Source organism: Taudactylus pleione, unplaced genomic scaffold, assembly GCF_031769625.1.
Source record: "Taudactylus pleione unplaced genomic scaffold, aTauple2 ptg000247l, whole genome shotgun sequence".
In the NCBI taxonomy this organism is placed as follows: Eukaryota; Metazoa; Chordata; class Amphibia; order Anura; family Myobatrachidae; genus Taudactylus; species Taudactylus pleione.
This window is the reverse complement of record NW_028284649.1, coordinates 1,678,079-1,822,257: the sequence shown is the minus strand read 5'-3', so window position 1 is coordinate 1,822,257 and position 144,179 is coordinate 1,678,079. Positions and strand designations below refer to the sequence as shown.

The 144,179-nt window shown below is 48.3% G+C and overlaps 1 protein-coding gene across 1 annotated transcript; it reads left to right on the top strand.

Moving 5' to 3' along the window:
• The first annotated feature begins 36,816 nt into the window (after window positions 1–36,816).
• KBTBD12 (kelch repeat and BTB domain containing 12) lies at window positions 36,817–128,055 on the top strand. Its single transcript, XM_088479855.1, has 6 exons — window positions 36,817–36,882; window positions 47,020–48,199; window positions 52,193–52,463; window positions 60,879–61,029; window positions 68,379–68,576; window positions 127,365–128,055. Exons 2-6 carry the CDS (start codon window positions 47,130–47,132, stop codon window positions 127,532–127,534), a joined length of 1,860 nt encoding a protein of 619 aa, XP_088335981.1. The 5' UTR covers window positions 36,817–36,882; window positions 47,020–47,129; the 3' UTR covers window positions 127,535–128,055.
• Window positions 128,056–144,179: the final 16,124 nt, after the last annotated feature.

The window sequence follows — 144,179 nt, the reverse complement described above, 5'->3', positions numbered from 1 at the left end:
ACTGCAGGCTGGAAAACAACCAAATGCACACCCATAAAACTCAGTTTTAACGGCCAGACACGCCCCTGTTCACAAGCACCTTCCCCTGTTACCACCCACAAATGGCGCTATCTGTCACTCAAAATAGCGTCCAGTCTGTGTACTACGAGCGCACGATTCCCGATACACATGCGCAAACGGGCAAACTATCGCCCAAAGGGTGCGTCCGTGGCTTAACGAGCATGTCTGAATCAGGCCCTTAGCTCCTATGTGTACAAACAATCAGGAAAATCACGAACACAAAACTTTAAATTAGCTATTCTCATGGTTTATGGCCAGCCACTTGACTAATGAAGGCTACAGGATATCCTCAGCTGATTTTGAGGAAGTGTCTCATTATCGGTGGAACATTCAGTGGCAGACAAATGTACAGATGGAAATTGAAGATATGTAGAAAAGTCTCATATCTAAGGACATTATCATTGTAGCAGAATTGGTTAGGATAAATAAAACAGCTGCACATACTGTAGTCTTGTCACATCGTAGGGGAGCTTCGACAACAACAACTTTGATTATATAATTGCAGAGGTCGGACGCGTTCGGCATCCCGGCGGTCGGGATGCCGACGCATATTACCAGCACCGGAATACACCGCTCATAATTCCGACCGCCTGGATGCCGAAGGTAAGTAGCGGTGTTGGGGGGAGGGTTAGGTTTAGTGGTTAGGGTTAGGCACTAGAGGGAGGTTAGGATTAGGCACCAAGGTGGGAGGGTTAGGTTTAGGGGGATGCAATCGGGAAGCCGGCTGACATTATACCGACAGCCGGCTTCCCGACTGTCATATCCCGGCGGGGGTGAAATGACCGGCGTCTAGATGTAGATGGCGCTCGGCATCCCGATCAAAGTGATGGGGGGACTTAGGGTTAGGCTAGGGGGAGGAAGGGTTAGGCACCCCTGGGAGGGACTTAGGGTTAGGCACCTCCCCGGGGGACTTATGGTTAGGCGGCGGGGAAGGGGAGATTAGGATTAGGCACTTAGAGGGGGGATTAGGGTTAGGCACTGGGGGGGAAGGTTAGGGTTAGCCACCCTAAAGGAGGGTTAGGGTTAGGGGGTTAGAATTAAGTTAGTGTATACTTACCTTAGACAATCGGGATTTCCTCCTCTGCCGGCCTCCTGGTGTCAGGATTCCAAACGCTGGCCAGGGGACCGCCAGTAATTCGTATGTATTCCGGTTTAGGGTGCGGGGAGGGGGAGGTTAGGTTCAGGCACTATGGGGGGAGGTTAGGGTTAGGCACCAAAGAGGGAGGGTTAGGGTAGTTAGAGAGGGAGGGTTAGCATACCGACCAACAAATGTCGGTATGTTAACCCTGTCGGGATCCCAGCATTGGGATTCTCACCGACAGGATCCCGACTGTCGTTATTTCATACCGTTCCAGCAGAGGGAGAATTTGATTGGAACAGGATTCTCACACTTTTTAACTTACCGTTTGCCAAAAAGTTCTGATGCCTTTCCGGGATATTATAATAGGTACTTCTAACATTTGAACAGTGTAACATTAACTTTAAAGGCCAGTAACAATTTAGCCTATGATTAAAATGTTTAACGGGAATATATAATTTTGTGACACACTATTCATTTTTGTACAGAATGCATTTTTGTAAAAGATGTCTTCTGTTTTGGACAAAAATTTATTTTGGCAAATTTACAATGTATTGACTTGTTTAATAAGTGAGTCTCATTATCACTTATCGTCTCAGTGTAATTTTATACTGCCCGAAAAGCCACAACTATTTAAGCCTCAGAGCGTGCGGCTCTGCAAATCTGTCCATCTTTGAATCAGGCCCTGGGTGTCGTTTGAGTGGATTATTTGAGTCCAAGTTTTGCTTTTTGCAGCGTTGGGAAGTATGCTATCGTTATTATTATTATCATTCATTAATAACGTACCCACATATCGATGGGATACGTGAGCTACCATGGAATATGGGAATTGTTTGTTTTATTTTACTTTTCATTTTTGAATTATTATATGCTAAACCTTTGTGATTCTTACGTATTACACACAGTCTTCATCCAGTACTGAAATATACAGTAAATAGGTTTTTATTTCCGCACACTCTGTTATGTTGTAGAGGGATCCATTATCCCTCGCTAATTCATAGCTTCTACATTTTCTTTAGACAGTGCATAAATCTGCACTGTGGATAATAATTAGCAATCATATCCATTACTTTTCTTATTTCTTTCCGGTGGATAATTAGAAAACATTTTTCATTGGACAGTAGCAGCACATGCATTACTTTTGTGAATACATTTCTCTGTAGAATTATTACAACCAATTATCGCTTTATGGAAAAGTTACTGAGATATTATGTTGTGGGTAATAATAAGTGTTATGAAACTCTCTACTGGGTAATAATTATCTTGAATTTGTCTTTAGTGTGATAATCCAAGCACACCTTACCGTACCCATTGGTCTACCTCCCAATATTTACTATGCCCAGAGGATTATGGACCTCATTCAGAGTCTGTGGTAAGCGGCCGCTCGGTCGTATCCAGCGATGTTCGCTAAACTGCGCATGCGTAAGATTCGCAATGCGCGTGCGCAAACTAGCTGTTGCGATCGGAAATTTCTCTCTCCTTGAACACAGCCAGGTCGTTAGTTTGAATGACAGATAGCGCCGTTTGTGGGTGGTAACAGGGGAAGGTGCTTGTGAACGGGGGAGTGTAGATTCGGACGCAGGCGTGCCTGACTAGGCGAGGGGAGTTTAATGGGAGTGCATAATTAACAAAGTAGTGTCATAGCACACGTGACATGGGAGGTTTTTACACTGACTAGATCGTAGTGCTTGAGAGAGGATATGGTCAGCCTTAAGCTCTGCGAGCAGCTCCGTTGGGTCCCGATGGTCTCGATTAATCCTTATATCCCCGGAGATGACGCGTGTTGCGATCGAGAAGGGGGCGTGTTTTTAGTCTTACGGCCGCTTCTTACCCTCGCTCGTCCAGCTAACGATCCCATCTTAGCGACGCAACTTGCGAGCGCTTCATTTGCATATCCGGTCCCTTACGAGAGAGCGGACCTAACAACCGCCTCTGAATGAGGACCATTGTTCTCTCCTCATAAACACAAGTTACAACCTCAGTAAATACAAACAAACGGTCACAGATAGGAACTGCTGGCACCTAGCTCTCTGCAGCCGGCTACACTTGCCAAATACAGGCTTTGACTGACATTAAATTGAGTGCAGGCATCTGGGGGGTGCAGGGATTATCGTGCCCCCCCCCCTCCTCAGTGGCTGCAGATATCTCTTCCTTCATGTTTCATATAGAACGTTCTACTGCACCCTGGTACAAACACCACAAAGCACAGGGCACTAACGGGCAAATTTATTAATTATCGGGTTTTAGACCTGATAATTATCTTTTTTTTTTTTTCTACTTCAGGGTCCATAGGGTATCCACAGGATACCTTGGGGTATAGGTGTGACGTCAGTCGCTGGGCACCATAGAGTTAAGCTTTTCAGCCTCCCAGGATGCACTAGGGTCCCCCTCCTATACCCCGCCCCCGAGCCAAGGCACCTCAGTTTAGTTTGGTGCCCGGCCGGCGTCGGGTGCACCTGTCGGAGTGGGGGCTAGAAGAGCCCCTGAAGCTTTCTTCAGTGCAGCTGTGGCTGCACATCTGGATGTACAGCATGGACAGTCAGTCCTGACGTCCATGCTGTCTTCCCTACACCCCCGCCGGTACCAGAACGCCAGTACCGATCCGGGGATGCTGGTGAGCATCTGGGGTCACAGCTAGCGGTGACCCCAGATGTTCCGGACCATGGCCGGATCCAAGGGGGACAAAGGTAAGCAGCGGGGTCCCGCGGTGGGTCCCCGCTGGTCACATGGTCCTAAGTCCCCAGGCAGGGGGCTCCCTGGGGACTGGCTGCAGCGTGGAGCCAGGCGACCAACCTGCGCTTTCCACTACCCCCTGGGACAGCGGACCGCAGCAGAGCGGTAGCGCTGCGGCGTCCCAGGGGTTAAATGCATGCCAGGGGAGCGCGCCTTCCCTGTCTCACAGCCGGCGCCTCCCCCGCTGCACACAGCCCTCTCTGCATGCTGCCGACTGGTCCTGTGGCAGCGCTCCTCCCCCAGGCCAGCCTCCTCTCTGCTCCTCGGCGGCCATCTTCTCCAGAACGCATGGTGAACGCTGCTGGAAGCGCTGGACGGAAGCATCGTGGTCTGGGTCCCCCCGCATACCTCTCCTCCGCTGTGGCTCAGGTCTGTGTATGCAGCGCTGTGTCCTACCAGGCCCTGTGTCTGTGTAGTTGAGTGATCAGCGCTGTTAGTGCAGGAATTGTTATTTCTCTGCATTGTATGTGACTGTGCTAGCGCTGCCTGTAACTTTTCTTCCTAAACTGTCAGCTTTATTACTGTCCCTGTTCTTTCTGCTAAAGCCCTTGCGGTGCGGTGCTGCAGGGTGGTCTCTCGCCTATTTAATACTTAATTGGTGAGAGAGGTCACATACGTGGTGCCATCATGTCTGAAAGTGATTTTCCCCTCCGGCTACAGTGTACCACGTGCAAAGTACCGTTAGCGGAGGGGGAGGGTAGCACGGAGGGCCTTTGCCGGCAGTGTTTGTCCATGGCGCGGCCTATTACGGTTACAGCACCGGTACAGGAGCCGCCCTGGGCTTGTTTCGCTCAGGCGTTAACAGCTTTAGTGGGCCAGTTAGCTCCGCAGCCCGCGTTTACTCCGATGGGTTTGTCCCAGCAGTCTGTGGTGTCGTCACCCATGCAGGGGTTCCCACGACAATTGGTGGTACCCCACAGTCTCCCTATTTCCCCGCTCCCACGCTGGTTCTCAGGAGCCAGCGTGGGTTAACTCCCTGACGAGTTCTGTACAGCACTTGTCGGATGTGTTGCAAGGGGAGTCTGTGATGCGGCCTCATAAAAGGCCGGTGGCGTCTCTGTCCGCTCCTTATGAGGATGACGAAGGGACGTCTGATGATGGGGAGATTCTGGATCCTTACGATCAGGAACCTCTCCATACTAAGGACGCTGATGCTAAGTCCAAAGTATATATTCCTGGACTTATTCGGGCGGTCCGCACAGCCTTGGTGATTGAGGACGAGGTTCCCCCAGCGGCTAAATCTAAGTATGCCTTTTTCAAAGATGTGAAGGGCGATGCCACAGTCTTTCCTCTTTCGGGTCAGTTGGTGGACCATTTAGAGGAGGCGTGGAAACAACCTGGCAAAAGATACCAGCCGCAGAGATGCCTGGCGGTGGCTTATCCGTTCGCGGATAATTATTTTGCTAAGTGGGAATCCCCTCCACAGGTGGATTCTCACGTGACCCGTCTTGTCCGTAGTGCCACATTGCCGATGCCATCCATGTCCTCCCTTAAGGATGCTACGGACCGCAAGGTAGAAATCTGCCTGAAGTCTGCTTATTCCCTTGCAGGGGGGGGGCAGCACGGCCGGCTATGGCCATTTGCTGGGTTGCCAGAGCGATGGAGCGCTGGGCGGATTCATTAGAGGCTTCTTTTGAATCCGACTGTCCGGCCGAACAGGCGGAGTTGATTGGCAATCTCCGTGATTCGGCCACCTACATCAACGAGGCGGCTCTAGACATTATTACTCTGGTGTCTAGAATTTCTTCAGCAGCGGTAGCTGCTCGTCGCACCTTGTGGCTGCGATCCTGGAAGGCGGACGCAGATTCCAAGAAAGGTCTGGAAGCGTTGCCGTTTACCAGAGAAGTTCTCTTCGGTCCGGATCTGGATAAGATTGTGGCCACGCTGGCGGCAGCCAAATCTGCTTGTCTCCCGTCGGCCGCTGCTCCTTCTGGTTCTGGACCATCGTCCTTTCGGTCATCTAGGGCCCAGGGCAGGCCCAAACCACAGTCGTTTCCTCGACAGGCTGGCCCTAAGAAATCGGTCAAGCCCCGGAAGCAGGCATGGAGTACCAGACGTCCGGCCCCCAAGCCAGATGACAAGCCTGCGGCCTGACAGTCCGGGCCTCCCTTTGGGGGATCCCAGGGTGGGAGGCCGCCTGCTACAGTTCGCCCAGTGTTGGTCGACCACTACGACAGACACTTGGGTTCTGGAGGTGGTTTCCCACAGATACGCCCTCTCCTTCTGGCACAGACCCCCGGCTCGCTTCTTCACCACGGGTCTACCATCAGACCGGAACAAGGCTACGGAGCTGCGGAAGGTATTGCACACTATGCTCCAGGCTGGAGTTATAGTGCCTGTTCCATTCTCCCAGAGGGGCCAGGGTTTCTATTCAAATCTATTTTTGGTACAGAAACCCAATGGGTCATATCGTCCGATTCTCAACCTCAAAGCACTCAACAAGTCTTTGCGGGTCCCGAAGTTTCGGATGGAGACCCTACGGTCCATCATTCTGGCGCTGGAACCTGGGGACTACATGGTGTCATTGGACATACAGGACGCTTACCTGCATGTCCCTATTCTTTTGCACCATCAACAGTTCCTCAGGTTTGCAATCCGCAGCGACCACTTACAGTTTCGGGGGTTACCTTTTGGCCTGGCAACAGCACCACGTGTTTTCACCAAGGTGATGGCGGTCATGGCGGCTTCTCTGCGGCTGCAGGGAGTCCGCATGTTGCCGTATTTGGACGACCTGTTATTGGTGGCAGGATCTCCAGAGCTCCTGTTACGCCACTTGGACCTGACCATTGCACTGCTGCAACGGCACGGCTGGCTAATCAACTGGCAGAAGTCCACTCTAATCCCGTCTCGGAGGATTCTGCATCTTGGAGCCTTATTGGACTCGGGACAGCAAAGGATCTTCGTGACGGAGGACAAGATCTCTGCTTTACAGTCAAGGGTGCGCAGTTGCCTGCACAGCCGCCGGGTGTCCTTACACTCGGCGATGAGGTTACTGGGCTCCATGGTGTCGGTGTTCGACATGGTGGAATACGCCCAGTTTCACTCCAGAACTCTGCAGCACCTGATCCTGTCCAAGTGGAACGGGCTGCCTCAGTCCCAGACGATTGTGCTCACCCCGGAGGTTCACCTGTCCCTTGCGTGGTGGTTACAGACGACCCACCTCAACAAGGGACGTCCGTTCTGGGTTCCAAATTGGGTCCTGTTGACAACGGATGCCAGTCTTCGGGGCTGGGGAGCAGTTTCGGGTCCACACTTGTTCCAGGGCAGGTGGACGCCGACAGAAGCGGAGCTTCCAATAAATATCTTGGAACTCCGTGCGGTCTTCAATGCTCTCCAGCAGGCACAGCGGTTTCTCCAGGGTCGCCCGGTGCAGGTCCAGTCGGACAACGCTACCACCGTGGCCTACATAAACAGGCAAGGAGGAACTCGCAGTCGGGCGGCTCTCGTAGAGGTCTCTCGGATCCTGGTTTGGGCGGAGCGCAATCTTCCGGCCATATCAGCGGTCTTCATCCCGGGAGTGCTAAATTGGGAGGCGGACTTTCTAAGTCGCCAGGACGTTCATCCGGGGGAATGGTCCCTGCACCCGGACGTTTTTCAACTACTGGTGGACAGGTGGGGTCTTCCAGAAATCGACCTCATGGCGTCCCGGCACAACAACAAGTTGCCGGTGTACGGGTCTCGCACAAGAGACGAAGGGGCGTCTCTGGTGGATGCTCTGTCCGTCCGGTGGACGTTCCGGTTCGCATACCTGTTCCCTCCGGTCTCCCTTCTTCCACGGATAATCCGGAAATTCAAACAGGAAGGAGGGACGCTCCTGTTGATAGCTCCCGCGTGGCCCAGACGGCACTGGTTCTCAGACCTTCAGGGTCTGTCCGTGGACAGTCCTCTGCGGTTGCCGCTACGACCGGACCTTCTGTCTCAGGGTCCTTGCTTTCACCCGGACCTGACTCGGCTGTCTTTGACGGCGTGGCTGTTGAGACGGCCATGCCGAGGTCCCGGGGGTTTTCCAGCTCTGTGGTGCGTACCATGTTACGAGCTCGGAAACTGTCTTCCGCGAGGATATACCATCGCGTGTGGCATACGTTCTTCCAGTGGTGTCGACCGAGAGGTTATGCACCGCGGGAGTTTCGTCTGTCTCGGATTCTCGCCTTCCTGCAAGCGGGACTAGATCATGGGCTTCGCCTTGCTTCTTTGAAGGTACAGGTTTCGGCCCTATCTGTCTGGTTTCACCGTAGGATTGCTACAATCCCGGATGTGCGCACCTTTATGCAGGGTGTTCTCCGCATTCAGCCGCCCTTTGTTCCACCTGTGGCGCCTTGGGATTTGGCTGTGGTCCTGAGGGCTCTCCAAGGACCGCCGTTTGAACCACTGGGCTCAGTGGATCTTAAATGGCTAACAGCTAAGACTGTTTTCCTTCTGGCCATTGCTTCGGCCAGACGTGTTTCTGAGTTAGGGGCTCTTTCTTGTAGACCCCCTTTCTTGGTTTTTCATGGGAACAGGGCAGTGCTCCGCACTCGGCCCGAGTTTCTTCCCAAAGTTGTTTCCCAGTTTCATGTTAACGAGGAAATAGTTGTTCCGGCCTTTAACTCACCGGGTCTTTCCGTGGGTGAGGCCTCTTTGGATGTTGTGCGGGCCTTAATGACTTATGTTGACCGCACTTCTTCGTTTAGGAAGTCGGACGCTTTGTTTGTCCTCTATGGCTTCCGTAAAAAGGGTTGGCCTGCTTCAAAGCAAACTTTGGCAGCCTGGATCCGTATGGCTATTTCTGAAGCTTATCTTCATGAAGGCCTACCGGTCCCTCCTTCTCTGAAGGCTCATTCCACTAGGTCTGTGGGTCCTTCGTGGGCAGCTCGACGTGGTGCCTCGGCAGTTCAGATCTGCAAGGCTGCTACGTGGTCCTCTGTCCATACCTTCGTGAGGTATTACAGGTTTGACACCTTCGCCTCTCAGGATGCTTCCTTCGGGCGGCGGATTCTCCTTTCTGCACAGGAGCGTCCCCACCCTTAAAGGATACTGCTTTGGGACATCCCCAAGGTATCCTGTGGATACCCTATGGACCCTGAAGTAGAAAATATGAGATATGGTAAGAACTTACCCTTGTTATCTCTATTTCTACGAAGTCCATAGGGTTCCACAGGACTCCCGCCCTGTCGCACCTGTGCTGCAGATGGGCTTTGCTCTGGTCACCGGTTTTCCGTCTCCCTCTGGTGAGAATGTGATTCTTGTATGTGTCCAGATCTTTTTTCTCTCTCTTCCTTCTCCTCCTCCGGCCTATGGCTTGATAACTAACTGAGGTGCCTTGGCTCGGGGGCGGGGTATAGGAGGGGGACCCTAGTGCATCCTGGGAGGCTGAAAAGCTTAACTCTATGGTGCCCAGCGACTGACGTCACACCTATACCCCAAGGTATCCTGTGGAACCCTATGGACTTCGTAGAAATAGAGATAACAAGGGTAAGTTCTTACCATATCTCATATTTTTGTTGCTTATCAATAAGAATTTAAACAATTAGATATTATGTATCGCCGGAATGTATAGAAAAAAAACACATCTGGGGATAGGACTGTTCTCACGATGTATAAAAGGATATCCCATCAAATTTATTTTGATAAATAATATGGGGTAAATTTACTAAGATGGGAGTTCTATTTAAGAAGAGATCTTGCCCATAACAACCAATCAGATTCTACTTCTCATTTATCTAGCACCTTCTAGAAGATAATACCTGGAATGTGATTGGTTGCTATTTGCAACATCTCTTCTTAATAGAACTCATATTTTGTCAATTTACCCCTATGTCCCTAATGCAGGGTGGAGATTGTTATATAATGGGCAGCCAATTTATTAAGTACGCCTGCACTTCCAATATAATTGGCTGCTCAACCAAGGACTGCATCAAGCACCTAATGTTGAGTGGTTCTACCCCACTTTACACAGCTCTAGCTCTGATCACCTGTTAGGAGTCGTAGTTATTCAGGGCCACCGAGAAAGACCACGGAGGTCATCCTTGTATGACAGGAGTGACATAAACCTCTAGTCTGTCACCAGGCACGCTTTGCAATGCAGAATGGGTTTAGCAGTTCTCAAGGAGAAGGGTTTTGTTAGAGCTGGTGATTTAGCCAATTAGCACAAGTTATGAGTTAGCCAATAAGCACAAGTTATGGGGGGGGGGGGTGGAGTTTGAGCTGGAGATTTATGGGTAAGTTAGACTCCATTCTCCCTCTTTTCTTCTGGAGATTGCCCTCCCACCCTCCCTCACTTGATTAGGTTTCTAGTTGATGTCGGCTTAAGTATGGCGGCCGGTCTTGTATGGCCTTTTAGTTTTGTCGAGTTATTGATAGTTTTAGTTCATCCCTGGGGGGTTGCCCGTGCACCTGGGGCGGACTTTAGGGCGTCGTCAGTACCACCGGTCCAGGTGGTACGGTCCCCCTCACTGGCACGGGGGCCCCCCAAGTTGCAATCCCTGCAGGGTCAGGCAGAAGGCCAACACCCTGCGAGTTGTAGGGAACGGAGGGGCAGATGGTCCCGAGGTTCCATTGGGCGAGCTGTTCAGGCCCGCTAATTTATTATTTTTCTTGCATTATGTGTGATATGTTGTGTTGCATAATAGGCCATCCAAGCCCCCGCCACCATTTTTCTCTCTCACATTATTAGATTTAAGAATTTAATAAATAGGTTCACTTAAATAGTTTACCGTAGTTTGAATAAAAAGCTGACCCATTTCACCCAACGCAATGTGTCTGTCTTTATTTTAGTTAAGGCGTTGTGTGATTGTGTTGCATGAGCGTGTGAGGTGATCTGACCTAGAGCGTTTAAAACTGCAGGCCCAGGAGGGACTGGGATGTGGCCAAATTATGGGAGGCGTGACCACGCTTCATCAGGAGAAATACTTGAAGACATCTCCTGAGGCCCCCCACCAGGCCCCTCAGATAATGTCAGGCCCAGGTCATCAGCAGTATTCTCCTCTTGAAGCCCCTGTATCTTTGGGCACCGGCAAAACAGCAGCAAGGGCACCGAGAGAGGGAGGGAGCAGGTACTAATTATCTGGGCCCGAGGTTGATGGAGGACACGGTGGAGGCTCGGATCCGCTGCCCACCTCCCCCTCCTAATCTGTCATCAGCAGTGTCTCCTCACCTTCTGTGTGCTAGGCAGTGGTGGGACAATGGAGACCTGATCACCACCCTGTGGACGGCGCTGTGCCGCGAACACTATTTTCTACTTCAGGGTCCATAGGGTATCCACAGGATACCTTGGGTATAGGCGATGGCGGCAGACATCCAGGCACCACAGAGTTAAATTCTCAGCCTCCCAGGATGCACTGGGGTCCCTCTCCTATACCCCGCCCCCGAGCCTCAGGCCACTCAGTTTTCGTTGGTGCCTGGCCGTACCAGTCGCACCGTACAGAGGGGGGTCTTTTCAAGGCCCCTGAAGATTTCTTCGCAGCTGTGGCTGCACAACTAGAGTGCTCCAGCATAGGACAGTCAGTATTGACGTCCATGCTGTCACTCCTACACCCCGCCGGTACCAGAACGCCGGTACCGATCCGGGGATGCTGGTTGGTAGCTGGGGTCACAGCTAGCGGTGACTCCGGCTACCTGGACTGTGGCCGGATGCACGGGGGACAAGGTAAGCGGCGGGGTCCCGCGGTGGGCACCAGGCAGGGGGCTCCCTGGGGACCGGCTGCGCGTGGGGCCAGGTACTGATCCTGCGCCTTCCACTAGACCACCAGGGACAGCGGGCCGCAGCATGTGCGGTACAGCGCGGCGTCCCAGGGGTTAATAGCAGGCCAGGGGAGAACGCCTTCCCTGTCTCACAGCCGGCGTCTCCCCCGCTGCACAGTGCCATTCCACAGCGGTCTGAGCGGGCTGTGTCAGCGCTCCTCCCCCGGGCCTGCCTCCTCTCTGCTCCTCGGTGGCCATTTTCTCACTACATGTGCTGGGAATGACAAATGCTGCTGGAAGCTGCTACAGGTGCAATTGCGGTCCGGGTCCCCCGCATACCTCTCCTTCAATTAAGGTCAGTGTATGCAGCACTGTTTCCTACCAGACTCTGGTCTGTGCAGTTGATCGCAGTGCTTGTAATGCAGGATGTTATCTGTGCATTGTATGTGACTTAAATGCTAGCGCTGTTTGCCTGTACTTTCATTTCTGACTGTCAGCCTTTTTCCTATCCCTGTTCTTCTGCTACAGCCCTTGCGGTGCGGTGTTGCAGGGTGTTTATTACCTCACAGTAAACGTGGTTTTTCTGTGTGGGAGGTCACATACGCTCCGTTTACAATCCTCATGTCTGAAAGTGAACGAGGATATCCTCTTCCAGCTATAATGTACTGATATCATGTGCAGTTAGCGGAGGGATATGTAGACGCTGAGGGTTTATGGAGGGCATGTTGTATTATATATCACGCCCCATTTCTGTCACTGTGCCTGCACAAAAAGGGACCGCCTTCAGCTGGCTAAGATGCTTACAGCCCTTATGGGCAACGCTCCCTGCGTTTCCCCATAGGGGTTATCGCAGCGAGTAATGGTCTCATCACATGCAGGGGTCCCTGGGCAGTTGATGGTACCCCAGTGTATCCTGTTTTCGCCCCCCCAGGTCTCGCTGAAGCCTGTGTGGGTGAATTTATTGTCCAAATGGTATAGCACCTGATGGACGTTTTACAGGGGGAGTCACCATTTCGGCCTTCTAAACGGCCTTTCGGGTCTCAGACGGGTAAGGACATGACGTCTGATGACGGTGACATTATTGATTTTTTTCAGACACGAGCCCCTTAGTGCAAAGGAGGCGTAGTCTGGGTCTAAAGTCTATATACCTGGCCTTATACGGGCAGTCCGTGCGGCTTTGGTTATTACATATCCCCCGTGGCTAAATCCAACTATGCCTTCTTGAAGGATAGGGGTGTTGCCACTGTAATTCCTCTATCTGGTCAGGTGGATCATTTAGAGGAGGCGTGGAAAATCCGGGTAAGCGGTTCCAGCCTCAAAAACGGTTGACCTTTTGCATACCCCTTTGCGGATAATTATTTTTCTGAATGGGAGTTACCGTTACGGGTAGATTCTCATGTTACACGCCTAGTGAGGAGTGTTACATGGCCCATGCCCTCCAGGTCCTCCTTGAATGAGGTTACACATTGCAAGGTGCAAATATATCTAAAATCCAATTACTCCCTTGCTGAAGGGGCTTCCAGGCTGGCTATGGCCGTGTGCTGGGGGGCCAGAGCAATGGAGCACTGGGTAGGTAACTGGATCTCTGCACACTGACTCTCCAGCAGAGCAGGTGGATAGTGGCAAATTCTCAGAGACTTAGCCACGTTCATAATGATACAGTCTTACATATAGCCTACTCCTTTCCAGAATCTCCTCGGCAGCAGTAGCGGCTCGCCGCTCCCTGTGGTTGCGCTCTTGGAAAGCGGACACAGATTCCATTTGGAATGCTTTGCCTTTTACGGGACAGGTCCTGTTTGGCCCTCATCTGGACACAATTGTGGCCCCGCAGGCAGCAGCTACGTCTGCCTGTCTGCCATAGGCTACAGTCCCATCGGGGTCTGGGGTTTTGTCTTTTCAGCCCTGTGAGGCCAGGGTAAGTCTAAAATATAGCTTTCCAAGACAGTCAATAGCCAGAAAATCTGCTCAGCCATAAGAACAGGCTTGGATTACAAGACGTCCTACTCCCAAATTGGACTATAAGCCTTCAGCCTCAGGTGACGGGCCTCCTCTCGGGGGACCCCAGAGTTGGAGGCCGGCTTCTCCAGTTCGCCCAGTGCTGGTGTCTGACCTCCACGGACACTGGGGTAAGAGAAGTATTTTCTTGAATGTATGTCCTCTCCTCCCGGTAAAAGCCTCCCAGACGGTTTTTCATTACAGGTCTTCTGTCAATTCAAGACAAGGCCCTGTAATTTTTGAGGGTGTTACACTCTATGCTCCAGGCAGGAGTTATAGTACCTATTCCGTTGCCCCAAAGGGGAACGAGGTATTACTCCATCCTCTTTCTGGTACGGAAACCCAATGGGTCTTACCTGGACATCCTCAACCTCGAATCCTTCAACAAATTCTTAAGGGTTCCTTGGTTCAGGAGGGGGACCCTGCATTCCATCACTCAATGGAGCCTGGGAATTTTGTGGTGTCGTTGGATATATTCAGGGTGACTACCTGAATGTCCCTATTTTCTTCGAACACCAGTGATTTTCCTAAGGTTTGCAGTGGTTGATAAGCATTTCCAGTTTTACCAGGGTCATGGCAGTTATGGCAGCCCACCTGCAGATGCAGGGGGTCCGCTTGTTACCCAATCCGGGCGACCTCCTGGTGTTACCAGAGTCTCCAGAGATACTTCAGTGCCATCTGCAACGGACAATATCTGTGTTGCTAAGTTAGGGCTGACTGATACACTGGAAATGGTCCTCTCTGATTCTTCACAGAGGATGCTCCATAAGGTATCGCTGTTCGACATGGTGGAGAGTACCCAGTGTCACTCTAGAAAAATTGATCCTCTCCGGATGGGATGGGTTGCCCCATAGGATAAAGTCAATAGTGCTTTCCCCGAAGGTTTGTCTTTCTCTGGCCTGGTGGCTGCGGAAAGCTTACCTAAACAAGGGGCACCCCCTTTGGGATTGCGCACCGGGTCCTTCTGACAACGGATGCCAGTATCCGTGGCTGGGAAGCAGTGACGGGTCCACACTTGTTCCAGGGCAGGTGGACACCAGTAGTTTTTGCGCTTCCCATAAACATCTGAGAACTCTGAGCAGTATTCACGGTTCTCCAGCATGCAGGACAGGTCCTCCACGGAAATACCGTGCAGGTACGGTCTGACAACGCCATCATGATGGCTTATGTAAACCACCTAGGTGGTTCCCGAAGTCGGGCGACACTAACAGTGGTGTCCCGTATTCTGGCTTGGGTGGAAGGCTATATCCCTGCCTTCATCGGCAGTGTTCATTCAGAAATCCTCAGATAGAAAGCAGGCTTTCCCAGCCGTCAGGACGTGCATTCAGGGAAATTTCCTCTTCATCAGGAGGTGTTCAATCTTCTGGTGAACAAGTGGAGCCTTTCAGAGATGAGACTCTTATGGTAGACGTATGTTGGTCCAGTGGACCTTCTAAGTTGTGTACCTCGTCCCTCCGTTATCCCTTCTTTCAGTAATAGCAAGAAGGAGGCGCGCTCCTGCTGATAGCTCGTGCGTGGGCCAGAAGGCACTATTACTCAGATCTTTGGAGTGTTTCAGTTAACACTCCGAAGCTGTTACCTCTACGGCCAGACCTGTTGTCTCAGGATCCTGGCTGATACCCAGACCTGGGTTGTCTGTCCTTGCCGGTGTGGCGGTGGAGACTGCCCTCTTAAGGTCTAGGAGTTTTTCCAGCTCTATAGTTAACAGGGCCTATGTCCATGCTAAGAGCTCGGAAGATTTTATCTGCAAGAATTTACCATCAGGTATGGCATACTTTCTTTCAGTTGTGTCGCCCTACAGGCTCTGCTCCTCGGGTATTCCGGATATCCAGAGTGTTGGCTTTCCTACAGGTGGGCTTAGATAACGGTCTTCGCCTTGCTTACCTGATGGTGCAGGTTTCTGCCCTGTTGGTTTCATCGTAGGATTGCTACTCTGATGTCCGCACCTTTGTGCAGGGCATACATTATATTCAGCATTCCTTTGTTCCTCCTGTGGCTCCTTGGGATTTGGCTGTGGTCTTTAGGGCTCTCTGAGGACCGCCATTTGATCCACTGGGCTCAGTGGACTTCAAATGGCTTATGGCTAGGAATGTATTCCTTCTGGCCATTGATTTGGCCGGTAGGATCTCAGAATGGGGGGCTCTGTCATGTAGACCTCCCTCTTTCTCATCTTTCCTAGGAACAGGGCAGTGCTTCGCACTTGCCCTGGTTTTGTACCTATGGTGGTGTCTAGTTTCCACATCAATGAGGAAATTATAGTACCTGCCTTTACTTCCCCAGTCCTTTCTGCTGGTGAGGCCTCTTTGGATGTGGTACGGGCTCTAAGAATTTAAGTTGACCGTACCAGTCCATTTAAGAAATCAGACTCTCGGTTTTGTCCTTTCTAGTTTCCATAAAATGGGTTGGCCTGCCACTGCGCTAGCTTTGGCAGGATGGATTCACAGGTCTTCCTGTTCCATCCTCTTTTAAAGCTCTTCCGCTAGGTCTGTGGTTCCTTCGTGGGCAGCTCGACGTGGCGCTTCAGCGGTTCAGCATTGGCAGCCACGTGGTCATCTGTCCATATTTTTGTAAGGTATTATGTTTTTGATACCTTCGCCTCTCAGGATGCTTCATTCGGGCGGCGGATTCTCCTTACAGCACAGGAGCGTCCCCACCCTTAAAGGATACTGCTTTGGGACATTCCCAAGGTATCCTGTGGATACCCTATGGACCCTGAAGTAGAAAATATGAGATATGGTAAGAACTTACCTTTGTTATCTCTATTTCTACGAAGTCCATAGGGTTCCACAGGACTCCCGCCCTGTCGCACCTGTACTGCAGATGGGCTTTAATCTGGTCACCGGTTTCTCCGTCTCCTTCTGGTGAGAATGTGATTCTTGTGTGTTCCAGACTTTCTTCTCTCTCTTCTTTGCTCCTGCTCCGGCCTATGGCTTGTTACGAAACTGAGTGGCCTGAGGGTCGGGGGCGGGGTATAGGAGAGGGACCCCAGTGCATCCTGGGAGGCTGAGAATTTAACTCTGTGGTGACTGGATGTCTGCCGCCATCGCCTATACCCAAGGTATCCTGTGGAACCCTATGGACTTCGTAGAAATAGAGATAACAAAGGTAAGTTCTTACCATATCTCATATTTTTGAAATGTATTTTTTAGTGGAGGCTTGGCCACGCCTACTTACATTAGGTCATGCCCCCATATTAACGGGGCCCTGCAAACCTCACTAAGGACGACGTCTTGTTGTAAAAGGTGCATATGCTGCAGATAGGGAGTCAAATGCATCTACAGGTGTGTACAGCTTTGGCTCTGTATATGGCCAGAAATATGCTAATAGTCCATGCACTTTTTTTTTTTATTATAATTTACACCCATTTAGCCACGATCTCTGCACCAGCCCCTATACGTGGAGCTAAATGTTATTTCAAGATTCACTTCTAAAGCCGGGAGCCAGATCACACTGTATATGTCAATGTACCCCGTGTTTTGCAATGCTGTTCAGTCCAAAAGCGGGCCCTTTACCCAGGTATATGACATTTGCGCTGCGGCCCCACATTGTAACACATGACCCCTATAGTGTGAAGGCAGTAACATTATTCAAATATGTCACAACTCACTCACACCTGTTTTTCCAGGTAAGCACGTGGGTTTGCACTTTGCAGGTCAAGACGGCAACGCCACTGTGAGTGCTAACATTTGCACCATGCCACGGGAGGAGTTGGGTCAATTGAGGTGTTACATACCGGGTAAGCAATAGGTGCCCAAGTAGTGGGGCAGATTTAAAATAAGTTGGGAACATAGGTGTATTTATAATGGGTGCAGGGTATGCGGTGCCCAGATCACCATTAGCATACTTATCTTGCCTCTGCGGCACCATATTCCCAGTGACATCTTCGGGAAGATGGCGCTGCGCAGTGACAGCAAAGACTGCCACTGTGCCAGTGCCTTTGCTCTCTTGTGCTCATGCGCCATCTTCCCAAATATCACAGAGAAGATGGCGTCTCAGAGGAGGACAAGCTTGCTGGTGACAGTAATATGCGAGGCTTGGGAAGGGAGAAGCGCTGATCAGAGGGGGTCCGTTGCTCGGCGGAGGGGACCTGCTGCACATGGGGCCCCCGTGCATTAATACGCCCCTGGTTGGGAAATGGTGTCTTGTAGATTAATTCAAAATTTTTGCGTAAAAACAAACCTGCCCAGCATGTGTGTGCTATATGCAGAAGCAGTCAGTATTTACGCTCGCATTGCGACATTTGTCCCAGCGGCAAATTGCTCCTTTTTGCTCTTACTCCTATTTCTGACTCAGGACCTGATTCAGAGCCGGACGCTAAGCTGCGCTCGCTCGCATCAAAAAGGGGCCGGGTATTCTAATAGTACGATTGTGCGGCAAGGCATAAGGACACCCTCTATATCTTGGCGAGCGGCAGCTGTGCGATCGCAGAATAGTGTAATGCCGCCCCCTCGCCGCCCGCAGCTAACGTCATCTCCAGGAAGTGTTTAAAACCATCGGGAACATTGAGAGCCGTCGGAAGCACTCGCAGTGCTTGTGGGAGCTCTACCCTACCGCAAGCAATGCGAGTGCTTCAAGTAAAATTACACCTGCTGCCTCGTCATATGACGCACCCATGACGCACCTTTGCTAATTGTGGACGCCCTTTAAATGCCGTTTTCACGGCCAGACACGCCTGCGTTCACAGCACCACTCCCCCGTTCACAAGCGCCTTCCCCTGTTACCACCCACAAATGGCGCTGTCTGTCACGCAAAGTAGCGTCCAGTCTGTGTACTACGAGCGCACGATTCTAGATCGCAGTGACTGACTTGCGCACGCGTGTTGCGAACTATACGTATGCACAGATGTGCAATTATCGGCAAGAGCAGCTTAGCGTCCGGGTCTGAATCGGGCCCTCAGACCCATAGGGATGGAAGTGGTGCACCTTCCACTTGCATCTTTGTGAAAACTGGCATTTCTAGGAACACTTGGGCATACGTCATAAAAATGTTCAAAGTGCAAAGGAGACATCTTTAATAAAGACAATCTCTATGCCCCTTGCTGTCATCATTAGCTGAAATCATAAATGAGGTTAGACCAAGCACCAATTTAGGAGAAAAAAAAAATGTTTCATGAAGAGGTTGGTCCTCATGTGGAATTAAATTTGTTTATGTGATTTTTAATTGTCTCCATCCTCGCATGATGGCACAGATTGATTTTACAGGGCGTTCCCAAAGTCCAGGAGGCAGTCACATTGTTCGCGGTTCACAATACTAGTCTAGCATACCACACTACATCTTGACATACAAAATCGGAACACAATATGCCCTGCCCTCCAATCCCCCCAATCCCTACTCTGATCCGCCCCAGAAATACCCACTTTTGGAGTGAACTCCATTCCTAATAGAGGTAATGAATCGGGATTGGCACATCAACATCGGTGCAGCTGGGGGGATGGCCAGTACCAATAGTAGACTAGTCCTGGAGTAGTTATTAACAGATACATTTAAAGATGAAGATGGTCTCTTAACGACATCTCATATCACCCATTATCCAGTTATCTGTATAAATGTAGACTTATTGCTTCGCAGGAATATCCTGAATGTTTCAAAGGAACGCAGTTTGCACACATACATATTACAGAAGCTCGGTGTCACTTGTGTCAGGGAGGGATGTGACCTGAGCTACAGTACTGAATAGATTATAAGCTCTGTGGCAAAGTTGCAGTTGAATATTCTATCTTCCCATCACTGCTGGGAGTGTCCCAGTTCTTTGCTCTCTCACAGAAAGAGGAAAACATATTCAGGAAAACTAAGCCTGGCATTAAAGATTTATACTAAAGCCCTTCTTTTTAAATAATTTATATATTTTTAGTGCTGCAGTGCATTTTCTTACCATTTACACAAAGTCTTAGCACCGTGTTCTTAATATCTTACTATATTGTCATTGAGATGTAGTTTATATCCTGGCCGCTGGCATCCCAATGGTAAGTATTGGGGTTAGGAGAAGGGTAAAGGTTAGGCACTATGGATATATTATATGTTTCTGTTTTTATCTATATTTACATTCATGTGCTACGTTGTGTAATTTTTTATTGAGGAGTTATGGGGGCCTATTCATCAACACTAAAATAAAGTTTTTAAGGCCATTTTCCTTAAATACTGTTATTTTAGTATTCATGAAGTATCTTAACACAGGAGATATCACTGATATCTCCTTGCTAAGTCCCCCTGCGTTAATTTCCACACTCCCCATACATTAGTACATTAGTACATTAGTATGGGGATGTGGAAATTATGGTATTCATCAAATTCTGAAAATTATGTATTTTCGGAATTTGATGGAGTTACTATCCGCCACTGTGAGGTGGCGAATAGCAGGTAACACTTACCTGTGTCAGCGTGGACAGGTCCCCCGGCGTCTTCCTCCGGCGCTCTGGTCCGTCCTCTGGCTCCGGAGGCTGTGCTGTCACGTGTTCTCCCAGCAGAACACTATAAAGTTTAGAAAAAAAAAAAAGTTTTTTTTCTTCTAAACTACTGTGGTCAGCTGGGAGAACACGTGACAGCACAGCCTCCGGAGCAGGGGGCGCTGCAGCGGGCAGGTAAGTGCGGGGACGGGGGAGGTGAGCGGAGGGGGGAGTGGGGGGTTGGGGGGGACACAAACCTACCACCGCTGTAGGCAGTGCTACTAATGCGCTGGTTTTATGGATGTAACGGCGCATGCACAGCACGGATTACAGCTGCGGTAAGTTAGTGTAGAGAGGGGATAACTATCTTTTTCCCGAAAAGCTGTCATCGCAAAAATAACAGCTTTTCGGAATAGATAGTTATAGGGAGGAGGAATGATGAATTCCTTCGGTAATTATGTAGAACTCCATGCCAGTTCTAAACCTAATTACCTCCAGAGAAAGTTTAGGTATGATGAATAGGCCCCATGGTTTTAAAGATATTTATAGTAACGTGGTCCCTGTAGATTTATCCAGGTGGGTTCAATGATCACGGTCACATGTTACTGTGGTCTAGGTATATAAGGAGCTATGGTCTCCACTTCCCCCATTCATTTTGAGGAAGGAACATCGTTCCGAAACGCGTCAGTGGTATGGGGAGGAATCCAGCTGTCCAGCTGGTCCTGAGAGGGTTCTTCACTGAATAAGCGTGTGAGGCGATGCACCCGATTGAAGATTGAAAGATACCTTTCTGTGTATGCATCTCACCGTCCCTAGGTGAGCGTCTATCTTTTAAAGAATATTATCCAGCACCCACTTTGGATCTCTTTGGACTTTTATTTCTATATGTTACGTTTGTTCACTTACATTATATTTCTCTTAGATCAGCGCTGGGTGACCTTCCCTCTTTTGTTGTATGTGTATTTAGTGAAAAGTGTTGGTGATCCTTTGGGTTTGGACCCCAGCATCCGGTCTGTGAGCGCAAGTCACCACACACACTTTTTTATTATACTATGGGGAAGGTTATGGTTAGGTTGCGGCGGGGGGAGGGTTTTGGTTAGGCTGTGGGGAGGGAGGGTTAGGTTTAGGCTATGGGGAGGGGTGATGGTTAGGTTTAGGCTGCGGGGAGGGAGGGTTAGGTTTAGGGTTAGGATACTTACCTGCAGGGGTTGGTATCATGACCCTGATGGGATGCCACGTCCGGATTCTGACAATCTCAGTGCCAGTATACTGTACCATACCTGTCATTTAGTACTGTTGCTGGTGACTGATGATATAACCTGGACTCTTGATAAGCTTTGCAATGCAAGAAACTGCAATCGATCCCAATGTCCCAAATTGGACGTGACCCGGCTCTCCGACACTGAGGTAGATAGCAGCCACTTTTGTGTCACATATTCCGACCGAGACCAATAGTAATCGTATTCATTTTGATTGGCTCGGTATCAGACAACACGCTCATTTTGGGGACACCCAGTATACTCCTGAAGAAGCTGGGGGGTTTATTTTGCCCAGTGAAACGCGTTGAGACCTTTTCTGCATTCCTGTACACACCACTGGACTATCATTTGGACCCTGATTTTCCTCCCTGGACCCACTGGCAAACGCTGGAACTATCCCATGTGGATTTCCTCTACAGCCTACAAAGTTTTGCGTCTTGGATGCTAAGGACTGTGCTGGTGACTGTGATACCACTTCATGGTAAATAAGTGTTGTCTCTTATCTAATTTCATCATTTGGGACACATTGGAGGTGGTCCTAGACTCCTATGTCCAGCTGGTAATAACACCGGAGCAGATATTCACCTTGGTTCATATTATGAACTTTTTATTGTCATTTTAATATGGATATTTGTTGCTTTTTAATAAATTAATGTACACCGTCCATCTTTTATAGAGCTGGTTCTTTTGGTTTATACCATGTCACTTTAATCCTGCTGATAGAGTGCAGCACCATTATTATGAGAATATTAGAATATTAGCATAATTAGGAAGCATTTAGACGCATCCAGCCAATTAAATATGGCTGCCGGTCGTCATCATCTTCACTTCGCAACGTACTTTGCGTGAACACGTCCTTACTGTGTTTTGACCGTGTCTATACCACCCCTCAGACTCTCATCTCGTTTCCCATCATGCAAGGACCCGTTTGTGCTAAATGTGACACGGTCATCGCATATATGGCGATTTGCATGCATGTACAATGTGAGAAGCCGCGTTATGAGGAGATAAATGGGGCAAACTGCACTAGCGTATAAATCCCCTTGACCCCCACTGTGTGTATACAGCTCAAGGTCACCTGCCGATTCTTATATAGGGGTCTGCAGACAATCCCGCTGTATGTGCTGATCACACCGGAGCACTGCGATAATGTGCGCAATTTGCATGTTTGCAGCCACATTGCGCAAATATCCATTTGGATTTTATCATTGTGATGTTTGCTGCCAACATTTAGTACCATCCTCGGCAGTCTTCAGACTATATTTACCAACATAGATGATCAAATTCAAATCGATTTTGATTATGATTGGCCATCATGATAATGCTTGACCACACACAAAGGCACTAACAGACAATAACACTGTATAATACAGAAAGTGAACATAAATAGACTTTTTGGTGCCCTGTGCCAGAAAGAGCATTGGTGACCCCCCCCCCCACTCCATATCTTTTCAAATAGGGACAACATAAGACGTGCCCCTGAAAGGGGGCATGGCCTCATGGGAAGGGACCATGGTAAATCTGATTTGTCCCAAATGATGATGATGAAAAAGTACCGATCCCATTGACCCACTGTTATCCACAGGCCTGTAACTAGGGTAGTGTAGCCGGTGCCATGGCGCAGGGCAGGGGGCGCTGTTTGGGCCTCTCAATTTTCTGTTTATTATCATTCTCACTTGTAGCTTCCTCTTCTTTTATCCCCAGAATCTCCTGGTCTCCCCTATATCTTCCCTGGCCCTTCCCCCATGAGGCAATGGCCCTTTATCGGATTCACGTCTTATGTCCCAATATGAAAAATAGGGGTGGGGAGGGGGGCGCCAATGATCTTTCTGGCACAGGGCACCAAAAAGTCTAGTCACGGCTCTGGTTATCCAGGTGTCACTGCCAAATGTGAGACAGTGTGAATCCAATGGCTCCATTGATGATACTGAATAAATATGCAGTATAGCTAACCAGTTCTAGATGTAGAAGAGCACTGGTGAAGCTGCACCTGTGACAGGATTTGTCCATCAGAACAGCTGTGCACAAGCCTGTAGCTGGCAGTGTAGATCACCGACTGAAGGTGTAGAAAGAGTGCTACTTGTAGAGTATATGCAGCAAGAACCGTGCATGAACCCTGCGTCGGCAGCTGAACTCCCCAGCAAGGGTACTTTGAGGCATGCTGGTAACACTTGGGCCAAGAATCAGTGGCTGTATTCAGGGCTGCCATCAGAAATTGTGAGGCAGATAGCTCCATGTGTAATGGCCCCCATACATCAGAGATGGATTGCAGCAATCGTGCAATTTGCAATCGATTGTGTATAAAATCTGCAACGTATGGGGCTTCACAGATCGCAGATTACAACCAAAAAGTGATTGGAATTGTTTAATCAGATTGTCTAACATGTTGGATTTCACAGATGGATTGGGGCTGTAGATTGCTAGTGTATGGACATGATCAGCAGATTTGCAGACCTTCTAGCAAAATGAGCCTTTCAAGATTGCCAGATCTGTGTTTGCTGCAATCGATCTGCTAATCACTGAAAAATATCTGTAGTGTATGGGCGCAGATTGCTCAATTGGGAAATCCTAAGATCGGGCAATAAATTTTCAAATTGTTCAATTGTGGTTTTCAGATTGCTGATGTATGGGGGCCTTAAGGTGTCTGACTGCCATGAGAGAGGTAATAGGTTTGAGTCCCAGGTATGACAGAATTTTGAAATGTGTGTTAAATAAAAGAGGATGTGACTGAAGGTGCTTAAGGAGGTGGCCAGATGGAGGGGAATTTAGCCAGGGAGAAGATAGGGACAGCCAGGAGATGCTGGGGATAAAAGAAGACGAAGCTACCAGTGAGAATGATTATAAACATAAAGTTGACAGGCCCAAACAGCGCCCTGTGCCATGGCATGATTTTATTCTTAGTGGTGTTTAGAAAAATAAAGCACCTATTTGCTTAGATCACTTTCTTATCATTTCGATAATTAAAGGACATGACCTATTGTTAAATACAGATTAAAGTTATAAAAATCTCTTAAAAAGTTACAGGTCTGAACACTGTAATCATACTTGCCTGCACTCCCGGAACGGCCGGACCCTCACATATCTCGGGTGCTGTTCCCAGGCGCCTGGAAGAGTTTTTAAATCTCTCGTAGGCTGCAGTGTGCACCCGTCTTCCTTTGGTCCTGGTAGCCGATGACACGATTCGCGCTGAATTGCATCACCGTAGTCTTCCACCCCCTCCCGCTTTACAATTCCGGTAATTTTGCCATTTTAAATCAGGGGGCGGGATCACGATGATGCAATTGCACTTTCATGCTCCCCTGCACCACCCACTTTGCCACGCCCACCGCACGTACCCTGCTGTGCCGACCTGGCAGGCAGAAAGCTAGCAACTATGACTGTAATACACATTATAATAGATGTTGTCAATAACAATTTGCAGCAAAGCGGAAATAAATGTCAGTAATGAGGGAGCCAGAGCTGAAATGAGGTTTTCGGTATCCAATTAGACGTAAATGAAATCATACATAAACAACTGAAGGAGCGCGGACACTTGTGCCTGAAGGTCAAAAATATCAAGATTACAGTCGGTATATATTTTCAGGGTTATGTCCAACTTAATGTAACACTCATGTACAAGGTAATTCCAGGATGTAGTCAGGAAGCCGACGGTCGAAACGCCGACCGCCGGCTTCCCGACAGTGAAAGCCCGGCATGGGACTTATGATAGGCGTCTAAATACCGATGCCTATCATTAGCCCACGCCGAAATCCCGATGCACGGCATACCGATCGTAGGTAAGCCGGGCGTTGGGAGGTTATAGCCGCAGAGGGGAGGGAGGGTTAGGTTTAGGAACTCCCGGGGGGACTTAGGGTTAGGCACCTCCCCCCGGGAGAGTTAGGCTAGGGGAAGGGGGGGTTAGGTTTAGGCTCCCCTGGGGGGAGGTTAGGGTAAGGCACTAGGGGGGGAGGTTAGGGTTAGGCGATCCTAATTGAGGGTTAGGGCTAGGGGAGGGAGAGGAGAGAGTTAGGGTGGTTACTCACCTTAGTCTGGATCTTCATCTTCCGGCCCTCCGGCATCAGGATTTCATCTGCCGGGCTGAGGTCCGGCAGTCACACATACCGATCCGGTGATTCCAAAGTAAGGGATGGACCTAGTTGCTGATAAATAAAACAAAATAAAACCGTAGACTGCTGGCAGGTAGCAGACAGATAGGACATTTTGTGCCAGTGCCGTATGTAAAATGCAATAAAGCATTGATAATGAAATATATCGTAGGCACCATGATGGCGATTGTTGTGATCTCTCAGGTCCACCGGCATAGGACCGCGCATTATGCACGTACAGTAGATGTCCGGCAGCTAACTTTCCGTTTGGTTATATTAACACGTTTTATTTTTAGTTTATTTTTTTTTATTTCCTGGGAGATCTTTTTGAGCTGAAAAAGTATCTGTCCTGCCAAAATACTAAAGAGCATGTTTATGTAACCCGAGGCCAGGAAATATAAACTTGATTAAGGAATCTTGTGTGGTTTATGTTGCTAGTTCCGCAGCAGAAAGGAAATGTTTTATAAACTCTCCATTAGTTATTATCTTGTTATCAGGGCTGTGCAAAACAAGTCCGTAGGGTGCCGTGTAGCAAAGGGTTTAGGTTCATTTTATTTACTTATTCATTATTTATCAAAGCACATTTGAGGAATATCCCTAGAGACCACGTTTTTGGGGGTACCTGAAAAAATAATTATTCTTAATAATAGTAATGTTTGTGGGTGGTAACAGGGGAAGTTGCTTGTGAATGGGGGAGTGGTGCAGGCGTGTCTGGGTGTCAAAACGGGGTTTTATGGGTGTGCATAATTAGCATGGAAGCGTCATTGTACACGTCACTTGGTTGTATTTCAGCCTGCAGTGATCGCAGTGCTTGCGGTGGGGTAGGGTCAACCTCCAGGGTTGTGAGCAGCTCCGATGGCTCTCGATGGTTCTGATTAATTCGTTCTGTCGTCGCTCTCTAAGACATAGGGCCGTATTCAATTTGGTTTCACTTTTCCCCTTATTAAATTTTAGCGTCTTTTCTCCGGCGCGATAACGCAATGCAATGTAATAGGCAAAAAAGTTTCGCTTATGAATACCCGGCGGAAAAAAGTGCAGAATTGCGGTTTTGGGGTGCAGAGGTGCGGAAACCACTCTGCACCCTTTGTACACCCCCCTTGACGCTAACAACATTAAAAAAATCTTAAAAATCCACAAAGGACACCCCAAAAAAGCACTTTGAAAATGTGGGCGACAAAGTTCAAAGTGGGGGTACAACTTAAAAAACTAGCAAAATAGCCTTTGGGCTGAGTCTGCAAGTATGGGGGAGGTGTTTTGTTGATTGCAGGTGTTTGCTGAAGGTGCGTTTTTTTGGGCATTGTAAAGCTTGACATTAGCGATTTTTAAATATGCTTGCATCCATTTTCATGTACCCCAAATTTGATGGGACTACTTATTTTTCCCCAAAAACACAGTGGTAAGTAGTATTCTTCACCGCTTGCACAAAGACGCTAAATAGCATCTATTGAGACCATTTAAAGACCCCAAATACCTTTTGCAGGGCTATTCGGGGGTACCCATAGGGAACCCCCATGTTATTGCATCTTTAGGGGGGTGTCAGGATGATTTCTCCAAAAATGACAGGACTTTTCGCCGATTTGTATTTCACCAGGTCCCGTTTTCGCCGATTTGGAATTGAATACAGGGATAAGCGGGGACGAGTGCGATAACTTTTCGACGGCAAAACCTCAGATGACTGCAAAATTGAATATGCCCCTTAGAGGGCGTCCTTAAGCCTTGTGATTGTGGAATTTGCATACCCTGCCCCTGATGGCAGCGAAAGTGCGCTGCTTTGCGTTCGGATCTGAATCTCCCCCTGTGTTCTCCCGTCAGAACACAGTAAAGTTTAGAAAAAAAAAACCACTTTTTTTTTTCTAAACTTTACTGTGTTCTGCAGGGAGAACACAGTGTCAGCACAGCAGCCAGAGCCGGAGGTGGCTGCAGCGGCCAGGTAAGTGGGTGACAGGGAGGTGAGCGAAAGGGTAGAGGGACACACACACAATTCCCGCAGCTGTAGGCTGCGGGAATTGTGGGCTTTTCCGGATGTAACGGCGCATGCGCAGCACTGATTACAGCTGCGGTAAGGTAGAGCAGGCAGTGAAAAGTATCTATTTCCCGAAAAGCTATCATCGTAAAAATGACAGCTTTCGGAATAGATACTGATGGAGAGGAGGAATGATGAATTCCTCTGGTAATTAGGTAGAACTCCATGCCAGTTCTAAACCTAATTACCTCCATCAAATTTTTGATGAATAGGCCCCTAACTATGCTTACCTTCCAATCATCACGACAGTAATTGAGTGAGCTGGCACTGCACACAGGCTGGTCCCGTGGTCGAGGGGGGCAGTCGCATCTCCGGACCCCCGGATTGACAGGGTTAGAGCTGTGAGGCCACGTCCCCTACCATAAGCCCACGCACCTTAATTCAATCGCTGCACGTGCGCCATGCGCCTGACATGCATGAGCAATGGCTAACAATCGCTCAATCTGCGTAATTATGGGCATTGGGGCACATCTGAATCAGGCCCTCAGTCACGCTCAGTGGCGTATCTATAATGGGTGCAGTGTGTGCGGGGCACACGGGCCCCCGGGTCCAGGGGGGCCCAGCACCGCACATACTGCACCCATATTATTTAGAACTTACCTGTCCGTGGTCCCACGGTGGTTGTCTAGGCTGCTCAGAATACCAGAAAATGGCCGTCGCGTCCATTTTCCCGGTGTTCTGCGCATGCGCAGTAGACTCCGGCCACCGGAGTGTGCCCGGAGTCTACTGCGCATGCACAAAACACCGGGAAAATGGCCACTCTAGTGTCCGGAGTCTACTGAGGCTCCGGTGGCTGGCTAGCCGCGTCAGTCAGGAGGGGGCTCCGCATGGGGAGTGCACACGGGCCCCCTCCTCCTCTCTTGCTACGCCCCTGGTCACACTGCTCACTTCCCAGCTGTCCCTCTCTGCAGAGCCGGCCCTAGCTAAATTAGTGCCCTAGGCAAGATTTTGGGTGGTGCCCCGCTCCCCGTGTGATTCTGAAAGTGGGTGTGGCCTCATGGAAGTGACCCTCACCTAGCACAACACCCCCCTCTCCCAGCACAGCGTCAGCACCCACCCTCACCCACCACCCCTCTCCCAGCAGTGAGCAACACAGCACCCTGGTCCTCTCCCAGTTCCAAACTTACTTTACATGAGCGCAGGCTGCAGAGCCGCCTGACTCAAGGTACAGCAAGCGTCAGGTGGCGGACCTGCTTTTCGGGTCTCAGGCTGGCAGGCCGCGGCTATGTGTGATGATTGCTGGAGGTGGAGCCCAGAGCCGGGAGGTGTGACTCACTACTCTGAGCTCCGCAAAGGCCCATAGTGCAGCAGCCCCCGCCACCATTTACTTATAATCCTGAATGAGCCTCTGCCCATTCGCAGAAGCTCATTCTGATTGTGTGACGCCCCAGAGTTGACATGGCGCTAACCACTAGCCGCCGTCCAGGTGCCCCTCCCCTGCAAACTGCCGCTGGCTGTTCCGCTACTGCCCGGTCACTGGGCCTGATTCAGACCCGGTCGCAAGCGCTGAGCGCTCGCAACCAGGTGGATGGTGGCCCAGAGCACATGCGCATGATGGAGCCGGGCAAGCCGTTGCGCCGGGTCTCGCACCAAAGGGGGCGTGCTGTCGATGTTGGGTGATAGCACGCTCCCTTTGGTGGGCGGGCCGGGTGGGTGGCTGCCCAGACGGAGGCGTTCCCATTAGAACGCCTACCGTCTGGGGGCGGCCCCACTGACATCACAAGTGATGTCAGTGGGAGAGCTTTCGACTCTGTTTGAGCCGAAAGCTCTCTGGGGCTTGCGGCCACGAGACCCTACCACAAGGGTCTCGTTGAAAAGCCCGATGGTCGCGATGGTCTTGACCATCGCGACCATCTTCCTGGCCGCTCGCTATAGCTGTGGGTGGTCACCCACAGCTATGCGAGCGGCCAGGAGGCCGTTCTAAAAAAAAAAAAGACCGGCCCTAATGCAGAGCGAGCGCTCTGGCAGAGCGTCCAGCTCTGAATCAGGGCCACTGTTTGCTGCTGTCAGGCCCTGACAGTAGCAGCTGCCAGAGTCTCTGCCCAGCTGGCAGCAGGTGCCCCAGCCGTGCCTGCACCAAACTTCCACCGGTCCTAGGCGGGCTTGGATGCCCCCAGGCATTTGCTTACTTTGTCTATGCCTAGGGTCGGCTCTGCCTCTCTGCAGCTCCAGATGCCCGCTATGCAGGGCCGTACATAGTATATCATTCATATTTTTGGGGAGGGGCTGGCTCCCTAATTTGACCACGCCCCCCACTACCCAGGCCGTGCACGCTCTCAATAGCCCTGATTATCACAGATAACTTGTTATACCCCTTTTCCACCTAAATTCCTAAATTCCGGGTCTGACCCGGAGTTGGAACAAAGTTCCTATCCGGATCAGACCCGGAATTTTGCCGACGCTGACTCGGGATATTCACACCGCAGTCGGGTCTGCATAGACCCGGCTTTTGCGGAGTGAATGTGGACGCTTGGAGATGACGTCATCTCCAAGCGCCACTGAAGCCGGACCAATCGGCCGGCTAGCAGCGCACTTCAGGTCTTCGTGACCCGGAGTGCGCTGTTCCCATAGCAGGGTTTCACGGGCTATGCCCGTGTTAAGCCCTGCTAGTTACCTGGTTTGGATTGCCGGTTCACTTGACCCGGCGATCCAACCCTCTGCCCTTTTACACCAGGGAGCTGCCCGGGTTAACCCTTCAAAAACCCGGGTTTTAGCTCCGGTGTAAAAGGGGTATTAGACATTAAGGGTCTGATTAAAATAAAAAGGTGAAATGCTAATGGTACTGATAATGGTAATTATGACTGTAACTAAATGTGTAACAGTGTTTGTAACTACTTCTTGTGTGCACAACTGCAATTTATATCTGGATTTATATACTGCAAATATTATAATTATTATGTTGGATGATTCTCAGCAATGTGTTTATCATGCTGAGGATTATTTAAGATATGTTTGTATTACAATATGTCCACTATAGAAATAGTAATATAGAATTTTATTAGTGCTGCATTTTCTTAGTATCACAAATGAAATAATTAGCACCACCTATGCATTTTTTGTGTCCGCCAGTAATAAACACACCTGTGCACCAACTAGGAGATCTGGAAAACATGCACAGTTAGGTGAGCACTTCTATAGACCATCAATAGAGTTAATTATTAATACCATATAATAATACACTATCTAGTGCATGATGAGACCAATATGTACATACAGGATATGCCCAGGGCAGTGCTAGGTTCTTCTGCCCGGACTAGCACCAATGCTCTTGTATGGTGCCCACATCTGAAATAAAAAAAATATTTATTTCAGGCAGTGTGGTCCTACTGCTGCATTTAATGGCTTATTGTGATCACTGGTCATGTATATGCTGGAATTATGACACACAATACACTATGTATGACGCATATTAAAGCTGGATAAGTGTTAATTATACCCTCTACATGGACTGGTCACACTCGCTCTAAAATCAAGCATTTGGAAACCCCCCTCTAGAAATCCTGCGTTTGCCACTGATATACCCCTGAGAGGTATAAATAGGTATAGAGGTTACTGCAAAATCTTGCCCTAACCCAGTAGTTCTCAAACTCTGTTCTCGGGACCCCACACAGTTCACGTTTTCCAGGTTATCCAGCAGTTGCACAGGTGTATTCATTACTCACTGACACATTTTTAAAGATCCACAGGTGGATATAATTAATTCACTTGTAATTCTGTGAGGAGACTTGGAAAACATGCACTGTTTGGGGTCCTGAGGACTGAGGGCCTGATTCAGAGCCGGATGCTCTAACCAGAGCGCTCGCTCTGAATCAGCGCCCTCCTCCCCAAAAATGGAGCGGCCTCCTGGCCGCTCGTATAGCTGTGGGTGACCACCCACAGCTATAGCGAGCGGCCATGATGATGGTCGCGATGGTCTGTGACCATCGGGCTTGCGATGAAACCCTGCGGTAGGGTCTCGCTGCCGCAAGCCCAGGAGTGATTTTGGCTCTATCAGAGCCAAAATCACTCCCACTGACATCATTACTGATGTCAGTGGGGCCGGACTCAGACGGTATGCGTTCCCATGGGAACGCCTCCGTCTGGCAGCCACGCCCCTGGCACGCCCACCAAAGGGGGCGTGCTGTCACTCACCATCGACAGCACGCCCCCTTTGGTGCTGTCACTCACCATCGACAGCACGCCCCCTTTGGTGCGAGACCCCGAGCGACGTATTCCTCGTCGCTCGCCGGGTCTTGCGCATGCGCACTAGGGAGCTCCCTCCGTCGTGCGCATGTGCATTCGCCCAACATCGACCCGCTTGCGAGCATCCTTCGCTCGCGAGCAGGTCTGAATGACCCCCTGAGTTTGAGAACCTGTGCCCTAACCAATAGCAACCCGTCAGATGTGTGATTTAATTTTACCAGGAAAACTTAATTTAGGATCTGATTGGTTTCTGTGGTTACGTTACCTTTTTGCACCACTCGAATCGTACACCAGTTTTCATAAGTGCCAAATTGTGTTAAATAAAAATAAAAAACACACAAAAAAATTCCCAGTGAGGATTCAGGGCTCAAGTGCTCACGAGCGGGTCTGAATCAGGCCCAGAGTGTAATAGATTTTGTGTAAGTACTTAGGGCTGGCACTGGTGAGCGTTTGCCAAATAAAAAATAAAAAAAAACAGACTGGGTATTGAGTTTCTAGATAGTTTGCTTTAAAAATGTACCGTGACAAAGAAACAGATGGGGTTAAAATGGTCAATAGCGATCTACCAGTACGTTATAAGGTGTCCGTAGATCGCAGAACCCCGCTTACTAGGGATGTCCATCAGCAGGGCACCATGGAATAGGTGTGGCATTACTGCCATGGCAACATGGAGCTATTACCTGTTAACCATTGATGGTAAGACAATGCACATCCGCAATGAACAGCTGTACTTTTCATATGTGCAAAGGAGTTCTGCTACGGGCACAGAGTTCCTCCTGTCAGGTCACTGGGGTTTTGTTGACCCGAATCTGGAAAACTTGGGAGAGTAATTGAAGCTAGACGGCTAGATGAAGCTCCACCTCATGCAGGTGGGTAATAGTGTGGATGAGAGCAGGGGCGTTTTATGAGAGGAGAGAGCCCGCGTGCAGACTCAGTGCGGGCCCCCTCCTCTCTCCGGTGGTCCCGCGGTGCACTGTAGATTCTGGCTTAGTGCCAGAATCTACTGCGCACACGCGGGTCACCGGGAAAATGGTGCCTGCGCCGTTTTTCCGGGTACAATAGTATTGTGCATGCGCAGGTCACTGGTAAAATGGCCGCAGCCATTTTCCAAGTGATTTTTGCTGCTCTCCAGTGCCGGCTCGGCGCTGCAAAGCAGTACTATGGAGAGGTAAGTATAAGGCTGGGTGCGGTGTGTGCGGTTTGGGGCCCCCTGGACCCAGGGCCCTGCACCCATTATAGATACGCCCCTGGATGAGAGGCAGAATGCAAAGCAGGCGGGTGAGCCACCTTGCGGCCTGGATTACTGAAACAACTAGAACAGTCTACTAGTGGAGAATTGATAGAGACATGAAACAATGGGCCTGATTCAGAGCCGCTCGTAAGCGGACGCTCGTTCGTTCCGAGCGATGTTCGCACTTCTGCGCATGCGTATGGGTTGTAATGCGCATGCGCCAACCAGTCAGTGTGGTCGAAAATCGTGTGCTCGCAAAATAGCGAATGCCTGCTAATATGAGTGACAGAATGAGGCGCTTGTGGGTGGTAACAGGGGAAGGTGCTTGAAAACGGGGAGTGGAGATCCGAACACAGGCGTGCCAAACGGTCAAAACGGGCGTTTAATGGGAGTGCATAATTAACAAAGCAGCGTCATCGACCACGTCAGTTGGTTGTTTCTTAGCCTGAACTGCTCGCATGATTGCGGTAGGAAAATGCTACCACAAGAATAGCGAGCAGTTCCTACGCCGTTCGATGTACTCGATTAATCTAATAAATAGCGGAGATGACGTATGATGCGAGCGGCCAAGGGGCGTTTTTTCAAAATAGCGAGCGCATGTTTCGTTCGCTCGTTCAGACATAGAGGCGTCAACAGACCGCAAAGAGCGAGCGCTTAATTTAAATATCCGGCCCCTTTTTCAGAACGAGCGTCCGCAAATAGCGTCCGGCTCTGAATCAGGCCCAGATAGCACAGACTGGATCAGACTAATACATGCAGCAGGCACTGGAACAGCAGGAGGCAGGTTGGGAATGCTTAGCATGTATAAAGTTGGTGGGAGATATATAGTTGGATCCTGCACACAGCCTGGAATAGTTAGTACAATCTGACTGAGGTTTTGACAGCAAAAGCTGGATATGGCAAACCATCTGGCACTGATGTGTCTGCTACCAGCAGTGCACAAAGCCTGGAATGGATACTGGAACTTGCTGTGTATAGTGCACAAAGCCTGGAATGGATACTGGAACTTGCTGTGTATAGTGCACAAAGCCTGGAATGGATACTGGAACTTGCTGTGTATAGCGCACAGTTTGAAATGGATGATGGAACTTGCCTTGTATAGGTCATAGCCAGGAATGGATGCTGGAACTTGCTGTGTATAGCGCTCAGCCTGGAATGGATACTGGAACTTGCTGTGAATAGTGCTTGACCTGGAATGGATACTGGAACTTGCTGTGTATAGTGCACAAAGCCTGGAATGGATACTGGAACTTGCTGTGTATAGCGCACAGTTTGAAATGGATGATGGAACTTGCCTTGTATAGGTCATAGCCAGGAATGGATGCTGGAACTTGCTGTGTATAGCGCTCAGCCTGGAATGGATACTGGAACTTGCTGTGTATAGCGCACAGTTTGGAATGGATGATGGAACTTGCTGTGAATAGCGCTCAACCTGGAATGGACGCTGGAACTTGCTGTGTATAGCGCACAGCCAGGAATGGATGCTGGAACTTGCTGGGAATAGCGCTCAGCCTGGTATAGATGCTGAAACTTGTTGTGAATAGCGCTCGGCCTGGAATAATGACAGTCAGCGGGAGATAGAGTGTTGTGGTCTTTTGTGTTCGATGTTGTGTGTGGAGTGATGGGGTGTAGGGAGGGAAGGGGGTCTAATGGACTGGAGGTGGTGGGTGAGGAAATGAAGACAGAGGCAGAAATGGGGGCCAAAGGGTTTATTGGAAAAAAACAGTACTAATCCTGTTCGGTCCCAGGCACCCAGGTGGGGTGAGCGATCCACTCCAAAGGTCCAGCAGGGGTAACGTGCCGGTCTATTGAACTGCACGGAAAGGAGCCCCCTAAAAGGGTCCACTCACCTCCCCAGTCTCCACCCACACACACCCCTAAGTGGATCGCTCACCCCACCTGGGTGCCTGGGACCGAACAGGATTAGTACTGTTTTTTTCCAATAAACCCTTTGGCCCCCATTTCTGCCTCTGTCTTCATTTCCTCACCCACCACCTCCAGTCCATTAGACCCCCTTCCCTCCCTACACCCCATCACTCCACACACAACATCGAACACAAAAGACCACAACACACTATTACTCCAGCATTACACCCATAGGGCGAGCACACCCTCCGCACCCTCTACCCCATTCTATCGTTACACAGGACCCGGTACTCCTGCTTTTAGGAAGGTGCAGCACCCCGACACAAACAATACATCTCACATCCCATCTGCCCATACAGCAGAGCGCAGTTCTAACCCATCATTTGCAGCGGGAGATAGAGCACTACCAGGAACGGACTGGAACAGATATAGGCACACAGAGCCAGGATGCAGGTCTCATGGGGAGAAGTTGTTCTGGCAATGGGTGCCCTAGTTTAAATAGGGCGCCCAAGTCCCTGATAGGCTGAATGGAACAGGTGAGTAGATAGTGGAACCTGGTTGACAGTTAGACAGTCAGGTGATAGTGGCCAAGGTGGCAACTTCCAACTCAGACCACATCCTAGCAGAGAGGCAAGGGTTCTTCCCACTAACACAGTAAATGCATAACCAGGCTAGCATGCATACGAATGGAATATTTATTTAACTGACCTCAGGTGAGAAATACAATGGGCAGCAAGATGGTTGTAACAAATTAAATGCGATTTACATGTACATTAAATTAACAATAAATCAAAATTCAGTCTCACAGTTACTGGTCACTTATGTACTATCACTATAAAACAACTGAATGTTTCTTTAAGACAAATTCTAGTGATTTGGTGTGTTTATATGTTTCGGTGGGGCTCACACTGCATTGAAGATGGTGAGATGTGGTCTCACTAAAGTCTGCTCAGACCCTAACTGTGTGCCTGCGCCGCAGACAGCTGTCATTAGTAAATGATCCCTGGTCTCCTTCTGTTTCCTCTGCTCTTATCAGTGTCCTCCATTGATTGTTAATGTGTATCAGGCTTCTTATATGTCCCTTTATATCAGAAACATTTAAAATTAGAGAGACTAATTTTTTTTTTATTTTTTCTTTCGAATATATCTCTTCTCCCACAAAACCCACTACACACCAATCACGACTCACTAATTCCCATATGTCAACCTTGCAGGAAAAGAGTGTAAGCACCACATCAACGACAATGCTCTATTCGCAAGATAATTTGCATATATGCAAATTATCTTGCCCACAATGCACCTTGTTTGTTATTGATGCCCTCTTTTCCTGTGTTGTTGACATATAGAAATTAATAAACAGTGCTTGCATGTAGTAAGTGTTATAACTGAAAAAATATAAATATATATATATATATATATATAAAAAAGTATATATATATATATATAATTATATATATATATATATATATATATATATATATATATATATATATATTGTCTCCCTATTTCTACAGGCGTGTAAGTTGAACTACCCCCAGTGTAAGTACTAATCCACAGTATTGACCATGATCTTTATAGATTGTGGATACTCAGGTGTCAGGGTTAAGAAATAGTCCTTATGGGCTGTTTTTATTATTGTGTGTGAGACAGCAATGGACCCATGTGGGCAGTTTTACCAGTGAATTATATGGCAGAGTTAAAAAAGCATAATGCAGTGTACATTCCAATTTGAATATATGTAAATTATTTTACCCATAATGCATGTTTGTTTTTGATGCTATGTTTTCAAGCTTTTCCTGTGTATTTTGGCATTAGTAAATAGTGGTTTGCAATAGAGTAAGTTCTGTAAAAGATATATATATATATATTAAAAAGAGAAATAAAAAATATTCTCCCTATTTCTACAGGTGTCTGAATTAAACTACCCCCAGTGTGTGTTATTTTATTTTTTCAAGTAGAAGCAGTCATTGGAGGGGGGCGCCAGTCCCTTAGTTTGCCAGGGGCGCTCGGACCCCAAGATACACCCCTGCCGCAGAGTGTTCCCCAGCCTCATGCTGTCATTTGAGCCCTGTGTAACTGTATGACTCCTGCTCCACCGCATTTCCTCCACTTCGTCTGTGCGCCTAGCCCTACAAGTGTCTGCGGTCCTGTCATTCCCACCCAGGTCTTGCAGCTGCCTCTGCGAGGTGGTCTCCTTCTATTGATCACAGTTCCCTAAATAGGGTAGTTGGTTGGATCAGACAAGCACTTTCCCTAACCCTCCCTCTTCCCCCAGAGGCCAGCTGCAGACCTGGGGAAGTGCAGCAACATAATGCACCCTTGTGTGTGGTAAGCTGGATATTCCTGTTACGTGTCCCTGTTTCTGTTGCTGACTTGAAGCTGTTGTCATGTTCACCCGATTGCTTATCCAGCAGCAGAAAAGTTGTATTTATGTTTTACTGCTGGTTCCAAGCTGTGTTTCACTTGCGCTCTGTCGGCTGACAATGCGGATATAGAGCTGGCTCTTATTTCCTCGAGTTTTCAGACTCCTCGTTACCGTGTTTTTTGTAACTACGTTGTGTGTGAAGACAAACAAGTTTTGTGCTTTTTTTGTTGTTGTGATTCATGCTGTGCAAGCTCCAGTACAGTTTCCACCCACTTTTCCGTCATATGAATTTTTTGAGAGATCCAAACGCTTTAGTTTTAAAGACTTTGCCATTTCTTGAGGTTTTTTTTTTTAGGTTAGGTCCTGTGCCGACTCTTTTGCCTAAATGCAGGGCCAGATTAGCGATGGGGTGGATGGGACTACAGTGCCAGGCCTTCACATAAAAATGGGACTATCGTCATGACAGCATGGTGGTGACCAGTCACCCAGCTGGCCACAAAGTCGGCCATAATTCATAAGTATTCAAATAATATTTTTATTTTCCTCACAAAATGATGCAATTCTTCTAATTTTACATCTTTAGGGAGACATTGGGGCTGACAGTGTAGGGGGTGTACACACCCACATGGCACTGGCCACGCCGAAATACACTATATCCACACTAACGTATACTGCCCCCAGTAATACACTGTACCTATACTAATGCATACTGCCTCTCAGTAATACATTGTACCCACACTAATACATACTGCCCCCAGTATTACACTGTACCTGCACTAACGCATACTGCATTCCAGTAATACACTATACCCACACTAATACATACTGCATTCCAGTAATACACTATACCCACACTAATGCATTCTGCCCCTAGTAATACACTATACCCACACTAATACATACTGCCTTCCAGTAATACACTGTACCCGCACTAATACATACTGCCCTCCAGTAATACACTATACCCACACTAATGCATTCTGCCCCAGTAATACACTATACCCACACTAATACATACTGCCTTCCAGTAATACACTGTAGCCACACTAATGCATACTGCCCTCCAGTAATACACTATACCCACACTAATGCATTCTGCCCCTAGTAATACACTATACCCACACGAATACATACTGCCTTCCAGTAATACACTGTACCCGCACTAATACATACTGCCCTCCAGTAATACACTGTACCCACACTAATGCATTCTGCCCCCAGTAATACACTATACCCATACTAATGCATACTGCCCCCAGTAATACACTATACCCATACTAATGCATACTGCCCCCAGTAATACACTATACCCACACTAATACATACTGCCCCCAGTAATACACTATACCCATACTAATGCATACTGCCCCCCAGTAATACACTGTACCCACACTAATACATACTGCCCCCAGTAATACACTATACCCATACTAATGCATACTGCCCCCCAGTAATACACTATACCCACACTAATACATACTGGCCCAGTAATACACTATACCCATACTAATACATACTGCCCCCAGTAATACACTATACCCATACTAATACATACTGCCCCCAGTAATACACTATACCCATACTTATGCATACTGCCCCCCAGTAATACACTGTACCCACACTAATACATACTGCCCCCAGTAATACAGTAGATCCATACTTATGCATACTGCCCCCCAGTAATATACTGTACCCACACTAATGCATACTGCCCCCAGTAATACATTGTACCCACACTAATGCATACTGCCCCCAGTAATACACTGTACCCACACTAATGCATACTGCCCCCAGTAATACACTATACCCACACTAATGCATACTGCCCCCAGTAATACACTATACCCATACTTATGCATACTGCCCCCAGTAATACACTATACCCGCACTAATACATACTGCCCCCAGTAATACAGTAGATCCATACTTATGCATACTGCCCCCCAGTAATATACTGTACCCACACTAATGCATACTGCCCCCAGTAATACATTGTACCCACACTAATGCATACTGGTACTGCCCCCAGTAATACATTGTACCCACACTAATGCATACTGCCCCCAGTAATACACTGTACCCACACTAATGCATACTGCCCCCAGTAATACACTGTACCCACACTAATGCATACTGCCCCCAGTAATACACTGTAGCCACACTAATGCATACTGCCCCCAGTAATACACTATACCCATACTAATGCATACTGCCCCCAGTAATACACTGTACCCACACTAATACATACTGCCTTCCAGTAATACACTGTACCCACACTAATGCATTCTGCCCCCAGTAATACACTGTAGCCACACTAATGCATACTGCCCCCAGTAATACATTGTACCCACACTAATGCATACTGGTACTGCCCCCAGTAATACATTGTACCCACACTAATGCATACTGCCCCCAGTAATACACTGTACCCACACTAATGCATACTGCCCCCAGTAATACACTGTACCCACACTAATGCATACTGCCCCCAGTAATACACTGTACCCACACTAATGCATACTGCCCCCAGTAATACACTGTACCCATACTAATGCATACTGCCCCCAGTAATACACTATAACCACACTAATACATACTGCCCCCAGTAATACACTATACCCATACTAATGCATACTGCCCCCCAGTAATACACTGTAGCCACACTAATGCATACTGCCCCCAGTAATACACTATACCCATACTAATGCATACTGCCCCCAGTAATACACTGTACCCACACTAATACATACTGCCTTCCAGTAATACACTGTACCCACACTAATGCATTCTGCCCCCAGTAATACACTATACCCATACTAATGCATACTGCCCCCAGTAATACACTATACCCACACTAATGCATACTGCCCCCAGTAATACACTATACCCATACTAATGTATACTGCCCCCAGTAATACACTATACCCACACTAATACATACTGCCCCCAGTAATACACTATACCCATACTAATGCATACTGCCCCCCAGTAATACACTGTACCCACACTTATACATACTGCCCCCAGTAATACACAATACCCATACTAATGCATACTGCCCCCCAGTAATACACTGTACCCACACTAATACATACTGGCCCAGTAATACACTATACCCATACTAATACATACTGCCCCCAGTAATACACTATACCCATACTAATACATACTGCCCCCAGTAATACACTATACCCATACTTATGCATACTGCCCCCCAGTAATACACTGTACCCACACTAATACATACTGCCCCCAGTAATACAGTAGATCCATACTTATGCATACTGCCCCCCAGTAATATACTGTACCACACTAATGCATACTGCCCCCAGTAATACATTGTACCCACACTAATGCATACTGCCCCCAGTAATACACTGTACCCACACTAATGCATACTGCCCCCAGTAATACACTATACCCACACTAATGCATACTGCCCCCAGTAATACACTATACCCATACTTATGCATACTGCCCCCAGTAATACACTATACCCGCACTAATACATACTGCCCCCAGTAATACAGTAGATCCATACTTATGCATACTGCCCACCAGTAATATACTGTACCCACACTTATGCATACTGCCCCCAGTAATACACTGTACCGACACTAATGCATACTGCCCCCAGTAATACACTGTACCCACACTAATGCATACTGCCCCCAGTAATACACTGTAGCCACACTAATGCATACTGCCCCCAGTAATACACTATACCCACACTAATGCATACAGCCCCCAGTAATACACTGTACCCACACTAATGCATACTGCCCCCAGTAATACACTGTAGCCACACTAATGCATACTGCCCCCAGTAATACACTGTAGCCACACTTATACATACTGCCCCCAGTAATACACAATACCCATACTAATGCATACTGCCCCCCAGTAATACACTGTACCCACACTAATACATACTGGCCCAGTAATACACTATACCCATACTAATACATACTGCCCCCAGTAATACACTATACCCATACTAATACATACTGCCCCCAGTAATACACTATACCCATACTTATGCATACTGCCCCCCAGTAATACACTGTACCCACACTAATACATACTGCCCCCAGTAATACAGTAGATCCATACTTATGCATACTGCCCCCCAGTAATATACTGTACCACACTAATGCATACTGCCCCCAGTAATACATTGTACCCACACTAATGCATACTGCCCCCAGTAATACACTGTACCCACACTAATGCATACTGCCCCCAGTAATACACTATACTCACACTAATGCATACTGCCCCCAGTAATACACTATACCCATACTTATGCATACTGCCCCCAGTAATACACTATACCCGCACTAATACATACTGCCCCCAGTAATACAGTAGATCCATACTTATGCATACTGCCCACCAGTAATATACTGTACCCACACTTATGCATACTGCCCCCAGTAATACACTGTACCGACACTAATGCATACTGCCCCCAGTAATACACTGTACCCACACTAATGCATACTGCCCCCAGTAATACACTGTAGCCACACTAATGCATACTGCCCCCAGTAATACACTATACCCACACTAATGCATACAGCCCCCAGTAATACACTGTACCCACACTAATGCATACTGCCCCCAGTAATACACTGTAGCCACACTAATGCATACTGCCCCCAGTAATACACTGTAGCCACACTAATGCATACTGCCCCCAGTAATATACTGTAGCCACACTAATGCATGCTGCCCCCAGTAATACATTGTACCCACACTAATGCAAACTGGTACTGCCCCCAGTAATACACTGTACCCACACTAATGCATACTACCCCCAGTAATACACTGCACCCACACTAATGCATACTGCCCCCAGTAATACACTGTACCCACACTAATGCATACTGCCCCCAGTAATACACTGTACCCACACTAATGCATACTGCCCCCAGTAATACACTGTACCCATACTAATGCATACTGCCCCCAGTAATACCATATACCCACACTAATACATACTGCCCCCAGTAATACACTATACCCATACTAATGCATACTGCCCCCCAGAAATACACTGTACCCACACTAATGCATACTGCCCCCAGTAATACACTATACCCATACTAATGCATACTGCCCCCAGTAATACACTGTACCCATACTAATGGATACTGCCCCTCAGTAATACACTGTACCCACACTAATACATACTGGCCCAGTAATACACTATACCCATACTAATGCATACTGCCCCCAGTAATACACTATACCCATACTTATGCATTCTGCCCCCCAGTAATACAGTAGATCCATTCTTATGCATACTGCCCCCCAGTAATACAGTAGATCCACACTTATGCATACTGCCCCCCAGTAATACAGTAGATCCACACTTATGCATACTGCCCCCCAGTAATATACTGTACCCACACTAATGCATACTGCCCCCAGTAATACATTGTACCCACAATAATGCATACTGCCCCCCAGTAATACACTGTACCAACATTAATGCATACTGCCCCCAGTAATACACTATACCCACACTAATGCATACAGCCCCCAGTAATACACTGTACCCACACTAACGCATACTGCCCCCAGTAAGACACTGTACCCACACTAATACATACTGCCCCCAGTAATACATTGTACCCACACTAATGCATACTGCCCCCAGTAATACACTATACCCATACTAATGCATACTGGTACTGCCCCCAGTAATACACTGTACCCATACTAATGCATACAGCCCCCAGTAATACACTGTACCCACACTAATGCATACTGCCCCCAGTAATATACTGTACCCACACTAACGCATCCTGCCCCCAGTAATACATTGTACCCACACTAATGCATACTGCCACCAGTAATACACTGTACCCACACTAACGCATACTGCCCCCAGTAATACACTGTACCCACACTAATGCATACTGCCACCAGTAATACACTGTACCCACACTAATGCATACTGCCACCAGTAATACACTGTACCCATACTAATACATACTGCCCCCAGTAATACACTATACCCATACTAATGCATACTGCCCCCAGTAATACACTATACCCACACTAATGCATACTGCCCCCAGTAATACACTATACCCATACTAATGCATACTGCCCCCCAGAAATACACTGTACCCACACTAATTCATACTGCCCCCAGTAATACACTATACCCATACTAATGCATACTGCCCCCAGTAATACACTGTACCCATACTAATGCATACTGCCCCCCAGTAATACACTGTACCCACACTAATACATACTGGCCCAGTAATACACTATACCCATACTAATGCATACTGCCCCCAGTAATACACTATACCCATACTTATGCATTCTGCCCCCCAGTAATACAGTAGATCCATACTTATGCATACTGCCCCCCAGTAATACAGTAGATCCACACTTATGCATACTGCCCCCCAGTAATATAGTAGATCTACACTTATGCATACTGCCCTCCAGTAATATACTGTACCCACACTAATGCATACTGCCCCCAGTAATACATTGTACCCACACTAATGCATACTGCCCCCCAGTAATATACTGTACCAACATTAATGCATACTGCCCCCAGTAATACACTATACCCACACTAATGCATACAGCCCCCAGTAATACACTGTACCCACACTAACGCATACTGCCCCCAGTAAGACATTGTACCCACACTAATACATACTGCCCCCAGTAATACATTGTACCCACACTAATGCATACTGCCCCCAGTAATACACTATACCCACACTAATACATACTGCCCCCAGTAATACACTGTACCCATACTAATGCATACTGCCCCCAGTAATACACTATACCCATACTTATGCATTCTGCCCCCCAGTAATACAGTAGATCCATACTTATGCATACTGCCCCCCAGTAATACAGTAGATCCACACTTATGCATACTGCCCCCAGTAATACAGTAGATCCACACTTATGCATACTGCCCCCCAGTAATATACTGTACCCACACTAATGCATACTGCCCCCAGTAATACATTGTACCCATACTAATGCATACTGCCCCCCAGTAATATACTGTACCAACAATAATGCATACTGCCCCCAGTAATACACTATACCCACACTAATGCATACTGCCCCCTGTAATACACTATACCCACACTAATGCATACAGCCCCCAGTAATACACTGTACCCACACTAACGCATACTGCCCCCAGTAAGACACTGTACCCACACTAATACATACTGCCCCCAGTAATACACTATACCCATACTAATGCATACTGCCCCCAGTAATACACTGTACCCACACTAATGCATACTGCCCCCAGTAATACACTATACCCATACTAATGCATACTGGTACTGCCCCCAGTAATACACTGTACCCATACTAATGCATACAGCCCCCAGTAATACACTGTACCCACACTAATGCGTACTGCCCCCAGTAATATACTGTACCCACACTAACGCATACTGCCCCCAGTAATACATTGTACCCACACTAATGCATACTGCCCCCAGTAATACACTGTACCCACTCTAATGCATACTGCCCCCAGTAATACACTGTACCCACACTAACGCATACTGCCCCCAGTAAGACACTGTACCCACACTAATGCATACTGCCCCCAGTAAGACACTGTACCCATACAAATGCATAATAATAATTATAATATTGTGTATGCCCAGTGGGCAACTGAAACTTGTGCATGCGGAAACAAGCTCTGCTATAGGTGCTCTCTCCTGGTGCATGCAGCGGCCATCGGAATGCAGCATGCGATGGTGGCAACCAATGCAATCACGGCACGAATAGATATAGCATCTCCATCAGATCGGGTACATCGATGGTTGCTAATCTTCTGTTTCCGATGGCCATCTGTAAAATAAAGTTGAAGCCTTGGATGGGTGTTTGACATTGCCGGCCCCGCACCCTTCTGTGATTTATATTGAGAGACCACCTAATCCACCATGACTGTGGAGACCCCAGCTCCACTGCACTATGCTGGAAGAAAGCGCCAGGAGCTGTTATATACAACTAGTAGTCAGGACCTGACAGTGTAATTACATCATAGTACTCTCAGCTCACTGTACAAAGAGCTCAGTCAGCTGTATTAAGTAATTAGGTGCCGGATGCTGTATGCTAGTTATAAATTACTGTATTGGGAACATACAGCACAGAAACTCAGCAGACTTAAAATATATCTTTCAACCCTCAGATTTGCTGATGGTATCGCTATACTTATCAAAGTTGAAAGAAACCTAAATTGTAGCTATCTATATTTTATATATTGTTATATTTAAGTCTGTTAAAGGACAACAATCACAAAATATGAGAACTAATATATATACAGTATATACTGTATGTGTGTGTGTGTGTCTGGGTATATATATCTCTATAGATATATATCTATCCCAACTGTCAACTGTTAGAAACATGACATTTGGGAGCTGATTGGCTGAAGCACCATTTATCATACATACACAGTGACATTTATCACTCGTTTTGGCGATAAAACTCATTAGTAAATGGGGGCCAATATTTGGCCATTCACATCAGTTCCTTCCCCAGTGGAGCTTACAGTCTATGGGCCTGATTGGTGCGGGCCGGGGGCGTGGCTGCCCAGACGGAGGCGTTCCCATGGGAACCCCTACCGTCTGGGGCCGGCCCCACTGACATCACAAGTGATGTTAGTGGGAGTGCTTTCGGTTCTGTTAGAGCCGAAAGCACTCTAGGGCTTGCGGCAACGAGACCCTACCACAAGGGTCTCGTCGCAAGCCCGATGGTCGCGATGGTCTTGCGAGCGGCCAAGAGACCGCTCTAAAAAATCAGAGGGCGAGTGAGTGCTCTATCAGAGAGTCTGGCTCTGAATCAGGACCTATATTCCTTACCACATGCACACTAGGGTTCATTTTTGTCAGGTGCCAATTAACCTACCAGCATATTTTTGGATTGTTGGTGGAAACCGGAGTACCTGGAGGAAACGCAAACACAGGGAGAATATACAAACTCCACACAGGGCCGTAGTGGGGATCGAACCCACCATCTCAGTACTGTGAGGCGTAACGCTAACCATTACACCATCCGTGCATCAGTTGTAAATTTCCACCCTGCAGAAGAGAGTCTGTAAATATGCATTAAAAAAAACACATTCATTATGAAACATGAACATTTCATACTACCCAACTTCAACATAAAACGCTGCATCAGAAGGTACCGCACGTAATAATGACGGTGCCGCGGGGGGTACTTATCACTGGAGCAATTCAGCATTGCTCCAGGGCGGGGACAGCTGCTCCAAAAAGCAGCTGTCCCCGCGATTAGTAGCGCTGCTACAGAAGTATCAGCGTTATTTACCTTCCCCATGACCGGCTTCTGCGTATGAATTACCGGAGGTCACGTATGCACGAATCTGCTGGAGAGACAGTGAGGAGGTGGCGGAGGGATGCGCTCGGATCCCTCTTTGCTTCCCCGGAACTCCTTCCCATAGCAAGGAGCGGGGCTCAGACTTCTAGTGCCATCTGAAGATGGCGTTTGCTTTCGCAGGCAAACACAGTAAAAGGGTGGACTGGCATTGTTGGGCTATTTGCTATGGGGTCTGGTGATGTTGTGTTCTGACCCTGACTTCCCCAGTATTATTAACCAATGGTTGCCTACCTTTGGTCTCCTATTAACAGCAATTTAAGGCGCTGACGGGGAGACGTATCAAGTAGTAAGAGTGGGCCCATAGCAACCAATCAGCTTTGAAGTGGCATCTATAAAGTACAATCTATAAGATGATAGGCAGAAGCTGGTTGCTATGGACAACATCTCCACTGGTCCACTTCACACTCTTTTCACTGCTTCACACATGTCCCCCTGTATGTCTTCTGATCTTCTTTTAATAACAAATCATGTAGTAAAATAGGTCAATGGTGCTGGAAAACATGACTTCTCCTTTAGATAAAACATTATCATATATCTTCTGTTCTGATAAGTTCTATCATTATATTGTGAGTGTTACTATTTGTTCTGTCACCTAAAGCCCCTTTACATGTTGTTTACATGTATAACACGTGTTATATCATGAACAATTAATGCTCATTCTTCTCGTACCGATTTTTCTCCAGATTCACGCCATGACGCCTCTTGTTACTGACCCCAACTGGTAAATAATTTCAACGGACCAAAGTCTATCCCTTCCATACGTAACTTGCCAGGGTGCCCATTCTTCCCCATCATGGAGACGGACTTTGAGTATAAAAGGAAGCAACAACATGGCAATAAGCTTCTGGAACATGTAAACAGGATGCGTGGATCAGCGGAGCTCATTGACATAATCCTGGTCGCTGAGGGACAGAGGTTTCCATGTCATCGGGTGGTGTTGGCCTCCTTCAGTTCATACTTCAGGGCAATGTTCACCTGTGGATTGGTGGAATGTAACCAGACAGAGGTGACCCTCCATGATATAACTGCTGAGAGCGTCTCTATCATCTTGGAATATGTGTACACTTCACAACTCTACATCAACAACCTAACTGTCCAAGGGGTGGCCACCGCAGCCTATTTCATGCAAATGGACGACATCTTTAAAGTATGCCAGACTTACATGATGGACCACATGGACGCCTCAAACTGCATTGGGATCCATTATTTTGCTAAGCAGATCAGTGCAGACGACTTAGAGGAGAAATCCAAAAAGTATTTATACAACCACTTTAGTGAAGTTGGCCTACATGAAGAAATATTGGAGGTTGATTTTCAGCAGTTGACGGCAATGATCATGTCTGATGACCTCAACGTTTCTCGAGAGGAGAGCATCCTGGAGCTGGTCCTGAGATGGGTGAACCATGACAGGAACCAACGATCTCAGCACCTTATGGATCTCTTGAAACAAGTCAGATTGCCACTTGTAAACCCATCTTTCCTCCGAGAAACTAGAAAGAGGAATACGGTTCTCTTGTGTAACGCTCAATGCTACGACCTGGTCGAACAGGCTCTGGAAACCATGGAGAAATCCGCTCAGGTATCTCCATGCCTCAGGTATGGAATGGAGACCACTGGCCTTCTTCTGTGTCTGGGCAATAACGCCATGGGCATCAGGTCTAAATATGGAAGTTATGGAGATGCCAGCTTCTGTTTTGCTCCTACCACAGGAAAAATCTGTTACATGCCATCTCCAAAACAGGGAGAGGTTCTGGGCTCGGTCTCCACAGGTGTGGTTACAGAAAATAATGACATCATTTTGGCAGGTGAAGCAACAGCAGTCAGGTTGTCCAGGCAAAAGAATAAGCGCGTTGAGATCTGCAGGTCAGTAGACTCTTACTAAAGCTAGTGTACAATTTTAATATAGAGCCCTAGCCGCTTTTGGGCTGATTAAGACTTGCAAACAATTCGGTCTCAATTGAAACTGCACTGCATGCACGGAACCAAGGACCTGATTCAAAGCTGATGTCGGAGCAGGTGAGCGATTATTTTTCTACTGTGCATGAGCAGAAAATACTGAAAACCCTTTTGGCGCATTCGCATGCGATCCACTGAGTATACGCTGTTGCTTATGGGATCTCTGGAATTGGGAACGGTGAGGCAAAACCATGGGCGTTCCTGGCTGGTGACTGGGAGGTGGCCTGTAGTGGTCGCACAGAGCGTGCGGTCGGTCTGAATGAGGGGAGGACCTCTTGCATTTTCAAGACGTCCTCCTTTGCGGTGGTAAGGCTGTGGGTTAACACCCACAGCCTTACGACCGCCTAAGGAGATGGTCTTGACCATCGCGACGATGGTCAAGACCATCTCGACCATCGGGGCTTACGACGAGACCCTAGGGTAGGGTCTCCCTTGTCGTAAGCCCCGGAGAGCTTTCGGCTCTGTCTGAGCCGGAAGCTCTCCACTGACATCACTAGTGATGTCAGTGGGGTCGCCCCCAAACGGTAGGAACGCCCCCGTTTGGGCTGCCACCCCCCCAGCCCGCCTTCCAAACGGGGCGAGCTGTCAATCAACATCGACAGCTTGCCCCCTTTGGATCGAGACCCGCTACGACCGGCGCTGTCGGTCGTAGCGGGTCTCACGCATTGCGCACGACGGCGCCGTCGTGCGCATGCTCTGTGGGGGGCCATCGACCCGGTCCGAGCGCATCGGCGCTAACGACCGGGTCTGAATGACCCCCTCAGGACCTCATTCAGAGCCGGTCGCACAGAGTGTGCGGTCGGTCTGAATGAGGGGAGGACCTCTTGAATTTTCAAGACGTCCTCCTTTGCGGTGGTAAGGCTGTGGATTAACACCCACAGCCTTATGACCGCCTAAGGTGATGATTGCGATGGTCAAGACCATCGCGACCATCGGGGCTTACGACGAGACCCTAGGGTAGGGTCTCCCTTGTCGTAAGCCCCGGAGAGCTTTCGGCTCTGTCTGAGCCAGAAGCTCTCCACTGACATCACTAGTGATGTCAGTGGGGCCGCCCCCAAACGGTAGGCGTTCCCATGGGAACGCCCCCGTTTGGGCTGCCACCCCCCGGCCCGCCCTCCAAACGGGGCGAGCTGTCAATCAACATCGACAGCTCGCCCCCTTTGGATTGAGACCCGCTACGACCAGCGCTGTCGGTCATAGCGGGTCTCACACATGTGCACGACGGCGCCGGCGCCGGCGTGCGCATGCTCTGTGGGGGGCCATCGACTCGGTCCGAGCGCATCAGCGCTAACGACCGGGTCTGAATGACCCCCCTCAGTCTCATGTACGTGTTATAGGCGTGTCAGTGAGCGCGGATGCACTCTCAGGCTCAGGGCCACAGTCACAGAAGCCATGCTCATACGAGTTTCAGAAAGAGAAACTGCATTCTCGATTAAATGTGATGGTGTACCAATGGTGGAGTGTTCAGAACCACCGGTGGAGTTGCACCGTTCACAGTCATTAAAAGTGGGCGTCTCTGGGCTTGCACAGCCTGGCGCTCACAAGTACACAAGTTGTAGGCTGAAGCTAGCATTTGCATTTTACCGTCGCTGCGAATATCCCAATTGTGGGTATTCTTCCATATGCCAGGCTGCATGCATATATGCGACCCCAATGCCCCTATACATCCGCAGATCTGGTGTACACTTCATAGCCGCAATTCCACCTGCACGCCCCCGACATGCACTGAGGAAACCTGGCATAATAAAGGCTAAAGAGCTGTAAATACGGAGACGGAAGATAAAAAAAAAAAAACTAGTAAAAACAAGGATAAGGTAGTGTACATCATAAATACTGCCTCGGTGATGTCACTGACATCCACTGTGTGTAGGCTGCATTCTTTTGACCAACCTCAAAATGGCTGCCTCTGCAGTGTGTGTGTTGATGGGGGGGACTGCATGAATATTTTGTCCATTCACAAAATGGCTGCCTCTGCTGTGTAAGTTGCACTTTAAATCATAGGCTAAAGAGAGTAATTTTTCTATAGTAATTTTTTTAAGTAAGTTTTCTCTTCATGTACGAATTACATACAGTAGCCTGTGGCCTGAATCAGACCCGTTCGCTAGGATGCATTCGCACGCAGCCGTTAGCTGCCAAAGTATGCAAATCCCGCGATCGCTAGCAAGACATTAGCACACCCACTATGTCTTGCCGTGCGATCGCGGTATGTATTTAAACACCCACCAGCCTGACACAAGACGCCCACTTTCCCTTAGTAACATACGTCATCTCCAGGAAGTGTATTAAACAATCGGTAACATCGGACCCATACGCAGCACTTGTGGCTGACCATACCCTACCGCAAGCACTGCGAGTGCTGCTGTGTGTAATTCAGCCATGTGACGTGTACGCTGATGACTGCGTCTTAATTATGCACGCCCCTGAAATGGCGTTCAGACGCACAGACACGCCTGCGTTCGCACCAACACCCACCCGTTTCCATCGACCACCCCCTGTCACCACCCACAAACGGCACGTCCTGTCACTCATGCTTGTGGGGCATCTGTCTACAGGGTGCGAGAGGCTTCGCGATTGCAAGGACCAGTTCGCGCACGCACACTGCATCATATTGCAAACATCGGCAGGCTACGTGCGAACGCAGCCTAGCGCACGGGTCTGAATCAGGCCCTGTGTACATAGTTTGCTTCTGTCTGTATTATGTGATCCTGACTTTTCCTGTCTGTACTGTTTTACAGTTTAGAGTATTTTAAACGACAGGATATAAAGCAGAGACAATTAAGATTAAAAGGCTCTTCTGCTAAAGGGATAATATATACATCGTGTATAGCACATTTCTATGTATTTTAGCCTTTTACTTTTATTCTATTTTCCCCAAATAACAGCTATAAGGGAAAAAAACATGTAGTTTTAAAAATGAGCATTAAATTTCGACAGACTGGCCATCTAGCGCTGAGGTGGAATTATTAAAGCTGTGTAAACAATATCCGTTACGTACGGGTTGGGTACAGGATGCCAGAGCGCAGGATCCCGGCTCTCAAAATACTGACACCGGCATCCTGACTGGGTTATAATGCCAACACCTACCAGTAAGAACCCTACTCCTAAACCTAACCCTCCCTCCCCACAGCCTAAACCTAAGCCTCCCCCCTGAAGCCTAACCCTAACCCCCCCTCGCAGCCTTAGTCTAATCCTCCCCCTAGTGCAGTGGTCAGGGAACAGGGGTAAAAATGAAATTCCTGGGGGTAATGGACGGACAGTCGGGCATGCATATGAATCATTCTATAATTCATATGCATGCCCGGCTGTGCCGCAGGGAGGCTCTAAGCCGGACGCCCACTGAGATGTTATTACCAGCGGGCGCCCGGCTCCTTCCCTGCAGCGCCGCGTTAGCCGGAGGCTGGAGTTCTTTTCTGAACTCCAGCCTCTACCTCTCTCCATGCGCACTATGGGAGAGACGTCATGACGTCTCTCCCATAGTTCCGAGGAGCAGCCGGGCGGACAGGACGGCGGCGGAAGCAGGAGCGGGGATTAAGGTGTTTTTTGTTTTTTTTGTACAAGCAGCACTACTACAGGGGCATAACTATGGGGGCACTACTACGGGGGCATTATATGGGGGCACTACTACAGGGGCATTATATGGGGCACTACTATATGATTTCCTTCCTTTCAAATCAAGGGGGTAACGTCGGCGTATCTAAATATATTTGGGGGTAAAAGGTAAAAAAGTTCCCTGACCCCTGCCCTAGTGCCTAACCCTAACCTTAACACTCCCCCTAACCCTAATACTTACCGTCGGGATACTGGCCCTGGGATTCTGACTGCTGCCAGGATTCCGGCGCCGGCATCTCGCCCGCCGGTAAGATAACTACATCCCATTTCATACAAGCTTCTCACTGCTAGGTATCACAACCGAGGGAGCTACTGCTGGGAGAAGATGTGCAGCGCCGAGTACCGGGAGCTGTATACTCTGGGCAGCGTTTGCAACGACCTCTATCTGATTGGCGGTCAGATGAAGCTGAAGAACCAATATGTCATTACCAACTGTGTTGACAAGTATCTGGTGGATTGCGACAGCTGGAGGAGCGTGTCACCTCTGCCGTTTCCACTGGCGTGCCACGCCTCGGTCGCACTCAAGAACAAGCTCTATGTCGTGGGTGGCTGGACACCACAGGTTTGTGTTTCAATGTAGTTACAGATATTGGTGGCGGATGCAGGATTGGAGGCAAGTCAGCCATGTTTGCTCACACGTGGGGCCTGATTCTGATCGCGATAGATCTCGCGCTTAGGGCAGGCGATAATGCGATCGCACAGAAACGTCCTCACTTGTGGGAGCGTTGCGGGCAAGTACTGTATCTAAAACTCCGTGGGTCCCGCGTACATGGATATCTATCACTGACCAATCTCTTGCATCTAGCGTGGGGCTGATGCGAGGGCAGATACTAACGATGACTGCTGCGGCAGCAAACGTAAAATCAACGGGCGGCGCTTGTAGGCTCACATATTCCCGCATTAGCCCTATGGTAGTAAATCAGGCTTCCACGGCTGCCGGCAACTACAGACACTTTGAGTGCGACTGAGAATCAACCCCACCGTGTACATGGAAATAAAATGCTTATATTAACCGAGTTATTTGCTGCCATGCATGATGGCGCCATTCTGTACGCTTGGTTTCATACTGCAAAAGGACCTTCTGAAAACAGTCCCGCGCGCTGGCGTAATCATTCATAGGCCATCTCTGAGCTTAGCCTACGTGCAAACGCCCCATTATCACCCAATTTTGACCCTTCAGCCACAGATGGAGACACGACTGTGTTGCATATGACTCTGCATCATCTGTACATACGTGCGCTTGGCTCCGGAGCATGGTCAAAAACACACAAGATACAGGCATGTTAAATGCTGATATTCTGAACACGACAACGTTTTAACCTTGTCGACCTAAATGTATGTTGTTAACATATTGGTTGTCGACCTAACGTCCATGTTGACATTCTGACTGCTAACATTTGGAATCAGTTGACATTCTGTTGTCGACATTCAGAATGTCGACCTCCTGAATGTCGACTAGTTATACCGCATCCCTTCCAGTAGGGCATCAGCCATCACATTATTTTGCCCATGAATAGGAGTGCCAAGAGGAGGGGCCAGCCGCTGAGAGAGACAAGTCCCCATTTGCTGCATTTGGATCCGCTTTGCGGTGGTGGGCATAATTTTTTATGTTATGGCCGCGCCTCCCCGACTTTATCACGCCACCTCCGTATCACCCGGGACCTCCAGATGTCTCAGTGGCCCTGACCGTGGCAAAGAATCCTTTATGTGCCTGAAGTCATAGGCAAACGCAGGGGGGTTTCCGTCTGCCTGGAAACCCCCCTCCCCAGCACATATCATGACCACAATAGAAATAGTAATATAATAAAATGTTACTAGTGCAGCATGCTCTTCTCAGTATCACAAATGAAATGATTAGCACCACCTATGGATCTTTTAAAATGTGTCAGCCAGTAATAAATAAATATACCTGTGCACCAACTAGGAGATGTGGAAAACATGCACTGTTAGGGGTGCACTACTACAGACCATCAATAGGGTTAGTTATTAATACTGTATAATAATACAATATCCAGTACATACGGAGACCAATATGTACATATATGTCCAGGGCAGTGCTAGGTTCTTCTGCTGCTCCCTCAGACTCCCAGACTTGTTCCAATGCTCAGGAATGGTGCCCACATCTGACATAAAAATATTCAGCTCAGACAGGATGGCCTACTGCCGCATTTAATGACTTACTGTGATTGCTGGTCCTGTATATGCTGGAATTATGCAACACAATATACTTTGTATGTAACATATTAAAGCTGGTTATGCCCTCTTCATGGACTGGCTACACTCACTGTAAAATCAAGCATTTGGAAACCCCCCCTCTAGAAATCCTGCGTTTGCAACTGGAAGTTATATATTTTCCTTATAGGGTGAGCCTGTAATGAATATTCCTTATAGCCTGCGTTGTCTTTGAACACAATAGACACTTGTAGGAAGTCCTTTGTTTATTCTGCTGACATGATACTCTGCTGGTGCTGAGTTGTAATACAATGCACAGAGCTTGCAAAGCTCAATAAAACCTTTGTCATTTGTACACAGGACTCCAGAAGCCTATGAATCAAATTCCTGTAGTGTCCAGAGCCGTACGCAGACAGTGTTAACTTCCAGCGAAGAGAAAGATGTAAAGCCTTATTATAAAAGAAAGCAGATCTGACTGAATCCCAGGGTTTCTGTTATAACGGCACTGAGATTTAGCAGGTGAAAACTCACAATATATACGCAGGAGCCAAACTTCAAGGGCTAGTACAGCTATGCAAGATGATACCAGGGCGAGCAAGGTCTAAAAACTGATTTTATATTTGTCCTTTTATAAATATGTCCCTATATCATACTTACCTACTGTACTTACACCCGGGACTCGCAGGCTGATCGCTGATCTGGAGCCCAGACAGTAGATTAATTGAAGTGCGGGCGTTACATCATTGCGGCCCTGCCTCCTGCCCCAAATCACGTCATCGAGCCCCCGGCTCACCCACTTCTCTTGGGAAGTGGGCGGGATCCAGGAAGCTGGTGTAGAGATGGTCATTGATGGGGTAACCATCGGTTGGTCAATGGTTTTAACCATTGGGAGGAAACCATTGATGGTTCTGGTCTGTGCATGCGCAAGGGAACGCATGCGCAAGGGGAATGGAGTCTGCGGTCATACATGCGCAAGGGAACGGAGTCTGTGGTCATATATGCACAGTACAAAAAAGCGATGGTATTTTGGCACCGGTACTCCCCCATCAATGGTAAAACTATTTACCATCCAGAGGAAACCATCGATGGTTACTAACCATAGAAGGTCTTTAGCAAACCCTGCTCTACTCTCCCGGCTTCCCTGCAGAGCTTCCCAATATGTGGGAGAGTAGGCAGGTATGCTCTATATGCACATTGCCTGACTCTGGGCTCTATGTACTAAGCCCTGCAGAGAGACAAAGTGGATGTAGAGAAAGTACCAACCAATCAGCTCCTAGCTGTCACTTTACAGGTTGTATTTGAAAAATCACAGGAGCTGCTTGGTACTTTGGGTGGGATGTACTAAACGGAAAATGCGGTAAAAACCCAGTTTTCGGGGTTTTACCGCAGTTTCCGTATGTATGATCACCTTGCCGCCGGGTCTCTGATGCAAAAGCTGGCGTTACCTTATAGAAGCCTATGGGTTTTAACTGCATCGCTCTGCTATGAGGGATGCGATCGGATCCCTCCCAGCATGCCCAACGGCCGCCGCGTCACTCTGCGCATGCGCAGATGGACTCCTGGGTCATAAACCCTGGAAGTCCACGGCACATCGGAAGAGCTGTCCTTTGCGTTACTGATCGCATATGTTAGTACATATGCTATCAGTAGGAATGCGAAGCATGGCGGGATGTACTCCGGAAGGTTAGGTTAGGATAGTGATAAAGTGGAGAGTGATAAAGTACAACCAATCAGCTCCTAACTCATTTTTCAAACACAGCCTGTAACATGACTGTTAGGAGCTGATTGGATAGTACTTTATCACTCTCCAAGACTTAGGGGTCTGTGTACTATGTGATAACATGCTCATATTAACCCAACCCTTAATGAAATCATACCCACTTTTCAGCACGACCCCTCTCACTACTTTTCCACAAAGCACTTTGTAAGCCCTAATATATTAGCCTCCTTAACCATTGTAGCCCACCTGCGTTCTTTGCGATGATGACGCCCTAGCCCCAATCACTATCCAGCCCTATGTGTGCGTTTGCCAGTTTAAAATAGGGATGTCCATGAAAGATGACGTTTTGCCTTTTTCTGAGACACGATTTTTGGCGGGAAAAAAAATCTGAATTTGGCGGGAAAATCCGAACTAATCCGAGCCTGCACATCTCTAGTTTAAAAGAGATCTAACTCTTCGGCGCCCAAGCCATGTCAGTTCTGGCTCACACTGGGTCCTGTTAGTGCAGCCATAAGACCCGGCAATTTCTGGCCGCATTTTACATCATGGCTGATACTGATCTGCTCATTTTCGATCGTAACGTTATCGGTCATCCTGCTACCAATCAGCCCAATATCGCCGACCATAACGGATAGCATGCTGACATGCGGTTTATGAAATGAATCAAGAGTTCTAGTAGTTTATACAAAACTTATCGTGGCAGTGAAACGTCAAATACACTTCCCATCTCCATAGTTCCAGTTTACTGCAACATATCTCTAAAACTAAGGTGTGGGAGGTGGAGAATAATATAGAAACACAGTCTCCGAGCTCATTACCTGTATATCCCAAGCTGTCTGAACACAACGAGATCTGCTGAGTTTTATGACGTGCCTCCAGCCCTGGAACGGTTAAGACTTTCTGATATAATACTGACAACGTGTCAAGAAATGTGTGCGGTTATTTATAGTCACAAGACAAGGAGCAGAGCAAACCCGACCCCCTTTGTATGCCAGAGGCAACCTGGAACAGGGCAGTTTGGGCAGCCTGCGGCCATTTGACCATCCGCGTGGAAAAATTCAGCCAAGCCCGTGGTTGCTCGTGAAACATCTCGGGGGAATGATCTGTAAATTACCATTGTATCTTATTGTCAGCATAATATTATCAGCTGCTGATAACTTGCCACATTTATAATGCACTGCACTTAGGGGCCTATGTACAAAAAAATCGCAGGAGTGACGTGATTTTTTTTTTTTCAGTGTACATCGCAGCGGGGATAACAATTTTTTTACATGATTATCCCCGCTATGTACTAAAGATAACTCGCAGGGAAAACCGCTGTCCCTGCATGTTACATTCCCGGCATATCGAAGGTGAATCTGACACTGCGCATACACACACTGCCAGCTTCGGTAGCCGGATGGAGGCTGCGGGAGAGGGATGGGATACTCTCTCTCCTGTGAGAATGCCTCCATAAACCGGTTTACACCATCTGAAAATAGGCGTCAGCCAGCGGGGCCAAACATAGGGGTCAGATTGAATTCATCGTAGTCCCCATTTATAATAATGGAGACTATGGGGGTCATTCAGACCCACTCGCGAGTGGCAGTACGCTCGCAAGTGGGTCGATGGACCCCACTGCGCATGCGCACGACGGAGGGAGCTCCGTCGTGCGCATGCGCGAGACCCGGCGAGCGAAGGACTTTCCATCGCTCCGGGTCTCGCACCAAAGGGGGCGTGCTGTCGATGTTGATTGACAGCACGCCCCCTTTGGTGAGCGTGCCGAGGGCGTGCCTGCCAGATGGAGGCGTTCCCATGGGAACGCCTACCGTCTGAAGCCGGCCCCACTGACATCACTAGTGATATCAGTGGGAGTGATTTTGGCTCTGATAGAGCCAAAATAACTCCTGGCCTTGCGGCTGGGAAACCCGACCGCAGGGTTTCCCTCGCAAGTCCGATGGTCGCGATGGTCAAGACCATCGCGACCATCTTTTTGCACGCTCGTATATGCTGTGGGTGGTGACCCACAGCTATACGAGCGTCCAGGAGGACGCTCCATATTAATGGAGGAGGGCCCTGATTCAGAGTGAGCGCTCTGGTCAGAGCGTCCGGCTCTGAATCAGGGCTTATGATCTGCACCAATAGTTAATCTTTTGCAGGAGATTTCTATGAGATCTCCTGCATTAGGCTATTAGTATTTAGTATAGATAACTAAAACATTCTGTAGTTTCTGCATAATATTATGAAAACGCCTTGATAAATAGGCCCCTTAGAACTGGCAGGCCTCACACCTGGGACACAAATACTTCCTTACTGAAAGGTAAATGGCTCTGGACTGGCATGGGAAGGGTTTTCCTTCAGATACACTGTCAGTGGGTGTTTATTGATGAACCGGGTTTGCCATTAATATTAGACGTTCTGCTTTTGTCAGTCACTGCTCAAAGAAGATGGCAGCCGTGAGAGAGAGCTCAGCAAGCTCCAGTCGGCGATCTCCAGCCACACAGAGAGTATTGCCTGTCGCTTTCAAATAAGAAAATGTTTTGTATGTCATTTATTACAATGTGCCTGATTCAGAGATGTACGCTAACGTATTCGCAGCTGCTGTGCGAAATGGCGTAGCCGGCTGGAAAATTTACTGAGACGCCCACAGGCAGATTCGCAGATCCAATCAAGTGCGTACAAACACACTGTCGCTGTCGCAGGCCATTTGATAATCGACCATCTGAGTAGCCCTGTGGTCATGCGTAATGACCATCTGAACTGAGCCGTCGGAACCACTCTAACTGCGTACAGGATCGCAGACGGAGGCTGCGACACGCCCCCCAAAACGGCTGTGAAACGTCTGCGTTTTTTGGCCACCCTTCACCTATCCGGCCCCAAGCGGTCCCTGACTGTCAATCAAGCGGCAAGCGGCATCGCAAAGGTACCTTGGCGTGTGGGCAGTGCGACCATGACACATGCGCAATTGACCGATAATCGCTCAACTGCGTGACTGTGGGAGTAGCGTACATCCCGGTATCAGGCCCACTGATTTGCATTGCGTGCTAGTTACCATTCTAGATCCCCCAGAGAAGTGAGGGATGAATGTAAATGCCAGTGACAAGGAATTGTCGCAGATGCTTGGGTTGGTTGGGAGATCCCTGGGCTATATTTACTAAAGTGCGGGTTTATAGAAGTGGAGATGCTGCCCATAGCAACCAATCCGATTCTAGCTATTATCTTCTAGAAGGTGCTAACTAAATGATAAGTAGAATCTGATTGGTTTCTATGGGCAACAACTCCACTTCTAAAAACCCGCAGTTTAGTACATATACCCTTTACTCTCAGATTGAGGAACTGTGGATTAAACAGCCAAAGAGAACATACTGGGCCTGATTCAGAGGTGAACGCCAATGCAGCCATGACTGCGAATTTTTACGCAGCGCCGCTGAGCCTTTATGCTAATGCAGCAGCCGATACGATCCATACAGAGCTGCCCACTGGCTGAAGAGCTAATCCAACACTTTGCTATAAAGAAGCACCATCGGCCACTCATCGGTCACACCATCAAACATTGCGTCAGCCTTATGGAGGCGCAGAATGTACGTCTGAACATGGCCACCAAAATCAATGCAACTGCGGAGAAAGCGTCTGATTAGCCACCCCCCTGTTATCACTTAGGAACGCTCACTGAAATTGCCTATTTCTGCGTTTCCCAGCGGTAACAATAGGGACACATGAGCGGTGCTGCTAAAAATATCGTCCGCTTTTGTCTGACATCAACCCTGCATCCATCTCTGGATCAGGCCTATTGAGTCACTCTTATAAGGCAGGTTGTATTTCTGGTTCCTCAGTTGTACAGGTGAAAACTAGAAAAAACGTGAAAACCGGAACAATTGCTATTGAACACTTATAACCGCATATTTTTTTAAGCTTTTTGATACAAAAAAAGAGGAGAGAACTGGAGACCAGGGCAGAGGAGGGGGAATTGCCCAGGTTGTGCAAGTCGGGACAGCAACAGGACTAGGATTCTTGCACCTACAATAATAAATCTTCTTTCTTGCACAATATCCAGCACCATCACTACATCATCATTGGACTCCCCCACTTTAAATGGGAAGTAGTTAACGTTGGTCACATTATGACTGTTGTAATGTTATTTTAAGCATTTTAACCGTGTCAGTGGTATAATTTTAAACATGATGCTATACATTAATGTTTAAAGTTATAATGCCGACTTGGTTAACATGCCTTAAATCAGTGGTTCTCCACCTCTACGCTTACCCCCAACAGGTCATGTTTTATGGATTTCTGTCTGTGGGAGCAGGTGGGATAAGGACTAAAGGTGCCCATACAGCTGACAGGTTTTTCCACGATCCTGTGACGCGATCGGAAATGCCGATCTGCCGGGTGGAAACGCCAGCCGACCAACATCGATGTTCAGCGATCCGTCGCAGGATCGCTGAAATATTACATGTTGAATGTCCCCGATTTGACAATGTTGGATTTCTGCGATCCCACGATGCCGGGTTGCAGTATCGCGGCAATCTATCGCTGATGGATGGGCCCCATGACATAGCTAAATAGATTAACTCACCTGTGCATGATTACAGAATTCCACAAAACATGGCCTGTTGAGGGTATTGAAGTTTAAATAATATTGCAACCATGTCGGCATTGTCCCACCGACATAATGCCGACATCAGCAGGCTGGTGATTGATATTTCATTATATGAAGCACTCAAGGTTCTTAAAGATTACGCAGACCTTTTATTGCACACAAGGAAAACATTAGATTCACAAAAGTTCCTATTCACATTATAGCCTGCAGCAAGGTCAGGGTCTCAGGGCTCAGGGATGTCAGCCTATCAGATTATTTCCTTTTTCTGGCGCAGCTATAGAATATAAAAGCAGACATCCGACTACATAAGTATACTTCTATTGTGCTGTTCGCTTGGACGCATACGATTACAAAAAATGTTTGCAAGCTCAGTCCTCTCACATCAGGACAGTTGGGGGTTATGCCTAAGCCCTTAGCATTAAACCTCGTGTGTCGCTCAACCAATAGCATTGGCTGTCTTATCTAGCCGCATCTCATTACATTATCTTCTGTTCCTGTACACACAGACAGACCACCCTGACGATGAACCCGAGCGCTTGAGTAATCGCATGTTGCAGTATGACCCCATCATTGATAAATGGAAGGAACTGGCTCCTATGACGCACTCAAAATATCGATTCAGTGTTGCCGTGGTTAATGGTGAAGTCTACGTTTTGGGTAAGCTCGTACAAGCATGGTGGCCAATCAAGTGATGCACATTGAGCTACGGTATTGGGCCCAAACCAAAATGATCAGAACCCCCCCCCCCTGGATGCGCTACTGATGGGAGTTCTAGATTATTGCACAAACAGAAAACATTAGATTCACAAAAGCACCTACAAAAAGGTATCTCCAAAGTCGCACTGATGAAACAAGAACACAGGGTAAATGTGAAGCTTTTTTTAAACACTCAGGGCCTGATTCAGAGCCGGACGCTATTTGCAGACGCTCGTTCAGAAAAAGGGGCCGGATATTTAAATTGAGCGCACGCTCTTTGCGGTCTGTTGATGCCTCTATGTCTGAGCGAGCTAACAAAACAGGCGCTCGCTATTTTGTAAAGACGCCCCCTGGCCGCTCGCATCCTACGTCATCTCCGCTATTTATTAGATTAATCAAGTACAGAAAGGCGTCTGAACTGCTCGCAGTGCTTGTGGTTGGATTTTCCTACCGCAATCATGCGAACAGTTCAGGCTAAGAAACAACCAAGTGACGTGGCTAATGACGTTGCTTTGTTAATTATGCACACCCTTAAAACGCCCGTTTTGACCGTTTGGCACGCCTGCGTTCGGATCTCCACTCCCCGTTTTCAAGCACCTTCCCCTGTTACCACACACAAACGCCTCATCCTGTCACTCAAATTAGCAGGCACTCGCTATTTTGCGAGCGCTCGATTTCCGACCGCACTGACTGGTTGGCGCATGCGCATTATGACCCATACGCATGCGCAGTTGTGCGAACATCGCTTGGAGCGAACGAGCGGCCGCTTACGAATCAGGCCCTCAGCTTGGCGCCAGGTATGGATTCTATGAGATTTTATTTCAATACGCAAGATGAACGCACAGGCATCTGATATCTACACGGTACAATCTGCACAACCAATGATATCGCTGAACGATTTCCCTTGAACTTTTCTGTAGTGCAGGACAAACGATATTGGGTGTACACACTTATAGATATCTATGATAGATATCGTTCAGCGAAGTCATCCTGCCACATTTCCGAACATGCAAAGCGTGATGAAATCGTCCAAGCTGTCCTGCATGTACGGACGACCATAGATATCGTTATCGTCCATGCGGGAGCGCGCATCGTTGGTCGTTTGCTGCATAAGGTTATCATTCATATCGTTCATAAAAATTGTACTGTGTGTACGCACCTTAACCGAAGGTACCAGGTCGGGATTCGGGGCATGATTCAGAGATGCACGCAAGGCCCATCGCTGCTGCTGCAATTCCATACGCACAGAACTGACGAAAATACTCCAGCGACTCAGCAACGTCCAGCTCCAGCGTACAATAGCGAAAACATCGCAAAAGTCAGTTGCACATCGGTCACACATGGAACCTCTTAGTAAGCTTACGCTGTCTGAGAATGAGCGTCTCACCTAAGACCCCGGGGCCTCTGCAGTTGCGAACGATTTTGCAGAACACACTAGGGCACGCCCAGAAAACGGTTCCGACGCGCCTGTGTTCTTCTAGCCACACCCCGTAACCTCCGCCAAACGCTCGCTACCTGTCACTCTCTTTTAGAATAAATCTTCACTGTGACCGCCGTTGCTAGTGAATCACCACGCATGAGTAGTGCGGCTCTAATGCATGCGCAGTGGCAAACAATGGCTCCTCTGCGCCCGACATCGATATTGCGTCCATCTTTGAACCAGGCCCTCAGTCCAGAAGCTGACAGGGTAAAGTTCCACAGCCCAAGCAGGTGGCTTAGTCCTGATCCATGGATGCACTACAGTCCTACAGATCTCCCAATCAGAGCATTACCCCTCAGATCAGATCAGATCTCCCTGGACGAACACCCCTCTCCCTGGCCAGCTGGGAGACTGATTTTCATGCTCCCATGATGATGGGCCTATTTTATGTTGTGGCCTGGAACTGTGGCCCGAACGCAGTGTGCGTGCGCAGATCGGAGCTACTATGCAGACCCATTGCAGAGTGATTGACAGGAAGTGCCATTTGTGGGTAGAAACGGGGGAGGGGGGTGGTCGGTCGAACGCAGGCGTGTCAGTGCGTTTCAACGGCGTTGCAGAGGCGTGCATAAATTAGCCACTGCGATGCCCTATGTACGCAGCCTGATAGCAATTCCTGAGTAAGGTCAGAGCTTGTGCAAGTGTGCGTGAGGCTGCGATAGTACTCGATTGTACCGATGGTTTTGTAGCCCTGCTAAACATTACGGATGTGTGGTGAGTAAAGTGGGCGTCCTTATGTTATGCTGCGAGGGCATTGCGATCGCGATGTATTACCGGTGGATTAGCATACTATCGCAGTGGCGATCTGTAGTGAACCCCATTTGCCCCATTGTTAATCTGGCCATGAGTCAGTCCGAGAAACGATAAACTAATTAAGTCAGCGTCTCCCATCATGCACTTTTCTATATTGTAAATAAATATTTATCTTTGATTTGCATAAGATGCTACATTTTAATGGGACAATGTATCTCTGTGCCCTGTAACATCCCTATTCTGCAATGGCAAGAGGTCATAAAATATACATATATAATCCCCTGCCTTCCTGTGCCTTGTACATTCAGCTCAGGCTGTAAATAACTGCTCAGTCACCTTTGCGTCCCCGAAGCCGGTAACGCTATGTGCCTGTGTCATGCATCGCTGGGCCTGCCAGTCAAGTGAAGATTGAAGGACACTTTGCCGGCCAAGGCCTTGATGGAGCTGAATTTAACATGAGTCTGTGCTGCTGGAATGAGGGATGAAGACAAGAGATTTGTTTTACCAGTCTGCCAGAGGCGGGGATACGGTTACAGCAGGCATTAAAGCGAAATCTCCTCCTTAGAATGGATTATGATTCAGCTGCGCTGAAAACTGTCAGTGACGTTACATTTCTGCATTCAGAAAGTTCCTAAAGGCTCTATTTACTACAATCCGCATTTGTAATGCAGATTGTAGTGTGATATTATCGACTGAATTCGCATTGCGAATTCAGGCAATATCACAGGGATTTACTACAAGTCCCTTGCAGGGACAGAGCTTGCGAGAAAGCTTTGTCCCTGAGAATCCCCTCCACACTCTAGTCACGATATTTTTGCAAAAAAATACCGTGACTAGTGCCCCGCGCATGCGCCGACTGGTGGCCGCTGCTACCCCCCCGTCACTAAGCCCCGCCCCCCACGATCGCAGACCCCCCCTCCCTTAATAGCACTTACCTGCAGTCATCGGTGCTTCGGTGATGTCTTCCATGCCTCCGGTCAGCTGATATCCCATTCTGCACTGGGACCCAATCACCTGATGAACGGGCCGCAGTGCAGCATGGGAGACCAGCTGACCAGAGGGGAGTCATCACCGGAGCCCCGCCCACCGGTCCCTGGAGTCAGGCAAGTGATTTTTTTTTTTGACTATTATTTCTGCGGTGATCAGCGTGTGGTCTGTTTAGACCACATAGCTGATCACTGGGACCAGCTCCGGGCTCTGCTCTGCCTTTTAGAGCAGAGTAGGAGCCCGGTAACCGTGGGAAACCCTGAATAATGCCACCTCCAGGTGGCGTTATTATCACAGGGCTTTCCCCGGTATTTTTTTACAATTTATTTTTAGTAACTTTGGTCGGATCACATTTCCCATTACAATTATGGGAAATGCAATCTGATTACTAAAAATAAGAGAGATACTTAGGGGTTGGAGTAGAAATTTACGAATTCTACTCCAATTGCCCTGTAATAACTATAGGTGATACTAAAATAATGTGAAAATGGTGTGAAAACACAAAACACCCTTTTTCACTTTATTTTAGTAAAAATAATGTTAATAAATAGAGCCCTAAGTCGTAGTATGACCGATCCGTGGAACTCCCAGCAAGTCAGATACAGTTTATTGTAAAATCACTTAGCTTTAGGGGGTAGCTCGGGCAGGTTTAGATTAGTTAGTTCAACTGTAACGTGTGATGTGCTTAAGGCACCAATGACCCCATGAGGGTTCTGCTACTGGCAAGCGTTGGCCCCATTTTCCTTGAAAGCCTTGTGATGTCCCTCTGTTGACAGAAACAGTGTGAACAGATTCCTGAAAATAATGTTTGGCACCTACAGAGCAATATACATGTAGCTTCTCCATATATTTCTATCTCACTCTCTCCCTGGAGAATAATGTTATATTGAGGGGGTCTATGTACTAAGTCTAGGAGAGAGATAACAGGTTGAGGGGTCTATTTATTATCCTGCGATCAGCTAAAACACCAGAGAAGGACTCCCTTCTCCCCCCCAGCCTAAGGGGGGCATTCAATTAGGTAATTTACAGCGGACTAATTGATCCCCCAGGGCTATGCAATTAGCCCTGAAGGCAAACGGTAGTTAATGGGGATTTTTTTTTTACGGGTCTGCTGAGACACGAAAAGAAATCCCTGATAATTAACGCGTTAACGGGTGCCGCGACCATGTTATCACATAGGTCCGTGAACTTATCACAAATTCTAAGTGTTAACGCCCATTAGCACTGTAATTTAACAGGCGTGAAAAAGGGGCTCTAATTAAATAGCCCCAGGCATTAAAGCCAGAGGCTATCACTCTTTGTCACATCTATGTCAGGATTCCGGCACTGGCATTGGCTGGTCGACTTACTCATTGTAGACATAGTGAGTGTCGACCTCCCGTACCGGACCCTTTAGAAATTAAGAATGGACCCACAAAGTTATTGGCAATATATGCGATAAATTAGACAGATGCACATTGACAGGCGGTTGTTTATTTGCTTCTGGTGCATTGTCCCACCTGCTCAAGTCCAAAATGATGCACAGGGAAGAGTTATCAGTTGCCCAAGGAGCACGCTTAACGCGTTTCACCCCCACCTCCCAGCACCAATGTGCTCATTGATAATTGATTGCATTCCTAATAAGTGATTGCAAGAGGAAGCGCAGGTGACTGACATTCTAGCTTGGTCTTTTTCATGTCATTGGCTTTTGCAGAGGATCATGGTTCTCGGGAGGGAGAGGAGACACCTTGGAGGAAAGAAGGTCTCTGATGGGGTCCTAACTTCTTCATGGGTGCAAAGGCTCCAGCATTGTCCTATAGCTGACCTTGAGAACTTGTGTGACCTCATATGCCCGGGAACAGCCCCGCCACTCAGTTATCTCTTCATTTTTGTAACATTTTTGTAAAGGTTTTACAGTATGCAGTGTTAATTTGATTCTGTCTGCCGTTCTCTATTTATAAAATCCAACCGCCGCCCTCCCCAAAATAAAAAAGAATCCGGATAGAGCTGTACTAAATGAAGATCAATTCCGTTTCCCAGAAAGGATTCTAAAAATGTTAAACAAGAACATTATGTAGATTTTTTATTTTTTTTGCATAATTAAGACAATCACTGTTTAATTCAGTCTATTTAAGTTTCTATGAAAAAATTATATATAAATATTCCCGGCGTTGAGCAATGCGTTTCAGTAGCCTGGAAGGAAGGAAATGATATGGGCTGCAAACAAGGGCTCTTTGATCCATATAGTTCTACGTAATAGGGCCTCTTAATCAGTATTATTCGCTTGTTACTTGTCTGTTTAGCGGCAACGTGGACTAGAGAACTGAAAACAGAAAAAGGGACTTATGTAGAATCTGCATTTACCCCTTAGAAATGTTTTTTTTTTTCTAAGGAGGTCTTTAGAAAACTCAGTTTTGTAGAAATAACATAGGGGAAAACAAAAGTGGCTCGCCCGCCCCCTCTACCCCATTCAGAGCTTGCGTTGTAAGGATGTCTTTCTTCTGAACATTCCAGTAGAAAGCTTGTCCTGAGATCCAGCCTCTGCTTCTGGGGCCCGTCCAAGAGGCACTGAATCGGCTTTCTCATTACTGTGACAATGACACCCTGCAAAGAGTAATCCGGGCCTGGGAAAATATGGCGTATTGGGGTAAGAATGCTGAGGGTTGGTGCTGAAGTTTTGTGTATGAGAGCGGAGGATAGCAATAATAACATGTTACTCTGTGCTGTCTCCCCTTGTGTAACACATTAGCTGGATGTTTATACATAGATCTGGAGATTATAATTAGCATTACTTATGGATGCATAACTCTGCTTTGGGGTCACAAGGACAGAGTGACATAGAGAACATTTCATCTGACAATGGAGGGTGAAGATTTGTTATTTCAGGGATTTGGAACAGAGATGAAATATAAAGTAAATGAGAGGAACAGTATGGGGTGAACAGATCTTTGGGCCCCGATGTTGCTGGAGGCGTGACCAGATCAGTGGAGGCGTGGCCATTCCCAGTGATAAGTAACGGGGTCCTGCGTAAATGGTGAAGGGTACGTGGTCCTGCCATCTAGCCATGCCCCCACCGGTAGGCCCAGGTAATTTGTAAACATCCCCCTCTCTCGGGGCCCCTGGGGATCACCAAAATGTTGGTGCCTAATAACAAGAATGTCAGTTTCCTTTATATTCATAGACTTTGAGTTTGTTCATAAGAGTACAGTTTATGTTACATTCTTAATATATCGGTGTCTGCATGATAGTTGCCACACTCACGCCTGAATGCCAAGAATCAGGTCTCCTCCACGGTCCTCTAGTTCTGTATCTTGGGATAGGTGACGACACTATGGTCCCAAACGAAAGGCGCACGCTATGTCTGAGCGTGTGTCCTGATGGTTACCGCCGAAAGTGGCAGAACGAACTTGAACGCAGACAGATACAATTTCAGTAGGAGTGTCTTAACAGAAGGGTGGCTATCCAGATGCGGGCGTGGCGCGGCCAGCGACTACATCTTTTGCCGCAGTTGCACTGACGCTGGCGGCCGTTTTCAGACGGAGATTCTGCGCCTCTGTTGTGCTGGTGCAATCTCCGATGGTGCATCTTATTATTACACACAGAGGTGGATTAGCAGCAAATGCGGTGGGCGCCTCTGTACTAACATCACCAGCCGCGGTATTAGCGTAAAGATGCAGTCGCACTGCGTAAAAGTCGCAGTCATGGCTGCAATAATGTTCATCTCTAAATCAGGCCCTATATTCTCAGCTATTGTACATATGCGTTATCATACTATTGTAACCTTTATAATACTTGTAATGTGTCTACCCCACCAGAGCCCAATGAAGACCCTGTTGGGCCTAAGGCGACATACTGATGAGGGCTCCCTTCCACCATAGCATAAAATGGGTAAGGGTAATGCAAGCCCCTTCAGTCCACTGGCCTTTTGGTTGCATAGTTGATAATCAAGCTACGACCCCCATCTACACTGTATGACCACACGCACTACTTTCCCCCAAAAAGTCATTACCTTTGCACTTTATTTTTAGGATTACACCACGATGGAGTAATAGTTTTGACTTTCTTCTTTCCATATACCTGACCATGAGATCACGTTGTATTCTGTGCCTTGCAGGTGGCATTGGCTGCATAGGCCCAGACAGAGGGCAGGCACGAAAGTGTCTTGATGCCGTGGAGATTTACAATGTTGATGGCGATTTCTGGAGAGACGGCCCCGCTATGCCATACCCGCTACTCTCTTTGAGAAGTAACTCCAGCAATGCGGGCACGGTGGAAGGCAAACTGTATGTCTGCGGAGGATATCGGGGAGCAGGTATTAAATCTCACTGATGTGCCCATTGATTTTCTGGGCAACACACCGTTTTGCTCATATTCACAAAGCATTAAAATTGTTAAATTACGGTGTCATTTATACGGTCACAGTGGAGCCTGTTCCGCAAATTACTTGCCTAATTCCACATTTGACCATGTTTCACTGGTGTAATTTGACCTATAAGTGTTCTCAGCTCTACCTAAACTATTGCACACAGAAGGAACTAAATGTAATCATCACAGTTCTATTCATAGATTACAAATGTGGCGAAACGCGCATTTACAAATACAGTGTGGAATGGCCTTCTGTAGAATGGCAAAGCAAATGTAAACCTCACACCACTGTGAAAGCACATGTAGCAGCGCAAAACTAAATGTGTGCAAACTTTCGCCATTAATTAATTTATCAGAAAGCAAAACACTAATGTAGGAAAAATGACTGGAATAGTGATCAACGATATCTTAACCAGTGGAGTCTATTGGTCCCATTAAGCCAAGATGGGCCCTAGTCTGAATACATGTTTTATTGTATAAGAAAAACTAAGACGTAGTTGTGCTATGCTGGTGTTTTATCCATTTTATGTCTTTTTTTTTTAATAATTAATACTTTCCATGTTCTATACTATTGTAGCATCATATATTTGTGCAGGACTAATGTCACACAAGGTTCTTCTTTGCCAGCAGGAATGATATTGTAGATCAGTAGTTCACAACCTGGGTACTAGTACCCCTAGGGGTACTCGCTGTGAGACTCAGGGGCACTTAAATAATTTTTCTCTAATGGTGGAGCAGGTCATCCAGGTGATAATTAGACACGTAGAGAAATCGGCGTCATAGGGATCACTAGCACTAGGCTTCACAGGGGTTCTGGATATTTTGTCGAAATTCATAATGTCGACATATGAGAGAATGTTGATGTGGTCGTTATGGCGACAGATACCATGTACACATGTCGACATTCAACATGTCAACACTGCTGAAATGTCGACATGGTCAAAATGTTGACCATGTGCTATGGCGGTAGGTCTATCCATAACTCTAATGGTGCATACACACGCTACAATTAAAATGCACGATATGAACGATAGCGATCATATCGTTATCATTCATATTGTGCATTTTTCGGTGCCTCCAAGCCACCAACGACCTGCAATGCGCGGGCACGTATGGACGATAACGATATTGACCATCGCCCGTGTATGCAGGCCAACCTGGTCGATATCGACCAGGTTACTATAGGGACCAGCGATCGTCGATCGCGGGTCGTTGACCATCGTTGGTGGCTTTCTGGATGATCGATATCGACCAGGTCGCTATAGGGACCAGCGATCGTCGATCGTGGGTCGTTGGCTGTCGTTAGTGGGTTGGTGGTGCACTGGATGATTGATATCGATCATCCAGCACACCCGGGAGATCGTTCAACGATATCGTTAGTGTTGCCGATCGTCCCGTGTGTATGCACCATTACCCTAATGTCGACATTTTCACATTTCATATGTCAATCAACCACTTAGCTCCTGTCACGTTACAGGCCGTGTTTGGAAAATGACAGGAGCTGTTTGGTTGGTACTTTATCTTTCTCCATAGCTTAGTACAGGCCTGGCCAACCAGTGGCTCTCCAGCTGTTGTAAAACTACATATACCAACATGCCCTGCCACAGTTTTTTGCATTCTCTAATAACAAAATTGTGGCAGGGCATGCTGGGACTTGGAGTTTCACAACAGCTGGAGAGCCACAGCTTGGCCAGGCCTGGCTTAGTACATCTACCCAACTTATGTGAGAATTATATATGAACAATACATGCTATTGCTGCATAATTTGTTTTACATTTTGCTTATAGCAAATTTATTGTGTTTTTATACATAGCACCTAAACGTTTTATTTAATAGCAATTACAGTCAGGTGCATAAATATTGGGACATTGACAAAATTTTCATATTCTGGCCTCTATTCACCACCACAATGGCTTTGAAATGAAACAAACAAGATGTGCTTTAACTGCAGACTTTCAGATTTAACGTGAGGGTAATTACATCCAAATCAGGTGAACGGTGTAGGAATTACAATGGTTTCTATATGTGCCTCCCACTTTTTAAGGGGCCAAAAGTAATGGGACAAACTAAACAATCCTAAATCTAACTTTCACTTTTTAATACTTTGTTGCAAATCCTTTGCAGGCAATTACAGCCTGAAGTCTGGAACGCATAGACATCACCAGACGCTGGGTTTCATCCCTGGTGATGCTCCGCCTGGCCTCTACTGCAAATGTGTTCAGCTCCTGCTTGTTCTTGGGGCATTTTCCCTTCAGTTTTGTCTTCATCAAGTGAAATGCATGCTCAATCGGATTCAGGTCAGGGGATTGACTTGGCCATTGCATAACATTCTACTTTTTAGCCTTAAAAAACTCTTTGGTTGCTTTTGCAGTATGCTTCGGGTCATTGTCCATCTGCACTGTGAAGCGCCGTCCAATGAGTTCTGAAGCATTTGACTGAATATGAGCATATAATATTGCCCGAAACACTTCAGAATTCATTCTGCTGCTTTTGTCAGCAGTCACATCATCAATAAATACAAGGGAACCAGTTCCATTGGCAGCCATACATGCCCACGCCATGACACTACCACCACCATGCTTCACTGATGCAGTTCCTTTCCTTCTCCATACTCTTCTCTTCCCATCACTCTGGTACAAGTTGATCTTTGTCTCATCTGTCCATAGGATGTTGTTCCAGAACTGTAATGGCTTTTTTAGATGTTGTTTGGCAAACTCTTCCTGTTTTTGTGGCTCACCAATGGTGTACATCTTGTGGTGAACCCTCTATATTCACTCTTGTGAAGTCTTCTCTTGATTGTTGACTTTGACACATATACACCTAACTCCTGGAGAGTGTTCTTGATTTGGCCAACTGTTGTGAAGGGGTTTTTCTTCACCAGGGAAATAATTCTTCTGTCATCCACCACAGTTGTTTTCCGTGGTCTTCCGGGTCTTTTGGTGTTGCTGAGCTCTCTGGTGCGTTCTTTCTTTTTAAGAATGTTCCAAACAGTTGATTTGGCCACACCTAATGTTTTTGCTATCTCTCTGATGGGTTTGTTTTGATTTTTCAGCCTAATGATGGCTTGCTTCACTGATAGTGACAGCTCTTTGGATCTCATCTTGAGAGTCGATAGCAACGGATTCCAAATTCAAATGTCACACCTAGAATCAACTCCAGACATTTTACCTGATTAATTGATAATGAAATAACGAAGGAATAGCCCACACCTGTCCATGAAATAGCTTTTAAGTTGATAGTCCCATTACTTTTGGCACCTTAAAAAGTGGGAGGCACATATAGAAACCGTTGTAATTCCTACACCGTTCACCTGATTTGGATGTAATTACCCTCAAATTAAATCTGAAAGTCTGCAGTTAAAGCACATCTTGTTTGTTTCATTTCAAAGCCATTGTGGTGGTGAATAGAGGCCAAAATATGAAAATTCTGTCAATGTCCCAATATTTATGCACATGACTGTATATTCATTACATTACAAATGTATAGCTTAGTAAATGTTGGGGGGGTACAAATAACACAGATAGGCAGCCAGGGGTACCCAGGAAATCATTGGGATACACTGTTGTAGAGTTTTATTCCTGCTGACTGAAAGCAGCTTGCCTGACACTAGCCAGAGAGACAACGAATCCTGTACTTGGCCAAACAAACAGCACAGGGCCTGATTCAGCAAGGAACGCAGTTTCTAATACGCACACAAACGCCCGTTGCGTATTAGCAAGGAATCGTCAGCAAGGAATCGCAGTTGCTAATACGCACGAATTGCGCTCTGTTCATGCGTATGCATCACAGTGTACGGGCGCGAACTAGCGATTGCGATTGGGACTGCGATCCTACGCAGAACCATCGCAGAGTGACTGACAGGAAGTGCCATTTTGTGGGTGGTGCCGGGCAGCTGGTCAAACACAGACGCACCAGTGCGTTTGAACGCCATTGCAGCGGCTTGCATAAATTAGCCACTGCGATGCCGTAGGCAGTCTGAGGTCTCATAGCGTGCGCTGAGGTTAGCAATTCCTGAGTAAGGTGAGAGCTTGTGCTAGTGTACGTCAGGCTGCGATGGTACTCGATTGTACCGATAGTTTTGCAGTCTTGCTAAACATTACGGATGTGTGCTAAGTAAAGTGGGCGTCCTTTCGTAGTGCAGCGGCGGGATTAGTATTCTATCGCAGTTGAACTGCGTGCGTAATCGCTATTGCATTCGCAGTTGCATTCCGTAGTGAATCAGGACCATAGTCCTTAAGTGAAAATCATAGATTAACAAATAGATGTCGGAGAGAATGTCTTACACTGTTGTTATTTCAAATTTGAATTTCCAGTAGATATATAGAAAATATAACTGACAAATACTACCTACTGTAATAGTCCCATCAGCTAAACAGGGGCAAAGGTGGATACATTAACAGCAGAGCTTAATATGCTGTAATGTTATAATGTCTCCCCAGAAGAATCAGAAACAACACTTTGATCCATGGGAGATACGATCTCTCCGCGCTTTCAAAAATAGCTGCTTCACATTGATTTCACTCAGTTATGTGTAGAGAAGAAGAATGATTAAACATGAACTACTAGTTCAAAGTGGATGAAAATCTCACTGATAAGATATTTGCATCCGTGATATGAAAACGCTGACTTTAGACTTATGTCGTGGAGGTGGGGGTAAGCCATGTCCCAAGGATGCACAAAGGCCCATGTTAGACACGTATTGCTAGAGACTGAAGCCTGCTGATGGGTACAGATAGGGTTGGGATTCTATTGTTTATTCAAATTAGTTCACAGGTGCCAATCTGCATGAAGCCTACAGCAACTCTCCAGGTTCGGTGTTCATTAGAAATCAGCCATAATATAATGTAGTCCAGTGGTTCTCAAACTCGGTTCTCAGGACCTCAAACAGTTCGTGTTTTCCAGATCACCCAGCAGGAGAACAGGTGTTCAGCAGGTGGGGATTTTGACTGGGTCGAAACCATAACGCAGTTGTCCTAAGGCAAGCTCAGGGAGGACAGAATCCTCCCATGGAGCAGAAGTTACTCATGTTAAAAGATCCCCAGGTGGAGCTAATTATTTCACTTGTGATTCTGTGAGGAGACCTGGAAAATATGCACTGTTTGGGGTCTTGAGGACCGAGTTTGAGAACTAGTGACGTAGACAAATTTCATGCTATCTGTGGTCATTGGTACTCTCACTTTCAAAGGCAGATCCCTGGGGACAGTTAGGTAGAGCAGTGATTCCCAACCTCGGTCCTCAAGGCACACTAACAGTCCTGGTTTTAGGGATATCCATGATTGTCCACAGATGGTTAAATCAGTATAACTGAGGTACTAATTAAGTCACTTGTGCTAAAGTATGGCTATCCCTAAAACCTGGACTGTTAGTGTGCCTTGAGGACCGAGGTTGGGAACCCCTGAGATAGAGGTTTGGTAGTAAATGTAGGCATAGGGATTTTCATGTTTTGGCCTCCTTCTCTAGAATTACTGATTATAGTGTTTATATAGTGACTGCCTATATCTGAGGTTCCCAAACCCGGTCCTCATGGTACCCTAACTGTCCAGGTTTTAATTAGTAGCTCAGTCAATTTGATTTAACCACCTGTGCTCCGCCATGGATATCCGTAAAACCTGAGACCTGAGCTGTTGGGGTGCCTTGAAGACTGAGTTTGGGAACCTCTGGCCTATATCCTATGCCCCTCTTCTCGTTCCCCCACCCCTCTCTAACTGTTTTGTTGTTAATTTATGTTGTTCTTGTTTAGCATCTCTTAAGACTCTATACAAAACTGGGATTTGGTATTCTTTTATTGTTATATTGCAATATACAGTATCTTGTGTAACTTCTTGTCTTTTTTTTCATTGTATATGTTACGTACGTTTCTGATACTGTTTCATGTTTGTCAACCACAACTATAAATAAAGAGATAAAAAAAAGAAATCAGCCATAATATAAATGTAAAACACAATATAGAAATACATAACAATAAAACAAAAAAAACATACAAATTAAAACTGTTAAAGAAAGAATTAATCTATCTCGCCCTATTGACCTCCACCTTACCCCCCTCCAGCATTTAATCTCCGCTTTTTCCCTTATTACTTACCCACATTATCACTATCCTCTTCCCAGGGGTGCTGCAGGGGGGGGGGGGGGTACTTGTGCCTATGCTTGTTTAAGGGGCCCGGGTCAGTTGTGCAGGACAGCGCACATAGTAGTTTTCATCATTCTTTTCTTTGGCCAGGCGTGGCCATGCCTTTGGGATTTACCCACGAGTCACCCCTTCACCTGGGCCTTTATTACTCTCTAGGCCCTGTCCCCTCTGACCCTGGGCCCAATGTAATCCCCACTTCATCCTCTCTGTCATTACTGCAACTAAGCTCCCCACTCTGACAATGCTCCCCCTACAGCTCTCTCTTATGGGGGGGGTCTCCTTCACCAACATGTCTCAACCCAGTGTCCTTCAATGTGGTAGAGGCCTCGTACTTTGCATTAACTACTCTCAAGCCAAACCCTCCCTCTAACCACCTCTGCTTTCTGCTCCACCTTAGCATTTCAGTCATCTATCCCCCCTTCACCCCCAAAATTACTTGGCAACCTCTGTAACTTCCTACCCACTAACCCACCCATTGTTATTCTTGTAGATCTCAACATCACCATCGTCAAAATTTCCAACATCTGCGCCTCTATTCTAAACCCTGCTCACTTTCTTTATCCTTTGGTTCTCTCAGCGAGCTTCATCTCCCCCCCACCTATTGTGATAGACCATATGTTCTCCCTGGTCTGTTCCATCTCCAGCTCTTCCATCCTGCCCTTCCTGCTTTCTGGCCACAACGTTCCTGCCTCCTGCACCCAGATCTATGCACACACAACTGCTGTACACCGAAACGCTCCAGACCTGGTCTTCTTCTCAGCCTTACTTGTGCCACTCCTCTCTCCTGTAACTACCCTGTCCTGCCTCGATGCAGCACACTCTTCTTACACTACTACACTCACTGCAGACCCCAAGCTTGGCACTCCAAACCTGCCCTCCACCTGCAAAGTGTTCCCATACTGCCAAACATCAATGGAGAAAACACCACACTAGTGCTGACTTCCTCCATTATCAATTTATCCTGGCTTCTTGGAACAACTCTCTCTTGCCTGGTAATCCAAGTGAACTATTTTACGTCCTTGATATCAACCCAGTCTACCAACACTCATTGTCTCTCTTGCCATCTTCATCTATCTTCTCTGCCCCCCGCCACCATCCCTTACTGCTTCCCTCACTAGTCGAATTCACTATGACTTCAAAGCCCAAATTTTGACTATTCCTCAAAACTGTCATCTGCTCTAACACCACATGGCCACCTTACAGTCCACCACCTTAGTGCCTGTCTGCTACTGTACAGAGGGCAAGGTCATTGCACTCTTCTCCTCCTATACCCCGTCAACCTGCACCCTTGACCACATTCTTTATAACCTCCCCCATCCCCAATGCTTGCTTACATCTTTAACCTGTCCCTTACCATTGGCACTTCCCCATCTTCAAACATATGGTAATCTCTTAAATAGCCATCTCTTGGCTACCTTTCTCCATCTACAACTGGGCCTCTACCTCTACTTTACACCAGGGCTGTCCTCACTAAGGTGACCAAAGATCTGCTCACAGTTATGTGAAAGGGTTACAATCTCCTTAACATGTCGTCTGCTTTTAGCCCTGTTGCTCTCCCTCTGCTTCTGTGCTCCCTACATCTACAAAATTGGTGTCCCTACTTTGGGCACATTCTCCCCTCCAGTGCCACTGTCTGTTGGGCAGGGGTGGATTAAGGGATCAGGTAACATTATTGGCCACCACAAACCCTCACCTCCCCCCCAACCCAATTTTATTATTTTCATTAATAACGTAGGACACTGGATAAAATATGTGTAGAATATACTCAGAGTTCTGGATAATTATATATACATATATTACACAGTCTGTAAGTTAGATCTTCATCTGTGAAAATCTTTCAGTTGAAGAGCTCCATGGACAGCTCGGTAGCAGTAACAGGTAGCAGCCTAGGCATCCCCAACCTCATCTCCCCACCTATTACTGCCCCCTTCACTATTTGCTGCCTAAGACCCCCTACCATTTGCAAAAAAAACCCAATAATAAGTTGTAATGACTAAAAACAAAAACAAAATTACTGCATCAAGCCAGCCGCCTACCGGGCTCTGATGTAGGGGGACTTTCTGTACTGCCCTCAGTGAGTGGCACCCCTGGGCATGTGTCTAGCGGGAAGTCCATCATGAGTGTTGGGGTCCAACAAGACTCTGTTCTAGGTCCTCATTATGCCTCTTCTCTTTGGCGATCTACCTCTACCTTCTCTTTCATGTCATGTGCCTTATAAATAAATGATATTGAATAGTAAAACTTAGTTAAGTAAACAATGGACTCTACTGAGATAAGGTGAAGGCAGGTCAGTAGTCTGTGTCCCCTGAGGAGCACTACAAATCCACTACAGCTTAGTAAGTTAGCAGAGACTGCAATGGGATGCAGCAATTGCCAAAGAGGATCTGGGAATTGTACCATACAATACGTAGCAATACGTACCATGAATAATTTGATTTGGATCAATAATTCATTTTTAATAAAGTTTATTTGTAGCAAAAACAACAAAAAATTTAGAAATTGCAGCTTTGTGATACTATGTTGTTTAATTGACCCCCCGAGTGTAAATTTCTCCCATATTATGTCATGCCAGAGAGAGGAAGGAGAGAGTCACAGATCTGCCAAAAACTCTGCTTGATAGCAATGCCAGATCCTGTGTTTTGCTACGATTGTAAAGAACCCATTGAGAGTGACAAGTGCTTTATTTTGCTCTGAAGAAATGTACTTTAGTCCTGGGTTCTTCTTTGTTAATGAGAATATCATCAGAACGTTCTTTGTGTTGAACTTAAATAGCACAGAATCTGTATACATCATATCTTATTACAAGTGCACTTTTCCAAGTACAGGCTATGCCTGGTGAGATTGCCCTTCCCAGCCGCAATACGGCTTCATTCCTTATACACAGAACAAGCACACAGGGTGACTGGGGAGTGTGTCCAGGGGCTGCAGGGGATGAGAGCCAGCTGTTTTCCTGCGCACCGCGAATGACAGGCGTTTATTCCACTCGGGGGGGGGGGGGATATATTTACTAAAGTGCAGGTTCTTAGAAGTGGAGATGTTGCCCATAGCACCCAATCAGATTCTACTTGACATTTAACTAGCACCTTCTAGAAATAATAGCTAGAATCTGATTGGTTGCTATGGGCAACATCTCCACTTCTATGAACCAGCACTTTAGTAACTATGTCCCAGGGAACCAGAAACGTCAATAAGGGTCATTGGCGAAAGAGCAATAGACACATCTCCTGCAGGTTTTAAGCAGCGTGTATTTTGTACATGAGAATGGAGGCTTTGGCATGAGTGCAAAATATTGCATCCTCGGAGGGGGAGGTTCTGCACAGATCCAGGCGTTTCTTGCTGAGTGCCGGGTATGCCTATGGATGTGCCTCAATTGCACTTATATGCAAATATTAAGTTTTGGGATTTATTTACTAAGTGGTGGCTTATGCACGAAATATATATTATGTAGGTGGTAATGTATACTGTACAATAGAATATCAAGATTTCAGAGGCCAGTAACTATATATATATATATATATATATATATATATAAACCAGTGATAGGGGCTGCCTTGGTGGCCCTACAACCAGGGGCAGAACTATGGGAGACAATGGAGGCGTCTGCCACCGGGCGCCAGCACTGAAGGGGCACCTCCTCCATTGCCCACAATATATTTACCCCACTTAAGACTATTTTAAATTAGTGTTTTTGTGCATATGTAATAGATAGATAGATAGATAGATATGAGATAGATAGATATGAGATAGATAGATAGATAGATAGATAGATAGATAGATAGATAGATAGATAGATAGATAGATTGATTGATAGATATGCACCATATTTATTTTACCTTTTTTTTAGGGGGGCACCAAATTATAACTTGCCTCCCGGTGTCCGGGATGAACTTACGCCACTGCCTACAACCATCAAAAGGACTACAAACCCGCCTAATTGGAAGGGGCTGGGGGCCACTGGTGGAGGCTTGGGGGGGGGGGGCTGCACTGGTCTAAACAATACAGCAAATGCTATCCCTTACAATGCTTACACTGCATTTATAATAATAACAAGGAATAATAAATAACTCATCTATTATGACAATAAATCAATATTGTATATTATTTTGTATTTCTAGTACTAAATTAGTCAGGGTTGGGCTACAGGAGTGGGGGGTTAGGGTTAGGCACTAGTGGGAGATTCGATTTAGGCTACAGGAGGGTTAGGGTTAGGCAACAGGGGGAGGGTTAGGCTTCAGGAGTGGAGGGTTAGGGTTAGGCACTAGGGGGAGGGTTAGGGTTAGGCTTCAGGAGTGGAGGGTTAGGGTTAGGCTTCAGGAGTGGAGGGGTTAGGGTTAGGCACTAGGGGGAGGGTTAGGCTTCAGGAGTGGAGGGTTAGGGTTAGGCTTCAGGAGTGGAGGGTTAGGGTTAGGCACTAGGGGGAGGGTTAGGCACTAGGGGGAGGGCTGGGTTAGGCTTCAGGAGTGGAGGGTTAGGGTTAGGCACTAGGGGGAGGGTTAGGGTTAGGCTTCAGGAGTGGAGAGTCAGGGTTAGGCACTAGGGGGAGGGTTAGGCTTCAGGAGTGGAGGGTTAGGCACTAGGGGGAGGGTTAGGGTTAGGCTTCAGGAGTGTAGGGTTAGGGTTAGGCACCAGGGGGAGGGTTAGGGTTAGGTTTCAGGAGTGGAGGGTTAGGCACTGGGGAAGGGTTAGGCTACAGGAGGGTTAGGGTTAGGCACTAGGAGGAGGGTTAGGCACTAGGGGGAGGGTTAGGGTTAGGCTACAGTAGTGGAGGGTTAGGCTACAGAAGGGTTAGGGTTAGGCACTAGGAGAGGGGTTAGGCACTAGGGGGAGGGTTAGGCACTAGGGGGAGGGTTAGGGTTAGGCTACAGTAGTGGAGGGTTAGGCTACAGAAGGGTTAGGGTTAGGCACTAGGAGAGGGGTTAGGCACTAGGGGGAGGGTTAGGCTACAGGAGTGGAGGGGTTAGGGTTAGGCACTAGGGGGAGGGTTAGGGTTAGGCTTCAGGAGTGGAGGGTTAGGGTTAGGCACTAGGGGGAGGGTTAGGGTTAGGCACTAGGGGGAGGGCTGGGTTAGGCTTCAGGAGTGGAGGGTTAGGGTTAGGCACTAGGGGGAGGGTTAGGGTTAGGCTTCAGGAGTGGAGAGTCAGGGTTAGGCACTAGGGGGAGGGTTAGGCTTCAGGAGTGGAGGGTTAGGCACTAGGGGGAGGGTTAGGATTAGGCTTCAGGAGTGTAGGGTTAGGGTTAGGCACCAGGGGGAGGGTTAGGGTTAGGTTTCAGGAGTGGAGGGTTAGGCACTGGGGAAGGGTTAGGCTACAGGAGGGTTAGGGTTAGGCACTAGGAGGAGGGTTAGGCACTAGGGGGAGGGTTAGGGTTAGGCTACAGTAGTGGAGGGTTAGGCTACAGAAGGGTTAGGGTTAGGCACTAGGAGAGGGGTTAGGCACTAGGGGGAGGGTTAGGCACTAGGGGGAGGGTTAGGGTTAGGCTACAGTAGTGGAGGGTTAGGCTACAGAAGGGTTAGGGTTAGGCACTAGGAGAGGGGTTAGGCACTAGGGGGAGGGTTAGGCTACAGGAGTGGAGGGTTAGGCACTAGAAGGAGGGTTAGGCTACAGAAGGGTTCGAGTTAGGCACTAGGATGAGGGTTAGGCTACAGGAGTGGAGGGTTATGCACTGGGGAAGGGTTAGGCACTAGGAGGAGGGTAAGGCTACAGAAGGGTTAGGGTTAGGCACTAGGAGGAGGGTTAGGTACTAGGGGGCAGGTTAGGCTACAGGAGGGTTAGGCACTGGGGAAGGGTTAGGCTATAGGAGGGTTAGGATTTAGGCACTAGGAGGAGGGTTAGGCTACAGAAGGATTAGGGTTAGGCACTAGGGGGAGGTTTAGGCTACAGAAGGGTTAGGGTTAGGCACTGGGAGGAGGGTTAGGCACTGGGGAAGGGTTAGGCACTAGGAGGAGGGTTAGGTACTAGGGGGAGGTTTAGGCTACAGAAGGGTTAGGGTTAGGCACTAGGAGGGTTATGCACTAGGGCAGTGGTCGGGGAAGAGGAGTAAATTACCCCATTTGGGGTACAACTGAAATTCCTGGGGGTAATGGACAGACAGCCGGGCATGCATATGCATATGAATCATTGCATGCCCGGCTGTCCATTCATTACCCCCAGGAATGGAGGTCACTGGCGCACCCGCTGCACCCGGTGTCAGTGACCTCCAGCCCGGCACCTCAAGGAGGCTCTAAGCCGGACGCCCGCTGAGATGTTATTGCCAGCGGGCACCCGGCTCCTTCCCTGCAGCGCCGTGTTAGCCGGAGGCTGGAGTTCTCTTCTGAACTCCAGCTTCCGGCTCTCTCCATGCGCACTATGGGAGAGACGTCATGTCGTCTCTCCCATAGCTCACAGGAGAAGCCGGGCAGACAGGACAGCGGGGGATGCAGGAGCGGGGATTAAGGTGTTTTTTTTTGTTTTGTACAACCGGCACTACAGGGGCATAACTATGTGGGCACTGCTACAGGGGCATTACTATTGGGGCACTGCTACAGGGGCATTACTATTGGGGCACTGCTACAGGGGCATAACTATGGGGGCACTGCTACAGGGGCATAACTATGGTGGCACTGTTACAGGGGCATAACTATGGGGGCACTGCTACAGGGGCATAACTATGGGGGCACTGCTACAGGGGCATAACTATGGGGGCACTACTATAGGATTTCCTTCCTTTCAAATCAAGGGGGTAACGTCGGCGTATCTAAATATATTTTGAGGTAAAAGGTAAAAAAGTTCCCTGACCCCTGCACTAGGGGTGGGTTAGGCTACAGGAGGGGAGGTTAGGGTTAGGTACTAGAGAGAGGGTTTGGCTACAGAAGGGTTAGGCACTAGGAGGAGGGTTAGGCACTGGGGGAAGTTTAGGCTACAGAAGGGTTAGGGTTAGGCACTAGGAGGAGGGTTAGGCACTGGGGAAGGGTTAGGGTTAGGCACTGGGGGAGGTTTAGGCTACAGAAGGGTTAGGGTTAGGCACTAGGAGGAGGGTTAGGGTTGGGCATTAGGGGGTGGGTTAGGCTACAGGAGGGGAGGTTAGGGTTAGGCACTAGAGAGAGGGTTTGGCTACAGAAGGGTTAGGCACTAGGAGGAGGGTTAGGCACTGGGGGAAGTTTAGGCTACAGATGGGTTAGGGTTAGGCACTAGGAGGAGAGTTAGGGAAAGACACTAGGGGCGGGTTAGGCTACTGGAGGGGAGGTTAGGGTTAGGTACTGGGGGAGGGTTTGGCTACAGAAGGGTTCAGGTTAGGCACTAGGGGGAGGATTAGGGTTAGGCTGCAGATTCCCTGGATGTCATTATCACCTGACCATTGGAACAGCCGGACCAGTTAAGTCACTACTAAACCCTCAGGGATGTTTTGTCGACATTATAATCATGTTGACATTTCATCAGTGTCAACATAATGAATGTCGAAGTGGATAATGTCAACATGATGAATGTCGGCAAAATATACCACACCCTTAAATATGTGTGTGTAAAATATGTTACAATGTTTCCTACAGTGGGCCCCTGTAACACAATCTGCTGTGTACCCCTCATTCCCAAGTCCGGCACTGCCTGGGGGTCCTGCTTCCCCCTTACATCGCTGCGGGAGATGGTGCATTTTGAATGATGATCACAGTCATAATAATTCAGTAACTTTGAACATAGAATAAAATTCAATTTTAATCATGATAATGGACACATATCCTTAACTATTATAATTTTACTCCCCTGCCTGGGTTCTGGTGCCCTCCAATAACCCGCTGAAATACCATTATGTAGTTTCACCTCTTTGAAAAGGATTAAATGTGTATTTCTCATTGCTGCACCCGCTGATAAAATTAGACTGTAATCCCTCATCCTGTCACTCTGAGGATTGCCCAGAGAGAGATTCATCTGGACGTTTGACACCAAGATGTACAAAAATGCCAATGTGATGTGATTTTACCTGGCAGCATGACAGTCGGGTTGCTGCACAGTGACAGACGTGCAGGTGATGCTAAATAGCGGTGGGGGGGAGGGGTCCACGCATTAATTCATAGCACCACCATTTTCCCAGCAACAGCTTCCTTCTGCTGTCAGTACAGAGAATGGGTAGTGGAAGGCTAAGGGCACTGAGGGGTCTATTTACTAAGCAGTGTTAGGAGAAGTGAAAAGTGATAATGTGCCAGCCAATCAGCTCCTAACTGTCATCTCACAGGCTGTGTTTGAAAAATGACAGTTGGGAGCTGATTGGCTGGCACCTTATCACTTTTCACTCTTCACTTTTCACTTCTCCTAACACTGCTTAGTAAATAGACCCCTGAATCTCTGCTAAATTGAGTTCATTTAATTTGTTGTTCTTAAATAACTATTGTTTTATGTCTATCTCAGTCTGGCAAGTAATATACTCCCACCATTGATCTGTCCAGCGGTGACCCCAATCCAGAATCACTTCATCCATTATGTAACCTAGACTCGAGCCTAGGGCTCAATGTTCACACCGAATGGCCCAGATAACTCTAACCCATCTATATATATATAACATCAGATGTCCTGACTGACTGATTCATTAACGCCCAGCCCAAACCCCTGCACCTAGAAACATGAATATCGGGGAGAATATCCCTTCCATGACGTAGGTGCCTACTGAGAAGGGATTTTTTTTTTAAATTTGACTCCTAAGGAGGTGAGAAGGGCTAAAATGTTTCCTCACCCTGTGCAATGTCCTGCCTGACTGTCTTATTGTGGCTGCAGCACAGTTCGGAAATTGAAACACCAACTGTCACCCCAAGTGCTGCCAAACATCACTGGCAGTTGGTGTGGTCCCCCCTGTTTGTATAGTGAGGGAAGGGAATGTGTTACTACAGAGGTGAGGGAGGGGAATGTGTTACTACAGAGGTGAGGGAGGGGAATGTGTTACTATAGAGGTGAGGGAGTGGAATGTGTTACTACAGGGGTGAGAGAGGGGAATGTGTTACTACAGGTGTGATGGAGGGATTGTATTTCTACACAGGTGAGGGAGGGGAATGTCGAATGTGTTACAACATGGCCGAGGGAGTGTCAAATCTGAAGTGGGAAGTGGACCTGGACTGGGTGAAGGAAAGTCCTTGTGAGCAGTTTCCTGATATTGGAACAAGGCTGGAGGCAGGGGGTGCTTGTTCATGAATGTCTCTGCCTTTGCTGGATGATGCAGAGGGCGGAGATCGCAATGAAAAGGGAACTAAACCCCACCGGGTATGCAGAGTGCGGCTCCGGAGACGCTGAGATATGGGAAACTGGTACCAGTGCTGACTGGGAATGCTGGTGGAGGAGGCTCTGTAACAAAGTGCGGGTACTGGCAGATTACCGGAACTGAGAAGAGCAGAGCACTGGCAGTGGCACTATGAACTGGAGCTGGCAGCAAACAAATTCACCAACTGAGTGCTGCAACTGGGACACTAGGAGGCAAACGAAACAAGGAGCACAGAGAACTAGCACACAGACTAGCTGTGTAAGACATTGCACTGGCAACCTGAGAACTCCCAGGAAGCCTTTAAGTACCCAAGGCTGGAGCTGGATTGGCTGTCAGAGCCCATGTGAATCATACAGACTGGATTGGCTCCTCCCTGACATGGGCCGTGACAGGGAGGGAAAGGTGTTACTGCAGAGGTGAGGGAGGGCAGTGGCAAACGCAGGATTTCTAGAGGGGGGTTTCCAAATGCTTGATTTTAGAGCAAGTGTGGCCAGTCCATGAAGAGGGTAGAATTAGCACTTAACCAGCTTTAATATGCGTCATACAAAGTGTTGTGTGTAATAATCCCAGCATATACAGGACCAGCGATCACAATAAGCCATTAGATGCGGCAGTAGGGCCATCCTGCCTGAGCTGAATGTATTTATTTTAGATGTGGTCATCATTCCTGAGCATTTGAGCAAGTCCGGGAGTCTGGGGGAGCAGCAGAAGAACCTAGCACTGCCCTGGACATATATGTACATATTGGGCTCTATAGCAGCACATCCCTAACAGTGAATGTTTTCCAGATATCCTAGTTGGTGCACAGGATATTTATTACTGACTGATACATGGTAGAAGATCCGCAGGTGGTGCAAATTATTTCATTTGTGATACTGAGAAGAACATGCAGCACTAGTAGAATTCTATTACAGAACTATTTCTATTGTGGTCATGGTGTGGGCAGGAGAGGGGGGTTTTCAGGCAGACGGAAACCCCCCCTGCGTTTGCCTATGGAGGGTAATGTCTTACTATAGCAGTGATGCATTACTATAGAGGTGAAGGATTAATGTGTTACTGAGGTGGGGAGATGGAAATGGAAACAGTAAATATCTAAGGTCTACCAGGTGAAACCGGGTTTATCAGCTAGTCTTTATATATTTTGTTTTACAAATGGAGGTGGACAAACAGTATTGTATTTGGGGTTCCATGCTTGGGATCTTAATCAGACTCTTCCTCAATCCTCCCCCCCAGGCATTTGCACATTTTACCAAAGTTATACCTCAAAGTTGTCACTGTGACTTGGTAGGAAAGAACTTAGCATCTAATGCAAACATACTGGGGCAGAAGTGTAGTTGGCTGTGAGCATCTTTGTGCAGCACTAGGGGGAGCATTAGGGTTAGGCACTAAGGGAGGAGGGTTAGGTTTAGGGCCAGGCACTAGGGTGAGCATTAGGGTTAGGCACTAAGGGGGGAGGGTTAGGTTTAGGGCCAGGCACTAGGGGGAGCATTAGGGTTAGGCACTAAGGGGGGAGGGTTAGGTTTAGGGTGCGGGGGAGGGAGGGGTAGGGGTAAGGGTTAGAGTTGGGTAGCTTACATTCTAGTGTTGGGATTATGACCAGCGGCATCCCGACTGCCGGGATCCCATCAGTGTCGAACTGGGGTATAAAGGGCCCACAGGGGGAATGCAGTGGTAGGGGCCCATGCTTAAGGGGTGTGGTCAGACCCCAGAGATGCTTGACTAACCAATAGGCAAATCTTGGTGTAGTTTCTATAGAAAGGAGCCAAGCACCCGTGTTGAACAGTGGTTCTACTCCACCAGGTAACTGACCATATAATTGAGTAACCATGTATGATTTGAGGTCTGGAACCTGACACCTAGAGTAGGGGGGTGGGCCCTCAGGCAGTGGGGCCCACCGGGGATTTCCCCTGTACCCCTGTGGGCCAGTCCAACCCTGGATCCCATACCCAATCCATCCACAGGATATTGTATTACAGGAACAGGGAATCAATGCACATCTGGACTAGGGGCATATGGGGATGGGTGGGGGGTTACTGGTGCTTTCATCAGCACCTATTGTTTGGGTCCTGCCATCGCTTTGCCTATTTATGTATTATGACTGCTGATGCATTAATGTTTATAAGGCTTTTTCATGTTCTGCTATGTTCTGTACTGTAATACCCCTTTCAGATATAAAATCTTGGCTTCAACCTGGCTCGGACCCGGGATACTGAGCACGGGTTTAATCCGGGCTACCCTTTCACTCAAGGGCGACGGCACAGGTTATTGCCTGGTCTTCACTCTTCACACCGGACCCGGGTCTTTCAGTGACCTGGGTCTTCCGACAACTCCAAGCGCTACGATCCCTGGCCAATCAGTTTCTTTTTAGCATGACCCGTGTCATCAAGACCCGGATCGCACCTTTCAGATTTGAGCTGGGTCGTAGACCTGGGTTGCAAGTTCCAGGACAAACCCTGATAGCGAGCAGGGTCACGCAACCCAGGACTGTCAACCCAAGATGGACCTTACACATATATGCCAGACCTGGGTCGATGCACATTCACATGCAAACACCTGAGTTTTTGGCTTATGTGTGAAAGGGGTATTAGTCATTTTTTACCTGTTTTCTTGGTACTGATTATGCACTTTGTAAGGTGCTGTGGACCCCTTGTGGCATCATATAAATAAAGGAAAATAATAATAGACAGCAGAGGCATTTGAAAGCCTGTAGGTGCCCGTATGCAATGCCACCCCATACACACACTGGTGGCGCCATCTTCCATGTAATATGTTTGGGAGTTGGCGCACACACAGACGATATAAAAGTCTCTGGCACCTTGTCAGAATCATTACTATCGCCTGCGCCAGAGACAACTTTACAAATATATCAAACGAAAGATGGCACTGCCGGTAAAATGGGGGGGGAGATAGGGACCCACTACAGGCACACAATGGGGCCTGCTCTGTTTCAACACCCTGCCTTACACTTGCCCAATCTCCCAGAGTTTCCGGGAGACTCCCGAATGTGACAGGAGTGTGTAACCCATCTGCAGCACATTCTCCAGTGAAGTAGGCAGGGCAATAAGGCCATGGTGATGAGATTTGATATGAATGTCATCATGGCATGGCTCTGCCCTTACAGGGGTATTCAATTTGGAGCGAAAAGTTCGGAATCGGCGATAAATTAACATAATTTTTGCCGATTTCAATTATCCCCGTATTCAAAAACAGGGATAACTTTTCACCATGTTTTACATGGCGAAAAAAAGTGCAGAATTGGAGTTTAGGGGTGCAGGCTTAAGAAAAATATCCCGCACCCCTGGGATTGACATTTAAAAGTAATCTGTGTAAAAAAAAAAAAGTTTAAAAAAAAATAAAAAAATAGGGACACCCCAAAAAAATTTATTAAAAAATTTGGGGTGAAAAAAAAAAAGGAAAACAAGTGTTTAAAAATAGGGAAATAGGTTCAGGGCTATTGTGCAAATGTGCGGCAGGTGTTTTCTAGAATAGATTATTAGCGGCAGGTGCATTTTTGCAGAATTAAAAAAAAAACACTTTAAGGACTTAAATATATGCTAGTGCCCATTTTCATGTACCCCAAATTTGATGGGACCACTTAAAAAAAATAAAAAAATAACCTAAGTGCTCTTCTGCATCACTTCTTCAATGTCGGCAAAAAAGACCTGCCGCAGCTATTTAAAACCCGACTTACTTTTGCAGGCTAAAACGGGGTTACCCATAGTGATCCCCCATATCTGGACAGCTTTAGGGGGGTCCTACAATTTATTCCAGATAAATCCCGTTTTTTTTCGCCGATCCTGTTTCGCCGGCTCCCGTATTTGTAACTGTTTAATTGAACACGGGGATAAAGTGGGCGCGTGCCCGATATTTTATCCCCAGAAAAGCTCTGTTCTGGCCTTTTCGCTCCAAATTGAATATGGCTGTTAGTGTCATAATGCCCGGATTCACAGAAAAGTGTTGTGGTGGTTGGGGTAGAGGGGGCATGATGATGTAATACGTGGCTCTGCACACACAGGACCCGCCCCCAACTGGACCCTTCTCTCCCCAGATTTCCTGGAATTTATCATGCCAAAGGGGGCAAGTATGCCCTGCACCCATTATAGATACGCCACAGGGAGACAGAGAGTCATACCCATGAGGCTGAACCGTATCTGTTCACTGCGAACTAGGGAGAGCGCAGGCTCCGTGCTGCCACTAGTAACCTGTGAACTGACAGACTAAGGGCCGGTTTCAAGTAGCAACCAAAAGCCGCGGTTTGGTGAAAAGTTTACACTTGGGCAAACATTTTGCCAAAAATGCGTATTGTGTTATCCATTTAGCCGCGGCTTTCTGCACATGCAAATTTTGCGCAGCTGAAACGGACGAATAGTTTTCACCAACCCAGAGCAGGTGAAAAAGTTAACAAAAGCCCTCTTTTGGGCTAAAAATTAGGGGAATTGGTTCAGAACTGCTTGGATTACCCCTCCCCCCCCAATGACTTAGGCTGGCCATACACTAATGCGATTTAGAGCCCCGATTTTTGAAGCATCATACGATGAATCGTGTGGAAATCGTGTATTATTTATGTAGGACACGATCTGATGTGCGCTCCCTGCCGCTCTTAAAACGTATGGTATGATGAGATGTGCAGCCCATATTATCTATCGTTACCGCATGCAGATCGTGCCGTGTATTTGTGCATGCGATGCATCGTGCGTCTGACCGGTGTCATTTCAGTGACATTTTGAAGAAGTGTGTGTTCTTTCAATGACCTTCCCTCCTAAACTGCAGATCGATCGTAACATGAGATCGTATGTACATCGTGTGTCAATCGTGTGGCGGGATTGCCAGGGAGCTGCCGAGGAGTTGAAGGGGAATCGTAAAATAGGCTTGCCTACCCTCCCGATTTGGTTGGGAGCCTCCCGAATATCGGGTGCCACTCCCGACCCCCCCGGAAAAGCATGCAAGCCTCCGGCTGCCGTCTACCCCCCCCCACTGACGCGATTCACGCTGAATTGTGTCATCGTGGCTCCGCTCCCCTGCTTCACAATGCCTTTATTTTCGGCATTGTGAAGAGGGGGCGGAGCCACGATGATGTGATCATGCGGCTCTGCCCTGGCCCCGCCCCCAACACGGACCCATTGCCCGGCCACGCCCCTCAATGTTTGCAGGCATTCAGCTCCCTCCCTCCTGGCAGCACAGACGGTGTAATGGTTAGCGTTACTGCCTCACAGCAATGAGGTCATGGGTTCAATTCCCACCATGGCCCTAACTGTGTGGAGTTTGTATATTCTCCCTGTGCTTGCGTGGGTTTCCTCCGGGTACTCCGGTTTCCTCCCACACTCCAAAAATATACTGGTAGGTTAATTGGTTCCCCACAAAAATTAACCTGTGTGTGCATGTGATAGGGAATATAGATTGTAAGCTCCACTGGGGCAGGGACTGATGTGAATGGCCAAATATTCTCTCTGTAAAGCGCTGCGGAAAATGTGTGCGCTATATAAATAACTGTTAATAAATAAATAATAAAATAAAATGTTGGCAAGTATGTCGTAAGATGATTCTTGTCTTATGCTGGTCGTACTAGTGTATGGTCAGCATAATTAGGCAAAAATATTTGTTTAAAATTAACTGAATTCACCCTAATAATATGTAATTTTTTGGTTCAAAATGTAAAAAGTGTCAGAAAATGGGTTTAAAATAGTGTGGTAGGTAATTTGGGGAGCTGTATGGATGGGACAGATGTTTTTGAGATTGCAGGTGGCTGCAAGCAGGTGTATTTTTAACCTTTTTTTTAAAGTACCCTAAAATTACACAAAAATATAGTTGCACCCATTTTTATGTACCTCTAATTTAACTGCAGCATTTATTTTGCCATTTGATACACTTTACAAACCCCAAACCTTATGATTTTGCCCAATAATACACTTCTAAAACTATCACCCATTGTCCTTTTACCTTTTTTTGGGGGTACAGTCATATTTTTCCCATTTTCCGGCGCACTTAGCTGTGTATTTTTTGCCCAGGGTGAATGTCGCATGACGTCTTTCGTAATAGGATTGCCCAAAAACCTGCATACACAATGGCGGCGAAAAGTGACACATTCGGGCGAAGGGTGCGAAAAGTTTGCACATGCGAAAACTTAACTTTTTTGCGTCTAATTGCACCCGTCCCTAAATATTGATTTGGCTGACGAAACAACTTCCCCCACCAAGTGTAGGTGATGGGTCTATTCCACTGTATTAACCAAAGGTGACGTCGGCCAGAATTTGGGCCGAAGCAAGAACAACACGGCTATTTTTAGATTCACGTCAGGGGTTATGAGGGACAGACCTACTTACTATACGTTAATTCCAGTGGTACATTTTGTGTAACCCTGGATTAACGTACAAATCAGCATCCTGATAGCTGTATGGGAATATAAAACAAAGAGGCATTGCGAAAAGTGAATAAGCCTCAAAAAGATGAAGCCTAACAGCACAAAGACCGTAGACTTTTTTATTTTTTCTCTTCTGTAACCTTTCACCTACTGTACTTTCCTAGGCCCCCTCATCATTCTGTAAGTGGTAGAAAATCACAAAGACCTATTGTGACTTTAATAGTTTAAGGCACCATGGGACTGAATGGTCAAACAAACATGAACTATACGCCAAACATGCTTAAGCTGAGAGAAAATGGGAAGGAAGTCCCGGCTAATGCTCAGAGAAGGTGACACAAATCAGATTTTGCTACAGGAATATATGAGCAGGCCCCAACCCATCCGTCCTTTGGCTCAGACAGGAAAGGAAAACATGACGACGGTCACATAAACCTACAACGGCAAGGAGTCATCTCCAGGTAGCAATACATGTTTACGCCAACAGTGCAGACAGAACAGTGACATTGGGGCTGGGATGCAGGAAGGCCATACTGTCTTGCTTACTCTGTCACCAGAAAATTTAAATAAAGTTTAATGTATGTTGAGGGCTGAGGGGGCATTGAGTACATGCATTGCTAATATGCGCAGAATTCAAACTTTTGCGCCGTAGGACAGTTATGTACTCAGCCCGACCCCCTGCTCCCAGCTGATATTGCAACATGGTCCCAGGTAGTAATAGAGTAGATGGATAAAAATAATATACTTGTGCTAATATATCTCCCCAAAGCATCTGACAGGGGTCACCAGGCTGGTGTAATTTGTGGTGGATGGAATACCCTACCATGGTTCATGGCCCCTAGTATACCGGAACGGTACCCGCCCTCATTCTGTAATTGCTACCCCAATATGGTTCGACTGCAACATTACCAATGTATACTGTGCCTACTGAGAAAGCTGCTTATTCCTGGCTAAGGACCTCTGAATGAGGGGGGCCGCATCCATTTTCTGAGCCGGCCTCCTGGCCGCTCGCTAGGCTGTGGGTGACCACCCACAGCTTTAGCGAGCGGCCAGGTTGATGGTCGCGATGGTCAAGACCATGGCAATCATCGGGGCTTGCGACGAGACCCTTGTGGTAGGGTCTCGTCTGCCGCAAGCCCCAGTGAGCTTTCGGCTCTATTAGAGCCGGAAGCTCACGACTGACATCACGAGTGATGTCAGTGGGGCTGCCCCCAAATGGCAGGCGTTCTGTTGGGAACGCCTCTGTTTGGCAAGCCACCCTCCGCCCCGCCTACAAAACGGTGCGAGCTGTCGATCACCATCGACAGCCGCCCTTTTGTAGTAAGTCCCGGAGCGAGAGAATTTCTCTCTCGCTCCAGGGCTTGCGCACACGCAGTGCGGCCGCTGCGTGTGCGCATGGCCTCTATATCGACCCGCTTGCGAGCGCATCGGCGCTTGTGATCGGGTCTGAATGAGACCCTAAGTGCAGAGGAGTAGCGTGGAACCATGGTGCCTGGAGAAAGTGCTTGTCGTAGCGCCCCCCACCCCTCCCTGTACTGAACTGTGCCGGTGGGGTATGGCCAGCCTGCTGGAGAATACTGAAGTGAAGAGAAAAACAGCAAACAGTGGCAGTATGACGCTGGGCATTGAGGTCCCATTGGGGGAATAGAATCCTTCGGTGATACACTATCTGACATTGAGGGGTAGCTCCTTTGGCACTGCTTTATTTATGTATAGCACCTAGGATCTGACTTTTATCTCCTTTGAATCATTGTTATTAGCCAATAGAGGAGACTGTATTATATATTCTGATCCTTTACCTTACATTGACAGAATACATGTGCTAGAGTGAGATTCCACAGGGTGCACAGCTTATTACTGCAGTTACTGCCCCAAGTAGCTATCACTGGAGTGGGGACACCTATGGGAAGCTCCCTTCCCAGCTATGCTCCTGCATATGTACATATACATTGCACCTATATTAATGTGAGTACTACTATTCATGTTCTGTCTACCACCATTATTTCAGGTCTCCTAATACAGTATTTTTTAAAATAACACTGTGTGGTCATGCCTAGGAACATCTCATTACTTTACATAGCAAAGCAGTGACTTTTTTTTAAACTCATACCTGCCAATATGAACAGGAGAGGAGAGGGGTGTGACATAAGCCAATTAGAAAAGGAGAGGAGAGGGGTGGTGACATAAGCCAATTAGAAAAGGAGAGGAGAGGGGTGGTGACAGAAGCCAATAAGAGAGGGGAGGGGCAAAGAGTTGATCAGAGAGGGGTGGTGACAGAAGCCAATAAGAAAAGGAGAGGGGAGGGGCAAAGAGTTGATAAGAGAGGGGTGGTGACAGCAGCCAATAAGAAAAGGAGAGGAGAGGGACAAAGAGTTGATCAGAGAGGGGTGGTGACAGCAGCCAATAAGAAAAGGAGAGGGGAGGGACAAAGAGCCGATCTAAGGGTAGATAGGGGAGGGAATTAAAGAGGTGAGAAGTGAATGTAATCACTCTGATAGGAAAGGGGAGGTGACAGGTAATGACCACTGAGAAGGGAGGGCCGGAGGGGAGGTGACAGAAGATGATCACAGAGGAGGGGGGCCGGAGGGGAGACAATCTGGGCAGCTTGAGGGAGCACGAAATGTAGAAACAGACCTCAGATCTGTAATTTATTTAGGATACAGAGCAAACAAACACGAGATAAAATTAACAGGCGGCCGTCATACTGTGCAGCACCCCATAATTCCGGGAACCCTGAATGGCGCCCTCTGTCCATTTTGGAGCCCGGAGCTCGGGCTCCACTGGAACCACCCTCGCTACTCCCCTGGCTAAGTGTAATATCAGGGCCGGCTCTAGGGGTGTTCGACCTGTTCGGTCGCACATGGGCGCTACCCATAGAGTGCGCACCCCTCCCCAACATCCCAATTTCAGCGGGACAGTACTGTCCCGCTGTTCCACCCGTGGCCCGAAGTGGCCCACAGGTGAACAAATCGGGGGGTTGGGGACCCCTACCGCCGCAGCTGTGCGGCGGTGCCGCACCCACGGAGAGTGAATGGATGCTTCACACGGCATCTATTCACTGACGCGCGGCATCCATTCACTGACGGGAGAGGGCTGGGAGGAAGCCCAGCCAGTGACTGAGAGCTGGGCTTTACCCCCAGCCTGACGTTATTTGGTGGTAGGGCACTCCTCCAAATAACGTCACTTAGGGGGGCATGGCCTATGGTAATTAGGTCACTCCCCCAATTTCAATCGCGCGCAGCTTCTGCGCGCAATTGCAGGGTGCAGACCCCTGGAACCGGTCCTGTGTAATATAATTAGATTACCATCACTACTGCAATCCAAACATAAATGGCTACTATTCATGCCGCTACCTTCTATGCCTGATTAGGGATCTACGTCTTTTTCATGTGCAATAGGATTTATAGATCTAAGCTGCAAAGATGAAATCATATTTCTCATCATTCCAGTGGAGACTTTGTTGTTTACAATCAAATCCTTATGTCACTTTGGAAGTAGTTGCATGAAATTCAAATGACACATTACACATGGGAACTCTGGGGATTAATAACTGACAAGTGGCTATAAGGAATTAGGAACTATTTAGGTCTTATGAACACAGTGAGGATAATATAACTGTTATAGATAGTAATTGTATATATTGCCGACAAACTACTTGAGCCAGTTGTGTACAGCCGCCCAAGAGCGTCCAATGAGGGGCGGGGGCACGCAGGCAGTGTCCGAGCTGGTATCTCCCCTTACTGCCGGTGTATGCTCAAGGTGGACTACGGTAATACCTTTGATGAGCATATCTCTGCGAAAATGAAGCTGGTCCCATTTTCCCTGAGGTTTCTACTGAGTCTGCTGCAGCTGCCGCAAAAGGTAAGTATATTGAATGGGTGCAGGGTCTGCGGTGTGGGCCTATCCCGGACCCTGGGGCCCGCGTGCACCACACACCCTCCACCCATTATAGATATGCCAATGCAGCCCTTATCTCACTTTCTCTCCTCTCCCTCCATCCATTCTCCACTCTCCATTCTAAGCTCCTCCCCAAGATTCCACTGAGACGGCCCTTCCCAACAGTGATCAATGTACAGTCTAGTCAGTGGCAAACGCAGGATTTCTAGAGGGGGGTTTCCAAATGCCTGATTTTACAGCGAGTGTGGCCTGTCCATGAAGAGGGTAGAATTAGCACTTAACCAGCTTTAATATGCGTCAAACAAGTATATTGTGTGTCATAATTCCAACATATAGAGGACCAGCAATCACAGTAACCCATTATATGCGGCAGTAGGGCCATCCTGTCTGAGATTAACGTTTTTATTTTAGATGTGGGCACCATTCCAGAGTACGGGAGCAAGTCCGGGAGTCTGGGGGAGCAGCAGAAGAACCTAGCACTCCCCTGGACATATATGTACATATTGGGCTCTATAGCAGCACATCCCTAACAGTGAATGTTTTCCAGATCTCCTAGTTGGTGCACAGGTTATTTATTACTGACAGATACATGTTAAAAGATCCACAGGTGGTGCAAATTATTTCATTTATGATACTGTGAAGTAAATGCAGTAAAATTCTATTACATTACTATTTCTATTGTGGTCATGGTGTGGGCTGGGGAGGGGGGTTTCCAGGCAGACGGAAACCCCCCCCTGCGTTTGCCTATGCTAGTGGTGTCTTCTTCATACTCTTCCATTCCTGGAACTCTCCATCACTGTCAGTACCGTTGATCACCCCCGTCTCCCGCACAGCCTTTGCTCTACTGGCCCTTGTGACGTAGGTCTCTCATGGCTCTCTGCCTACCTATGGGTCTATTTACTAAAGCTTGGATGGAGTCAAAGTTAACGGCGATAAAGCCCCAACCAGTCAGCTCCTTACTGCCATGTCACAGGCTGTGATTGAAAAATGACAGTTAGGAGCTGGTTGGTTGGGACTTTATCTCTGTTAACTTCAACTCCGTCTCTACCCATAGCCCACCTTTCCAATACTCGCACTATCTATTGGGGTCCCACAATGCTCTATACCTTTTCTTCTTCTTGATGAACTAATTGCTTAGTCAGCCTCCAGCATCACCTCTCCTCCCCTGATCTCTCCCCTTCTGTACTGTCAGGTGTAACCAACTGTCTCTTTGCTATGGATGCCCCAATGCTACCTGCAGCACCACACGTCCCAAAACAGATCTTACCACCTACCCTCCTCCCAGAATACCCACCTCCAGCCAAAGCAACCGCACCATCAACGCCACAACTGTCCTCAGCCGCCCAAAACATGTTGATGGCTGACCACTAAATATCCGTGAGCCTCTGTGCCTCGTGCCTCAGCGATATCACTCCTTCCTAGCAAACTGGTAGACTGATTATTAGTCCAGCTGACAAGACGACTTGTAGGTAATGGGTTCCACTCTACTGTAATTAACCAAGCGTGACGTCAGACGGAATGTGGACAAATGTAAAAAAAAACACGCGCCTATTTTTAGATTCAGGTCCTGAGTTTTGATGGATAAACCCATGAATTGATAATCCCAGTGGTGCATTTAGGCAGCTGCGTTTATGTGACCCTGGATTAACATACAAGTCTGTTACCTTTATAGCTGCACAGAAGTATGAAAAGAGGCATTGTGGAGGCTTAGGGAACGATGGGGACTCAGCTGCACGCAGGCTATAGACTGTTTTATGCCGTAACCTTTTACCTACTTTCAGCCCAGTGCTTTACATCACTTCTCCCACCTGTCATAGGCGTAAAGTAAAGCCATTAATTCTGATTATTTGTGTGTTATATTAAATTGATTCATTTGTACTGAGTATAAAAAGAGAGAGAGAGGCGCACAGGTATTGGTGTGAAACACAAGTAAAACAAATCATAAAATAGTCATCATTATCAACATATGTGAGTGGCAGCTCTAAACCAAAAATATATGTGTTGGTGAACCACAAGTGCTAGGCAAATAAAACAAATGGTGGTTAGAAAAAGCACCTAATAGTGTATATTTCTTAAATAGAAAATTCCAAGTGTGTAGTGAGATAAAACGCATTCATTCAGCAACTTATACAACTGTGGCCCTGATTCAGAGCCGGACGCCCTGACAGAGCGCTCGCTCTGAATCAGGGCCGACCCTCTGAATTTAAGAGCGGCCTCCTGGCCGCTCGCATAGCTGTGGGTGACCACCCACAGCTATAGCGAGCGGCCAAAATGATGGTTGCGATGGTCAAGACCATCGCGACCATCGGGCTTGCGACGAGACCCTTGTGGTAGGGTCTCATCTGCCGCAAGCCCTGGAGAGCTTTTGGCTCGATCAGATGTCAGTGGGGCCAGCCCCAGACGGTAGGCGTTCCCATGGGAACGCCTCTGTCTGGCCAGCCACCCGGCACGCCCACCAAAGGGGGCGTGCTGTCACTCAACATCGACAGCACGCCCCCTTTGGTGCGAGACCCATAGCGACAGCTTGGCCGTCGTTATTCTGGTCTCGCGCATGCGCACGACGGAGCCGCCTCCGTCGTGCGCATGCACACTTGGCCAACATCGACCCGCTTGCGAGCGCTCAGCAGTAAAACACAAATGGTTAGTATCAGACGTACAAGAGATAAAATATTTGGGGCAGGATGCAGCAAAGAGAGAAATGCGGGCAAACCCCGAAATTGCGGTTTTGACCACATTTCAGGATGCAGTGGGTAACGCCATCCTCTGATGGCATTACCCTATAGACGCCTACGGGCTTCTATCGGGAGAGTGCTGTGAGAGGGATCCGATCAGATCCCTCCCAGCACCCCCTGCAGCACATGTGTCCTTCTGCGCATGGGGGAAAGCCAGGGTGCAGTGTTTCGTCTCATATGGGAGACTTCATTCATTCATCATCTATATACTGGCCAGCCAGTAATTGAAGCAGCTCTCGTCAATGAATAAACTCCAGTGCCGAGACCACAAGAAATATCAACAAATCCTGACTGCAATGAGTGACAGCAGGTGACGTCTCTGAGTGCTTCCTAATTTCTATGCTGGATTATTGGGGGCCAAGCTATCGCCTAAGAGCACCGGAGCAAGTACGCTTGTCACAAGTGAAATCTCACAGTGGGAATGGAGAGATACCCAAGAATTCACATGTATAAATATCTAAAATCTGCTGAGGTCAAGCCACAGAGAAGTCTGGGTTATTCCACAATGGTTAAGAGCAGAGGTGAGATTGGGTCTGATAAATTGTATTTATCTGCCCATTTAGCCCAAACTAGTAAATGGACACAGCATTTTCTGGGTCACTTAGGCCGCCACATCCCCGCCCGCTCCCATCCCATTATACTTACCATTTGTCCCTGGTTCACTTCTCCTGGCGGTCTGTCCCGTCATTGCAGCTGCAGTTAGGCGTGAAGTGCAGGGGTGCCAAGAGGGGGGAGAATGAGTACTGATTACCCAGGCCTGTTGGAGGGGCCCTGTGTTTCTCTAGCTCCAGCCAGCCCCCACTGTCTCTCCTGACAGCCCACCTCTGTATCTCCAGTCAGCCCCCACTGACAGCCTCCTCTCTGCCTCACCTACTAGCCCCCCCTCTATCTCTCCAGTCAGCCACCACTGTCTCTCCTGCTAGCCCCCCTTTCTCTGGTTCTCCAGCCAGCCCCCATTGTCTCTCCAGCCAGCCCCCATTGCCAGACCCCCTCTCTTTGTCTCTCCAGTCAGCCCCCACTGACAGCCTCCTCTCTGCCTCACCTACTAGCCCCCCTCTCTATCTCTCCAGGCAGCCACCACTGTCTCTCCTGCTAGCCCCCCTTTCTCTGGTTCTCCAGCCAGCCCCCATTGTCTCTCCAGCCAGCCCCGTTGTGTCACCTGTCAGCCCCTTTTGTGTCACTTGCCAACCCCCCTTTCTCTGTCTGTTGCCAGCCCCCACTGTCTCTTCAGCCAACCTCCACAGCCCCGACTCGCAATAAACAAGAAAACTTTATTGCACGGTGCCTGAACAGGACACAGTGATCCACGGAGCATACAATTAGAGCCATCTATGACCATGGCAGTGGTTATTGATGGAGTTATCTGTGTTCCCCTGCTGCCTGATGCCCCCCTGACAGCTGGCGCCCGAAGGCCAGTGACTCCACTGCCTCAGGGGGTTCCACCACTGCTTGTACACTGGGAAAAGTGCTGATACCAGCATGTGCATATATCTCAGCCGCCACTCCGGCAACAAACGCAAGAGCGAACGCAGGCCAGAATCCTGTCCAATGTGCATCTTATATATTGATGGATGAGTACAGTTGAGGCCTCCAGTGCCGCTTTGCCACCATGTGTTATATTCTTAAACAAGGGATGAATGAAAAACAGGGGATAAGATTGCCGGAAAATGTCTCATAAGAAGCGGCAGGAATCTCATCAGCACCGCGCGCTTTTCTTGCTTTTAGCCCTTTAATAAACAATGACCTCTGCAGACATCTCAAGTTTTTCCACCGTTTGAGACAAAAGTTTGGGCAATTTATACTGAATTAAAACATCATTTGAGGTTTCGCTATTAGCCAGATCCTGCGCATTGTACAGATGATGACACTATTTCTGAAATTCTTCTCTAATTAGCCAGGGATCAAAGGTCTTTTGTCTATATCTAGTTTTAATTGCTGGTATGTTGCGTTGCGAGGCTTTATGTCTAGTTGCCAGACGTTTTGTCATCTTTATCGGCCCTTCTCATAGAACTTCTGGGAAAGCCATCTCAGTATATTTCCTTCTTGGGAAGAAAGTAAAATAGAAAGTAAAATGCTTAGTTATCCTCATACTGCTTCCATCTTCCGCAGTGCAGGCCTAACGGCGGGACTCCAATTCTGCAAGTTGCTGGTTCGGACCTTGGGGTAGATGTACAAAGCCTTGGAGAGAGATAAAGTGTAGAGTGCTATAGCAACCAATCAGCTCCTAACTGTCATTTTTCAAACGCAGCCTATAAAGAGACAGGAGCTGATTGGTTGCTACTCCCTCCAAGGCTTAGTACATCTCCCCCCATGTACCTTTGACAGCTTCTCTCTCTTGGGGGCCTATTCATCATCACTTATTTTTCTCAAAAGCATTAGAACATTAACATTTTCACATTCTTTTGTAAAAAAAAATAAGTGTCAGGGCCATTCATTAAGTTCCGAAAAAGCATTGGGCATGCGTGTAAGCCGCATACTGCACACGTGCAGCAAATGTTTTACAATCACGCACACACAGAGGATTCACTCGCAAAGTGAGTGACAGGTAGTCAGCGTTTGGGGAGGGTAACGGGGGCTGGCTAAACGCAGGCGTGTTGGTAGGATTTAAACACTTTTTTCTGGGAGGGCATAAATTAGCCACTGCGTCCCAGCAGGAGAGCCCCCTTGCGTGTATGGAGACCCGCTGTGTTTGCGGCAGCTTAGACTTACTTACAAGGCTGATGGCCGCCAGATCTGCATTCGATGTTTCCGGTTTTGCGCGTGAACGGTGGATGTGAAATGCTTTAAGTTGGCGTCTCTAAGCACTAGCATATTTTCACAGTCCATATCGCAGTGGCTGCTTCGCGCAAGAGCAACAATTCCCCAATTGCGTGCGTATTAGCAACTGCGATCTAAGCTGAATCAGGTCCTCAGTTGGATATTTCTAACCAGGCTATTGTGGGATATGCGAGTTGATAATGACCTAATATTTTTATTCATAAAATTCTAGAGGGGGTCATTCCTCATCCCTTAATATAAGTGAAAACACTTTGGACCTCATTCAGAGTCTTTTCGCTAGGGCACGCTCGCTCGCTGGGAGTGATAATCGCACATCTGCGCATGCGTATAATTCGCAGTACGCGTGCGCAAGTCATTCGTTGCGATCTGATTTTGCTAGCTCACAAGCCACTTTCAGGTCACTGCTTTGAGTGACAGATAGTACCGTTTGTGGGTGGTAACAGGGGAAGGTGCTTGTGAACGGGGGTGTGGATGTGCGAACGCAGGCGTGTCTGATCATCAGAACGGCATTTAATGGGTGTGCATAATTAGCAAAGTAGCGTCATTGCACACGTGACTAGGTTGTTTTTTAGCCTGAACTGCTCGCAGTGCTTGGGATAGGTTAGATCAACCCCGAGCGCTGCGAGCAGCTCTGATGGCCCTCGATGTTCATGATTAATCAGACTCTTCCCGGAGATGACGTGTGCTGCAAGTGACAGGTGGGAGGTTTTATAGTCCAGCGTACGCTAACTGCCGTCGCTCACTAAGACATAGAGGGCGTCCTTACAGCGCAAAGAGCGATCGCTTGATTTGCATACACGGCCCCTTTTTGCAAGCGAGCAATCGCATCTTGCAAGAGACTCTGAATGAGGTCCTTTGTACTTTCCCCAACCGAATTTCAGTGCCTCTGGCTATGTGGGAATGGGAGCAGGACAGACTTAACTCACATAGCACCAACAGATATTTATCTATGCACTTGCTAGCATGTACAACCCCTGCCTATGTTCTATTGTGCGACTGGGACATAGCAACAGGGATAAAAATGAATAAAAAGTTAATTCTCAGAGTACTGAATGTTTGGCCTGGGAAAAATCATCCTAGAACAAGTTGGTATAAACATTTAAGAGGGATTATGAGGAAACGAGAGCAGCAGAACCTTACACTTGTACACTTACATAACATCAGTAAATATTTATACACATTTATTTACTAGGAAATATAACCCTTCCCTAGCTAGGAATATAGCTAGCAGACAAATACGTCAATTGTCAACTAAGGTACAATATGTTAGGTCTGGGCAAAACTGTTTGGTGGCATAGACATCAAATATAATGTTTATTAGCAGTGTCACTGCTTCAAGAGAGCTTCTTAATGCTGGCCACCATTGATGGTAGATGGAAGCAATCTTTCCAGAGGGCTGAAGCTCTGCTTATATTAAACTTTGCCAAGAAAAAAATGAAACGCGTGGCGGTTCGTGATGGAGAGAAGTCGTAGGTAGACATAGAACAGCAACCAGCAACTTTAGCTAGGTTGGTAGATAGGTATATATTATAGATCCTGTTGCCGGTTGGAAGACCAGCTCAAGAGAAAGCCATCTCTTGGTCCTGGATACTGTAGTCAAGACGTTTCTGGAGGTCTTCTATTGCTGATTCGTGGTTGTTCCGTGGTCCACTGGATCTTGTTGTGATGGTGAGTAGGTCCTAAATTAGCTTCCAAGCATCCTATTGCATGGATGAAGAGCAGTATTTCTTCTGAGGCCACAGTGAAACAATCTCACATCTATAAGGTGAACATCTATTGTATGTTATATCACCTTTCGGATAGGGTTACTGACGTCAGTTCTTGAGAAACAGATAACGAGTCTTTTTCAAATAGAATACTTCAGTGACTTTTGTGCTTCTTTAATAAAGTCTTCCTTAGTGTGAAACTTGTGTTGTCACGATATGATGTCCCTTTATTGTTACTAGAGTGACGATGTGTTCTGTAAATGGCCAGCTTATGTTATGAAGCATGTCGGCCAAAGTCTCAATAGACAAGACGCCAGCCATGAATGATCTATCTTCTCTGGACTATTCTTCATTCTTGACTTATATCACCCGGGACAGTTTTCAATGTCCTTTCGATTTCCTGTATCTGGTCAGTCTTCTCAACTGGAGAAGGTCTTCCCGTCTCTGGTAGGTCAGTGGTGTTCCATAGTTCCCGCTCTCTGTTATGTCTGGTGTCAGGATGACCGTCGCTTTCTGTTGCTCCCATTGGATGAAAGATTCCAGCAGCTCAGATAGTCGATCTATTGGCTGGTGCGAGGTCCTCGTTGACCTGACTGCAAGAGGCCTCCTGTTGCTCCAGCTGTGCCTTATGTTGTCCCGTCTTCTTGAAAATTTCTGTTAATTATCCAAGAAGGTTCCCCCCCCCCCCCCCTTACACATACTGACATCATTTGTTTTGGAAAAATCAGAGTGATGTGGGTCAGATTACTCAGAGCCTAGGTCAGGCTGCTATTAGCATGGTTACAACGCGTGCGTCATATCCAGTGTGCATATATAACGTTTAGCCCACAGTTGCAGAATTGATTTTGTGTTACACCAAGGGCATAGCATGCCCGTATCTAGGTATAGAGTCATTTAGTATAACCCTTACTCTCTCGCCATCTAGCCGTATTCTGTACATGTCTGCAAATCCACCACCTAGACACACACGTTGGGTATGGGAGACAGGCAGTCGGGATGCCGGGTGTCAAAATACTCACAGTGGCATCGCAATGCTCAGAATCCTGACAGGGGCTCACTAAGTATTCTAACACTCTTCCCTTCACCCCCTAATTCTAACCCTCCCTACCCCCCGCTCCCTAACTCTCCTTATTAGTTCCTGAACGTAACCATCCCCCCCTTAGTGCCTAAACCCATACTTGCCTACCCTCCCGATTTGGTCGGGAGCCTCACGAAAATCGGGTGCCGCTCCCGACCTCCCGGGAAGGCAGGCAATTCTCCCGGCTGCCGCTCATCCCTTCTACCCCCCCCCGCTATAACCCCTGGAACCCCAGAAACGGGGGGGGCGGTGACGCGATTCGCGTCATTTTGGCCCCACCCCCTGCTGAACAATGCCTATTTTATCGGCATTGTGTAGCGGGGGCGGGGCCAAACTGATGCGATTGTGTGACTCCCCCCCTTCACGCCCACAAGTGACGTCACCCGACCGGCCACTCCCCCTTGTCTCGGCCACGCCCACCCCGTCCTGCCGATCTGGCTGCTCCCAACTGGAAGGAGCAGCTAGAATGTCGGCAGGTATGCATAAACCTAACCCCCACTGTCCGCAGTCTAACCCTAACCCCCCCAGTTGTGCCTAAACCACACAGCTAACAACTAATCCAGCCCACTATACTTACGATTGGGATGCCGGCTGTCGGGATTCTGGCATCGGCATCTCAACTGATGTTGGGATTCTGGCTCCGGTGTTCTGGCGGTGGGTCGGGATTCCGGCGCCGGGTTTTTGACCACCGGCATCCCGTGCGGCGGTCACCTAACTACTTCTCCGCACATACCAACAGACACACGCACGCGCACACACACACACATCCTATATGGGTATGCAAAAGCTATGCAGTCGGGAAGCCGGCGGACGTAATCCCGACGGCCGGCTTCCCGACTGCTTTAGCCCGGCAAGGGTTAAATGACCGGCGTCTACATCTAGACGCCTGTCATTTTACCGACTCCGGGAGACCGGTGCCCGGCATCCCGATCGAAGTGATTCCGGGCGCCACTGCGGACAGCCGCGGGGGGAGAGGTTAAGTTAAGGGCTCCCGGGGGGGACTTAGGGTTAGGCGGCGGGGATGGGGGTGTTAGGTTTATGCGCTTAGAGGGGGGATTAGGATTAGGCACTGGGGAGAAGGTTAGGGTTAGGCACCCCTAAGGAGGGTTAGGGTTAGGGGAGGGAATTAGGTTAGTAAATACCTGGGGACGATCGGGATTTTCACCCCTGTCGGGCAGCCGCTGTCGGGATTTGAACCACCGGACTTTGGTCCGGCGGTAATTCATACCGATTCCATGCAAAGCCTAGGAAAAAAATAAGAATAATGTTCCTGGAGTTACACTCTCCATTTGCACAGACTTCAGCTTCAAAAGTAGCCTCCAATCGTATCCAGCTCAGTAGAATGTTTTTTTTTCTTTGTTTGCTTCTGAGACTCAGTAGAAGGCTGGAACATTCCGCCACGGAAGCTTTTATACCTATACTGCCTGCAGCTGCTGTGAGTGGCTGTAGAAGGGTTACTTGGCGAGCATTGGGCTCTGCTGTTTTCATCACAATCCAGGCGTGGTAATAGCTGTGCAGGTAATTATACGCTCGCTTCGGTGCACATTTACATTCCCTGTAGACCTTACAATGTGCTGCAGTCTCTATCTCTGGTGAGAAATCAATGGCCATGCTGGAGGGAAATGAGAGACTGGTGATGTGACTGGCAGGCCAACGCTGAGCAATGCACGGGTGACCCTCATAGGTAAACTGGCGCAGTCAGACCAGCAGCTGGAAGGTGATGTGCCAGTGTTCTGTATACACCAAGACGATGTATTCTGTATCAGGTGTAATGTAATGTACTGTCAGAACAGCTCTGTGCACTCAGAAATTCATTCAGCGGTTGCCTGTGTTGATATGTGTGCATGGCCATAACTAGCCGTGTGTGAGTGGTGCCCCTGCATTTGACTAACAGGGTGCTGGAAAGGGCACCCCGTAGCCATAAGCAATGCCGCCGTGCCACCTATAGCGTTCACTGGATGCTCCAGACATGGACACTGCAGCCTGCACAGCCTCCCTGAGGATGCCCCAGGCAGTGTTGTTCTTCTGGGCGCTGGCGAACCCGCCCCCTCTGCATGATGTCATGACATCATGCGCTCAGGGGGCGTGGCCGGCTCAGGGCGTCGTAACACTCAGTTATGGTGCTGCATGTGTATACTATTTGGCGGTGATAAGCAGGGTAAATAATAAACACCAGCGGATTTACCAGATGTACTAGATGGGTTGGGTATGGGATCCCGGCGGCCGGGATGCCCGTGGTCAGAATACCGACAGCTGCATCCCGACAGTTAGAATCCTGACACCAATAGGTAAGTACTCTAACGCTAACCCTTACCCCTAACTATCCCTCCCCGGTGCTTGAACCTAACCTCCCCCCTAGTGCCTAAACCTAACCTCTACATTCCCGCGCCCTAATCCTAACCATCCCCCTTAGGGGCTAACCCTGACGCTCCCCCTAGTGCCTAAATCTAACCCTCCCCCTAACCCCTGATGTTTACCTTCGGGATTCTGGCACCGGTATTTTGACCGTCGGCATCCCGCATCCCGGGATGCTGACTACCTCCCGTAGTAGACAGCTCAGGACTTAACCAGGAGTTTGGCTTATTGTGCAGTGGTATGTTTGTACAGCTGTACTCACTATCGCATACAGTCAATATCCCGGACAGGGATATTGACTATCCTTGAAGCCTGGACTGTTGGTGTGCCTTGGGGACCGTGGTTGGGAACCCCTGCCTTTAACGATTTACCGGTGAATGTTATACCATGAGGGTGAAAGATACCTTGATGTGAAAAAATACGCCTGATTAACTGTGAGTGGGGTACACTATACCAATTGAAATTTGAAGTGTTCCTACATTCTGAAAGAAACCTTTATACACTTATCCCAAACTTCCTTACAGTGAGTGAGGTATGCAAAATCTATCTGTAAAAAGAGAGCAGGTGATGGTATAAAGCACGGGATTCATCGTATCCGCTGTAAAAGAAACCTTTATATGCACAGGAATCTTTGAACAATATAAAAAGAACCATTTGAGGACTTTTTCTCACCTTGAAAGGAACGTATTGTATACTTTTATTGTGTTATATCTAGGGGTGAGCGGGTTCGGATTTCTAAAATCCGAACCCCCCCGAGCCCCCCCGATCCGAGTCCGATCCGAGTCAGGCTCGACTTTTCCCGCCTGACTCGGATCTGAAATCGAGGCAAAACGTCATCATCCCGCCTTCCGAGTCTCGCGGGTTTTGGATCCTATATAAGGTACCCGCGTCGGCGCCATTTTCTCACTCGGCTGTGGACAGTGAAGAGGGAGGGTGGGAGTTAGGGCTGTGTAGTGTAGTGTAGTGTAGTGCTGCTGTTGTCCACTACTTCAAAGTCCATAGGGGCTGGCTGTGTTGTGCTGTGCTGCTGTTGTTAATAGGGGCTGTGTCCACTACTTCAAAGTCCATAGGGGCTGGCTGGACTGTGTTGTGCAGTCAGTTCTCCATAGGGGCTGTGTCCACTCCAAAGTCCTGTGCAGTGTCCCAGTCCTAAAGGAGAGCTGTAGTGTTGTCCAGGGGGTGCTCTGTCCATCAGGGGCGCTCCCCCCAAGTGCTAAAAAAATAATATATTTTCTGTGTTTGTGAATTGTGTGCGCAGTAGCCGCATGTGCATCAACAAAGTAGTGCCAAGCGTGCGCCTGTGTCATAAGTAAAGGGCCGGCTGGCTTGACCGTTAAAGGGTGCTGTAACCCCCGAAAGTACACTCCAGTCCAAACCAAAAAAAAATTATTTTCTGTGTTTGTGAATTGTGTGCGCAGTAGCCGCACGTGCATCAACAAAGTAGTGCCAAGCGTGCGCCTGTGTCATAAGTAAAGGGCCGGCTGGCTTGACCGTTAAGGGTGCTGTAACCCCCGAAAGTACACTCCAGTCCAAACCAAAAAAAAAATTATTTTCTGTGTTTGTGAATTGTGTGCGCAGTAGCCGCACGTGCATCAACAAAGTAGTGCCAAGCGTGCGCCTGTGTCATAAGTAAAGGGCCGGCTGGCTTGACCGTTAAGGGTGCTGTAACCCCCGAAAGTACACTCCAGTCCAAACCAAAAAAAAAATTATTTTCTGTGTTTGTGAATTGTGTGCGCAGTAGCCGCACGTGCATCAACAAAGTAGTGCCAAGCATGCGCCTGTGTCATAAGTAAAGGGCCGGCTGGCTTGACCGTTAAGGGTGCTGTAACCCCCGAAAGTACACTCCAGTCCAAACCCAAAAAAAAATTATTTTCTGTGTTTGTGAATTGTGTGCGCAGTAGCCGCACGTGCATCAACAAAGTAGAGCCAAGCGTGCGCCTGTGTCATAAGTAAAGGGCCGGATGGCTTGACCGTTAAAGGGTGCTGTAACCCCCGAAAGTACACTCCAGTCCAAACCAAAAAAAAATTATTTTCTGTGTTTGTGAATTGTGTGCGCAGTAGCCGCACGTGCATCAACAAAGTAGTGCCAAGCGTGCGCCTGTGTCATAAGTAAAGGGCCGGCTGGCTTGACCGTTAAGGGTGCTGTAACCCCCGAAAGTACACTCCAGTCCAAACCAAAAAAAAATTATTTTCTGTGTTTGTGAATTGTGTGCGCAGTAGCCGCACGTGCATCAACAAAGTAGTGCCAAGAGTGCGCCTGTGTCATAAGTAAAGGGCCGGCTGGCTTGACCGTTAAAGGGTGCTGTAACCCACAAAGTACACTCCAGTCCAAACCAAAAAAAAATTATTTTCTGTGTTTGTGAATTGTGTGCGCAGTAGCCGCACGTGCATCAACAAAGTAGTGCCAAGCGTGCGCCTGTGTCATAAGTAAAGGGCCGGCTGGCTTGACCGTTAAAGGGTGCTGTAACCCCCAAAGTACACTCCAGTCCAAACCAAAAAAAATATTATTTTCTGTGTTTGTGAATTGTGTGCGCAGTAGCCGCACGTGCATCAACAAAGTAGTGCCAAGCGTGCGCCTGTGTCATAAGTAAAGGGCCGGCTGGCTTGACCGTTAAAGGGTGCTGTAACCCCCAAAGTACACTCCAGTCCAAACCAAAAAAAATATTATTTTCTGTGTTTGTGAATTGTGTGCGCAGTAGCCGCACGTGCATCAACAAAGTAGTGCCAAGCGTGCGCCTGTGTCATAAGTAAAGGGCCGGCTGGCTTGACCGTTAAAGGGTGCTGTAACCCCCAAAGTACACTCCAGTCCAAACCAAAAAAAAAATTATTTTCTGTGTTTGTGAATTGTGTGCGCAGTAGCCGCACGTGCATCAACAAAGTAGTGCCAAGCGTGCGCCTGTGTCATAAGTAAAGGGCCGGCTGGCTTGACCGTTAAAGGGTGCTGTAACCCCCAAAGTACACTCCAGTCCAAACCAAAAAAAAAATTATTTTCTGTGTTTGTGAATTGTGTGCGCAGTAGCCGCACGTGCATCAACAAAGTAGTGCCAAGCGTGCGCCTGTGTCATAAGTAAAGGGCCGGCTGGCTTGACCGTTAAAGGGTGCTGTAACCCCCGAAAGTACACTCCAGTCCAAACCAAAAAAAAATTATTTTCTGTGTTTGTGAATTGTGTGCGCAGTAGCCGCACGTGCATCAACAAAGTAGTGCCAAGCGTGCGCCTGTGTCATAAGTAAAGGGCCGGCTGGCTTGACCGTTAAAGGGTGCTGTAACCCCCAAAGTACACTCCAGTCCAAACCAAAAAAAAAATTATTTTCTGTGTTTAGCCGCACGTATATATCAAATCGATATAACATAAATGGAGGACCAAACTTTCTCCGATAAAAATAAAATAGAGAAAGATCAAGAACCACTTCCTCCTAGTGCTGAAGCTGCTGCCACTAGTCATGACATAGACGATAACATGCCATCAACGTCGTCTGCCAAGGCCGATGCCCAATGTCATAGTAGAGGGCACATACAATCCCAAATGGCAAAGTTCAGGAAAATGACCTTGAAAAAGACATTTAAATCAGCTGAAGAGAAACGTAAACTTGCCAATATGCCATTTACGACACGGAGTGGCAAGGAACGGCTAAGGTCGATCCCTAGTATGTTCATGACTAGTGGTTCAGCTTCACATGACGATGGAAGCCCTCCTCCCACTAAAAAAATCAAAAGAGTTAAGCTGGCAAAAGCACAGCGAAGAACTGTGCTTTCTAAGAAGATATCACAAATCCCCAAGGAGAGTCCAAGTGTGGTGGTGGTTGCGATGCCTGACCTTCCCAGCACTGGACGGGAAGAGGTGGTTCTTTCCACCATTTGCACGCCACCTGCAAGTGCTGAAAGGAGCACCCACAGTCCACTTGCTGATATGCAAATTGAAGATGTCACTGTTGAAGTACAACAGGATGAGGATACTGGTGTAGCTGGCGCTGAGGAGGAAGTTGGCGAGGAGGATTCTGATGGTGATGTGGTTTGTTTAAATCAGGCTCCGGGGGAGACAGTTGTTGTCCGTGGGATGAAAAAGCCCATCACGGTCATGCCTGGGCAGAAGACCAAACATTCCACCTCTTTGGTCTGGCAATATTTCTATCCAAATCCGGACAACAACTGTCTTGCCATATGTACCATATGTAAAGGTGAAATAAGTAGGGGTAGGGACGTCAACCACCTAGGAACATCCTCCCTTATACGGCACCTGCAGCGCGTTCATAAAAAGTTACTGTCAAGTTCAGAAACTTTGGCTAAGACCGTAAGCAGTCCAGGGACACCTAAATCCCGTTGTCCTGTTGTATCCAAGCGCCTGCAAACCACACCGTCAACTCCCTCCTCGTCAATTTCCTCCTTAGTCAGGATCGGAAGTAGTCCTGCAGGCCATGTCACTGGCATGACTGACTCTCCTATCCGGGATTCCTCTGGAGGATCCTGCATTGCTACGCCTACTGCTGCCGCTGCTGCTGTTGCTGCTGCTGGGAGTCGTTCATCATCCCAGAGAGGAAGTAGGAACACCACTACTTTTACTAAACAATTGACCCTCCAACAGTCCTTAGCGAGGAGGATGAAGTACGACAGCAGCCATCCTGAAGCAAAACGTATAACTGAGGCCTTGACTGCTATGTTGGTGTTAGACGTGCGTCCGGTATCCGCCATTAGTGCAGTGGGATTTAGACAATTGATGGAGGTAGTGTGTCCCCGGTTCCAAATCCCGTCTAGATTCCACTTCACTAGGCAGGCGATACCGAGACTGTACAGAAACGTCAGAAAAAGTGTCCTCAGTGTCCTGAAAAATGCCGTTGTACACAATGTCCACTTAACCACGGACATGTGGACAAGTGGAACAGGGCAGACTAAGGACTATATGACTGTGACAGCCCACTGGGTAGATGTATCACCTTACGCAGCAACAGCAGCAGCGTCACCAGTAGCAGCATCTCAGAAACGCCAGCTCGTTACAAGGCAGGCTACGCTGTGTATCACCGGTTTCAGTAAGAGGCACACCGCCGACAACCTCTTAGAGAAACTGAGGGAAATCATCGCCCAGTGGCTTACCCCACTTAGACTCTCCTGGGGATTTGTGATATCTGACAACGCCACCAATATTGTGCGGGCATTACATCTGGGCAAATTCCAGCACGTCCCATGTTTTGCTCACACAATAAACTTGGTGGTGCAGAATTTTCTGAAAAGCGACAGGGGCGTGCAGGAGACGCTTTGGGTGGCCCGAAAAATTTCTGGCCACTTTCGCCATTCAGCGACTGCGTGCCGAAGACTGGAGCGCCAGCAAACACTCTTGAACCTGCCCCGCCATCACCTGAAGCAAGAGGTTGTGACGCGGTGGAACTCAACCCTCTATATGCTTCAGAGGATGGAGGAGCAGCAAAAGGCCATACAAGCCTATACATCCACCTATGACATAGGCAAAGGAGGGGGTATGCACCTGACTCAAGCGCAGTGGAGAATGATTTCCGTGTTGTGCAAGGTTCTCCAGCCCTTCGAACTTGCCACACGTGAAGTCAGTTCAGACACAGCCAGCTTGAGTCAGGTCATTCCCCTCATCAGGCTTTTGCAGAAGCAGCTGGAGAAAGTGAAGGAGGAGCTAAGACGGAGCGATTCCGCTCGGCATGTGGGACTTGTGGATGAAGCCCTTCATTCGCTTTGCCAGGATTCCAGGGTGGTCAATCTGTTGAAATCAGACCACTACATTTTGGCCACCGTGCTTGATCCTAGGTTTAAAGCCTATGTGGTGTCTCTCTTTCCGGCCGACACAAGCCTGCAGAGGTGCAAAGACCTGCTGGTGAACACACTGTCAGCTGAAGCGGAACGTGACACGTCAACGGCTCCTTCTTCATTTTCTCCCGCAACTGGGGCTGCCAGGAAAAAACTTAGGTATCCTAAGCAACCCGCTGGCGGTGATGCAGGGCAGGCAGGACCAAGTTTGGACATCTGGTCCGGACTGAAGGACCTGGCAACAATTTCTGACATGTCTACTGTCACTGCATATGATACTGTCACCATTGACAGAATGGTGGAGGATTACATCGGTGACAGCATCCAAGTAGGCATGTCAGACAGTCCATACCTGTACTGGCAGGAAAAAGAGGCAATTTGGAGGCCCCTGTACAAGCTGGCTCTATTTTACCTGAGTTGCCCCCCCTCCAGTGTGTACTCCGAAAGAGTGTTTAGTGCAGCCGGGAACCTTGTCAGCGAAAGGCGTAGGAGGTTGCTTCCACAGAATGTGGAGAAGATGATGTTCATCAAAATGAATTATCAGCTCTTCCAGGCAGACCAGCCTCCAGAAGGTACAGAGGGACCTGTGGTGGTGGATTCAAGTGGGGACGAGTTAATACTTTGTGAGGATGAGGATGTACACACTGAAGAGGGTGAGGAATCGGTGGATGAGGAGGATGAGGATGACATCTTGCCTCCGTAGAGCCAGTTTGTGCAGGGACACATTAATTGCCAGCTTGTTTTGTGGGGGCCCAAACGAACCAATCATTTCAGCCACAGTTGTGTGGCAGACCCTGGTGCTGAAATGATTGATTTGTTAAAGTGTGCATGTCCTGTTTATACAACATAAGGGTGGGTGGGAGGGCCCAAGGACAATTCCATCTTGCACTTCTTTTTTTTCTTTGCATTATGTACAGTTTGGGGCCTAGTTTTTCTAACTGCCATCCTGTCTGCCACTGCAGTGTCACTCCTAGATGGGTCACGTGTTTGTGCCGCCCACTCGTGTCGCTTAGCATAGTCATCCAGCTACCTCGGTGCAACCTTTTGGACATGAAAACACTATTGTGAGGTGTGAGGTGTTCAGAATAGACTGGAAATGAGTGGAAATTAAGGTTATTGAGGTTAATAATAGCATAGGAGCAGAGAAACCAACAAATTCTGTGATTTTAGCTGTTTTTATGCTTTTTAAAAAAAAAATACAGATCCAAAACACAAAACCCAGAACCCAAAACACGGAAGGGTGGTTTTGGCAAAACCAATCCAGATCCAAAACACGAAGAAAGATCCAGATCCAAAACCAAAACACAAAACACGAAAAGTGGCCGGTGCACACCCCTAGTTATATCTATGCCAACATAGCGCCGCTTGTGTCGATAGGGTCTCTATTTGTGTATATTGTTATCCCAGACAGGGGCGCTTCTAGAGAGGAGGGGGCCCGTGTGCAGTCTCCGACACGGGCCCCCTCCTCTCTGTCCGGTGACCGGCAGCACACTAAGCTGTGCGCAGCCAGCCCTGGAGTTATAAACTCTGGGCACTAGAGTGCACCCAGAGTCTATAGAGTCTGCGCAGATCACCGGGAAAATGGCCGTGGCTGCCATTTTGTGGTCTCTAGCCAGCCTATATTGCAGGGTCTCCTGGAGCTGCGTGGAACTGTGGAGAAGAGTAAAACGGCAGCCATCTTGGTACAGGAAAGATGCTTCTCTAAAGGAGCATCATGGAGGCAGGGCATTAGTGCTCTCCATATGTCAACAGCTGCATATTGTCATTTTTCGTGAATGTCTGTCCCAGTTCCTGGCCCTACGTCTCCCATAAAAGAGTTAGGGTTACGCCCACCTGAAAATGTGCCTGGTGGAAACGGTATGAACACCCCCTTTGTTTGCTTCACATTTTCTCTCTAAATACTACTATTTATGTACGTCTCCAGTTAATCATGAGTGTGAGAGGATGTTGGGAATATCTGTTGTTACATTGGTAGAACTAGAAACACACCTCAAATTGCACTTTACCAATGATGTGGGCCTAAAAGGTGCTAACACCTATAAGGTGATTATGTATCACCTACCTCCGAGGAGTCCTATCCAAGGGCCCTGATGCTGCTATATTATGTGAAACTCAACGTGTGTCACCTATTATCAGACACCTTTGTGCACTTACGATCAAGCCCTCCGGCCGTAACGCGTGACTTTTCACCTCACAGGGTGCCCAATGTACACAAACAAGTCCCTCCGGTCCGTTCTCGTCCTGGCTGAAGCATTATCAGATACCGTCTCTCTGATTTTATAGAGACACTATAATTAGGTTGCAGCACTCGGTGAACCCTATCTCTGATATCAACAGGGTAAGACGCCAGACAGACTGACCTAACAGCAGATGTTCATTCCAATACTATCTTTACATTTGTCTGTGACACAAGGAGGCTGAGTCTGAGTAGAACGCAAGGTGACTGAGGGCCTGATTCAACATGGAACGCACGGATGCGGACGCACGCACCCGTCCGCTGCGAGTATATGCTAATAAATGTATACGCACGCAGAATAAGCAGACGCCTAGCAAAACACAATACCTCCCACTTCCCTTCACGTGCGTTCTGTTATACCATGCAAGACAGTGGAAACATCGGTAACATCGAGAACCATCGAACACATTAGCATATTAGTGGTTGACCTGATTCCACACAGGATATGTGCCGCTTCCTGCGTGCAACTAGACCTCAGGCTACGTCCGTCGCCGCAAGGGCTTAATTATGCACGCCCCTAAAACGCCGTCCAAACGCACAGGCACGCCTGCGTTTGCCCGTCCACCCCCACAAAACGGCACTTCCTATCAATCACTTTTCTGTGGGTCTGCGTTGCCTCTGCACACGCAGTACTCATCGCAATAGCTAGTTCGCGCACTGCGATGCATGCAAAGAGCTGAAACATCGGCCGAGTGCGTGCATTCTCTCCTGTGCGTTCCTTGCTGAATCAGGCCCTGGTTCTTTTGGTAGTTGCCAGTCTGCGACTTTTATGCTAATGCCACTACAAGCCATTCCCTGATGGACATCTGTGCATTCGAATGTGCAAGGACTGAGACGCCCACTTTCAAGATATAAATAAATACTTTCATAAATATGAAATACCGATGGGTGTGTCTTCAGGCGCCACTATCAGTTGCAGCATTGAAACTTGCACCAGCTCTATGGCAGGTGCAGTTCCTCCGTCCGAGTACGGCTTCCTATTTGAGTGGTTGAGCATCTCTGTAGGCGATCTCTTTCAGTGACACGCCCGTGACACTCCCACGACACGCCCATGCATCCACTAGGCCACATCCCAGTCAGTGCCCAACACATTTTCAAGACATTTCTGAGACCCTGCGTCTCCCATGCACCTCAGCCGCAACTCCACAGTGTGACATATACGCATGCGCAGAATAAAAAACACTTCACTGCGTCGAACATCTGAAGTGCATGCAACTCAGAATGAGGCCCGAAGGTCTTCGTTCATTCACTGTTCACTGTAAAGTACCTTGTACAAAGTGGATAGCAGCAGCAGGCCAGTGCCCCAATCAAGTGCTCGCTCTGAATCAGGGCCGTCCCTCCTCCTTTTTGGAGTGGCCTCCTGGCCGCTCGCATAGCTGTGGGTGACCACCCACAGCTATAGCGAGCGGCCAAAATGATGGTCACGATGGTCAAGACCATCACGACCATCGGGTTTGCGACGAGACCCTTGCGGTAGGGTCTCGCTGCCGCAAGCCCTGGAGTGCTTTTGGCTCTATCAGAGCCGAAAGCACTCCCACTGACATCACTAGTGATGTCAGTGGGGCCGGCCCCAGACGGAAGGTGTTCCCATGGGAACGCCTCCTTCTGGGCAGTCACGCCCCCCGGCATGCCCACCAAAGGGGGCGTGCTGTCAATCACCATCGACAGCACGCCTCCTTTGGTGCGAGACCCATAACGACGGCTTGGCCATCGTTATTCGGGTCTCGCTCATGCGCACGACGGAACCGCCTCCGTCATGCGCACTTGGGCAACATCGACCCGCTTGCGAGCGCTCAGCGCTCGCGAGCGGGTCTGAATCAGGCCCTATATCCCAACACAATGAACTTCTTTGAACGTTGATGTACCTAAGCATACAGTATGAAGGAGACAGACAGCCTGTATTGGCCATTCATGAACTGTACCTCTCATTTGTGAGACTAATAATTATATATTTCCTACATAGTATTTACTGCAGGACACTGGTGCAGATATATTTTAATCTGAGTGTACTCACGCCCTAGGGCCCGTATTCAATTGCCGGCAAATAGTCTGAATCCGCAAAAAAGTATTGCGGATGAAGTCATTTCACCAGGCTGAAAAGTATCGCCGTATTCAATTGCAAAGACTTTTCGTGTACGCGGAAAGTCAATGCAATGTAATAGGCAAAAAAGTTTCGCCTATGAATAGCAGGCGGAAAAAAGTGCAGAATTGCGGTTTTGGGGTGCAAAGGTGCGAAACCACTCTGTACCCTTGGGACAGCCCCCCAAAGGATAACTGCAAAAAAAAAGCCTATAAAAAAAGTGAGGAACACCCCAGAAATTGATTTTGAAAATGGGGGTGAAAAAGTACAAAGTGGGGGTACACACATAAAAAGTAGCAAAATAGACTTTTGGGGGGTCTGCAAGTATGGGGGGGATGTTTTTTTGCTTGCAGGTGCTTGCTGAAGGTGCGTTTTTGGCGCACTTCACTTTAGCAATTTTACACCATGCTTGCACCCATTTTCAAGTACCCCAAATTTGAGAGGACTACTTATTTTCACAAAAAAAAACTGCTTAATTCTATTCTTCACCACTTGTGCAAAGATGCTATATAGAGGCAATTGAAAGCACTTAAGGACCCCAAATAGCTCCAGGGGGGCTAATCGGGGACATCTATATTGATCCCCAATTTAGTGCATCTTTTGGGGGTGTCAGACTGATTTCCCCATTTCTGACAGCACTTTTCGCCTGTTTGACTTTCGCCGGGTCGCGTTTTTCGCGTCCTTTGGAATTGAATACGGCGAATAGCGGGGTGCGCACGTTAAGTTTCCGCGGCTAAAACACCCGAAGTGCGAAACTAATTGAATACGGCCCTAAATCACTTGAATTCACTTTATATTTTGCCTCACTCTCGCCACCTGGTGGACACATTGGGGCTTATTCAAGTTGGGAGCAAAGAAAAAAAAAAAGTAACTACACCTGGGTAAAACCATGCTGATCTGCCGGGGGAGTAGATCTAATGTGTACAGAGATTACATGTGGGAGGGGTGTGTCCTAACTCATATCTAAATAGCAGTGTAAGGATAAAGCGGCATTTGTGGGCTACATGCAGAAGCAGACAGTATTTACCCTGCATGCAAACGCAATGAATGTATTTGCCCCCTTGCAGTGCAGCGTGGTTTGTTCCAGGTGCAAAGTTACTTCCTTTGCTCAGAATCAGCTCCGTTCTACACTATCTGCCCACTGCGCTGCTTATAACTCCTGTCTATACTATCATTCCAAGTGGCCGACCTGGACCACCTTTCTGTGTTACAAGGTTCCTATACTTCGGGTTATTAAATCATTGAAATGCTGTGTTATTGTTGCCTTATATATTACATTTCAATATTTTAGTATTGTCTCGCAATATCAGTGTGCGCCAACTATCGGAGTACTCTTCTCTATGTAAGCCTGTGATAACCGTACTACTCTAGGGGTGCACCACCACCACAGTCACTATATTCTTCCTGGAGACAGAGGCCCTGATTCAGAGCCGGACGCTCTGACAGAGCGCTCGCTCTGAATCAGGGCCGTCCCTCCTACCTTTTGGAGCGGCGTCCTGGCCGCTCGCATAGCTGTGGGTGACCACCCACAGCTATAGCGAGCGGCCAAAATGATGGTCGCGATGGTCAAGACCATCGCGACCATTGGGCTTGCGACGAGACCCTTGTGGGAGGGTCTCACTGCCACAAGCCCAGGAGTGCTTTTGGCTCTCTCAGAGCCAAAAGCACTCCCACTGACATCACTAGTGATGTCAGTGGGGCCGGACCCAGACGGTAGGCATTCCCATGGGAACGCCTCCGTCTGGGCAGCCACGCCCCCGGCACTCCCATCAAAGGGGGCGTGCTGTCAATCACCATCGACAGCACGCCCCCTTTTATGCGAGACCCTGAACGACGGCTTGGCCATCGTTATTCGGGTCTCGCGCATGCGCACGATGGAGCTGCCTCCGTCGTGCGCATGCGCACTTGGGCACAATCAAACCGCTTGCGAGCGCTCAGTGCTCGCAAGCGGGTCTGAATCAGGCCCAGAGTTCTGATTAGTTGGTTGTTTTTTTAGACTGATTACTATAATAATTATTTTAATTTTCCTGGGGGAAGTACGATTTTTTTTCTTACCGCTGGACAGTTGCACTGCAGGTGCCGAGAAGGGTGAGGAGGCTGGACCATAGGTAATGGAAAGTGACTGTGACTGCGTGGAGCAACAGCTTCCTATTGGTCTGTGTAGTCACGGGATGCAGTCAATATCCTGACCACTGGGATTCCAGCAGTCAGAATGCGTCGGAGTCCCAACACCTGTCAGAATCCCTGCGCCGGGATCCCAAAGGTAAATAGGGGGAAGACTAGGGTTAGGCACTAAGGGGGGAGGGTTAGGTTTAAGGTGCGGGGAGATGGAGGTTATGGTTATAGGCACTAGGGGGGTGGTCAGGTCAAGGCACCAGTGAGGGAGGGTTAGGGTAGGGGGAGGGTTAGGATACCTACTGACAGGTGTCGGTATCCTAACCGTATCGGCATGCCGGCGTCTGGATTTTGACCGCCAGGATCCCGAGCATGGGCATCCAGTACCCATCCCATAGTCAAGCCCACCCCCCCCTCCTCCCAGCACGGACTGATATTGAATCTGCATGTGCAGCCTTGGGGGGGAGGGGGGCCATGAAATCACAGGATAAGTTGGAGCCCACAGGAGGAATTTATCTGGAAGCCCAGGGGGTGCCGGAACTCTATCCACTATATGGAGGTCATTTCTGAAAGTTTTGTATTACACTAGCAAGAATGACCCAGTTTGTAGTGTGATATTTTATTTGTAGTGTAATTTATAGGATTGAAGATGGTCTCGGACATAAATAATGATGGACGATGTGGAAGGAGACAGGCAGAGAATCATATTTTTTAGAGAGGCGCTGAAGCCAAAAAAAATGAATCTCTTGCATATTTGCCATGTATGACAGCAGAGTTTTAGGTCATGTAATAAAAAGAGGGAGCCAACAAGGAATAACGGGGCAGTACGCCCCGGTGTGTGCTGCATATCATTAGCATAATTGTTGGGAATTAATCCTACTAGAGATGCCTCTAGTGCAGTGTTGGCTAACCTTGACACTCCAGCTGTTGTGGAACTATATATCCCAGCATGCCCTGCCACAGTTTTAGCATGCCCTAATAGCAAAACTGTAGCAGTGCATGCTGGGTTATGTAGTTCCATAACAGCTGGAGTGTCAAGGTTAGCCAAGGTGCCAGAATCTCTCCAAGGTGGTCACAAATCTGTGGTACAAACTGGACAATCTGACTCCCAGCTCACAAAGGGGCGAGGTCGTCAGATGACTGACGCACAGGCCTACAGCAGACATCGGTCACGTCTAAAAGCGTCAAGTTCGAATAATGTGTAAAATGTCAACTGGATCATCAATCCTGCTGACTGTGCATTATATATATATAGTAACTTGACAGGTTGCAATTGTAAATGAGAGATAATTTTTCTTTGTACCAGTCACCGTTCTCCTGCATGAAATAGTTCATAATGAGAGAGAAATTCTGATGACAGGAAGGTAACAGACATATAATACCGTTTTAAGGCGATCCCAGCGCGCCGGGATTCTATGGCCTTCGGTGATTTATGGCGAGCTAAAGAGGCTAGCCGCACAACTGCTGACTTTCTGCAGAGAACAAGGACAAATGACATATTGATAAAACGTGCGCCATTATCAGTGAGGGCCGGTTACTGTGTATTGTAGCCAGGCCTGGAAACACACAGGTGTAATTGGCGCAGCTACGCAGAAAGCGGCGCACTCCTCTAAACAGAGTGAAATGAAGTTGTTCCCCTGGAAGATAGGAGACATGTTACTGTGTAAATTTGCTGCAGTGACCGGTATTATAGGATGTCAGAGATTAGGGGGGAGATGGAGAGAGAAAAAGTAGAGAAGATTCCCATAACAACCAATCAGCTTCTTGGCGGGATGTACTAAGCATCGTATTTGCGTTACTCTACATTCCAACACTTATCGGATACATACGGCGATAATATCACCGGTATGTACCTAGAAAATCGCAAAGAACCACTCTCCAGGTAAGAGCAGGGGCATCGAGTACTAATGACCTGGGCCCAGGCTTGTTGGAGGGGCCCGGGTCCGACCCCCCCCCCCCTCCTTCTTATCTGTCAGCAGCCCAGTACACTTTGCTGTTTGCTGGGTTGCATTGGGAGCAGGGAAACTGATCGCTGCCACTGAGCTGTAGCAGCAGTCTCCTCTCCACTGCCTGTGGGGGGATGCGAACACACTGACCTCTCCCCCACCCCTGGATTTCCACTGGACTGAGGAAATAGTATTTCTTAGATATATTTTTCCATAAAGGGCGTGGCCATGCCTCCCATGATTAGGCCATACCCCCATCAGTGCCAGGGCCCGTGGTAGCTCTTGGCACCCCTGGGTAAGAACCATCTTTTGTGATAGAGGATCCAGAAGTCCCTCTGGTACATGCCGCTGAGGAGTGCTGGGAGGGATCTGATTGATCCCTCTCAGGGGAAGTTCATAATCAGGCGCATATTATCTATAATGGGTGCAGGGTGTGCGGGGCATCCGGGCCCCCGGGTCCCGGGGGGCCCCGCACACCCTGCACCCATATAATTTAAAACTCACCTGTCCGTGGTCCCGCATCAGGCGTCAGTGCTGCACAGGACACTGGAAAATGGCCGCTGCGGCCATTTTTCCGGTGCTCTGCGCATACGCAGTAGATTCCAGGCACACTCTAGTGCCCAGAGTCTACTGCTTCTGCGGCGGCTGGCCAGCCGAGTCAGTCGGCTGCTGGCCGCTGGGGAGAGAGTAGGGGGTCCTGCACAGAGAATGCACACGGGCCCCCTCCTCTCTTAATATGCCCCTGCCCATAATATACCCTTTAGTAAATCCCACCCTCTGTCATTTATCTAGGCTGTGTTTGAAAAGTGAGTTAGGAGCTGATTGGTTGGTACTTTATCGCTCTTAACTTTATCCAAGGTTTAGTCCATCTACCCTATGTGAGAATCTCCCTTATTTGCCACCAATCTATGTATATTGTCCTATAACAAAGGAGGAGATTTATCAATCCTTCTAAAGAGAACAAGTGGAGGTGTTGGCCATAGCAACCAATCAGCTCCAAGCTATCATTTAGCTAATACATTCTATAAAATAGTAGCTATTATCTGATTGGTTGCTATGGGAAACACAGAAGATTGTCCTCTTTACAAGGTTTGCTAAATTTTCCCAAAAGGTTGATGGGTTACCTAATAAAGGGCCACACAATACCCCCAGCTCACTGATGTCAGCCAGTAAAAACAACACTAATTTAAACTTCTATTTATGAATAAAATTGAGGCCTCTTCATTATATATGCAAACAGAAAATAAGCTGGACCTGAACTGCCTATCAGCTGCCGAGCTCATACAGACCTACCGAACTATAATGTATATAATGGAAGTCTTTCAATAAATGTATAATTTACGGCAGGTCCTCAGAAAGGTTGGAGAAGGGGATGAGGGGATCTCGAAAAGAGACACAAAATCCTGTCAGTTATGATGGGTAACCTGCCACCTTCTGGTCAGTAATAGTAGTGCACAGTACACGGATGAGCACAGGAGTTGAAAAGATTTTAGTGGGCATAGGGCCTGATTCAGAGCCGGACGCAATTAGCGCTCGCTCGTCCAGGAAATAGGGGTGGCTATTCAAATGATCCGTTCGCTCTTTGCGGTCTGTTCACGCCTCTAGGTCTGAACGAGCGAACAAAACATGCAAACGTAATTTTGAAAAAAACGCCCCCTGGCCGCTCGCATCCTACGTCATGTCCGCTATTTATTAGATTAATCGAGTACATCGACCAGCGTATGAACTGCTCGCTATTCTTGTGGTTGGTTTTTGCTACCACAATTTTGCGAGCAGTTCTGGCTATAAAATAACCCAGTGACGTGGTCAATGACGCTGCTGTATTAATTATGCACACCCATAAAACGCCCGTTTTGACCTTTAAGCACGCCTGCATTCTGATCTCCACTCCCCGTTTTCAAGCACCTTCCCCTGTTACCACCCACATACGCCTCATTCTGTCACTCAAAGTAGCAGGCATTCGCTATATAGCGAACAAACGATTTTCGGCTGCACTGACTGGTTCGCGCATGCGTATTATAAACCGTACGCATGCGCAGAAGTGCGAACATCGCTCGGAACGAGCGTACTGCCGCTTACGAGCGGCTCTGAATCAGGCCCATAATTCAGTGCTGTAACTAGACTTTTTGGTGCCATTTGCCAGTGAGAGCATTGGCGCCCACCCTCCCCATTTTTTAAAAAGGGATATAAGATAGTTCACCTGAAAAAGGGCCATGACCTCATGGGGAAGGGCCAGGGAAGAGATAGGAGAGGCCAGGAGATGCTGGGGATAAAAGAAGAGGAAGCTACAAGTGAGAATGATAATAAACAGGAAAAGTGACAGGCCCAAACAGCGCTCCCTGCCCTGCGGTGCCCTGTGCCATGGCACTGGTCGCACCACCCTAGTTACGGCCCTGGCATAATTAAATTATGCGCTCTCAATTAGAGAGCGCTGAAGGGCAGAAAACAGGAGATATCTCCTGCTTTCTATATTGGTACATTCCAGCGACACCTAATTCTCCCCTTAAATATGTGGAAACAGCAGTTTCCTTAAATATTTTAGTGGTAGAAATGGTTAATAAATAGCCCCTAAATGCGTAGATTTATCTCTATATTCTTGTCTGCTCTTCTGAATGTCAGGGACAGAAGTTCCACCTCCCGGATCTCGCCTCCCACCCCAGTGATGTGGGTTTGTCGGGGCTTGAGGACGCCGTTCACGGCGAATGACGTCATTGTGTCCGCCTCCCACAGCCCAACTGTGGCCTCCCACCTGTGCGCTGCCAAATATGTATCTGGGATTTACACAGGGGGGTATCTATAATGGGTGCAGGGTGTGCGGTGCACACGGGCCTCTGGGTCCAGGGGGTGCCCACACTGCACACCCTGCACCCATGCTTTTTAATACTTACCTCTCCGAAGCCCCACGTCAGCCGGAGTAGCGCCACACAAAACGCCTGGAAAATGGCCGCTGCATTTTGTGCATGCGCAGTAGGGAAATCCCCGTGAAAATGGCTGCCGTGCAATTTTTACTGGTGTCCTGCGCAGGTGCAGTAGACTCCGGGCACAGACTAGTGCTCAGAGTTTACTGCTGCTGTCAGTGCGCTGGCGGCCGCCGGGGAGAGAGGAGGGGGCCAAGGACGGGAAATGCACACGAGTCCCCTCCTCTCTTAATACTCCCCTGGATTTACAAGTGTGGCTTGTATGGACCTTGCACTAAAGACACTATAATGAAAGCATCGCACTGACTTTGCACACATTCATGGCTTATCTTTTGCCCAATATTAAGTGACTATTGTGGGGTTCCCCGCTGCCCCCTCTCGATCAGAAGCTCCAGTCTGCTCTCAAAAGATCAGAGCCGATAACTAGCTATGGGCGTCCGTGCCGTCGCACAGAGCGCAAAGGCTCTATGGGCAGCACTGTTGCCGCCCAACGGCCGTTGCTTCTGGCTAGCAGAGCGCCCGAAACGGCACCCTGCAGCCAGGATTGCTGCTGCAGCACCCGTGGAGCGTTCTGTGGACGCTCCAGATGGGAACCCTGCACACTATATGCAGCCGCCGATCAGGCGCCCTGAGGACGGGCACATCCCCTTTGCGCGACGTCATGACATCACATGTGCCCCGTTACGACACTGTTGTACAGACATACATTTCAAAGGCGGCAGCCTCCTCTCCCTACGCTACAATCTGCTGTACAAGGATGTTCTTCATATCAGGTCTATGAACAGAGGAGACAGCAGAGATCTCTATTTAATATTATTAAGCGTTAATTACAGAGTGCCTACCTATCCTGCAGCTCTCTTCAGAGAATATTGAATTATTGTAATCAAATCATTGTAGCAGAGCAATACTAACCACTGTGCTGCCCTCTAGATGTTTTTGCTCCCAGCGCAGTGACTTCCTGTACTGACTTACCACATATCTGTGTGTGTTGATATAAAACTTCATGACATATTTGAACTTAAGGGAGTGAACAGATATTTTCTGTTGTTGTTCTTCTATAAAAAGACCCGTGCTCTGATGATGTCCTGCGCAACACAAAACATCTGCCGGTACATGTTGGTCTATGGCTGTGTATAGTGTAAACATTGCAATCGCTTAGTCCAGCTGCCGAGCATCTCCGTATATCCTGCTGGGTACTAGCTAACTACAACAATTCCCAGGAGTTCAATAACTTATACTATAATACAGAATGGTACAACTACATACTTGTGGAGCGGGATGCGGTTAAGATCCCGACAACCGGGATGCCGTCTGCCAGAACCCCGGCACCGGAATCCCGATCGCCGAGAGAACACCGGCGCCGGACTCCCGCCAAATTGATTTATCGAAGATAAATAATAGTGACTTTGGCTGTGTTTTGGGGGTATTTTAAGGGGGGATTTCTCAAAGCTGTGCCAGTGTTGCCCGTAAGCAACCAATCAGCTTCTAGCCATCATTTTATAGAATGTACTAGATCAGAGGTTTCCAAACCTTCTTGAATCACGGCACCCTATGGTATCGGCATTTCTTTCACGGCCCCCCTAGGCCCAAATTTCTTACTGAGAAATTCACAAACAAATATTAAACTGTGCTTCTATGTAATCCATACTATCCTACTCTCCCGGGACTGTCGGGAGCCTCCTGAAAATCAGGTGTCGCTCCCTGCACCCCGCAAGAGGAGGCAAGTCTCCCCCTTGCGACCGCACATGAAAGTGGGCGGTTCGGGGGACGAAGACTCGATTTGCGCTGAATCACGTCATCGTAGTCCCGCCCCCTACTTTCTAATGGCGATAATAACGGCATTATAAAGCAGGGGGTGAGATGACGCAAACACGCCCTGCTCCGCCCGCTTCCACTGCCCCCGCCCTGCCTGCTGCACCGACCTGGCAGCCCCCTTCCTGAGGGACATCAGAAAGTCGCCATGTATGATGTAATTCTTAGGGTCAATTATGTGGTTGCGGAGAGGGGCCCTGATTCAGAGCCGGACGCTCTTTGTGAGCGCTCGCTCTGAATCAGGGCGGGCCGGGGTTTTTTTGTACCGGCCTCCAGGCCGCTCACTAAGCTGTAAGTGACCACCCACAGATTTAGCGGTCGGCCTGGCGATGGTCGCGACCATCACGACCATCGGGCTTGCGACGAGACCCTTGTGGTAGGGTCTCGTCCACCGCAAGCCCCAGTGAACTTCCTGCTCTAATAGAGCAGGAAGTTCACTACTGACATCACTGGTGAGGTCAGTAGGGCCGCCCCCAAACGGCAGGCGTTCCTTCAGGAACGCCTCCATTTGGGCAGCCACCCCCGACCCACCTACAAAACGGGGCGAGCTGTCGACCAACATTGACAGCCACCCCGTTTTTCTGCGAGCCCCGAGCGAGTGACGTTCACGCTCCTGAGTGGGTCTGAATCAGGCCTGGGTTCCACTTCTACTTGTTGACATATTTTATAACTGGCAGCCATCGCCACCGGTCTTGTCTATCACATTGACCATAAATAATTTTGTTTAGTCCTGGACAACCAACCCGTGGCACCCCTGCAAGCAGGGTTGGACTGGCCCACAGGGATATAGGGAAATTCCCCGGTGGGCCCCACTGCCTGAGGGCCTCACACAATCTTCTAGGGGTCATGTTCCAGACGTTGCACTGAATTGTACACTGCTACTCTGTTAGAGGGTCCATTACCTTGTGGAACAGGACCACCGAAAAAATTGGTTCTTGGTTTTCTTCTATAGACAATACACCAATATTTGCCTAATGGTTAGCCAAACAACTATGGTGGCTAGCTGGTGGATAACCATATCCCTTAAGCATGGGCCCTACTACTGCATTCCCCAGGTGGGCCCAATTATGACCCAGTCCGGCACTGTCTGCAAGTGTTCCGAGGCACCCAGCTTGGGAACCACTGTACTCGATATATGGTAGCTACAATCTAACTGGTTGCTTTGGGCAACTCTTCCCCTTCCTGTGTAGAAGGTATAATAAATCTCCCCTTTAGTCCTATCGCTACAGAAAGTTGCCTAGTACGGCAGCTGCGATGTAGAAAATAAGCTAAACCAGTAATTGAGAAATAAAAGCTTTTATAAAAAAAAAAAAAACATAAAGGAGCAATAAAAAATTTATTTTTCTCCTTCATCTTTTAACAAGCTTAATAAGTGCACCTGGCTGCCTGTCTGTACACATCTGCCTACACATTCCCAGGGAAGAATCTCCTGTCTAGGTAATGCTGGGAAGGCAATACAGCGTACTAGTGCCATCATTTATATCATATAAACCATGCAACTGTGTAAAAGGCAGGAAAATAGAAGGAAAATCATAATAACCATTTAAAATGCTGTTGAAAATGGAATTATTGCGGTATTGCTAATGGAATCAATGAGTTGTTTAAAAGGAACCAATACATTAAATGAGCATATCCTGATTTAATGAAGTATATATATATGAAAAAAACTATTTATGCAGTTTATTTGCTGTTTCTTCCAGAATTGCTTCATTTTATTATTAATCATTTATCAATATTCATCATTGCTATAACGCCAGCATATTCAGCAGTGGGAACAAGCACAGTAATAAAACAAGACTGAGTATTAACAGACGGAGAGGTAAGAGGGGTCTTTATCTGTCGCCCCCCACTGGCATCACGGTTTTGGCAGCCTTCCGTGTCTTCGGTGATACCATAGTTAATGACTGGGTTTGCCATGCAATCATTTTAGAACAAAACTTTTTGAGATTATTTTGAAGATGTCCACAAATTAATAAGGGGTCTATTTACTAAGCCTTTGCTGGAGATAAAGTCAACGGACTAATCAACCAGCTCCTAACTGTCATTTTTCAAACACAGCCGGTAACATGACAGTTAGGAGCTGGTTGGCTGGTACTTTATATCCATCCACTTTATCTCCAATCAAGGCTTAGCAAATAGACTCTTCTGGAGCAAAACAATGGATATTTGGTGTCCAAAACAGCATACATAGGTGTCTTCATTCACCTAGCGTGTTTTGCACCATATAGCGAGATGCTTGGCGTGAGTCAGACTCTCAAGTAGCAATGGGGGCAATTGAATTCAGCGCAATGCTGAATAGCCCCGGGAAAAATGTGCCTGAGCTATTCAATTCTGCGCGCTAAGTCTGACTACAACCGCTTAAGTCGGAGAATGCCGGTTACTGCGCCTTAAGCTGGATGTTTAGTCGCAGTGTATCGGAACGCTGTCTTTTGACTTTTGTACCCAGATTTGCATCTTACTCGTACACAGAAGTACATGTACTGCTAGCCCCGATAGTCTGTATACCTTCTCACTGTCATTTTGTCGCATTTGTGGCCCGATTAAGAAGCATATTTGGGGAAAAAGAAGACTTGCGCGGCTAAGTCACGAAGTCCGTGGGGCACCTAATGGGGCTGTTTGGTGCCAAAGGTGAATGTGGACACATCTGTAGGTCTGGTGAAAGATGATTGTGCAACTCTCATGGCTCATCCAAACATGAAATAGTCTATCCCATCACTCATCTGATAGTGAATTCTAAACTGATTTTGTTGAAGAGCTAGAACGGTACTCTGGGCAGGCAGTATAGCCATTACAGTGGTTCTGAGGTAGACCTGGTGACAGAGACTCCCCTTCTGTTCTAATGAACTTGGGTGGAAGGCGGCACACGCCCAGCGAAACCCTGTTTGAGCTTTCCATTCTGAAACGCGTGGGGTACCCTTGGATGGAATGGACATGTATTATCTGGTCCCCTCACACTTTGCTATTACACCGCTGAACCTGTCCTCTTTAAATTTACAAATATTGATTGTGTACTGATCTCTGGAGAGTTATGCAGAACAGTGGTGGTTGGAGTTAGTTGTGTCCTTGGCCCTGTGAGAGCATAAATAAGTAATTTTGCATGACCTGGTAGATGTAACGCTGCGCTGGCCTAAAACCCAGGAATTACTTGGGAATTGGGCAGGAGCGGTTTAAGAAAGCAGTGTGCCCTAGTGCAGTCTCCATGAGGGTCCCCACCTCTCTCACAGGTGGCGCAGGTGAGTAGACTGTCACCGTGCCATAGCCGCCTGGATATGCACAGGTCTTCGGGAACATGGCACCTGTGCCATGTTCCCAGTGATTTTTTTACTGCACATGTGCAAATATACAGGAAAATGTCCGCGGCGCCATTTGCCCAGTGATTTGTGCAGCACCGAAGTGTGACTCCAGAGTAATACAAGGGTGCAAGGTGCATGTTGGTCCCCCTGGACCCAGAGGCTAATGTGCACCACCCGGCATTATAGAGATATATGCCACTAGAATTGGGTTTACTTGACTGGAACCCTGATGGGTATGGGTGAACATCTGTAATGCTAAAATATACTGTGTTATCTCTCGCTGCTTGTAACATTGAGCGTTCATGTTGTTTGTTTTTGCAGATAGACATGAGGTGATTACAAAGGAAATTCTGGAGCTTGACCCGTGGGAGAATAGGTGGAACGTGGTTTGCACCAGAGTGCCTATGCATGACTCTTACGACGTCTGCCTCGTGGCGAGACTGAACCCGCGAGACCTTCTGCCACCTCCACGAGACTTGGTGGAGCGGTGACATGTTGGAAGGAACCATGAAAAGCTATTAACAATTTGATGAAAATCAACATGTTCTTTAGGTTGTGTAGATCTTAGTAATGGTGGTTTATACCGAGTATGAATTATTGATGTGGTAATACCTCCTTCTGTCTGTAGATGACAATGACCTGCTTAGCAACTTAACAAGATAGATTTAGTCAGGAATGTTGATTTTTTTTATTTATTTTTTTAATCTTTTATGTCTCAGGGGCCTATTCATCAACACTAAAATAACGGTTTTAAGGACATTTTCCTTAATTACCATTATTATTGTATTTGTGAAAACACTTAACACAAGAGATATCACTGATATCTCCTGATTAAGGCCCTCATTCAGAGCCGTACGCTCTGAGCAGAGCGCACGCTCTGAATGAGGGCCGCCCTCCATAAAAATGGCGCGTCCTCCTGGACGCTCGTATAGCTGTGGGTCACCACCCACAGCCTATACGAGCGTGCATTTTGATGGCCGCGATGGTCGTGACCATCGCGACCATCGAAACTGCGAGCCGGAGCCTGCGGTTGAGGTTTTCAACCGCAAGCTCCAGAGTGATTTTGGCTCTATCAGAGCCAAAATCACTCCCACTGACATCACTAGTGATGTCAGTGGGCCGGCTTCTGACGGGAGGCGTTCCCGTGGGAACGCCCCCGTCAGGGAGGCACGCCCCCGGCACGCCCACCAAAGGGGGCGTGCTGTCAGTCAACATCGACAGCACGCCCCCTTTGAAGAGACACTACGAGCGAAGGAAAATCCTTCGCTCGTCGCGTCTGGCGCATGCGCACGACGGAGCTCCCTCCGTCGTGCGCATGCTCAGTGCAGAACATCGACCCACTTGCGAGCGGACAGCCGCTCGCGAGTGGGTCTGAATCAGGCCCTAAGTCCGCCTGCGTTAATTTCCACACTCCCCATACATTAGTACATTAGTATGGGGATGTAGAAATTATTCTATTCATAAAAATGCCAAAATTATGTATTTTTGGAATTTGATGGTGTTACTATATGCCATTGTCAGGTGCCGTATCGTGGGTTACACTTACCTACTATCAGCGTGGGCTGGTCCTCCTCTGGCTCCTTCCTTCGCTCCCTGGTCCCTCCTCCGGCTCCCTCCTTCGCTCCCTGGTCCCTCCTCCGGCTCCCTCCATCGCTCCCTGGTCCCTCCTCCGGCTCCCACCAGCGCTCCCTGGTCCCTCCTCTGGCTCCCTCCTTCGCTCCCTGGTCCCTCCTCCGGCTCCCTCCATCGCTCCCTGGTCCCTCCTCTGGCTCCCTCCAGCGCTCCCTGGTCCCTGCTCCGGCTCCGGCTGCTGCTCCGACTGTGATCTCCCGGCAGGACACAGTAAAGTTTAAAAAAATTAAAATAATATATATATATTTTTTAACTTTACTGTTTTCTCCTCTTCAGAGGGGAGGTCTTGGTCCGCAGCTGCAGCGGCCAGGTAGGTGGGGGCAGAGCCGTAACTAGACTTTTTGGTGCCCTGTGCCAGAAAGAGCATTGGCGCCCCCCCTCATTTTTCAAAGGGACATAATGCTCCCAAAAAAGGGGAATGGACATGGGGAAGGACCAGGGAAGAGATAGGAGAGGCCAGGAGATGCTGGGGATGAAATAAGAGGAAGCTACAAGTGAGAATGATAATAAACAGAAATTTGACAGGCCCAAACAGCGCCCCCTGACCTGTGGTGCCCTGTGCGATGGCACCGGCCGCACTACCCTAGCTACGGTCCTGGGTGGGGGACAGGGATGTGAGCGGACACAGAATTACCGCAGCTGTAGGCGGTGCTGCGAATGCGCCGATTTTGTGAAGGTAACGGCGCATGCGCAGCACGGATTTTCCAGCTGCGGTAAGTTAGTGTAGATAGAGAAAAGTATCTATTTCCCGAAAAGCTGTCATCGCAAAAATAACAGCTTTTCGGAATAGATAGTTATGGGGGGGGAGGAGGAATGATGAATTCCTCTGGTAATTAGGTAGAACTCCATGCCAGTTCTAAACCTAATAACCTTCATCGATTTTTTAGTTATGATGAATAGGCCCGTCGGAGAGTATGGCCCTCATTCAGAGCCGCTCGCTATTTGCGGTCGTTCGTTCTAAAACAAGGGGTGGCTATTCAAATGAACCGTTCGCTAATTGCGGTCTGTTCACGCCTCTAAGTCTGAACGAGCGAGCAAAACTTGCGGTTGTAATTTTGAAAAATACGCTCCCTTGCCGCTCGCACCATACGTCATGTCCGCTATTTATTAGATTAATCGAGTACATCGAACAGCGTATGAACTGCTCGCTATTCTTGTGGCTGGTTTTTTCAACCGCTATTTTGCGAGCAGTTCTGAGTAAAAAAAAACCAAGTGACATGGTCAGTGACGCTGCTGTTTTAATTATGCACTCCCTTAAAACGCCCGTTTTGACCTTTAAGCACGCCTGCGTTCGAATTCCACACCCCCGTTTTCAAGCACCTTCCCCTGTTACCACCCACATACGCCTCCTTCTGTCACTCAAAATAGCAGGCATTCGCTATATTGCGAACAAACGATTTTCGGCCGCACTGACTGGTTCGCGCATGCGTATTAAAATCCGTACGCATGCGCAGATGTGCGAACATCGGTCAGAACGAACGAGCGGCCGCTTACGAGCGGCTCTGAATCAGGGCCTATGTTTGTCAGACAACACAGTATGTGTAGCCAGTTTAGCAATGTACTATGCAGAGCACTTTGATTTTGTTGGTCTGTTTTACAATAATATAGGTGTGAGAGCAGCGTTAGCAGGAAATTAATATAAAAAAAAGCTGTAAACCTGCAAAATTGAACATGAGGACAAGTCAGTCAGGACTAGACCACAGAAGGGAAGGAGAGCAATCAGGGGATCACCCGTCTCCCTGTCCTGCACTCTCTGCCTGGATAAAGTTTTCGCTCTAATCTAACGTAATAAATTATCAATACTACCAAATATATTGTTCTACCATTTGTTGCATTGTTTTGTTATTTCTTTATGTTATAATGCTCCTTCTCGATTGCATTTTGATTAGACAAAGTCTGCAGCAGGTACTAGGTCCCCGGATGTTCATAGTGGTATTATTTAATAAGCTCATACTATAGGCCGCCATATTATCTCTTACTGGGCAGGATGCAGCGAACGGAGAAATACGGTCAAACGCTGATAATGCGGGTTTGACCACAATTCTCATATGCACCAAGCCTCGGAATGTGATGCTTCTGAAAAAGCATTTAAGGGCATACTTGCCAACTCTCCCTCATTGTCAGGGAGACTCCCGGAAATAGCAGAAATCTCCCTGAAGAGTCCAGGGGGTAAATTTATTAAAGTGAGAGTTTTTAGAAGAGAGTTTTAAAAGTGATGTTGCCCATAGCAACCAATCAGATTCTACTTAACATTTAACTAGCACCTTCTAGAAGATAATAGCTAGAATCTGATTGGTTGCTATAGGCAACATCACTTTTAAAGCTCACTTCTAAAAACTCTTACTTTAGTAAATTTACCCCCAGTAATCTCCCTTATTGCACCTTACCCCCATGAAGTAGATGTTATATATATATATATATATATATATATAAAAAACAAACAAACAGATATATACATTCAAATGGGATCATTAGTATCATTTCCCTGGATTGGTTATAACTTGGCACAATGATCCCTATGGTTACATGTATTTCCTGAGAAGTATCAGTGTGTTTCCATCAACAAGTAAATCGTGCAGACAGCATTTGGGCTCATTTACATATGGATATAAATCAGTATTATGACACGCCTCTCAGATGTAGCAGTACACGCCCACTTTACCGCCACGCTCATAGGGTAAGTATGTTTCAGGGAGCTTGTGAAAGCGACACTTATGAGCGCGGCAGTAAAGTATTACATCTGAGAGGCGTGTTGACTTTCATTAAAATGTAAATGAAGCCCCAAAGCCAGGGCTGGATTATAGGCAGGGCAGAACTTGATGGTGTTACTGAACGCCACTTTCAGGTGGCGTTCAGCCCCCGATAACCTTCACAGGCTGCTGATTACACGGCAGCCTGTGAAGATTTACAAGGCAGCCACACTGCTTAGGGATCTATTCAGAATTCATACATGCCTACTCTCCCGGGAATCGCGGGAGGCTCCCTAGTGAAGTGGGCAGGATGGGGAGATTTTACCTGAAATTATCGGGTCCGTCGGGAAGGGGCGGGGTTAAATTAGGTAAATCGTGTCATTTAGCCCCGCCCCCTTCTCACGGACCCGCGAATCACGGGGGGTTCTGTAAAGGGACGGGGCCTAATGCCGTCTATCGTCTGGCCCCGCCCCCCGAAGAGGAGAGCAGCAGGGGCCCGGAACGTACGCCCGCTGGTGGGGAGGGGGGTCGTACACCTTAGTAGAAACAGCAGTTTTTTGGAAGTGATAGTTTAGGGCAGGAGGCATGATGGATGAGACATGATGGATGAGGCATGATGGATGAGGCATGGTGGATGCCTCCTAAACTGTGTTTGAACTCGCAGCGAGTTCAAACCATAATTTTCACATGTGATAATTATGTTTTGATGAATAGGCCCCTGATAATTTTCAGGGCTTGCTCATGTATTACAAGGGGTTTCATATAAGTGACCAAGAGAAGCCTTATTGGAAAATGCATGTAGCCACAGAGATCATTGGGAAAGATGTACTAAGCTCTGGAAAGTGATAAACTGGAGAGGTAAAGTACCATCCTATCAGCTCTTAACTGTCATTTTTCAAATACACCCTGTAACATGACAGTTAGGAGCTGATTGTTTGGTAGTTTATCACTTTCCAATTTACCACTTTCTAGAGCGTAGTACATCTCCCCCCATTAGCCTTATAAACAATGCAGGGAAATGACACTGAGGCGTAAATTTACTAAAGTGAGAGTTTTTAGAAGTGAGTTTTAGAAGAGATGTTGCCCATAGCAACCAATCAGATTCTATTTAACATTTAAATAGCACCTTTTAGAAGATAATAGCTAGAATCGGATTGGTTGCTATGGGTAACATCACTTTTAAAACTCACTTCTAAAAACTCTCACTTTAGTAAATTTACCACTGATTATACAAATGTATTTATTGCCGATTTATTTTTATTCCCAATTATATAACAGCTATATAATGGGGGTAAGGTGCAATCAGGGAGATTTCTAGACTCTTCAGGAAGTCGGGGAGATTGCTGCTATTTCAGGGAGTCTCTCTAACAGTCAGGCAGAGTTGGCAACTATGAAATGTTCTTATAGTCAAACAGAAGTGAACACTTCAAAGCACAATAGATTGTTAAGTGTCATTTATTAAACTATTTTAAGCTTTCATATGTTCTGGGTTTATCCTGAATATCAGTATTGACATAAAAAGAGGGATGAGGAGTAGCCTGGGTTCCCTTTTACCTGTGCACTGAACAAAGGATGAACAGGTTTTTTATTTTACATAAGCCGGCAGGAAAACATTGTTACATGTGAGTGAATAGGTACCATTGTGTTTCCTCTCTTACATACATACGTAATCACACTGGGCCTCATCGAGGGTTAAACACAAAAGCTCTCCGGACATATGCAGACAAAAAACTGCATAGATGAAAAACTGCATAAGCTCATTCTGATACGTTTAGCTATACACCAGTATTATATGCACGGAGTTCGGTGAGCGCTACACAGCACAAACACACAGCCGCCGGAGCCGGTAGCTGTGTGATTGCTGTAATCAGCAGCCGCTGAGAGTCTGTCAGACTCTCAGCGGCTGCTGCTGCTCCCACTGCAGGACGTCTCTCCCATGCAAAGCGGCCGGAGGAGCTGACAGCGGCAGGACCAGGAGCGGGAGTTTCAGGTAAGTAATTTTTTTTATTATTCTTATTACTTTTCTCTCTACTGGGGGGGGGGGGGGGACTACAGGGGCACTACCAGGGGGCGATTACTACAGGGGGAGATTACTACAGGGGGCACTAAAAGGGGGGATTACCACTGGGGGAACACTACAGGGGGAACTAAAAGGGGGGGATTACCACTGGAGGCACTACCAGGGGGGGATTACTACAGGGGGCACTACCAGGGGACAATTACTACAGGGGGAACTACAAGGGGGGGATTACTACAGGGGGCATTAAAAGGGGGGATTACCACTGGAGGTACTACCAGGGGGGGATTACTACAGGGGGCACTACCAGGGGGCAATTACTACAGGGGGAACTACAAGGGGGGGGATTGCTACAGGGGGCACTACCAGGAGGGGATTACTACAGGGGGCACTACCAGGGGGCGATTACTACAGGGGGCACTACCAGGGGGGGATTACTACAGGGGACACTGAAAGTGGGGATTACCACTGGAGGCACTGAAAGGGGGGATTACCACTGGGTGCACTACCAGGAGGGATTACTACTGGGGGCACTACCAGCTGCTGCCATTTCCCACACTAGGCTTATACTCGAGTCAATCAGTTTTCCCAGTTTTTTGGGGTAAAAGTAGGTACCTCGGTTTATATTCGGGTCGGCTTATACTCGAGTATATACGGTAATAAGTGCCACCATAAACTGGAAAAAGCATATGGGTACCATGGATTTGAGGCTAGACAGTGTTAAAGGTACATGGTAAATTAACATTTACCCTATTTATATACAATATAATACTGTAATGAGGTGTCATATACATAAGAGATAATGGTACCTGGTCAGTATCTATACATAGAATAAAATAAAGGCCCTCATTCAGAGCCGCTCGCAATTAGCGCTCGCTCGTTCATAACAAAGGGGTGGCTATTCAAATGAACCGTTCGCTCTTTGCGGTCTGTTGCCGCCTCCATGTCTGAACGAGCGAGCAAAACATACGCTCGTTTATTTGATAAAAACGCCCCCTGGCCGCTCGCATCATACGTCATGTCCGCTATTTATTAGATTAATCGAGTACATCGAACAGCGTATGAACTGCTCGCTATTCTTGTGGTTGGTTTTTTCAACCACAATCTTGCGAGCAGTTCTGGCTATAAAATAACCCAGTGACGTGGTCAATGACGCTGCTGTATTAATTATGCACACCCATAAAACGCCCGTTTTGACCTTTAAGCACGCCTGCGTTCGGATCTCCACTCTCCATTTTCAAACACCTTCCCCTGTTACCACCCACATACGCCTCATTCTGTCACTCAAAATAGCAGGCATTCGCTATATTGCGAGCACATGAATTTCGGCCGCACTGACTGGTTCGCGCATGCGAATAACGATCCGTACGCATGTGCAGATGTGCGAACATCGCTCGGAACGAGCGTACTGCCGCTAGCGAGTGGCTCTGAATGAGGGCCAAAGTCCCTTGTAGGCATCTGCCTGTGTGTTCGGGCTAATCTCGAGAACCACAGGACGGATTTTGATGCAGTTGTCACTGTTCATTATAGAGCATCTGTCGGGAAAGGTTTAGGTGTTTGACACATTAATGTATGACACAAGGGAGCCGAGCAGCGACGATTTTAGTGACGCAAGTCCATGAATAATACGGACGTCCCAGCGCTTTCTCGGCTTACGCTGCGTAAACCGTTAAAGATATATCACCACGGAGGACTGTATATTATACCATGTAGAGATTGATACGTATTATCTGGTTTCTCCAGAAAAGCTGACGTAAGCCCTGTTTACTGATACAAAATCCTGCGTGAAGCCGGTGGTGGGTCGCTAGTTATTCATAACTGCGAATGTCACACGTTCTACACAACATGTAGTTGCACATAAGAACACATATAAAACAGAAGTACAAATTCAAGTCCATTAAATATGTACATCGGTGGCTTAAGATACAAAACATGGGATGCAGTCAGGAAGCCGTCGGTCGAAATACCGCGGGGGAGGAGGGTTAGGTTAGGGGCTCCCGGGGGGGGAGGGGGAATTAGGGTTAGGGACCCCCCCCCGGGAGGGTTAGGTTTAGGCAGCGGGGAAGGGGGGGATAGGTTTGGGCACTTAGAGGGGGGTTAGGGTTAGGCACTATGGAGGGAGGTTAGGGTTAGGCACCCCTAAAGGAGGGTTAGGGGGGGGACGGTTAGGTTAGTTAGTATTTACCTTTGGCGCAGTCGGGATCTTCACTGGTGCAGGGCTTGCAGCGTCTGGATTTGAACCGCCAGACATAGGTCCGATCCCCAAACAGGAACCTTCTATCTTGCTATAGTAAAAATGGATTAAACGCTATCAGCGTGAGGGGACAAGACGCCATCAGCCCACTAGCACCCTGCATAGCAGGCCTACATACGTCTGTGTTAAGGTCCATCTCTGAGGCATTTACAAGAATATATATATTTATTTTTTGTGTAACTTGTCAAAAAAAGGATTTGGGGGGGGGGGGGCATATTATAAAACTCTTGTATATTAGGATTCAAATTTGGACTCTCAGTTTCCACAAATGGACATTGCAGTAACACAAAAGAGCGGTGACATATATATTTCTGTCTGCGCAGTGTTTATCTAAGCGGCACACTGCTCACCCAGGAGATCTGTATCTATTTATCCAAGTGCCAGCAGCAAAATGATGGTTTATTTGGAATATATCAAACATGACATTTCTCATTTGGCCACCAGAACGTTCAGATAGTGCCTGGGCGCCGGCATCAATCTGCCTGTTTTCTTGTGTACATTGTACTCTGAGGCGTTTCTAGCAAGGAGGGGGCTCGTGTGCACACTCTGTCACGGGCCCCCTCCCCTCCGTCCGGCGGCTGGCAGCGTACTGAGCAGTCCGAGGCCAGCGCCGCATTTATAGACTCTGGGCACTAGAGTGTGCCCAGTCTATAGCGCATGCGCAGGTCACCGGGAAAATGGCCGCGGCGGCCATTTTCCAGCCGTTTTTTACAGTGCGGACACCGGCGCTGACGTGGGACTCCTGAGAGGTAAGTATAATATGGGTGCAGGGTGTGCGGTGCGGGCCCCCCCTGGACCCAGGGGCCCGTATGCCCGGCACACCCTGCACCCATTATAAGTATGCCCCTGATTGTACTTCATATACTTAGTCAGCGGCGGTTCCTACCCTCTTTGATGAGGGGGGCTGCCGCCGCTGAAAACGACAAGGTCACTCACCGGCTCCTGCCTCCTCCTGGCTGGGTCCCGGCACCTGCGCTATCGATCTGCCAGGCGCCGGGACCAGCAATGTGCACTAGCGGCGGGGAGCAGCGCATGCACATGTCACCACCGACTTCCAAAGGGCTGCATTGTCTGCATCCCCAAGGAGCCGGTTAGGGCTGGTGGAAAGGCAGAGTAGCGTCTTACTCCTGGAAGCCGCTCTCTGCTAACAGCAGCCCAGACTGGCAGTCCCAGGGGGGAGCAGACACCTCCCCCTGGGGCTGCATGCTGTATATGTGACTGGCAGGTGGCGTTTCCAATAGGAGGCCACTGTCAGTCACAGTGTAGAGAGTGCAGTCACGGACTGCATTGACTACAACTGAAGTGGTGGATTTTGCTGGGGGGGGCTGCAGCCTCGCAGCCCCCCCAATTCAGACTCGCTCGCAAGCAGGTCGATGGTGGCGTGCGCGAGCCCTGGAGCGAGCGCAAAAAGCACTCGCTCCGGGATTCACTACAAAAGGGGCGGCTGTCAATGTTGATCGACCGCTCACCCCGTTTTGTAGGCGTGGCCGGGGGGTGGCTTCACAAACTTAGGCATCCCCAAGCGAAGGCCTGCCGTTTGTGGGCGGCCCTACTGACATCACCAGTGATGTCAGTGAGAGAGCTTCCGGCTCTATTAGTGCCAGAAGCTCTCTGGGGCTTGCGGCCACGAGACCCTACCACAAGGGTCTCGTCGCAAGCCCAATGGTCTTGACCATCGCGACCATCATCCTGGCCGCTCGCAATAGCTTTGGATGGACACCCACAGCTATGCGAGCGGCCAGGAGGCCGCAACAACAAAAAAAGGCGCCCAACCTGATTCAGAACGAGCGCTCGCTTTTTGCGAGCGCCTCTGAATCAGGCCCATAGTGTGCAAACTGCGTCATGGCAACAATACTGAAGACCTTATATCTGTGACTGGGTGGTGGCTAGTAGTGCATGCAGTAATGGGTCGTTCATTGGGCGTGTTACGGGAGAGTGTTGCGGGTGTGTCAATGCAAGCGGCTGCAGATTCACAGCCGCACGCATAGGAGGCCGCGGTCAGACCGAGACGCTGCGCCTGCCACAGTGATGGTATAATTTTTTGATGGCGTGACTGATGGTGAAGGATAAGGATGTGCCAATCAGTAATTACAGCGCGCATGGGCGCTAAAAGGGGGCGTCTCAGTCCTTGCACATTTGGACGCACTGATGCACAGCAAGGAGTTTGTACAGCGTTTGCATATAGTGGCAGATAGGCGACCGCCATTAGATGCTGCTGCGTGTGCTTTTGCGTGCGATTCAGAATCAGATCTAAGTATGTCTGATTTAGACGTGGTGTAAAAAGGGGGGGTTTAAGGTTTCAGGGGCCTATTTATTAACACAACATTATCGATCACAAAAGCAGCCGCTAAATTATGAAATGTATCAATCGCTGAAAAAACTGCGCTTTTCTTAACCCGGCCCCGATAGCTAATCTTTAGATGGCGTTAGACACAGTAGCCTATGGGAGAGGTAGCAAAAGGACCCCTCCCTAATAACTGCAGAATGGAGAATGCGTTGTCCGGTGACCGCACATGTGCGGTAAGTACGCCAGGGTCCAAATCTGGAAGCAAAGTGATCGCATAATGGTCAGTTTAATTTTGACTCTTCACAGGAACAGGCTTCTATCGGTGACCGTACCCCTGAGGGTGTTTATTGATTCAATACCCTGAAAATGTATTATTGCCGCGATAAGCAATTATAATTATCAGTTCTAAATTGCGAATATAGATAAATATGCCTCTTTAAAGCGTCAAAAAAAAAAGATGATTGTTTTTTTTTTTTTTCATTTTATTTTCAAATATTGATAAATGGGGCTGTGGTGGAATTGTTGGCAAAACGGACATAAATTACCGTAACAAAACAGTATGTAAAAATAGCGCTGTTCTGCCCGCATGCAAAACGGTATACATCGTTTTCTGCTGCATATTTGGTTTATAACAAGTCATTATCATGATCAGTGTGCTATTGCGCCTATCCTGGGTACGTGGGACATCCTTCCTAACAGCAAGCTTGCCTACCCTCCCGATTCGGTCGGGAGCCTCCCGATAATCGGGTGCAGCTCCCGGGCACCCCCCCTCCCGGAAAGGCAGGCAAGTCTTCCCCGACCCCCCCGCGATTAACTGTTAAACTCCCGCAGCGGGAGGGGGCGGTGACACAATTCACGCTGAATTGCATAATTTTGGCCCCGCCCCCTGCTTCACAATGCCTGTATTATCGGCATTGTGTAGCGGGGCAGGGCCAAAATGATGCGATCGTGTGACCCCGCCCCCATCGAGCCCTCAATCAGCAGTCATCCGCACGGCCACGCCCTCTTTTGCCAGTCACGCCCCCCCCTGCCCTGCTGATCTGGCTGCTCCCTCCCGGAAGGAGCAGGCAGAAAGTCGGCAATCATGCCTAACAGGCATATATGGGCCTAAATGCTGGTCTGCATCAGGTGCATTTGCATGACCACACCCTCACTGAGCCGTTCCCTGAATGTGATAATAGCACACTTTGTTATTTCTTTATTTTAAATGCTCCTGTCATATAAATATTACATTCTAAAGCCCAGAGATTATGGGGTATATTTACTAAAGTGAGAGTTTTTAGAACTGGAGATGTTGCCCATAGCAACCAATCAGAGTCTAGCTATTATCTTCTAGAAGGTGCTGGATAAATGATAAGTAGAATCTGATTGGTTATTTCAGCAACATCTCCACTTCTAAAAACCTTCACTGTAGTAAATATAGACCCTTAAGTGAAGATGGTAAGAATTGCATGAGCATGCAGAAAAATAGGGATTAAATTGTGCAGTCCGACAATGCAGTAAGAACAACCTCTAAAACCTGAGCCTGTCCATGGAAATTGGGGACAGCTGGCAGCCGAGCGGTTAACGATTGACGTTTCTCCGGAGATAATCCTGCAATATGGAGAAACCATATGAGCTATCACAGTTTTTGTTTTTTTTTCAACAGCAAACAAGAAAGTTTGAGGCGTCCTACTAGGAACATCCCCCAGATCGCTGCAATATCCCACCAGGCTGCATCTGTCTCGTTATTTATCTGGGAGCACAGAAACTAGATTCCCTTCTCCTAATTACAGAGCAGCAGTATATAGCTATATATAGGGTGTACAAGAATGAACTCAGACGCTGGTATCAGAAGCACCCCACCAAGAAGGTCGGTACCAATATAGGGAAAACATTTTCTAAATGTAGCATAATTATAAATAAACCAACATTGTGTTAGAGAAGAAGGGGGCTTATCAGCAGTTACAGATGGAGCAGGTTTCAGTGCGCATTCTGGGTCTCATTCAGACCCGCTCGCGAGCGCAGGACGCTCGCAAGCGGGTCGATGGTACCCAAATGTGCATGCGCATGATGGAGGCTGCTCCGTCGTGCGCATGCGCGAGACCCGGCGAGCGACGGGGAAGCCGTCGCTTGAGGTCTCGCAGCAAAGGGGGCTTGCTGTCGATGGTGATTGACAGCACGCCCCCTTTGGTGGGCATGCCGGGGGCGTGGCTGCCCAGACGGAGGCGTTCCCATGGGAACGCCTACCGTCTGGGTCCGGCCCCACTGACATCACTAGTGATGTCAGTGGGAGTGATTTTGGCACTGATAGAGCCAAAATCACTCCAGGGCTTGCGGCAACGAGACCCTACCGCAAGGGTCTCATCGCAAGCCCGATGGTCGCAATGGTCTTGACCATCGCGACCATCATCATGGACGCTTGCATAAGCTGTGGGTGGTCACCCACAGCTATGCGAGCGGCCAGGAGGCCGCACCAATTATGGGTAGGCCAGCCTTGATTCAGAGCGAGCGCTCTGGTCAGAGCGTCCAGCTCTGAATCAGGCCCTCTGTCAGGCACCACAGAAGACATGTCACAGCTAAACCTATACAGTTTCATATAAATTGTGTGATAATAAATCTAACCAGTGCTGATTTGTAAGCAAGTGCTGCAATAAAACCTGCTCTAAATGTATGCGGGACCTTATCGTATTTAGTTGTCTTCCTCCCTATAACTATTGACAAAAACCTGTAAGGTTGTTATACTCCACATAAGGGCTCATTAAGAGGTGGACGCATTGGAGTAACTCATGGAGGGAACGGAAGTATGTGTGGGGGGCAGGGGTGCCAGCGGTCGTGCCGAGACTGATTGAGAGCCAAGGAACTGAGGCCCTGATTCAGAGCCGGACGCTCTGACAGAGCGCTCGCTCTGAATCAGGGCCGTCCTTCTTGATTTTTAGAGCGGCCTCCTGGCCGCTTGCATAGCTGTGGGTGACCACCCACAGCTATAGCGAGCGGCCAGGAAGATGGTCGTGATGGTCAAGACCACCGCGACCATCGGGCTTGCGACAAGACCCTTGTGGTAGGGTCTCGTTGCCGTAAGCCCTGGAGTGCTTTCGGCTCAAACAGAGCCGAAAGCACTCCCACTGACATCACTTGTGATGTCAGTTGGGCCGGCCCCAGATGGTAGGAGTTCTCATGGGAACGCCTCCGTCTGGGCAGCCACGCCCCCGACACGCCCACCAAAGGGGGCATGCTGTCACTCAACATCGACGGCACGCCCACCCCCCGGAGCGACGGTTTGCCCATCGTGCGCATGCGCACTAGGCCACCATCGACCCGCTTGCGAGCGCTCAGCGCTCGTGAGCGGGTCTGAATCAGGCCCTGAATACCTTCAAGATATAACTCTCCCCACACCTGTCTCCACAAGCGTTTGTGAAGCCACACCCCCTGCACCCATCCAGCGGCGAAACATGCTGGGTACACACTAGACGATATGCAAACGATGCAACATCGTTAACGATTTCCCTTGAACTTCTGGACAGACGATATAGGGCCTGATTCAGACCCACTCGCGAGCGGCTGTCCGCTCGCAAGTGGGTCGATGGTCTGCACTGAGCATGCGCACGACGGAGGGAGCTCCGTCGTGCGCATGCGCCAGACGCGACGAGCGAAGGAAAGTCCTTCGCTCGTTGTGTCTGATCAAAGGGGGCGTGTTGTCGATGTTGATTGACAGCACGCCCCCTTTGGTGGGCGTGCAGGGGGCGTGCCTCCCTGACGGGGACGTTCCCAAGGGAACGCCTACCGTCAGAAGCCGGCCCACTGACATCACTAGTGATGTCAGTGGGAGTGATTTTGGCTCTGATAGAGCCAAAATCACTCCGGGCCTTGCGGTTGAAAATCTCAACCGCAGGCTCCGGCTCGCAGTTTCGATGGTCGCGATGGTCACGACCATCGCGGCCATCAAACTGCACGCTCGTATAGGCTGTGGGTGGTGACCCACAGCTATACGAGCGTCCAGGAGGACGCTCCATTTTTATGGAGGGCGGCCCTCATTCAGAGCGTGCGCTCTGCTCAGAGCGTACGGCTCTGAATGAGGGCCATAGTGCATACACATTTGACGATCAAACGATTTTATTTTGTCATTTGAATCGTTTCATCATTTAGTAATGTGTACACATTCAACGATATACTGCAAATCGTTAACAATATCGCCAGATTGGGCTGCATGTAAAGACGACGAAAATATGTGTCTTACGACGCACGGGAGCGCGCTTCTTACACGATATAGTGCGTACACACAATATCCGATATGAACTGCCTGATCCCTCTGAGGAAACAAGGGGCACCGAGAGGGGGGGGGAGCGGCACTAATTACCCTGGCCCGGGCTTGCTGGAGGGGCCCGACAGGGGCGCGGGTCCGGCACCGCTCCCCTCCCCTTACATCACAGCAGCCCAGCACACGCTGCTGTGCGCTGGGCTGCACTGGGAGACTGCTCACGGCTGCTAAGAAGCAGCCACAGGAGTCTCCTATGCCTGTGGGGGGAGCGATCAAGCTGATCGCGCTCCCCACTGGTTATGTGCCGGACTGAGGGGGCTCACAGTGCCCCCCTCCCCAGCGTGCATGCGGTGCTGCAAAACTGTTTTTTTTTTACCTAAGGGGGCGTGGACACGCCTCCCGCGATTAGGCCATGCCCCTTTTTACCCGGGCCCGGTGCAGCTCTTGGCGGGCCTGGAGGAAACCGCTACAGGGAAACAGCGGAGAACCATGTAAGGGCTGCTCCTGCATATGGCACTTTTTGTGGAATAACTTGCTGACCATTTGCCCGGTGTCCATTCTCACCTTTAAACACCAAGCCGATCCTTGCTGACTGCTGCCTGTGTAACCTGCCACATCCTGGCCGCACTCTCCCTCCCCTGCATCACAGGAGAAGGGCTAAGATCCGGAGCTACTGCCCGCATATGGGTAAGGACCACCTACTGAATAATGTGATTGGAAATCCAGGGGCAGGTTGAGACAAGCGCTGGCACCGGCTAAGTAAAGACATTGAAGTGTGCTTTAATCTAAAGGAGTGTGCATTTTATTACAAGAGAACTCTGGGTCTGATTCAGACCCGGTCGCAAGCGCTGAGCGCTCGCAACCGGGTCGATGGTGGCCTAGAGCGTATGCGCACGACGGAGCCGCCTCTGTCGTGCGCATGCTCGAGACCCGGATAGCGACGGGCAATCCGTTGCTCTGGGTCTCGTACCAAAGGGGGCGTGCTGTGGATGTTGAGCGACAGCACGCCCCCTTTGGTAGGCGGGCCGGGGGCGTGGCTGCCCAGACGCAGGCGTTCCCATGAGAACGCCTACCGTCTGGGGGTGGCCCCACTGACTTCACAAGTGATGTCAGTGGGAGTGCTTTAGGCTGTTAGAGCCGAAAGCTCTCTGGGGCTTGCGGCAATGAGACCCTACCACAAGGGTCTCGTCGCAAGCCCGATGGTCGCGATGGTCTTGACCATCGCGACCATCTTCCTGGCTGCTCGCTATAGCTGTATAGCTGTATAGCAGGAGGCCGTTCTAAAAAAAATATAGCCCGGCCCTGATTCTGAGCGAGCGCTCTGTCAGAGCGTCCGGCTCTGAATCAGGGCCTCTGTATTGCAATCAGATTCATACCGAGTATTTTGTTAGTCAAACCAGGGCCGCAACTAGGGGGGGGGCTAGAGGTGCACGTGCGCCGGGTGCTGGATTGCAGGGGGTGAAAAAAGCTGACTCGAGGTGGCTTGGGGGCTGCAGACTCTGAAAACGGCCATCCAAAAATGGCCGCCGCCAAAGAGGAGACAAATGCTAGAGGTCCTTACTGGCCTTCTAGTGTCTGTCTCCTCTTTGGCGGCGGCCAGTTTTGGATGGCTGTTTTCAGCAAATTCCATGCGGACTAGCCGTCCGCATGGACTCTGCTGAAAACGGCCATCCAAAAATGGCCGCCGCCTAGGAGGAGACAGATGCTAGAGGTCCTACTGGACCTCTAGTGTCTGTTAGGCCAGCGCAATGCATACAGCGTTCCCGGCATCGGGAACGCTGGCGCTGACGGGAGAAGATGCTGAAAGCTGCATCTTTTCCCGTAAAATCCCCTGGCAACGAGCATAAACCCCCTGGCAACAAGCATAAACCCCCCTAGCAACGAGCATGAAACCCCATGGCAAGAAGCATAAACCTCATGGCAACGAGCATAAACCCCACGGCAATGAGCATGTAACCCCTGGCAACGAGCATGTAACCCCCTGGCAACTAGCATAAACCCCATGGCAACTAGCATAAA

Excerpts from the sequence above, each read along its gene's own strand:
- KBTBD12 (XM_088479855.1), top strand. The coding sequence starts at position 47,130 with ATGGAGACGGACTTTGAGTATAAAAGGAAGCAACAACATGGCAATAAG. Across the intron at positions 48,200-52,192 it reads AAGCGCGTTGAGATCTGCAG|GTATCACAACCGAGGGAGCT; the intron begins GTCAGTAGACTC and ends TCTCACTGCTAG. Across the intron at positions 61,030-68,378 it reads TGGTGAAGTCTACGTTTTGG|GTGGCATTGGCTGCATAGGC; the intron begins GTAAGCTCGTAC and ends TGTGCCTTGCAG.